This window comes from Abrus precatorius, unplaced genomic scaffold, assembly GCF_003935025.1.
Source record: "Abrus precatorius isolate BTA unplaced genomic scaffold, Abrus_2018 Scaffold7, whole genome shotgun sequence".
Lineage (NCBI taxonomy): Eukaryota > Viridiplantae > Streptophyta > Magnoliopsida > Fabales > Fabaceae > Abrus > Abrus precatorius.
In genome coordinates, this window is record NW_020874417.1 from 2,143,255 (window position 1) to 2,285,643 (window position 142,389).

The 142,389-nt window shown below is 32.7% G+C and overlaps 14 protein-coding genes and 1 pseudogene across 22 annotated transcripts in view; 9 read left to right on the forward strand and 6 right to left on the reverse strand.

Moving 5' to 3' along the window:
* The window catches only part of LOC113872152, a 7,099-nt gene extending 871 nt beyond the window's left edge, over positions 1 to 6,228 (reverse strand). The window contains exons 1-14 of one of the 2 annotated variants that reach the window (XM_027509467.1): positions 6,056 to 6,228; positions 5,889 to 5,966; positions 5,684 to 5,767; positions 5,433 to 5,597; positions 5,106 to 5,174; positions 4,862 to 4,988; positions 4,441 to 4,513; positions 4,080 to 4,196; positions 3,204 to 3,323; positions 3,055 to 3,073; positions 2,401 to 2,476; positions 1,960 to 2,276; positions 1,263 to 1,378; positions 1,074 to 1,167 (exon numbers count right to left, since the gene is read on the reverse strand). In XM_027509467.1, coding sequence (XP_027365268.1) covers positions 1,074 to 1,167; positions 1,263 to 1,378; positions 1,960 to 2,276; positions 2,401 to 2,476; positions 3,055 to 3,073; positions 3,204 to 3,323; positions 4,080 to 4,196; positions 4,441 to 4,513; positions 4,862 to 4,988; positions 5,106 to 5,174; positions 5,433 to 5,597; positions 5,684 to 5,767; positions 5,889 to 5,966; positions 6,056 to 6,148 — 1,548 coding nt within the window. In that variant the 5' untranslated portion in view covers positions 6,149 to 6,228. The remainder of the gene's footprint in view (positions 1 to 1,073; positions 1,168 to 1,262; positions 1,379 to 1,959; positions 2,277 to 2,400; positions 2,477 to 3,054; positions 3,074 to 3,203; positions 3,324 to 4,079; positions 4,197 to 4,440; positions 4,514 to 4,861; positions 4,989 to 5,105; positions 5,175 to 5,432; positions 5,598 to 5,683; positions 5,768 to 5,888; positions 5,967 to 6,055) is intronic. The other variant, XM_027509468.1, reaches the window with a different exon arrangement.
* A 17,762-nt stretch (positions 6,229 to 23,990) lies between these two features.
* On the forward strand, positions 23,991 to 42,137 carry LOC113873649 (protein SPIRRIG). 2 transcript variants are annotated; one of them, XM_027511864.1, is made up of 20 exons: positions 23,991 to 24,585; positions 25,667 to 25,736; positions 25,843 to 25,928; positions 26,596 to 26,731; positions 26,814 to 26,870; positions 27,116 to 27,292; positions 27,657 to 27,848; positions 27,986 to 28,051; positions 29,260 to 29,374; positions 29,571 to 30,739; positions 30,952 to 31,651; positions 31,722 to 31,824; positions 31,917 to 32,592; positions 32,740 to 33,028; positions 33,126 to 34,776; positions 34,909 to 37,956; positions 38,314 to 38,622; positions 39,027 to 39,333; positions 39,435 to 39,581; positions 40,184 to 42,137. In XM_027511864.1, the coding sequence occupies exons 1-20, from the start codon at positions 24,401 to 24,403 to the stop codon at positions 41,360 to 41,362; spliced, it is 10,662 nt and encodes a 3,553-aa protein (XP_027367665.1). In that variant the 5' UTR covers positions 23,991 to 24,400; the 3' UTR covers positions 41,363 to 42,137. The 2 variants fall into 2 exon arrangements, with proteins under 2 accessions (XP_027367665.1, XP_027367664.1); XM_027511863.1 differs by having other exon boundaries at positions 31,917 to 33,028.
* A 1,633-nt stretch (positions 42,138 to 43,770) lies between these two features.
* LOC113873881 lies at positions 43,771 to 47,569 on the forward strand. Its single transcript, XM_027512240.1, has 2 exons — positions 43,771 to 46,815; positions 46,914 to 47,569. Exon 1 carries the CDS (start codon positions 43,771 to 43,773, stop codon positions 46,429 to 46,431), a length of 2,661 nt encoding a protein of 886 aa, XP_027368041.1. The 3' UTR covers positions 46,432 to 46,815; positions 46,914 to 47,569.
* A 613-nt stretch (positions 47,570 to 48,182) lies between these two features.
* LOC113873412 lies at positions 48,183 to 52,780 on the forward strand. 2 transcript variants are annotated; one of them, XM_027511518.1, is made up of 7 exons: positions 48,183 to 48,804; positions 48,897 to 49,018; positions 49,303 to 49,438; positions 49,525 to 49,580; positions 49,665 to 49,860; positions 50,431 to 50,539; positions 50,736 to 52,775. In XM_027511518.1, exons 1-6 carry the CDS (start codon positions 48,744 to 48,746, stop codon positions 50,529 to 50,531), a joined length of 672 nt encoding a protein of 223 aa, XP_027367319.1. In that variant the 5' UTR covers positions 48,183 to 48,743; the 3' UTR covers positions 50,532 to 50,539; positions 50,736 to 52,775. The 2 variants fall into 2 exon arrangements, with proteins under 2 accessions (XP_027367319.1, XP_027367320.1); XM_027511519.1 differs by having other exon boundaries at positions 48,432 to 48,804; positions 50,823 to 52,780.
* Positions 52,781 to 53,482: 702 nt separating this feature from the next.
* On the forward strand, positions 53,483 to 56,822 carry LOC113873523 (pentatricopeptide repeat-containing protein At3g63370, chloroplastic). The gene has a single exon (XM_027511678.1). It carries the CDS (start codon positions 53,627 to 53,629, stop codon positions 56,474 to 56,476), a length of 2,850 nt encoding a protein of 949 aa, XP_027367479.1. The 5' UTR covers positions 53,483 to 53,626; the 3' UTR covers positions 56,477 to 56,822.
* Positions 56,823 to 73,116: 16,294 nt separating this feature from the next.
* On the reverse strand, positions 73,117 to 74,113 carry LOC113872002 (calmodulin-alpha-like). The gene is made up of 4 exons (XM_027509147.1): positions 74,038 to 74,113; positions 73,733 to 73,890; positions 73,569 to 73,646; positions 73,117 to 73,251 (listed from the first exon to the last, which is right to left on the reverse strand). Exons 1-4 carry the CDS (start codon positions 74,111 to 74,113, stop codon positions 73,117 to 73,119), a joined length of 447 nt encoding a protein of 148 aa, XP_027364948.1.
* A 1,570-nt stretch (positions 74,114 to 75,683) lies between these two features.
* Positions 75,684 to 78,830, reverse strand: LOC113873781 (2-methyl-6-phytyl-1,4-hydroquinone methyltransferase, chloroplastic). 4 transcript variants are annotated; one of them, XM_027512094.1, is made up of 4 exons: positions 78,059 to 78,800; positions 77,584 to 77,890; positions 76,665 to 76,796; positions 75,684 to 76,161 (listed from the first exon to the last, which is right to left on the reverse strand). In XM_027512094.1, exons 1-3 carry the CDS (start codon positions 78,631 to 78,633, stop codon positions 76,713 to 76,715), a joined length of 966 nt encoding a protein of 321 aa, XP_027367895.1. In that variant the 5' UTR covers positions 78,634 to 78,800; the 3' UTR covers positions 75,684 to 76,161; positions 76,665 to 76,712. The 4 variants fall into 4 exon arrangements, with proteins under 4 accessions (XP_027367895.1, XP_027367894.1, XP_027367893.1 ...); XM_027512093.1 differs by lacking the exon at positions 76,665 to 76,796 and adding an exon at positions 78,809 to 78,830 and having other exon boundaries at positions 75,695 to 76,161; positions 78,059 to 78,642; XM_027512092.1 differs by lacking the exon at positions 76,665 to 76,796 and having other exon boundaries at positions 75,695 to 76,161; positions 78,059 to 78,642; positions 78,793 to 78,810.
* A 2,074-nt stretch (positions 78,831 to 80,904) lies between these two features.
* LOC113873884 (ammonium transporter 3 member 1-like) lies at positions 80,905 to 82,808 on the forward strand. Its single transcript, XM_027512242.1, has 3 exons — positions 80,905 to 81,498; positions 81,848 to 82,133; positions 82,240 to 82,808. The coding sequence occupies exons 1-3, from the start codon at positions 80,905 to 80,907 to the stop codon at positions 82,806 to 82,808; spliced, it is 1,449 nt and encodes a 482-aa protein (XP_027368043.1).
* Positions 82,809 to 84,308: 1,500 nt separating this feature from the next.
* On the forward strand, positions 84,309 to 88,199 carry LOC113872919 (guanine nucleotide-binding protein subunit gamma 2-like). Of its 2 annotated transcripts, none has more exons than XM_027510807.1 (4): positions 84,309 to 84,807; positions 87,094 to 87,146; positions 87,449 to 87,498; positions 87,585 to 88,199. In XM_027510807.1, the coding sequence occupies exons 1-4, from the start codon at positions 84,661 to 84,663 to the stop codon at positions 87,599 to 87,601; spliced, it is 267 nt and encodes an 88-aa protein (XP_027366608.1). In that variant the 5' UTR covers positions 84,309 to 84,660; the 3' UTR covers positions 87,602 to 88,199. The 2 variants fall into 2 exon arrangements, with proteins under 2 accessions (XP_027366608.1, XP_027366607.1); XM_027510806.1 differs by having other exon boundaries at positions 87,454 to 87,498.
* A 9,870-nt stretch (positions 88,200 to 98,069) lies between these two features.
* Positions 98,070 to 101,248, forward strand: LOC113872367 (protein LONGIFOLIA 1). Its single transcript, XM_027509872.1, has 4 exons — positions 98,070 to 98,347; positions 98,419 to 99,609; positions 99,739 to 99,931; positions 100,448 to 101,248. The coding sequence occupies exons 1-4, from the start codon at positions 98,198 to 98,200 to the stop codon at positions 101,029 to 101,031; spliced, it is 2,118 nt and encodes a 705-aa protein (XP_027365673.1). The 5' UTR covers positions 98,070 to 98,197; the 3' UTR covers positions 101,032 to 101,248.
* A 5,330-nt stretch (positions 101,249 to 106,578) lies between these two features.
* LOC113873652 (beta-carotene isomerase D27, chloroplastic-like) lies at positions 106,579 to 113,133 on the reverse strand. The gene is made up of 8 exons (XM_027511868.1): positions 112,929 to 113,133; positions 112,713 to 112,852; positions 112,200 to 112,295; positions 110,468 to 110,529; positions 109,431 to 109,537; positions 107,740 to 107,832; positions 107,239 to 107,298; positions 106,579 to 106,615 (listed from the first exon to the last, which is right to left on the reverse strand). The coding sequence occupies exons 1-7, from the start codon at positions 113,131 to 113,133 to the stop codon at positions 107,258 to 107,260; spliced, it is 744 nt and encodes a 247-aa protein (XP_027367669.1). The 3' UTR covers positions 106,579 to 106,615; positions 107,239 to 107,257.
* A 1,101-nt stretch (positions 113,134 to 114,234) lies between these two features.
* LOC113873501 lies at positions 114,235 to 115,770 on the reverse strand (annotated as a pseudogene).
* A 3,214-nt stretch (positions 115,771 to 118,984) lies between these two features.
* On the reverse strand, positions 118,985 to 119,986 carry LOC113872372 (histone H2A variant 1-like). Its single transcript, XM_027509880.1, has 2 exons — positions 119,872 to 119,986; positions 118,985 to 119,297 (listed from the first exon to the last, which is right to left on the reverse strand). Exons 1-2 carry the CDS (start codon positions 119,983 to 119,985, stop codon positions 119,001 to 119,003), a joined length of 411 nt encoding a protein of 136 aa, XP_027365681.1. The 5' UTR covers position 119,986; the 3' UTR covers positions 118,985 to 119,000.
* Positions 119,987 to 130,378: 10,392 nt separating this feature from the next.
* Positions 130,379 to 132,491, forward strand: LOC113872366. 2 transcript variants are annotated; one of them, XM_027509870.1, is made up of 3 exons: positions 130,379 to 131,415; positions 131,508 to 131,700; positions 131,827 to 132,491. In XM_027509870.1, exons 1-3 carry the CDS (start codon positions 130,996 to 130,998, stop codon positions 132,318 to 132,320), a joined length of 1,107 nt encoding a protein of 368 aa, XP_027365671.1. In that variant the 5' UTR covers positions 130,379 to 130,995; the 3' UTR covers positions 132,321 to 132,491. The 2 variants fall into 2 exon arrangements, with proteins under 2 accessions (XP_027365671.1, XP_027365672.1); XM_027509871.1 differs by having other exon boundaries at positions 130,395 to 131,397.
* Positions 132,492 to 138,828: 6,337 nt separating this feature from the next.
* The window catches only part of LOC113872626 (guanylate-binding protein 4-like), an 8,267-nt gene continuing 4,706 nt past the window's right edge, over positions 138,829 to 142,389 (forward strand). Inside the window, exons 1-9 of the mRNA XM_027510324.1 lie at positions 138,829 to 139,059; positions 139,433 to 139,535; positions 140,154 to 140,223; positions 140,337 to 140,375; positions 140,479 to 140,596; positions 140,677 to 140,734; positions 141,672 to 141,736; positions 141,917 to 141,923; positions 142,049 to 142,109. Coding sequence (XP_027366125.1) covers positions 138,974 to 139,059; positions 139,433 to 139,535; positions 140,154 to 140,223; positions 140,337 to 140,375; positions 140,479 to 140,596; positions 140,677 to 140,734; positions 141,672 to 141,736; positions 141,917 to 141,923; positions 142,049 to 142,109 — 607 coding nt within the window. The 5' untranslated portion in view covers positions 138,829 to 138,973. The remainder of the gene's footprint in view (positions 139,060 to 139,432; positions 139,536 to 140,153; positions 140,224 to 140,336; positions 140,376 to 140,478; positions 140,597 to 140,676; positions 140,735 to 141,671; positions 141,737 to 141,916; positions 141,924 to 142,048; positions 142,110 to 142,389) is intronic.

Sequence of the window (142,389 nt, forward strand, 5' to 3'; positions counted from 1 at the left end):
AGAGACTATTGAAAAGAGAAAAGATGCCATCGTCAAAGTATATTTAGGAAATCTGTCACTCTCGGGGAAAAAAAAAAACAGAACAAGACAGTCAAAATTGTCAAAATCACTCGATACCAAGAAATGAATAACATTTTCTTTGGTCAGCAAAAAATGAATTTGAATCCGAATTGAAAATGACCCATACACAATACAAAGAATATGTTATGAATGTTAAGCCAAAGCATATAAAAATATTAATGAATATGATAAATCACTGAATGCTAGAAACAAAGTTAGAATAGCAGAAATAGGACAAGAAATGCATACTGAGGTTCGAATAATGCAATCATTGCCAAATTGTTACATCAAAAAAGACAGGCATGACTGCAACCTCTTTGTCATGCCCATTTATTTTCATGATTAGATAGGCAGCAGCTGTAACTGGAACGAAAATAGCCTCCCAAGTTTTCCTAGCACTAGTTCATCCAAGATAAGTCATGAATCGAGCCCCAGATTCCAACAATCAAATAGGTTTGTTACAACATTAAATATAATGCTCGTACAGAAGAATTTATCTGATCTACATTATCAAGAGGACATCACAAATGAAAGGATATGGTCAAACATTCTAAGGCATGTGAAAAAATTGATCCTAACTCATATTTTGGCGTTGCTAGGCATCTAAAGCAGTAGCAATGAAAACAAAAAGGAGAGACATTTAACCAAGTGGAAAAAGATGAATGGGTAATCAACAACTGCTGTTCACTTTCTTTCACCCAAGTGAACTAACTAGTATTACATGAACCACATGGACAAAAGAAACAGAGGTAATTCCTTAGTAAGCTTTTAAAGTTGGCTTGAGTTAGATGGTTCATGGTTTAAAAAGAGTACGGAAATACAGATGTTTGGTTTCCTTACTAGCCAAAGTCCTAACGAGCAAAAACATTTCTCATAAATGTTGAAGCTCACAAGCAATAATAAGTATCCAACTAAATATATAAGTAAATTTTGCAAAAAAAAAAAATGCTACAAGGATAAATTCAGAACATTAAATTCCACAAGATAAAGCTAAAGCACAGGTCAGCAATTACCAGTTGAGTGAATAATTCCTTCCCTTTTAGAATTGAGTTCATTGCTGCAGATTGGTCATCAAATGCACTATAGAAAACCTCATAGAATTTATTCCTATAATTACAGAGGCGGCCAAAAAAACTGGACGTTATCTTCTTGACAAGAAATTACATGAAACATTTATGGAGATATTACATATAAGTACACACCTATCTTCCTCAAGTGTATGATGATCCATCTCATCAAATTTCCGAGTAAGGACTTCAGTCCCAACTGGTGAAAGTACATGCAATACAAGCGCCTCTAAAGTTCTTGGGAAGTTGTGCTGAAAATAGTTTTAGGTAAATAACTTAATTAAGCGCTTATTCAATAAATTCTTATTACAAGTGAGCTTATGCCATAAATAGTCCAACATGCTTAAAATAATACACACACACACAACATAAAAACAAATAGCAACAACATATGGATAAAAAATGAGGAGATTTAGGTATAATCAAGTCGCAAAAGTAGCAGTCAGCCCCATATCATTGATAGATTAAAAAAGTACACAAAGCAGAATATATAAAATTAAAAGAAAAATATGTATCTCATCCAACCCAAGCATCAGTTGTACAGAATACAGGAGAGATGAAGGAAAATCAGCTCCCTTTCAAATAGGAAAAATATTCTCTTGGGAAGAGAGAATTGCCTGAAAACATTCCACAGAGAATGAGAAACATAAACAAAACGTATCTGTCAGGAAGGATTCCACTGATATGATCAAATAATAATGCCTTATGTCTAGCATAACTTGTTTTAACCACAATCAAAACACTCAAGCCACAGTTCCAAGTACCAAGAAGTGCATAAAGAAAACCAAACTTCTTTGACATGTGCAAGCTATTAAAGTAAACACAAACTCACTGCCATAGCAAGAAAGACGTATTGGAGAGTTTGTGGTTCAACATCCCAGAGAATTTTTGCAACTGGATCGTCTTTCAAGTCATCAGTAACTATTTTCTCACATTTACTTTCCCCTTCAAGCTTATAATCATTTATAGAAGTTGATGGTGATTCCTGATCCTGGTTGGCACTAACACTGATGTGAACCAAAGACATAAGTTCATGAAGCACCTGGACAGCACCAGATTCTAATTCTAACAATGTGTTCCCCTCTTCAAGTCTTTTATCTTTTAAATCCATCCCTTTCAACTTCTGACTATAATTCCCATTAACATGATCTGACAATTAGATTATTAAGGCCAGTTAGACAGCCAATGGCAAAAAAATAAGCTGGAAATTTATTTTTTGCATGAGACAATCATTGAAATGAACTACATCAAATCCACCTCATAATTCACTTACCTGCTCGCCCCTTATTAGGCAGCTTGCACTCACTCGTCCTAGTTTTCCCTATCCCCAACTTAAGCAGTAGTTGGTCCTGTCCTATATTGAAAAAATATGTCACAAGTCCAATAAAAACTTCAAAATTTATGAAGAGAAAGGAGAACAGTACTAGCAATCACATGATTTAACTTTATAATCAATTTTGTAGGTTAGAAAAGGACAGATAGCAAACCCACCACCCTTCTCACAACTCTTTAAGGTCGACAGACAGATGCTTGTAAGATTTATGCTTAAAACTTCAACAACTATTACTCCTCAACCTTAGCCACAAAAAATTTTACAGAGTTTGTAATTCAACAACAAATGACTATCAAGCCTTGGATCAATTTGAAAACTGTATGCCATTAAGTGATACTCAGTACAGAAAAAAGGAAGGAAAATAATAGAATCTAAAGAAGCAACACATCTGAAGAATTTTGAAAAAGGGGAATAATTTAATGTATGCATATGCAGATGTGTTCAAAAGTAAGTTATTAAAAAAGGTAAAACTAAAATATCAATTGTCAGCTTCATACACTCTTCAATCCTAATCATGCAACAAATGAAAACAAAAGGTAGGCTTCAGTAGTATTTTCTGCAGTGAATAACTGTACAATTTAAGTATGCACATACCATTTCTTTGTCAATCAATCTTCATATGTATCCATTTGATCAACAGAAAAATGATATTTGACAAGAAAAAAACATTCAAAAGTCAGTTTACCACATAAGCATGTGTTTGGTGACAAATTTTGAACAAAGAACTAAAACATCACCAATACCTTCTCAATATTCTGCGCAAATAATAAGCATCCATGTGTTCCAACATGCAAGACATGATGTTGGATCTCCACCAAAAGTTAATTGCAATGGTCAAATCATCACTATCTACCTGGTGGAACCTACCGCAAAGAAAAATTAATGAAAATAATGACATGTAAAGAACAATACAGATGATTAAGAAGTTTATAGATAGAGTATAAGAAACATAGATTGTCTAAGGACAAGCCAACTAAGAAGAAAAATATGTTAATAACATTTTAAACACCAAACATAAAGACATTACAGAAAATATGGAGGTGACACTTAAAGTGACAAATGAAGCATAATGCACTAAACATGAATGTTTAAGTAACATAAATTATGAAAAACAATCAAGTGATCAACAAACAAAATTATTTTTTCACTGTTTTTAGGATATGTTTGAAATTTCCATCCTTCAGGAATGATTTACACTATCATGGTACAATTACCTTTAGCTAGCTAGGCATTCTATCCCAAAATGATTTACACTCAAAACACAAAAGCTACGATTTATCACTTTAGCTCAAACATGAATTTAAAAGCAAAATCAATTTGGTCAAGAGAAATCAAACATCAAAATTTTCTATAAAATCACATTACAATGAAATAAATGTGATTATGTGGGATTTCATTGTGAATCCAAACATGCACACAAACAATGAAAGTTCCAGGCATCTTACATCTACCACAAAATGCCTAGAAAAAAAAATTGACAAGTTCAACTATTGCCATGCAACACCCTAGTTTCCCTGACCAACCAGCCTGACTGATTTTCCCTGATTCAGCAGAGGATCAATCTACCAAAAAACCAAGAAAAGTTTATCATAAAGACATTGTTGAATTTTAGATCTTACCAGCCCTCTGGAATGAAAAGTGCATCACCTGCCTCAAGAACAACCCTTTGGGCAAACTCCATAGAGCATTCTGCCCTTGGATAAGTTGAGTAATCAGGGTTTTCTAAAGCAACAGAACTGCCATACAAATTTTATTGGGGAAAAAAGACAAAAGAAAAAACTGTTAGAATATAATAATTTGTTAATGAGTATGTGTTATTCAGCAGTCTTGTAAGAACTGTATGATTCTCACACCAGTAATACACCCTTTTTAACCCATAAACATACATATAGGGAGCCTAACAATCATTTAGTGCACCCCCAACATACAGAAACTCTATCTATCCTCTCTTTTCTCTCAATATTTGTTTTTCAAGCAAACCTGTGATTGGAAGCCTCCCCGTATATAGGCATTGGGTAGAGTGAGGAACTAGCAGAAGGAGGCCACAAAACAACTGCAAAGAATTTGGTTCTGTTAGATGTCATAAAGGAGATTGATATGTGGGGAAGCAAAAGAAGGAACACGAGGACTACTTAATATAAGTAATTGAAAAACCCAGAAAGGATTTTTGCCAAAAACATAAAAGACTATCAACAGGGTGAAGCAAATAGAGTTCCAAAACTCCACGAGGAGTTATACATTGTCATGTTTCATTAGACATTAAATAGGTTAAAAAATCAGTAACCCATAACAAAGTACTGAAACTGATACCATACCCAGCACCTACATTATTACAAAGGAAAAAAATATTCACTCTAGGAGGTGATATGATATCAAGAAAAGGAAGAGACATATACCTTACCTTGTTTGCGGCCAGAGACTATGCACAGAAGATTCTGGTGTGGATCATAGTGTGTACTTGATCTAGCTTGGGCATTGTTCATCCACAAATTTATAGAAGATAGTTCTTTTGCCCCCAAAATTGGAGGCTACAGAAAATAACAAGCTTAAATCAGAATTTTATGAATCAAAGTTCCTAGCACAGAACAACTCACTATGCAGAACTATAGACTACAAAACAAAATAACAGATATAAATGCACTAACCATCTGAATGTCTTCCCTTAGAGTTTCCAAATGAACCCTCTCCTGCCTATCACTGTTCATAATTGGCACCTGAAGACATGCACGTAACCAAAATTCATTCTAAAACTACGGCACAAAGTACAATCATACTATCAAATAAGCAAAAAGTAAAAGAAAAGGAAAATGTACCGGCAGAACCAACCCAGAGATGACCTTAATAATAATAATAATAATAATAATAATAAAGCCTAATATTTTTTGCCAAGACAAGAACAACAACAAAAAAGTCATTTCATGAACCAATTGGCAAAGGTATCTATTATCTCTCATGTGCGTTGGATTTTAAACCTGTGCTAAATAAATTTGTTCGGGAACATCTTCCAAGGCCGAACAGCTATGTTCTGTGTCATGAGTTTGTGTGTCAAGGCAATAATCAAGTTCTTGTTGGTTCTCACTTTGCATCTGCATCCGCTTCTTACAGAATGCAAGGAAGGTAGAAAATGGAAGAGGAACCTACACAGAAAGGAAAACAAAAATTTATTTCATATCATCTCTTTCACAGAGAATTGAAAAAATAATAAACATAAAAATGAAAATACCCTATGATGGCTTCCAAGATCACCATAAAAAACGGGCGCAGATGGAGAAACCATAGCCTCCACCACACAAGAGCCTACCCGAGCCTATGTTTCAAACACACAGCACCAAATGAAAATGTTGAACAGAATTCAAGCAATGACACAAGACACAACAAAATGAACGATGCAGAAAAGAGTACAGAACGTGAATTAAGTTAAGAGAAACCTGCAAGTAGTCGAGTCCACCGTTGCATGGATTCCAGTGGGAGAAGGCTCTCCAACCCTTCGTGCATCCACGAAAAACCTTTTCCGGTTCCAAAATTCGCCAATTAATCAGTTAACTAATTTTAAATTAATAAATGGACGCAACAAAGAGAAGAGAAAATTGCTTACAGCGGGAACGTTTGTAGGTTCTATCAGAGAGTCGAAGTCTTTAGCCGTTGGAAGCTCTTCGTAACTTCGGATTCCAATGGACAACTCCTCCATTCGTCCTTCAACTTCGAAGTTTGAAGTAGCTACAAGGATTGAATGCTCCACTTTCGATTTCGGAACTTGCTAGTGGCCAATTCAGAATTGCGACTTTGCCTGGTTGGAGCTACTGCGAGTAGAGTCCACGTTCGCAACTGTGATTTCAGGGCCCGCGGGCTCCTCAGCTCCAGCTTCGAAGGGCCACGTTCTCCAATGGGCTCACTCGATGCAAAGCCCATTAATGAAGCCCAAATGGGGTGCATAAACCCCCTTCATTTCTTTTAGACCAAAAACAAAACGACCTTAATTTTACACAGTTAGATCCTTAATGGGCTGGCACTACATTTAGCCAAACTTATAGATAGTTAGAGTTACATTTTTTTTTTTTTTGTTTTCTGTTAAATATCATCATTTGAACAACTTCAGGACTAAAATAACAGTAAGGATTAATTTGATTTTAGATTTTATTTTTAAATTTTGTTTCTTATTTAGTATTAATTACAAAAATATTTTGTTATTTTACCTTGTTTTTCATTTTTAAAGATTTATATAAAACCAGTGGAAAATAATTTAGTATATCAAATTTTAAAATTAATAAATAAAAAATTATTATTATTTAGAAAAAACACAAACATAAAATATTTTCTCAAACTAAACAACCTCTAAATTATGGTTTGGAAATTTCCAAATACAAAGGCAAACACACATACATTGTGGTAACTGATGGAAAAAGTAATAAATAGTGTTAGAACACACATGCCACATTAACATTTGATATACTAATACTATAGATTAACAATACATAACATTTATACGAATAATCTAACTTTCGATAGATAAAAATTATATTAAAAGATATTAATCTACCAAGCCGTTAATAAACGATTTTTTTTTAGCTTACGTTTGTGATACATCTCAAGTCTCAACCAAGTTTCTTTTGTTCCAACTTTTTCTGCAAAAAATCAAACAACTTTTTAAGTTGTTTGACTGATCCAACTTGTCGGTTTGAAAATTATATTTAATCTGTGTTCTTCACATGTCCATTTCCAGACTTACGAAGCTTACAATGTTCACATCTTGATGTATTCTTATTGACAAGTTGATTCAAAGTGCTTTATTAAACCATTGATCCACCAATTAGTATAGTTTAAGCCTTTAATGTCAACCAAAAAACTTTATGACTGAGTCCTCTAATCACCAAACTATCTAAAAGCAACCAAGATATTTTTTTAAGGTTTTTATTAAGTGAAAGTGGCCCCTAGTTATTTATTTTGCTGAACTTCAACCCTTCATCTAATCATCTCCAATTTGAGCCCAGCTTACTAAAAATATTATTAGTAACACCCTTTTTAATACAGTTTTTTAATATTAACTATAATTTATTAAAAAATATAAAATTACATGATTTTTTTTCACCCTTAACTTAATAATTTTTTTTATAATTTATAGTTTTTAATAAATTTTATCTAATAATTAAGAATGCATTAAATTAGTCTGACCCAAAATTAAAACATTGAACAACTCGTTAGAATGCTTCAAATTTGTGAGATTATACACGTAACTTAGCCTTACTGCATGCATGACCAAGTCGAAACCATGATGGAGGCTCGAAAATAAAATAATAGAGCAAACAAAAGAACACTTGAAACTTCAACATTGAACTTAATTTCGTGTTTGTTTTGGACGTTTACGAAGTCTTGCGCAGTTTTTCTCAGACTGTTTGCAATGCCAATCTTCTCACAGTTTTGAAGTTGCAACCTATTTGCTAGTTAGAATCATAATTAAACTTGAGTAGTTCAAGAACATTTCAAATGTTCTATCTTGAAACAAATTAACATTGTATATAAAACTTCAAGTTTCGTTTAACAGCTTCATAATACAGGTATTTTTTTCCTTCCCCTCTTAAACAAGTGGATGATAGTAATTAAATTGAAGTCATCTTTTTATCAATAGGAGAATACAAGATGATCAATTTTAAAATCAAAACCTGAACAGTTCAATTTTTGTAGCAACCAAAGAAGGTTATACAAACGTGAAACATTGATGAATCAACGTCAAGAATAGTTGTAAATATTAAGTGAATTTTTATGGAAGTGAAACAAGACCTGTCATGAGAAATTTTATTTGATTTTTAAAGCCAAAGTATATGTTATGTTTTAGTTTAACTTATTGTTAAACACATTGTCAGATGGCATGTGATTATATTCTATATCATTTTTAAAGTTGATGGTCAATTAATTTTATTCCACACATTAAAACTTGAGTATTCTCTTCTCACCTTAATTATTTTTGCCATTAAAACAGAATTACTCGTTAATTAAGGTTTTGTTATAATTAATTTCACACATGTACTTGTTGACTTTAGTCAATATGCATCAAGTTCTTCATTTGAAAAGATAATGATATCTTTGTAGGATACTCCAATTAATCACTACCAAAAGTTGCATTTATTTTCGTTAATGATTTATATTCATCTAATGAAATTAAATAATTAATATAAATATTGCAATTTTATAAAAATAATAATATATAACATTAACATATATACATACAGCAGATTATTAATATAATACAAGTTTAAATAAAGGTTTTATCTTCAAAAATTTGTGATTTTATGTTTGATGATAATTCTTTTTATTTTAATTTAATTCTCCATAACATTTTTATTTAATCTCTATTAGTACGTTATTAAATTATTTTATTATTTACTTGCGTAACATCTTAATTAATTCGTAATTGAATCAACAAATAACACAAATAAAATGCCTTATTAATAACATATTTTTGGACAAAATTTTAGGTTAAAAAGTTATTTTTTTAAATTTAAATTTTAAAATATGTTAAAAATAAGATATTGATGTGACGTTATTATCCACTTTAATTAAGTGTCATGATATATAAATCAAGTTGAATGTTGTATAAATAAATAAAAATAATGTGAAAAAACTAACATATATTTTAAATAAAAATAAGAGACTAAGTACAAATATCATAAATTTTTAAAGACTACAAATTTTATATAAACTTATGATATATTATAGTATGAATTTAACTAGAATGTATTGATAGAATAAACATTTAAGAATTATAATTTTATATTATTATTCGATCGTAGTTTGTGATGTTATTAATAATTTTATATAATATTTATTTAAATGTTATATTTATCTATAATTTAATTACTTGATAATATATAAAATATATATTAACATTAAACTTTTACATTATTGGTGCGGATTTTTATTTATATTAATGATAATATATTATTTCTTAAATAAGTGTTGTTTAAAAAACTTTACTATTCAAACGAATTCTTATGCTTTGTGATGCTTTAAAAGCTTTTGCGTTCAATTATTTTATCACCGTGTCACATTTAAACATTGTTATGAGTAGTCTTCATGAGACATGTGATATATTTCAAATCATAGAATAATAAGATAATTTTTTATTTCTTATTTTTGATATCAGCAACTTGTAATTAATATTCGTTGTTAAAATATATTAAAAAATTCTGTAATGACTCGATTTATTTCCATTTTTTTATTTACGATTTATTTCCAACTCCAACTGACAATGACTTTGTTAGTTTTAAGGAATTGTAAATAATTTCAATTTATTCCTAAATCCAAATGGATGTTTACAAATTATTTAATAAAGATTAAAACAACTATCTGACGAGACTTTCTAAGAGGCAAACAAACAGAAGATATACAAACATGGAATAGGAAAAATAGTTTTTTTTAAAACGCTGTCTGTATTTAAGTTTTATCCATATTATTAACACAGGATGTTCATTAAAACGTGTAAGATTGAGTTTATTTTAACTTTTATTAAATTCAAATTTTGATAAGGTTATTTATTTATTTTCATTCGAACTTGATCTAATTAAAACACGATAATATACCAGATTATACTAAAAAATTATAATATACCGGATTATATTAGGTTCACCCAAATTACAAAAATGATATATTCATTTTAATGTATATAAAAAAATCATAAAATAAAAAAATATTTTTTTATGAATACTTAAAGGCATTAGTTTGACATGTGATATTTTGATATCTGATATTTAGTGTAAGTCTTAAAAAACACAGCTACGTTAAATATTAAAAAGAATATGTTATTATCTATAATAGTTACATTCAAGTTAAATTATTTTCTTATAAAAGATATTTATGATTAAAAAAATCCCAATATTTCAAATTAAATTTGTCATGCCTTTTGGCGATTGAGTCAACAGTAATTGTTAGGGTCTATTCATAACTTTTTTTTTATTTAAATTGAGTTTTAACATGCTATTTTTAATAAATGGGTTGGATATATCAATTCGTTTAATCTTGAAAAATTTGAAGATTAACTACGAGTTTAAAAAATATTTTAAGATTAAAATGTTTATGTAATATATTTTATCAAAAATTAAAAGTCTTTATAAACATATATATTGGTTATAAAAAAATTTATAGATTTTTAAAACTCTCTCTTTCTAAGATAGGTTCTTGCATTGAATAGAGAGACTTTTTTTTTTCTTTTTTCTCTGCTACGGTTTCTCCACCCTAGGATTTCCTTCTAAGCGCTTGCACCACTGTGCTCCTGGTGGCCCAATTCGAGTAGGCTTTTGAGTGGCATCATAGTGGGATTTCGTTGTGACAATATATTGGAGGCAGAGAGTATGGAGCCTTCAGAAGATGAGGCCCAGTCGAAAGAAGACCTGAATCTAATGGCTAGAAGTACGTAGAAAATCAAGACGATCTCAGATAGCGTCATTGACGTGGTGAACTTGTTAGCTCAAAGAAAGGATAGCGAGGAGGGTTTCGCAAACCAGGTGCTTTCTTTTCCTGAATCTCCTCTTTATATGTCTTACAAGGATAAAGTTGCAGCTGGTAATCACATGGATCTGACTTTTAATAATAACAAAATTATAAAATCAGTCTTAGAAGAGCTAAATATCCCTCAAGAATTAGATGACTCTACCACAGAGGGAAACCAGAATCTTTGCCCTGAAATAAAAATTCAACTAGAGGACTATGAACTCTAGTGCAATCCATGGAAGTTCACCCTGATTGTGAAAGCTTTTAAGTAAAAACATTTCTTTTAATTTTTTTAATCAGAAACTTCATAATATTTGGTGTAGGAATGGTCCTCTTAAAATTATGGACCTTAATAATGAATTTTATTTTTGGTAAAATTTGAAAATATTGAAGATTATAAATATACTCTCTTTGAGGGTTCCTGGTTAATATTAGATCATTACTTCTTGGTTCAGAGGTGAAGGCCCTTATTTAGGCTACAAGATTGATGCCTTCGAAAAATTGTTGTATGGGTGCGTGTTCTTGATCTGCCTTTAGAAATATATAATAAAAAATCTATCTAGCAAGTTGGTGCTTGCTTAGGGACTATGTTAAAGATAGATCCTCACACTTCTTTAGTAACTAGGAGAAAATTTGTTGCTAGACTTTGTATTGAGCTTGACCTTAATAGGAAATTAATTCCCTCCTTTGTGGTTATAGGTCAAGAGTTTAGGGTAGAGTATGAAGGTTTACACTTAATTTGTTTTCAATGTAGAAAATATGGACATAGGGTAGACTTCTATCAAGAAAAGGTTAATATTAATCAAGAGAATACAACGTAAGATTCTTTATCTACTAGCTCGAGCTTAGAGAGAGGCAATAGTCCTAGTAATCCAAAAACCCAATTTAGAGATAGTTCTCAAGATATTACTAAAGATTATAATAATATATTTGGATCGTGGATGTTGGCAAAAAAACCTATTCGGAGAAAAGTTGGACAGACTAAGAATAATAGCAATCCAACCAGTTTTGGTAAAGGTAAGGAGTCTCCCAAAGGATCTAGGTTTGACATCTTAGATAACTCCTAGGAGAATAAGGACAAGGAACCATGTGTTCATAGTCAAAATTTGGAATCCTCTAGCGTTAGGCTAGGTCTTGAGAAGAAGAGTGAGAGTTTTTCTATTAAACCTAAGCAGTATAGCAAAAGTTCTTTAAGTTATAATCCTCAACTCAATTACAAAAAGCCACCCAAGACAAAAATGAAAAGCAAAGTAGAGAATGGTGGGGGTGATTTTATTGCTAACTAAAAATGGGAATCAAGAATTATCTAATCCTTCATCTAATAATTTTCATAAGGATAATTAAGAAAACATTTTATAGTTAATGAGATCATGCAAAGAGAGTTGGAGAATAGTATCTCTGGATGTAGGTTTAGTGGGAGTGCACATCAATAAGGATTAGGTTCCCTAACTTGAATAACTCCCTAATAATTCTTCTGATATGAATGCTAGCCTAAAAACCAGATTAGATAGTGGGATTCAGAACAATCCTATTAGCCCCTACCTTTGGATTACAGTCCTCTGAAGGACCATCATCGTAGAGACGCAATTTAATTTGTTTTTTCTATTCTTATGAACTTTTTTTTTTAATTGTAGAGGTGCTGGTAATAAATCTTTTGCTAGGTTAATTAATGACCTAGTTAAAATTTATAATATTGATTTTATTACTTTATTTGAACTTAGAGTTAGTTTATATCGGGCTGACAAGATTATTAAAAAAATTAATCTGAGTGGTTTAGTTAAAGTTGATGCAATAGGTTTTTCTAGAGGTATTTGATGTTGCTGGAACACCAAGATGGTTACAACCTCTGTGATATCTAAAATTATATTTGTAGTGAATCTTAAAATTAGCAGCAGTGGTAAGCTTGACTGGATCTTATCTTCTATATATGTTAGTCCTCATTCTAAAGCCAGATCTGATTGTTGAAAAAAGCTAATAGACTTTAGTAAATATGTCCAAAGCCTTTGGTGTTTAGCTAAGGACTTTAACTTAGTCCTTTATGGGTGGAAAAAATGTGGTGGTAGCTTTGTCAATTTTCAACAAAGGAATAGTTTTGCTAACTGCCTAAATAATTGTGATCTTTATGACTTAGGGTACAAAGGTAACCATTTTACTTGATATAGAGATAATCTAAAAGGTAGCCTAGATAGGGTTGTGACTAATGATGATTGGAAATTTTATTTTCTTAATAGTTCAGTTACCCATATCCCTATTCCTAAATCTGATCATGTTAGGCTCTAGCTCAAAGTAAGATCTAATTATAAATCAACTAATTCTAAGAAGACCTTTAAGTTTCTTGCTTCTGGCTATCCCATCCAGATTTTACCAGTTAGGTTAAAAATTCATGGGTCCCTTCTAGTCCCTGGACAAAAAATATACAAAGGTTTAGGGTCAATATTTCTGATTGGAATAATCACACTTTCGGTAATATTTTTCACAGGAAAAAACGTCTTCTAAGTATAATAAATACAATTTTTTTGTAATAACCCCTTTTTATGTGACTTTATGAAATTCCTTTGGGCTGAATATCAACATATTATTGATCTTGAAGAAACATTTTAGTTTCATCATTATAGGTCTACTTGGATTAATTTAGGTGATAGAAACACAAAATTTTTCCATAAAGCAATTGTTTTTAGAAAGAATAAAAATACTATTGAATCATTAATAAATGATTTTGGTAGCTGGGAGCATACTCCCTTAAAACTGAAATCCATAGTGTTTAATTATTTTAAAAATATTTACTATGATCCCTCTGCTCCTTATTGTTCCCTTTTCACTGTTAGTTTTTTCCCTCCTTTAAAAGAGTGTGATAGAAATAGCTTGTTTTCCCCCATCTTCTTGGATGAAGTTAAGACATCTCTTTTCTCGATAGGTAATTTTAAATCTCCTAGGCTTGATGGGTTTCATGCTCTTTTCTATAAAAATTAGTGGGAGTTTCTTGCTCCTTTTATTTTTAAACTTGTGTTGGCCATTTTTCAAAATCCTTCCAGAATTGCTAAAATTAATAAAACCACTATTACCCTTATTCTTAAGCTGGATAACCCTAAATACATCAATAACTTTAGGCTCATCTCTTTATGTAATGTTAGTTATAAAATTATAACCAAATTTGTTGCTAATAGGTTAAGAAATGCTCTTTCTCATATTATTTCTGCAAACCAAATTAGTTTTATTCTAGGTAGGCAGGGCATTGACAGTACCCTCGTCTTACAAGAAGAAATTCATTTATTCTCTATCCTTAAACATAGAAACAGTTACGTGATTATTAAACTGGATCTTAAGAAACCTTATAATAAACTTCGTTGGAGCTTTATTACCCAAGTTTTACAAGAAATTAACTTGCCCCTTGATCTAATCAATCTAATTCAATATTGCATCTCTTCCCTTAGAATTGCTATTAATTGGAATAATGATTTAACTGAGGTTTTTTCTCCTGTCAAGGAAATCCGCCAAGGAGACCCCCTTTCCCCTTATCTTTTTATTCTTTGTATGGAAAAACTTGCTCATTTTATTAATGATAAGGTCTTGGATAAAAACTAGCTCCCTTTTTCGTTTAATAATCAAGGTCCGAAGATTTCTCACATTTTCTTTGCAGATGACATCATTCTAGTCTCCAAAGCTTATTTAAATCAAGCTATCCTCATTAAGAAAGTTTTATCTGCCTTTTGGGATGCCTTTGGTTTGAGGGTTAACAGTAATAAATCTTCAATCTTCTTCTCTAATAATATTGATCTTTCCATAAGAAATTCTATATCTAACTGCTTAGGTTTTAAGTTCAGTACCCAGATAGGCAAATACCTTGGAATACTTATTATATCTAAGAAACTCATTAGGAACCACTTCTCATTTCTGATTGATAGGGTTAAGAAAAAACTATCTTTATGAAAAGTGAATTCTTTATCTTTCATTGGGTGGGTGACTCTTGCTCAATCTTGTTTATTGAGCATTCATTCCTATGTTATGCAGTCTCTTAGCATCCCTAAGTCTGTTTGCAATGAAATTAATAATATATGTAAGAAGTTTATTTGAGACTCTTTAAATGGTAGAAAATGTTATCTTTTAAGGTAAAATAAAATTTGCTCTCCTAAGAATGTTGGAGGGCTGGGTTTTAATGATCTGAATACCTTTAATAAAGCCTTTATGATGAAATTGTGTTGGAGACTGGTTAATTTCCCCTCAGATCTCTAGGCCCAAGTGCTCACTAAAAAATATAGGTTTAACTTGAGAAATGAGTGTCATCTTAGGAATAACTCTAGAGTTTCTCACCTATGGAAGGGTATGATGTCTGCCTAGCCTCATTTTTCCAAAGGACTGGGCTAGACTATCAGGGATGGTATGTCAAGAAAATTCTGGACTTATAATTGGGTCTCTAACTTTAATAATCTCTCTAATTTTGTCAATTCTCCAATCCTTGTATCTAAGTTGGACCTCCCTATAGCCTTGTTTACTATTAATGGTGAGTGAAATTTGAATAAATTATCTTCTTTTCTCCTAGACTAGATCTGCCATTCTATTGATCAACTCAGGCCTCCTATTGGAACTAATAGTCAGGATTCTGTGTATTGGGCCTTAACTAATAATGCGACTTTTTCTATAAAGATCGCTTATTTATTGTTGAGCTATGATAGGCTTAATGATTGTTCTAATCAACCCATGTTTCAGACTGTGTGAAAGTGGGCAGACCCTCTAATTTTTTTTTTCTTTAGAAAATTGCTCATGGAAAGCTATTAACAAATGAGGAAAGATTTGAAAGAAAGATTACTGATTCTCCCTTATGTCATAGGTGTGGTTTTGATCAGGAAACTGTAATACATGTGTTGAGAGATTGTCCTTTTGCTAAAACTGTTTGAAGTCATTTTATTTTTGCTAACCATTGGGTAAAGTTTTTTAGTGTTTTTTATAGGAAAATCTCTTATTCTTTACATGGAATGGTTAGATGGATTCCCTCTCCTACTGATCACTTCAAGTTGAATGTTGATGGGGCCGTTTCCAATGCTGGGGAAGTTGCGGCTTGTGGTGGTTTGATTATAAATGCTAAGGCAAGTGCATAGCTAGTTTTTACAAGAAAATTGAGCTCTGTTCTCCTATAGCTGCAGAACTTTGGAGTTTACTCTTTAGTATTCAATTGGTGATTAAACTAAATTTGTCGTTTATTTGGATTGAATCTTATTCAAAAGAAGTTATCTCTCTTATTTTAAAGCTTTAGCCTACCTCACATCTTTTATTTTATATTATTTGTAAAATAAGGGAGGCTTTGAAATTGATCAGATTTGTGAAAATGAATTATGTTTGTAAAGAAGCTAATTATTGTGTTGATTTACTTGTCAAAATAAACTTTTATCTTATTTCTTTCATGTACTAGTTTATGATTCCCTTTTCTCTCTTCTTCCTTTTTTGAGCTTTAATTCTTGTAGCTTTGGTGATCCTAAACTTGTTGTATAGTTTTTTTTGTTGAGCTTTTAGCCCTTTGATTAGCAAATAAATAAATAAATAAATTATTTTTTTATAAATTCAAAAGTTTAATTTTAATATATTTTTAGTATAAAAATATTTACAATATTAAGTAATTAGAAACTAAATTCAAATACAACTTTTGGTAGTAATTACAATGAAAAATAATTAATTTATGCGATAATTTACAATTAAATTACAGTATGAATATATTCTAATCAAATTCTTAAGTAAAAGTAACATTTTCTAAGAAATTGATTTACGAAAGTGTTTTTTATTGACATTTAGACAAATAAACCCTTAATGTAGTTTCTAATTTAAATATTTACTAACTGATTTTCATAAATTTACGTTGACATATTTAACGTTATTACAAACACGTTATCACAAAATTTTAAAAAGAGAATAAAAGAAAAAAAGTTATACTCTCCGTCAATTATTTAAAAGAAAAAAGAAAAAACGAAAAAGCAAACAATAAAAAAGCTACATCGCACTCCGGAAGTCGCGCGGTTTCTCCCTTAATTTGAATGATCCATGGGGGCCACGTTCACGCGCTTTGTCACGTTATGTGGAGCCCACAAAACCTTTATATATTTTGAAATCGGTCTTTTTTCACTTAATTTTTTCCCACTCGCTCTCTCATACACACTTTAGAGTTCAGACTCTGTCACTCTCATGCATTTTTATTCTCCCACGCGCCTCCCCCATGCAGTTTAGATTTTAGAATGAAAATAAAAAATACATACGATTTTTTAACATCTATCTAACTATACAAAATAAAATTTTATACAGTATATTCTTTGAAAAACATAAAAATTTTAAGTTTTTAATAATTTTTTATTTTTAAATTGTATTAATTTAAATTATTCTAACAAAGTAACTCTAATAATCACTGGAAAAGTCAACTTAGCAACTAAGGAATTGGATAGAGCCATAAAGGGACTAATTGGGTCAGGTCCTTTATAAGTGAAAAAAGCCTTTGTTGTCGATAGCTTCCTTAACCTTTCAAGTTTGTGACATGTTGCTTTCAGTTTTCATCTTTCGAATTTGAATACATTGATTAAGAATTTAAATAAAAAATTTCTTAAAATTATATATATAGCATAGTTTTTTTTAATAAAGTTTTTTTAATTTGTGATTTTAATATATTCAGCAGCAACGTCTATAATTTATTATTCTTTTCAATCTTATTTATGCATATTACTTGTAGCGGGTTTTAACCCGTAAACAGGCGAATAATCTTACTATTTTTATTCTTTACTTATTTAAACATTATATACTATTTTAAAAAATTGAAAAAAATGATTATATATATATATATATATAAACTTTTATGATGTGAAAATTTTAATTTTATATTTTAAATATTAAAAACAAACCATAGCCCCTCCACCCACTTCCTTGGTCGCTCGGAGGAAATTTTATATTTTTATTTTTTGTTTCTACATTGATATGAAATAATTCATTTAGATCTAGTATCTTTGGACTGCTTGTAGTCTCCCTTTTCTATTAAGCCTAATTCTTGCATTGGATCTCAATAAACACTTATGCATGCAGAATAACATTTTATACATGTTTACTGCATGGGATCACATCACGATAACACCTCTAATTATAAAAGGCATAAAAAATGAGGAGAAAAAAAAGGAGATATTTGACAGAATCATTGAGAAATTTTTTTTAAAAAAATAATATTTTGTCTGATTAACAAAAGAAATGGAGGAGAGGATAGAAAATAACATAATTTTATTATTATATATTTTAAATAGCTACATGCACATAATACATTTGAAAAATTATTGAATTAAGTTTAAAAAACTTTAACCCTTCAAATTCCTTACTTTTGAAAGAAACTTAAAGTTTGAGTGAACAAATATTTTGTCCCATTACCCTCCTTCTCTTAATTTTTAAAAAACTAAATTAAAAATAAAAGTATTACTCCCTCTATTTTTTTTTCTTATAAGAAACAAAAGACTAAATTACTAAGATTAAGAAAAGTAATTAATTTTGTTATATTTTTTATAAATATAATTTTTATTTTAAAAATATCTATGATATTAAATGGTGTTGTTAGTAATTTGTATATTTAATGATATTAAAAAAAGAAAAATATAAAAAAAAATTAGTAATTAATGCATGTTGAATCTATTATTTGTTTCTTATAATAAGGACTAAAAAAATGTCTCATTTTATTTCTTTTAAAAAAACTAAAGGAAATATAAAATTTTATTTTCTGGCACATCTTTTCTTTCCTTCTTTCAAATCAAATAGATTTTTGAAACTTCAGTTGTTTGAGAAAGTGAAATAAAAGAAAAAATAAATTACAATTTTTTTTAAAAATTTGTTTTGTTTAATTTGGGACAAACAAATTTTTTTTTGAGAGGCACAAAAAAGAGACTTTAAATTGAAAAAGGTACGAAGGAGGGAGAACATGAGAGGCAGATCAGATGGATTTGTAGGCATTTTTTATCATCAATCAAATTGTTAAATAATGATTTTTATTTTATTTTTATCTTTTTTTCTTAGTTGTTTAAACAAGTAAAATATCATTTGTTTTATTTCTCACGTTCATAATTATTTTCCTCTATTTTTTCTTATTTTACCCTTCATACAAACATTTCCTACCAGATGAAAAACAAAATAACTAGGTGTTCATGATTTCCATGTGCAGCAAGTAAACTGTTGTGACTCGTTCTTACCTAACTTATAATTTTCACAGTAACTTTAATTCAAAGAAAAATCAAAACAGGTTGTTGAAATTGACAAAACCTATTAATTACAAATTTCTATAATAAACGTGCAAGCACTGATACGGTCATGTATCTTAAGACCAAGCGATGCCTTATTTTCCGTAGTTGCCTTGCATTAGGTTTCAGGTCACCCTCTAACCAATGGATTCATTTCATGTTGTTTATTCTTTTTTAGTTTGTATTATTTCATAAAGCAGTGTTCTCAAATTTGAGTAAAAAATGGAAAGAGTTCCAAATCATAACTAAGATCACACAAATAGTTTAAATAGCACAGTGTTTTATTTTTTAAGAGTGATACTTTTGTCTGTGATTTTTATTTATTTTTTCCTTTCTCAGACAGTCTCTTTCCTAACCCTTTGTTTATTTTGTTCATTAAATAACATTTCTACTCATTTATTTAATTTTCTCTAAATATTAAGAGATTTTAATATGATAGATATCTTAAAAAATTATGTTTTAAATTATATACACACATATGTAATGTTATTCAATTTTATTTCATCCCTTTTCTGAAGAAACGTGTAATTATTTAATGGACAAACCGACACAAGACTATAGGAATATATTATATCTCTTTTTAGGGTGAGAGAAGAGAATTAAATTTTCAATACTTTAAAAATACAAATATATTAAAATTTTCCAATAGATTAAGTTCACGGTTAAACTGTCTAAGAATCAAACAATGTAATGATCAACCATTAAATAAAAAAAAAAGAAGCAATTTGGCTAATTGTCGTCATCTTTTTGGGTGTGAATTTTAAGTATTTATTTGTTTCAATATTTTAATGAAATATCACATTTACTTTAAAAATTAACTTCTAATATATTTAGTGTGTTTTTTTTAAACTCTTAACAAAATTAAATACAAATTTTAATTATTTTTAAAAGATCATACTTTAAGTAACTTCTAAAATAATGCTACAGTCATGACTAATTTTTAACTCAAAAAATAACAATTGTCAATATAAAACAACAAGAATAGTTTATGTTTTACACACAATGCCAAAACAAAGTGTATTTTTTAAAACTACCTATTTAGAAAGCTTAAATAAAAAAAACACAGTAAAACTCAAAATAGTGTGCACAAACATATATGTGGCCTGCGATTTTATTAGGAACAAATTGTGTGCATTGATACAAATTTAGTTTAAGTTAAATTAAAACATTTTTTAAATTATATTAAAATTTTAATTTCATCCAATAAAATTAATTTTAAATAATTTAAATTTGAATAAAAAAAATTTAAATCTTCTAGAATTTAACTTATATCAGCCTATTTTTATCCTTGATTAGTAAAATTATAATACACAGAAAATAAAGTTAAAAGAGGATAAGAAATGTCTTAAATTTTGTAAATAGGGTAAATCTATTTTTTATTTCTGATCTCATAAATTGTGTATTTTTAAATTAATTTTTATTATTACTTGACGATAATATGACGTGTATTTAAATATATTGAGTCCTTTATAATATTAAAATAATTGTTGATATGATATGATTTGATACATATTATGTTGGCACAATACGGTGTATTCTTCTTAAAATTTATGGTTAAGTTAGATATTTATTTATTTAAAACATTACACGTACAATATTTGAAAAATTAGAAAATAGTTAATACGGTGTTTTGTCTTTTTTTAAGTGAAATGTTGGCAAAATTTTTATTAAAATTTATTAAAATTATAACAATTAGATTAGTTTTGTTCTTTTTATTACAAAATTAATATTTTATAATTTTAAGAAAATTTAAATAATAATTAAAAAATGTGTCATAAAAATAATGGTATGAGTATTTTTTTATTATTATATTTACATTCTTCTTCGTTGGAATAAATCTTCTTTCTTAGAAAGGATGCATGAACATTCAACAATTTAGCCTCGGTGAAACAGGACACTACGGCAGATCAAAACAAATAAGTAAAAATTTTATCATAAAATTAATGTCGGTACCAATAGTGGTTAGGTATTAGAAGTTATTTATACCTGCTTTTGGCATAGCCGTTGTTGGTATTTAATTGAATAATTCTAAATTTTTATCACTTTTTATTTTCTACAAATTATTTTAATTATGATGTAAAATAATTATTAAATACTTTTTAAAAAGATATATGTATATATATATATTATTTAATATTTACTTTTAAAATAATAAAAAATATAACAAAGTTCTATTTTATTTTTAAAGTATCCTTTCTCCTTTTTCTATAATGTTAACGACTGGATGGGATTTGTACTTGGTTTTACTACATTTTCTGTTTTTCTTAACTCTTTGGTTAGTTAGTTTTTCTTTTTTTCGTTTGTCTAAAACATGTCAATAATGCACACTGGTAATGATAATGGAAAATACGTGTAATATTGGTGGAAAAGTGTTAATATATTTGAATATTTTATTTTATATAAATAAAAAAAAGTGGAATTCAGTACAAACTTTTCAAGATTTTGTGTAAAAAAAAGGGGTCAATTTTTTCTTATATTTTATTAAAAATACATAATTGAGAATAATGTTTTATTAAAATAATTATTTATTGCCATCATAAAATTTTTATTATATAATTTTTTATCCGTCCAAACAAGTAATCTTTTAAAATTTTAAATTTTTATCTATTTAAACATCACAAATTATTTCATTTCATTTTTTATATATTTTCTCTTTTATTATAATTTTCTATTCATTTTATTACATCCAAATAACATAACGATGAGGTTTGGGCGAACGTAATAAATTTGAAAAATTAAATTAAACTAACTAATGAAATTGATTTGGTTTCTGTACTCGGGTCTTTAATTTAACCATCGACTCCATAATTTAAAGTTCGATAACCCATTATTAATCAATCAACCAAAAACCTCACGTGCACAATACAGCGTCATTTCAATTAAAATGAAAGATACTTTAAATCAAATAAATAAATAAAAAACTAATTGCAAAATTTAATTTAATAAAGTTGTATTTAATTTAAGACATAATTAATTAATTTTAAAATTTGTATATATAATTTATGTGATTAAAATTTTTAATTTTAATGATTGAATTCATGATTAAATTACTTAATTTAAGGTTATCAAAATAAGTGTAATTTGATCCCTCCAATATATATATATATATATATATATATTTGTTTAAATCATTAAACAAGTAATTAATAAAAATATTATTTTCAAAATATTTGATATCAAAGTGAAAATATATTTTTATAATAGTAGCAAATAGTATATAAATGTACCTTCAAATATTAAAATTCCGTAAAAAATTACCTTAATAAATAACTTAACTAATAATATTAACCAATTGACAATTTTCGTTGGGAACCTGTGTGACAGACTCCCTCTCAAATATAGATCGCGTAGTTATGTTATAAATTTCAAATAACAATATAAGACTACTTCATAATAACAAATTTCTAGTGTGTTGAAATTATTAAAAATGTATATAGAAATAATTAAATGGTAATTTAATAGTTTTTGGTATCAAAATGTTATCAATTTGATCGTAAATTTTATTTTAATGAACTGAAAATTTTATTACAGTAACTTGTACTAAAAAATTTATTAAAATATATTAAAAATAATAGTTATAAGTTTTCATAAACTATTAATATTATTTTTAAAATGTCGCCTTCTAAGATCATAACTTATAGTTACGATGAGTTGGAATATGCAATTTATTTAATTTTTTTAGATAATAGTTTATGTAATAAATTTAATAATAAAAATGATTAAAATACAACAAAATCAATTTATTTGAATATTATATAAAAATGAATAACAATAAATTTAAAAAATGATTTACAAAATCTTTCAAAGAGACTTTTAATTATTTTCGAACTCTATTAATGTGAATAACGGATTTACAGAGATGATGCTATCACTGCATGGTATCTTGCCCATTCATTTTATATATATGTTCTATCTGATTGATACTATATATATATATTTTATTTAAAAATATGATTTAGAACGATAAAGGTGAGATTTCGTCACCGCAGCATCTCCATTTTTTTTCAACAGAGAGAATCTGCTCCCATTAATATCCGATTGAAGATAACCCCATTTTGAAGAATAGAAAAAGAAAACAGAACAAACATTCTCATTATTTGGCTGGTTTGCAACTAAAGGAAAAATAAAAAAAATGTAATTGGGCAACAACTCCTTCATTGTATATTGGCATTTCCCCAACGCTAAGGAAGCTAGCTATGTGACATATATATGGCTTTGTTATTAAGGAATGTAATATATCTCAACATGAAATAGCTCTCGAATAAACAGAAAATCCAGTTTATAATATATGATGCGGGAAGAAGCAAATGAACCAAAAATGAATAATGAATTAACAACAGGTCACATGTCGCAACTCGCAACTAAATGTCAAAAGAAGAATATAGGAAATGGTGTGTCTGATCCAATTCAATTCAACCCCCTTTCGCAGACCAAACCGCATGAAGAAGAGGGTGGAAAGAGCGAGGGTTTCACGTATTGTCCTTCAATCACGGCATTACACGTGGAGGGTTCTCATTCGTGGACCCCACGCTGACGTGGCCGAGGTGTGTGCGCGAAAACTGAAACTCAGAGATTAGACTATATATTACCAACCCAAAGAGCTAGATAGAGAGAGAAAGACTTGATCGAAGAACAAGGAGCGAGTGGCCGTCCGAAACAAACACACACACACACATAGAGAGAGAGAAAACGCGATTTCCTTTTTTTTTTTTTTCCCCTTCATTTTCATATATATATTTTTTAATTTTTTTTCCCACTTTGCAATCTAAGCTGGCATTATTTTTTCCTCTCTAAAACAACACTCACCGTTTTGTGTTCTTGTTTCGTTAGCTCCCCACGCTTTCTAGGGCTGCGAACAACCGAAACATTTTCCGAAAAATTAGAGAAAATTAGATTGATCGAGCAAAGTTAAAAAAAAAAAAAAAAAAAAAAAAGTAAAACGAGAGACGTAGCAGGAAAACGAAACACGGGGGAAGAAGTGAATTGAGAAATCTAAAACCTACGAATCGCAATCTGGTAGATCTTGGTGTTTTGGACCTTCCCGGCATTTTTGATCGGCACGGTGGAACGCATTTGCAGCTGAAATTGGAGATTGTAATAATTTGTTTTGTGAGGTGGTTGGTTTGAATGGTTTTTGTGGATTGTTTCCCTTTTCGGAGGGAAATTGGTAGGTGAGTGGTGGATCTGGCGAATGGTCATCGGATGAGAGAGCTGTTCATATGTTTCAAGGATCGAAAGGGAGAACGATGAAATGGGTTACATTGCTTAAGGACTTCAAAGAGAAGGTTGGCCTCACTCAATCGCCACCCTCTGCTGCTCCTTCTGCCTCTCCTCCTTCGTCTTCTTCCCGCGATAACAATGCCTTTGCTTCAGCTTTCCAATCCCTTGCCTCATCTCCTACCAGGTCCCATACATTTCTCTTTTTTTTTTAATTTTTTTATTGGAACCTTGTTTTTTCCTTTCCTTTCTTGGGTTTATACAACATTCAGTTCTGTGGTTTAGGTTTGATCAGTGAAATTTGTATTTGATTTGAGTGTTGCATTCACTTTGATTTGCTTGTAAACAGAAAAAAAATAAGATAGGATAGGTGGTTTTAGTTATTGTCTTTTGACTGTGGAAGGGTGAAATAGGTTTTGATTAACGCATACGTAGACTTACTTGCATGGAGTTGCAAGATCCTTTATTAGTTTCTGTTTGCTGCTAATTGTGAGGAACTAAGAATTGTTCGAAGCTCAGTTTTTAGTTTATGAAGGGGATGACGCTAGGCAGAAAAAACTTGGTTCTTAAAGTGCGGTGCTCAATCTCTGTGTGTTTGGGTTTCTAATCTTATCATGTAGAATTTCTGGTGGATTTGCTTGGGATAGTAGTATTTTAGTTGCACATGAGATTGCCAATCTTTTTTTTTTTACTCAATAAGTTTCGTTACTTAATTTATTATCTTGGGTAGGATTGTGCAACTAACTTCATTTACTAATACTATACCAGTAACGTGCCAGTTCTGTAATGGTGCATCTGGCAGTTGTTGAAGCTTAACTGCATGAGAGGTCATCTCTGCATTATGCATAGCTCAATTACAGAATCGGGGTTAAATTTTGGGCATGTTGGAATTTTTTCTTATTTGGTTACAGCTGCCAGATGGTCATATTTATTGATTGGAAGATTTAAATTGACACATTGTTTAAACTGATGAAAACACACCAGTTCTTAATTTCAAACATCCATTCATTGGTGAATGTGCTGATGTATATGATCTTGTTGCCACGCGGAAGTATTGGCAGATTTCAGAACATTCCTTGCCTTGGCTTATTGTTTGGACTAATATTAATTATTCTGTATATTAAAATCCTTTTATTTAATGTGTTCAATTTCGAGTTCTTCTGTGTTTCATAATTAGTGAAAACTGATTTTCATGGATTGTTTTCTACCATGACATGCTTTGGCTATGATGTTAGATGCGATTATGACCTTTTTTAACTTTAAATCAGGGACAAACATGAACTGGAATTGGACTTCAAGAGATTCTGGGAAGAGTTTCGGTCATCCAGCTCTGAGAAGGTTCCTGTCATTGCTTAGTTACTTTGATGGTCTCATGGAGATTTGAATTGCTATCGTTGATTATGGTAAATCAGGAGTTGCTAATGCTTTCTCTTTTTCCTTGCAGGAAAAAGAAGCGGCCTTGAATATGAGTATAGATGCCTTTTGTAGATTAGTGAAGCAGCATGCTAATGTAGCTCAATTAGTTACCATGTAAAGAAACACTTTCTCCTTAGCTTCATTGCATTGCTACCCATGCCTTAATTTATATCAACATCATTGTTGTGATTGGATGGTAGGAGTAAATGTTTTGTCCCCTAGTAATAGAATTATTGGTTTTGTAGAATGATAACCCCAACATACATTAACCTTTCAGTTGGAAGGTGCAACATGCTTTTGCATGTATTTGCTTTTGCTGTACTTGTGTATGGTGCAGTAATGCTACTTATGTGCTTAACTGTTCTGCTTTATTTCTTCGTTATAAATAAGCATTGATGAAAGTGAAAATGGTGATATGTAAAATTGTTGTAACTTAAAGGCTGATATGGAAAACTGTGGACTTGAAATGGAAATACTCTTGGTCATCAAGTAAACTTTGAATTTGATGCCCTTTGTCATCCAAAATACTAAAAGCATTTTATAAAAATATGGTTGGAAGTGTAAATTTGTTTCATTCTGCTGTGAATACTATCTTAAAATAAACTTGGGAGCTGGTTCATGTCATCCCATTTTCTTTCTGAAGGTTTTGAAAAATATAGACTGCATCTTTATTGCTTAGACTTATAATTGTATATGCTATTATTAAATATGTTAAAATATGTTATTTATCTCTGTGATTGGAGTTGATTAGCTAACTTTTGATAATATTTATGGGGAACAGGTTAGTTGAAACCCATATATTCTCTTTTGTTGTGGGAAGAGCATTTGTAACAGATATAGAGAAGTTAAAAATCAGCAGCAAAACAAGATCTTTGGATGTTGCTCAAGTTTTAAAGTTTTTCTCTGAAGTCACAAAGGTTTGTCTTAGCCATTTCTTGATGACTTTTTGTTTTGCTTATCTATTTATTTTAATATTCACACAGATACCCTTCTATGCAGGATGGAATCAGTCCAGGAGCAAATTTATTAACCTCAGTGGAAATACTTGTCTCTGGGGTATGCTTCTATGAAAGTGTTTCCATCTGACAGCTGTGTTTTTGTGGAAATAGTAGTCTAATTGATATTGGTGTCTTAGTGTGTCATACATTTTGTCCTTGGGGTTTAAGTGGGTTAGGTTTGATGTTTAGTATGATAAACAGCTTGCGGTTGCTTTGAAACCCACTGTATTTGCGTAGTTGAATATCGCTTAAAATTTGTCACAAGCATTAAGCAGTAGTTTTTATGTGTATATTTTTTTGCAGCCTATTGACAAGCAATCTCTACTTGACTCTGGGATATTTTGCTGTCTCATTCAAGTTCTCAATGCCCTTCTCGATCCTGACGTAACCATTCAGAGGCCAAATAGTGCTCTTGATCAACAGCTGATATTACAAAAAGATTATTATAATGGTGATGTTGGGAAAGACCGCCGGCTTGAGGTTCCATACTCTGCTTGATATATGTACCTTGAATTTTTTTTTTTTTTTTATGTGTTTAACACTTGGAGGACAAACAATTTTGTTTTACACTGTTTCTTTCCCTTGTTTATGGCAACCTAAAGCTGGAAGACAGATTTTAGATAAATTGAAAACATTAGCATTTAATTGCAGATTTTAATTCTACTTATTATTTCTATAACCTCTGTATTTCCTTAGTGCAAACCCTTTTTTATAGAGAATAGAGAATGAGTTGGTTATGAGTAAATAATTGGGATAATACAAGATCATATTTGTGCACTTTGTTTTTTGAAAACATGTTTGTGCACTTTGTTAATTTGCATTTTAAACTATTTTGCTGGTGCAGGTAGAGGGAAGTGTTGTGCATATCATGAAAGCCCTAGCAAGCCATCCATCAGCAGCACAGAGTTTGATAGAGGATGATTCACTTCAGTTGCTTTTTCAAATGGTTGCCAAGGGTTCTCTGATTGTTTTTTCTCGTTATAAGGAAGGACTTGTTCCATTGCACAGCATACAACTTCATAGACATGCTATGCAGGTAAAGTGAGGTGTATTCATCTGCAGTCAAAATATCAAATGAAAATGATATAAATATTGCTTATGATAAGTAGTTTGAGCTGATTTTTTTCTTCTGATGGTTGACTATTTGTATTGATGCTGCTTATATAATTCTAGATTCTTGGTCTTCTTTTGGTAAATGACACTGGAAGCACAGCCAAGTACATTCGCAAGCATCATTTGGTATGTCATTAACTTTCAAATCTAAATACTCTTTGCACGGCAAAGAACTCATGTTACAATACTGTTCTTGTACTTATATAATATTATCATGCAGTTTGTGTTCATCCTTACCACTTTGATAGCATATGTCAATGTTTAGCAGCAGTGGGCTAATTTATAATGATATATTATTATGTTATGTCTCCTAGAATAGATTATACTACTACTATTATTATTTTTATTATTTTGCTTTTAGGCTTTGGCTCAATAGGTGGGTAGATGTAGTTTTAGGATTTGAATATTGTGTCAAAAGGAACTCTTTTGGTCTCTTCTCCTTACAATCCGATGCAAAATGAAGAGAAAACTGTTTTACTTTGTTATTAGATATTGTACTCTTAACAAGAAATTATATAACATCATCCTTTGTACCTTGCAATTACATTACATATATGTAAAATATGTCGTGGGTTCCATAAAAAAAATGTGTTCTGTAATAGTTATCTGTTATTCAGTGGAAAATATCCATATGGTTCTTAGGGTCGTCCTTGCAAAGCTTTAGGAAAGTGTAAGGGGAAAAGCATATAAACATTAGGCAAGGGTACCATTTAGCTTGAGGGAGAAACTATAAACAAATATAAAGTAGCTGGAGTAAAAAATTATTGGAACATTTTATATTCCATAATGTTCTTGAATGGTTGATTTTGTTTTCTTAATCAGTTTGAATATTCATGACAAAAGACGATTGGCCTGTTTACTTTGAATTAGTTCTGAATTAAGTGTGAAATATATTGAACTAACTACTTTTGATCTTGTAGAAACATGTCTTCATCAACCAACTGTCCAACACTGTACATTCCAACATAAAGCTAGTAACCATAACATAATCATCAAGTCATAAAACATCAGTACTGAAATATTCTTTTGCTTAAGAAAAGACACTTCTTAAAAGTTTTTGTTTAGTTCATGAAATTGTTATAAACAAACCTTTAACTGGTATGCTCTGGTCACATCTTAATAAAATAGATTTATTGAAAAGATCGTGTCTTCTTTTTTGAAACTTAGTGTTCACTGACCGTATTGGATGATGCTGGAGGTCCTTGATCAATTATGAAACTAGAATGCTAGCTTTTAAGTACTATCATTGTTGTAGAATATTGCAGTAATGATTATCCACATTGTTCATTTCATATATTTGAAATTAATCTGGTGATGTATTTTCCTCCATGCAGATAAAAGTTCTTTTATTAGCCGTGAAAGATTTTGATCCTGATTGTGGGGATTCTGCCTATACAGTAGGCATTGTTGACTTGTTACTCAAGTGTGTAGAATTGTCATATAGAGCTGGTAATTTTCTAATGTTTTATTAGAAGAGGAATGGATGGGGTTCTTGTAAATGTAACACTATCATTGTCTAAAATCTGGTTCAATATATTTCTTTTTGCCATGGGTACCACTTGTTAACTTTTAAATTAAAGGCTTTCTATTCCCCTCACGCTCTGCTGAGGTTGGTTAGTTCTGATTTCTTTTGTTGATTCTGCAGAGGCTGTTACTGTCAGACTGCGAGAGGACATACATAATGCCCATGGATATCAATTCCTTGTTCAGTTTGCTCTAACTCTGTCCAGCATGACTAAAAGTCAGGGCTTTCAATCTACTCCTTCTGATATATTTGATGACCAAGATATTGCTTCAGATGGGTCTCAAATTAGCGGAGGACAAAATTTCAATGAACAAGAACAGTCCTCCATTCAGTATCTTTCACCCACATTATCTAGGTTGCTAGATGTCCTTGTTAGTCTAGCTCAATCTGGGCCAAATGAGTCTCCACGTACTTATGGAGGTAAGGGTTCTAAATCTTCTCAGAACAAGGGTGGTGGTCATAGCAAAAGTCGTACATTATCTTCTGAGTGGCTTGGTGATGAAATATGGGATAAGGAAAATGATAAAATTAAAGACCTTGAAGCAGTCCAGATGTTACAAGATATTCTCCTCAAAGCTAACAACAGAGAGTTGCAGGCCGAAGTGTTAAACAGACTGTTCAAAATTTTTTCAGGTCACATAGAGAACTACAAGTTATGTCAGCAATTACGAACTGTTCCACTTTTAATCCTAAATATGGCTGGTTTTCCTCCTCATTTGCAAGAAATAATCTTGAAAATTCTTGAGTATGCTGTGACAGTTGTAAATTGTGTTCCTGAGCAAGAGTTACTTTCACTTTGCTGTTTATTGCAGCAACCAATAACATCAGCATTGAAACAGACAATACTTTCTTTCTTTGTAAAACTGTTGTCCTTTGACCAACAATACAAGAAAGTTCTACGAGAAGTTGGAGTTTTGGAAGTTATGTTAGATGATTTGAAGCAACACAGGATTTTGGGTCCAGAACAACAGAATAGTAACTCTGACCAACTGGAGAGGAAAAGTAGCTCAAGTAGTTTCAAGAAACATCTGGACAATAAGGATTCTATTATTACTTCACCTAAGCTTATGGAATCTGCTTCTGGAAAGTTCCCTATTTTTGAAGTTGAAGCTACAATTGCTGTTGCCTGGGACTGCATGGTGTCTTTATTGAAGAAAGCCGAGGGTAATCAAGCTTCATTCCGCTCAGCTAGTGGTGTGAGTGCAATATTGCCTCTTTTGGTGTCTGATGTACACCGTCCAGGGGTCCTCAGGATATTGTCATGTCTTATAATTGAAGATACATCACAGGTTTGTTGACATTGTAAAAAATTCTGAATTTTAAATTATGGCTGGGTTTGTGCATTTATTGACTTTAGTAAGTGTGTTTATTAATAAGAAAAGGATAATTCTTGAATTCCTTAAATGTCTTGGGATGTGTACTGCCTGCAAGATTACTTATGCTGTTGTTTATTACTTATTTGAAATCATGATGATGATTATCTGATTATAACTTTTACCAGGCTCATCCTGAAGAATTAGGTGTGTTGGTTGAAATTTTGAAAAGTGGAATGGTTACAAGTTCTTCAGGATCCCAATACCAGCTTTCCCTTGATGCAAAGTGCGACACTATGGGAGCACTTTGGCGTATCTTGGGAGTTAATAATTCTGCTCAGAAGGTTTTTGGTGAAGCCACTGGTTTCTCTCTTTTGCTTACTACACTCCATGGGTTCCAAAGTGATGGTGGGGACTTTGACCAGTCTTTATTGCATGTTTACATTAAGGTGTTTACGTATCTGTTGCGTGTTGTAATTGCTGGAGTATCTGATAATGCTGTTAATAGAATGAAGTTGCATGCAATTATATCATCACAAACTTTCTTTGATCTTCTAAGCGAGTCCGGCTTACTTTGTGTGGAGCATGAAAAACAAGTTATCCAGTTGATGTTGGAACTTGCCCTTGAAATAGTGATTCCACCTTTCTTAGCATCAGAGGGTTTGACAAAATCAAATGCAATTGAGAATGAGTCATCTCATAATCTTTTATTGACTCCATCAGGGCCAATTAAACCTGATAAAGAGCGAGTTTACAATGCTGCTGCTGTTAGAGTTCTGATTCGTTCATTGTTGCTGTTTACTCCAATGTTGCAGCTAAAACTTTTAGACTTGATTGAAAAGTTGGCTCGTGCTGGTCCCTTTAATCAGGAAAGCCTCACGTCTGTAGGTATGTATGACATTGTTTGCTCATATTATCTATTCTTTAATGCTCACTTTATTTTTTCTGGTGTTAATAGGTTGTGTGGAACTTTTGCTGGAAACGATCCATCCTTTTCTTCTGGGTTCATCTTCTTTACTTTCCTATGCATTAAAAATTGTTGAAGTCCTTGGTTCTTACAGGTAGAATGCTAATTCTTATTGCCGTTGTGTAAAAGTTACTGCATTTTAATCTGCTCCTCAATTTATAATCGCAATATGTTTCTGTTGATTAGGCTATCTGCATCTGAACTTCGTATGCTCATAAGATATGTTCTGCAAATGAGGATGAAAAATTCAGGTCATATAATTGTTGAAATGATGGAAAATCTAATTCTGATGGGAGATATGGCCTCAGAAAATATGTCTCTAGCACCATTTGTGGAGATGGACATGAGCAAGGTTGGGCATGCTGCCATTCAGGTTTCCTTGGGTGAAAGATCATGGCCACCAGCTGCTGGTTATTCATTTGTTTGTTGGTTTCAGTTTCGTAATTTTTTAAAATCACAATCAAAAGACAATGACAATTCAAAATTGGGCACTTCCAAGAAGCGCTCTGGTTCAAATGGATTGAATGAGCGACATATCTTAAGGATTTTTTCTGTTGGTGCTACTAACAATGATAATGCAACCTATGCTGAACTTTATCTCCAGGAGGATGGTGTTCTAACTCTTGCAACCAGCAACACTTCCTACTTATCATTTTCTGGTTTAGAACTTGAAGAAGGAAGGTGGCATCACCTTGCAGTCATTCACAGCAAACCAAATGCTCTTGCTGGGCTGTTTCAAGCTAGTTTTGCATATGTTTATCTAAATGGAAAACTAAAACACACTGGGAAATTAGGATATTCACCATCCCCACCTGGTAAACCATTACAGGTCACTATTGGGTCATCAGTTGGAAATGCTAGAGTTAGTGACTTGACGTGGAAACTACGCTCTTGCTATCTTTTTGAGGAAGTGCTTACCCCTGGCTGTATTTGTTTTATGTACATACTTGGTAGAGGATATCGAGGGCTCTTCCAAGACACAGATCTTCTCCAATTTGTACCTAACCAGGCCTGTGGCGGTGGTAGTATGGCAATTTTAGATTCTTTAGAAGCTGATTTGACTTTGGCTGCGAATGGACAGAGACTGGATGGTACCAGCAAGCAGGGAGATCTAAAAGCAGATGGGAGTGGAATTGTCTGGGATTTGGACAGACTTGGAAACCTTTCTTTACAGCTTTCAGGAAAGAAACTTATTTTTGCATTTGATGGAACTTCTACTGAATTTGTTCGATCATCTGGTAGCTTTTCAATGCTTAATCTGGTTGATCCTATGTCAGCTGCTGCTTCTCCTATTGGAGGTGTGTAATTAAATTTAGAAAGTTACATCTTTTGTTCCTATCTCCTATTGTAGTTGTTTCTTCAATCTCAGGTTTTTTGTCAATTTGGGGGTTACAGGTATTCCACGCTTTGGACGTCTCTGTGGAGATATTTATATATGCAAGCAAGGTGTGATTGGAGAGACTATCCGCCCTATTGGTGGGATGGAACTTGTCCTGGCTCTTGTTGAAGCAGCAGAAACTAGAGATATGCTGCACATGGCCCTTGCTCTACTTGCCTGTGCACTTCATCAAAATCCTCAGAATCTTAAAGACATGCAAACATATAGGGGCTACCATCTACTTGCTCTTTTTCTGCGTCGTAGAATGTCATTATTTGACATGCAATCTCTTGAGATCTTCTTTCAAATTGCTGCTTGTGAAGCTTCTTTTTCTGAACCAAAGAAATTGGAGACTACTCAGACTACTTTGTCTCCTGTTTCATCTCTGCAGGAAACCAGTCTTGAGGATAATTTTTTGTCAAAGTTTCATGATGACAATTCTTCAGTTGGATCTCATGGAGACATGGATGATTTTTCTGTGCATAAAGATTCATTTAGTCACATTTCAGAGCTGGAAAATACTGACGTTAGTGCTGAAACTTCAAATTGCATTGTCTTGTCAAATGCAGACATGGTTGAACATGTTTTATTGGATTGGACATTATGGGTAACTGCCCAAGTTTCAATCCAGATAGCTTTACTTGGATTTCTTGAAAATTTAGTGTCCATGCATTGGTACAGAAACCATAATCTTACTGTTTTGCGGCGAATTAACCTTGTTCAACATTTATTAGTGACATTGCAAAGGGGTGATGTTGAGGTTCCTGTCCTAGAAAAATTGGTTGTACTGCTTGGGGTTATTTTGGAAGATGGGTTTCTATCTTCTGAGCTTGAAAATGTGGTGAGATTTGTGATTATGACATTTGATCCACCAGGGTTGGCTCCACAGCGTCCAATTATGAGAGAATCAATGGGGAAACATGTAATTGTCAGAAATATGTTACTAGAGATGTTTATTGATCTACAAGTCACTATTAAATCAGAAGAGTTACTTGAGCAGTGGCATAAAGTTGTTTCCTCTAAGTTGATTACATATTTTCTTGATGAAGCAGTTCATCCAAGTAGTATGAGATGGGTCATGACTCTACTTGGTGTGTGTCTCACTTCCTCTCCTACTTTTGCACTTAAATTTCGTACAGGTGGAGGCTATCAAGGTTTAGTTCGGGTGCTCCCCAGTTTCTATGATTCCCCAGATATCTATTATATTTTATTTTGTTTGATATTTGGCAAGCCCGTTTACCCTAGGCTACCAGAGGTCCGCATGTTAGACTTTCATGCCCTAATGCCAAGTGATGGAAGTTACACAGAACTAAAGTTTGTAGAATTATTGGATGCTGTGATTGCCATGGGAAAGACTACTTTTGATAGAGTAAGCATGCAGTCAATGCTTGCCTACCAAACTGGTAATCTTTCCCAGGTTGGTGCAAGCCTTGTGGCTGAGCTTGTAGAGGGAAATTCAGACATGGCTGGTGAGCTTCAGGGGGAAGCTCTGATGCACAAAACATATGCTGCTCGCCTTATGGGTGGAGAGGCATCAGCCCCTGCTGCTGCAACTTCAGTTCTAAGATTTATGGTTGATCTGGCCAAGATGTGCCCCCCTTTTACTTCTGTTTGTAGACGTGCAGAATTTCTTGAAAGCTGTATTGACCTATATTTTTCTTGTGTGAGGTTTGTTTTGAGATGGTCTCTCTGTATCTTTTATTCTTTGTACAATTTTTTTAATCATAGGTTGATTACTTACCTGACTCAGTTCAACTAGAATGGGTCCTTTTTGTTGACCTAAACCTTTTGTGGTTGCAGGGCTGCACATGCCGTTAAAATGGCTAAAGAACTCTCTGCAGTGGCAGAAGAGAAAACCTTGAACGATTGTGATGATACATGCAGTTCCCAAAATACATTTTCTAGCTTGCCTCTGGACCAGGATCAGTCTGTCAAAACCTCCATAAGTGTTGGAAGCTTTCCTCAAGGGCAGGTAAGTACAAGTTCTGATGATACAGCTGTGCCAGCAAACTCTATGGCTGGTGAGAGATCGCAGAATAATCTTACTGTATCTGAGCTGGAGTCTAAGAAACCTGTCTGTGAAGCTGTACAAACTTTTCAAAACTTGGATGGTGATCAAATCTCTGTTGCTTCCAGTGCACACGAGTTCAGCTTTCACAGTATCAAAGGCAATTTGGACATTCCACAACCAACAGATTCCCAGAGCTCAGCATCTATTGCCGCGCTGGATTCTCCCATTTTGTCAGAAAAGTCCAGTTCTAAAATTCCCCTCACTCCTTCTTCATCACCAGTTGTTGCATTGACGTCTTGGCTGGGAAGTGCAAACCATAATGAAGCAAAATCTCCCTTAACTGCCACTCCTTCTTTTGATTCTTCCATGTCTGCTGGCGAGTTTGATCCATCTTCAAATCAAAAGTCTAGTTCTCAAGGGCCATTTGCTGCGAATGCTTACTTTGCTGTAACCTCAAAGCTGCTTTTGGACATAGATGATTCTGGATATGGTGGTGGTCCATGTTCTGCTGGAGCTACTGCCGTGTTAGATTTCATTGCAGAAGTGCTTTCTGATTTTGTGACTGAACAGATTAAAGCATCGCTGCTCATAGAGAACATCTTGGAAAGTGTTCCTCAATATGTTGATGGTGAGTCTGTGTTAGTTTTTCAAGGCCTATGCCTCAGTAGATTTATAAACTTTCTTGAAAGGAGACTGTTACGTGATGATGAAGAAGATGAGAAAAAATTGGATAAGATTCGCTGGTCCTCAAATTTGGATGCTTTGTGCTGGATGATTGTGGATCGTGTATACATGGGTGCTTTTCCTCAGCCTTCAGGGGTACTGAAAACTCTTGAGTTCTTGTTATCAATGTTGCAATTGGCAAATAAAGATGGTAGAATTGAAGAAGCTGCTCCTGGTGGAAAGAGGCTCTTATCAATTTCAAGAGGAAGTAAGCAACTAGAGGCTTATATCCATTCAATTCTTAAAAACACTAATCGAATGGTATTATATTGCTTCCTCCCATCATTTTTAGCCAGTATAGGGGAAGATGATCTTCTTTTGCGGTTGGGTTTGCTCACTGACCCTAAAAAGAGGCTGGTCTCATCTTCCTCTCAAGATGATTCAGGGATTGACATATGCACTGTCTTGCAATTATTGGTTGCTCATAGAAGAATTATATTCTGTCCCAGCAACATTGATACAGATCTTAATTGCTGTCTATGCGTGAATCTGATATCTCTTCTTTGTGATAAAAGACAGAATGTGCAAAATATTACCATTGATGTGCTCAAGTATCTTCTGGTACATAGGAGAGCCGCACTGGAAGACTTACTTGTTTCTAGACCTAATCAAGGGCAGCAAATTGATGTGCTCCATGGTGGTTTTGATAAATTATTGACTAGAAGTTTATCTGAGTTTTTGGATTGGTATCAAAGTGCAGAACAGATTGTGAATAAGGTATTGGAGCAGTGTGCAGGCATTATGTGGGTGCAGTATATTGCAGGATCAGCAAAGTTTCCTGGAGTAAGAATCAAGGGTATGGAAGGTCGTCGTAAGAAAGAAATGGGAAGGAAATCTCGAGAAGCTGCAAAGTTGGATTTAAGACACTGGGAGCAGGTAAATGAGCGAAGATATGCACTGGATTTAGTTCGTGATGCAATGTCCACTGAGTTGAGAGTTGTTCGGCAGGATAAGTATGGGTGGATTCTACATGCTGAGAGTGGCTGGCAATGCCATTTACAGCAACTAGTTCATGAACGAGGGATATTCCCACTAAGTAAATCCTCTTTGACTGAAGAGCCAGAATGGCAGCTTTGTCCCATTGAAGGTCCGTATCGAATGCGGAAAAAACTTGAATGCTGCAAACTTAAAATTGATACCATACAAAATATACTTGATGGACACTTTGAATTAGAGAAACCAGAGTTGTCTAAAGGGAAAATCGAAAATGGTCCTGATGCATCAGATTCAAAACCTTATTTTCAATTTTTGACAGGTGGTGACAAACAAAATGGTTCTGATGTTGAGCCGTTTGATGAACCTTTCTTTGATAAGTTGGATAGTGTCAAAGATGCTGTTTCTTATAAGAATGAGTGGAATGATGACAGGGCTAGTAGCATAAATGAAGCAAGCCTTCATTCTGCTCTTGAGCTTGGTGCCAAGTCTAGTGTAATATCTGTCCCAATAGAAGAAAGCACACTAGGAAGATCTGAAATGGGGTCTCCAAGGCAATCTTCTTCTACAAAAATTGACGATGTTAAGATTGCTGATGATAAATCTGATAAAGAACTGCATGATAATGGTGAATACTTAATCAGACCTTTTCTGGAACCCTTTGAGAAAATACGATTTAAATATAACTGTGAACGGGTTATAGGTCTTGACAAACATGATGGCATATTCCTGATAGGTGAATTCTGTTTGTATGTGATTGAAAACTTCTATATTGATGATTCGGGTTGCTTTTGTGAGAAGGAATGTGAGGATGAACTTTCAGTTATTGATCAGGCTTTGGGTGTCAAGAAAGATGTTACTGGCAGTGTGGATTTTCAATCCAAATCAACTTTATCATGGAGCACAACAGCTAAATCATTGGTTGGGGGAAGGGCATGGGCGTATAGTGGTGGTGCATGGGGCAAGGAAAAAGTACACAACAGTGGAAACTTACCTCATCCTTGGCGCATGTGGAAGCTTGATAGTGTGCATGAGATTTTGAAGCGTGATTACCAGTTACGTCCTGTTGCTATTGAGATATTTAGCATGGATGGATGTAATGATCTCTTGGTTTTTCACAAAAAAGAGAGAGAAGAAGTTTTTAAAAATCTAGTTGCTATAAATCTTCCTCGGAACAGCATGTAAGAATTATTTCTGTTGGCTTTAATAATTTTTTGGTGCTGCATTTTTTTGTCGCTTTTCTGTGTTTTTCATATTTTTAATGCATCTGGCAATTGTGAGTAGCATATCTTTTGATGTTATTCCTAGTTTGACATTAGCATTTATGTGGCAACTATGATGACGAGTTGCAGCATAAAAAAACTGAGGACTTGATGTACCATCATGCAAGAGCTGTTGTTCTTTAGATTGTTCTGTGTTGTGCCATACATTTGAGCTTTGCTTTGTGTTTTCTAATTTGGTTCTCATACCATTTTCTCTTGTGCGTGTCTTCCCCCTTTCCATTTGTTTCTGAACATAATATGTCTGCATTGCGTCAGGTTGGACACAACTATTTCAGGATCATCAAAACAAGAGAGTAATGAGGGTAGTCGTCTTTTCAAGATAATGGCAAAATCCTTTTCAAAAAGGTGGCAAAATGGAGAAATAAGCAATTTCCAGTACCTCATGCATCTTAACACCTTGGCAGGACGTGGATATAGTGATCTTACCCAATATCCTGTATTTCCGTGGGTTCTTGCGGATTATGAGAGTGAAAATCTTGATTTGTCTGACCCAAAAACATTTCGCAGGCTTGATAAACCTATGGGATGCCAGACACCTGAAGGTGAAGATGAATTCAGAAAAAGGTTGGTCTCTTTTAAATGCTGTCTTGATTTTGTATGCTCTCAGTTTTTCTTTGGTTATATATGATATGTTTTTTTGCAAAAATTCAATACCTGGGGATTATTTGCTGAAATGTTTTGCTGAGTTAAAGAAGCATGCAGACAAATATATATCCATTCAATCAGAACTAAAAATATGAGATTTATACTATAATTATAATATCCAGGAAGAAGACATAAGAACAATCTTTGCATTTCCTAGAATATTATTTTTAGTTTTATATATATATATATATATATATATATTCCTGAATTCAGATATTATAATAATTATATCATAGATAAACAAAGAATTGTATCTGTGGCACTTGATCTCAAGATAATTTCTCCTTCTGATGCATTGCATTAACTTTTTCATTCTTTATTAGATATGAGAGCTGGGATGATCCAGAGGTCCCAAAGTTTCACTATGGGTCTCATTATTCTAGTGCTGGAATTGTCCTATTCTATCTTCTCCGCCTACCCCCATTTAGTACAGAGAATCAAAAACTTCAGGGTGGCCAGTTTGATCATGCTGATCGCCTTTTCAATAGTGTAAGGGATACTTGGCTTAGTGCAGCTGGGAAGGGAAACACATCTGATGTGAAGGAATTAATTCCAGAATTTTTCTATATGCCCGAGTTCTTGGAGAATCGATTCAATCTTGACTTGGGAGAGAAACAATCTGGCGAGAAGGTTATGTTATTGCCAATATATACTTGCTATTTTCAATTCTCTAAGAACCAAAATGCAGGTGAAGTGACTAGTAAATCTAATTATTATGGTGCTTCTTTCAGGTTGGGGATGTTGTCCTACCTCCATGGGCAAAAGGTAGTGTCCGAGAGTTCATCAGTAAGCATAGGGAAGCTCTTGAATCTGAGTATGTCTCAGAAAATTTGCATAACTGGATAGACCTCATTTTTGGATATAAGCAAAGAGGGAAGGTGGGTGTCTTGTTTTGCATTTTAGATACTTGTCCCTCCATCTTGTTTGGTTGTTATTTTAATTTTTGGATCTTATTGTTACATTGTTAATTTTTTGTGTCATTTATTTTTGAAGGTTTTGCTCTACAATATAACGTCACTTTCTTTAGTTGTTTACATAATTACCTGCATTTTTTTTGTGGAAGGCTCTGTTCTGGTTTGTCATGGGACATGACTATTATGGACTCCGATTATGAAAGATGTCTTCTATGTTTTATTTTATTTCTAGCAGTTGACACAACCATCTGTATAATTCTAAGTCTTATTTGCATCCATTCTGTTGATTGTCTTAATGTGCCATATTATAATTGTGAGTTGAGTCTATTTCTGGCATTTAAAATTGTGCAGTCCTATGCATTGACATTTGATTTGGTTTTGTAGTGATTGTGGAAATTTCATTGTGTGCTTTTTGACATAGATTGCAACAGTTGAACTGTGACATATCTTGATGATTATGTTACTAAATATGTCTTCAACAAATGTGCTAAATTCACCTCTGTTTTCTATTTGGGAATATTTATTCTCTTTTGTTCCTAATATCATTTTTTCCTGTACATGGACAGGCTGCTGAGGAATCAGTTAATGTGTTCTATCATTATACATATGAAGGGAGTGTAGACATAGACTCAGTTACAGATCCTGCAATGAAAGCATCAATTTTAGCACAAATTAATCATTTTGGGCAGACACCTAAGCAACTGTTCCTCAAGCCCCATGTGAAAAGGCGAACTGACAGAAAACTTCCTCCGCATCCCCTTAAACATTCCACTCATCTTGTTCCACATGAGATTCGCAGAAGTTCTGCACCTGTGACTCAAATTGTTACTCTCAATGACAAAATTCTCATAGCGGGAACTAACAATTTGCTTAAACCAAGAACATATACCAAATATGTAGCTTGGGGTTTTCCTGATCGTAGCTTGAGATTTATGAGCTATGAACATGATAGACTTCTTTCAACACATGAAAATTTACATGGAGGTAATCAAATTCAGTGTGCTAGTGTGAGCCATGATGGTCAGATTCTGGTTACTGGGGCTGATGATGGACTAGTTAATGTATGGAGAGTCAGTGAGTTTGGGCCCCGTGCTTTACGGCGCTTGAAGTTGGAGAAGCCACTTTGTGCTCATACAGCCAGAATTACATGCCTTCAAGTTAGCCAGCCTTACATGCTTATTGTGAGTGGATCAGAAGATCGCACTGTTGTTATATGGGATCTCAGCTCCATGGGTTTTGTTCGGCAGCTCCCAGAATTTCCAGCACCAGTTTCAGCAATTTTTGTTAATGACTTGACCGGAGAGATTGTTACGGCAGCTGGTATTCTTCTGGCTGTTTGGAGTATAAATGGAGATTGCCTGGCAATGATCAACACATCACAACTGCCATCTGACTCTATTCTCTCAGTGACAAGCAGTACTTTTTCTGATTGGTTGGACACAAAATGGTATGCAACAGGTCATCAGAGTGGAGCTGTCAAGGTGTGGCAGATGATTCACTGCTCCAACCCGGATAGCTCCCTTAGCAAATCGGGTTCTGGGGGCTTGGGAGGGTTAAATCTTGGGGCAAAAGAACCAGAATACAGGTTGATCCTACGCAAAGTACTGAAGTTCCACAAGCATCCAGTTACTGCCCTTCACCTCACAACTGATCTAAAACAGTTATTGAGTGGGGATTCAGGCGGGCACTTGCTTTCCTGGACACTACCTGATGAGAGTCTGCGAGGTTCATTAAATCAGGGGTGAAACTCATATATGATGGTTCATCGTGCTGACTTCAGCTTTTGGCCTGCCTTTAATTGTTGAATCTTAACATTGGGTTCTGAGTGGATACCAAATGTTAAAAGAAGGATTCATGTTCATAATTCATGATAATTGTGAAAGAATGCTGGCCAGATTGAGACAGGGGAAACAAGGTTGTGAAAGATAAGACGAAACCACACAGTCACAGCATGGCTGAGAAACTACTCGCATGTAAGAGTACCATCTATTCACATGGTGGGTGAAGCTTCGGTGAAGAAGGATGAGGTGTAGGTGGAAAAATAGAAAGCAAATGTTGCCCGCTGGCTTTGTATTTTCGGTGACTGGCGGAGAATACTTTGATTTTGCTAGAGAAGTCTCCTGTTTTTTCTTTGATGTAAATATTCGATTGTAGTGTGTAATTAATTAAGTTGTATAGTAAAAGGCTAGTCGTGGAATGGATTGTGATTGGAATGATAGGCCCAATGTGAGGTATGGTCGTTGGACTGCTGGGGGGATCAGTATAATCCTTGCTGGGAAATTCTTTTTCCATGGTGACATTGGGGCATTTATTTTATTGAGCCCCTGAAAGAAAACAAGAAAACTAAGGTACCTGTGATTTGTACATTTTGTCTGAATATTCCTCCCATTTAGTTATTTGTTTGTTGGCTTGCCTCACACATTTGCAGCACGAATTCTCTGTATAGTTTGTTTAGGATCAACATGTTTGTAAGGTGTAATTGTCTTTCATGTGTTGCATACTTGCTCAGTTGCTGCTCTGATCTATTGTCCTCTTTTTCTGCATTTATGATACCAATACACGGACACGATACCATAGGTAGTATAAAATTAACTTAAACATAAAAATGTAAAAATTAAATTAAAATAATATCATTAGTATTTCATTAGTCAATATTATTCCTTTGAACAATAATGTCATCATTTGATTTGTTTTGAGTATAGTAAATTAACCTATAGAATTTGTTACTTGTTATTATAATTAATATTTTTACTTTTCTTTATTCTCAATTGGGCAAGAAAATAGTAAATCGTAAATTTTTATTAAAAGTTGTAATATTTAATGTTATCAACTAATTAAATTCAATGATATTATATGATTTACAAAATAACTTTTTTATTTTTTAATTAACAAAAAATGTACAAATTTGTACATAATAAATAAATTGTTATTTTAATAAAAAATAAAATATTACAATTAATTGTTAAATTAAATGATATTATTTTGATATATACATGTGAAATTTTTAAAAAAAATACTCGTATTTTAAATAATGTTATATGTTTATTATAAAATTTGTTAAGATAATATTTGCTTATAATAACATTTTAATTGTTATATATTTTAAAAAATATACTAACAGTTAATATATTAGCATTGTATATTATTGGTTTTATTTACCATCATCATAATGTTTATAATCATAATTTTATTTATATTAGAGAAAATGTATACTAACATGACTAATCTAACAATGAATTATTAGTAAATAATTTATTTTATCTAATAGTTAAAATAAATATTGTGGTAAAGTATTAATTTTTAATTATATAAAATTTTTAAAATTTTAATGTATGTTGTGAATAATTTTAATGCAAAAATTAGGATAACAAAATTTATCGTAGGTAAAAAAATAAATTACTTTTACTTTATTGTACTGAATAACTTAGAAGGAAGTACATCAAATATATATTAATTTTTAAATAAAAGTTAAATTACAACGTAAAATAAACTTATTGTCACTTTTTATATAAATACTTTTATTAATTAATTAAATTAATACTTTTTAAAAAATTTAATTAACACGTCGAAATGACAACAATAACCCTATTCTTCCATCAGGATACCCCCTAGGGCTTCGCAATATAAGATAGGACGGTGATCTCTTCTTCGAGTCTGGTTTTCTTTTCTCTCGAGTCAGGTTGTGCCCTTGTTGCTTCAAGCTTACTTGAGCAGTTTCCTTCCTCTAGCCTCCTTGCCAGGCCGGTTTACCTACGGAGACTCAAAGTAGGTCAGGGAAGGACAGTTCTTTTCTCTGAAGAATGTGATATAGAATCAGGGCTACTTTCCCTCGAAGCTTGAAAACGGCTTTGAGGAGGGCTTGCTTCATTTGATCTTTCCCATCCCAAGAGAGATGGTGTAGTGGGCTTCTTTCACGAATCATAAGTTAAGGTGGATTGAGGAGTCAGACTGTGATGATCTACCAAAAGGAAAGGGATGTGTATTAATTTGTTAGTGCTACCTTTTGCTTTTCTCTATTGCTGGGAAGTGGAAACTGAAAAATAGCATTGAATTGAAGTAACCCCAAACATGAATTGACAACTGAGGTTGATTACACCACACCCTTCTTGATCCCAACTTCTCCGTTAACGCCCCTTCTTGATCTGCAATTGCAATGGAATTCTCAGAAGAATGGAAATCCTTCTTCCCAATAGGAATAGGAGCATCCACTGTATCCCCTCTTCTTCAGTCCCAATCTCTCCCAGTGGGTCCTCTTCTCTTCACCCCAAACCCTCACTCTCTCACCCCTCTCTTCTCTTCTCCCTCTCTCTTCCCCTCTCTCCCTCTCCATCTCCCTCCTCACCTCTTACCCTCTCGCTTCGTTCTCTCTTCCCACCCTTCCTCCATACTTCCCTCCACCGCTTCCTCTGTTGCTTCTCATTCCCACCACGACCCTGCCACCCACTTCCTCCGCAACCGTCTCCACCTCCTCCATTACCCACATTGCCCAAAAGTAGTCGTTCTCTTTCCAACTGGTCCCAACGATGACAAAATCGGTTTTTTTATGCTGGGCGTCAAGGATTCCCGCTTTCACATTCAGCTTGACACCAAAGGTGACGTTTTTATGGCTTCTACTGGCTCTGTACACCGCATCTTGAGGATTTCTGTGAACCCAGTTGCTGATTTTGGTCTCGGATTGACCTCTGATCCTTGTCCTCTTATTGGGTATTTGTTGGCTTCTACTCTCTATTCTGTTCATTGGTTTGCCGTGAAGCACAATTCCGTTTTGGAGAGGCCCAGTGTGTTTTATTTGGGTGGTAAAGCGTTTAAGACTTGCCCCGTTGTGCATACTTCTTGGAGTCCTCATATATTGGAAGAGAGCCTCGTTCTGCTGGAGAATGGTGACTTGTTCTTGTTTGATTTGGAGTCTCAGGGTTTCAAAGGGACTAGGTTGAGGGTACCCTGGAATGATTCAGAAAACAAGGTGTGGTTGAGTTGTGAGTTTAGTTGGCACCCGAGGATTTTGATTGTTGCACGTTCTGAAGCCGTTTTTCTGGTTGATTTGAGGTTAAGAGAATGTAGTGTGAGTTGCTTTATGAAGATTGAGACTCTGCGAATGTATGTTCCAGGTGAAAATGAGGAGTTTCTTGCTTTGTCAAGGGCTGGTCCTGACAATTTCTACTTCACTGTGGCTTCTACCAGTCTTTTACTTCTCTGTGATGTGAGGAAGCCTTTGGTGCCAGTGTTACAGTGGATGCATGGTATTGAAGGACCGTGCTATATGACTGTATTAAGCTTGTCTATGTTGAGGTCCCACTCGAAGGAAGATACTTTTAAGTTGGCTTCTGAATCTGGATTTTGCATTATATTAGGATCATTTTGGAATTGTGAGTTCAATATCTTCTGCTATGGATCTGTATTGCCATTTCGAAAAGCATCCCTTGCTTCAAAGCTGTCGAAGATTAGCACAGGTATCTGTGCTTGGGAACTTCCCTTTGAGATTAATTTAACTGGTCACGAGTGTCGTTGTGGAAGTTGTCTCTTGAGGGAAGAGTTCTCGAAGGATGCTCTTCCTGAGTGGATTGATTGGCAGCTGAAGAAAGAGATAGTTTTGGGATTTGGAATTCTAAGCAATGACCTTGCTGCCTCACTATGTGAACCAGATGAAAATGGTGGTTTTACACTGATAAGGCTGATGTCATCAGGAAAGTTTGAATTGCAGAGATATTGTGCCTCTTGGGCTCTGGCTAGAAACTTAGAAGATTGCCATGAACAAGAGTTATGTCTGGACAGACAGTTACTGTATCCCATGAGTGATGAGAAATACAGATTTCCAAAATTTTTTCACTACTTAAGATTGGATTACCTTCATGCATATGCAAGTGGTAATCTCACTCTCTTCCTAGTTAGAAAACTTAAAAAGACCCATATAGATGCTCAGGACAAGGAACTTTTTTGTGCAGAAGTGCATGAGTTACTGTGTGAGAAGTTAAATGCTTGTGGGTTTGGCCAATCAAGATCATGTCCTGCAGTTACTTCTGTTTTTAAAGATGTCAAGCTACCGGCAAGCTTACATGAGGTTGCTTTGAGAAGGTTGTGGGCTGACTTGCCTTTGGAGTTATTACAGTTGGCATTTATGAGTTCTTCTGAATTTGGTGAAGTTGTTGGAGACCGGGGCCGAAATAGGGTAGCTTTGGAATTTTTAGCTGTTCCAGACCTTCCTCAATTGCCTCCATTCTTTTTAAGGAATACTTCACAGCACGGCAATGATGACATTGTGGGTCCAGTTATACCTTTTCCTGTTCTACTTGTGCTTAATGGATTCCGCAATGGGTACTCAGATTTGGAAGGTGAATTTTCAATAGAAGCAGAGCTTGACCTCAAATACAAAGAAGTTATGCGGGTGGCTGATGAGATTGCTGTTCCAGCTTATGGCCCTACACACCTTCATGATCATGCAGTCTCCCTTGCTGATGATGGAGACGAAACCTGGGCTGATTCTTCAAAACCAAAATCTTTTTTGTTATATCGTCCAGTTGCATTCAACTGCTCTGCTACAGACCTTGTACAGGGAAACTCTGTTTATAGTGATACAATTTTTGATTCATTTATTGTTCGAGTTCCAGAGAAGAAGTCAAATGAGCAGACTGAATCTGTCGGACAAGAGATATTTGATGATCTTTCCCCTGTTCAGTTGAGGTTTGATGTTCCCGTGAAGAAACTTGAACCTCAGGGTTTAAAAGCATACAATCTATTGAAGAGACAGATGTCTAAATGGCAAGAAAATTTTGATTCATATAAGGAATTTTGTATTCAATCTAGATTTGAAAAGTAGGTAACAGGTGATCCCTCCCTAGGCTACCAGAGGTCTGCATGTTAGACTTTCATGCCCTAATGCCAAGTGATGGAAGTTACACAGAACTGAAGTTTGTAGAATTATTGGATGCTGTGATTGCCATGGGAAAGACTACTTTTGATAGAGTAAGCATGCAGTCAATGCTTGCCTACCAAACTGGTAATCTTTCCCAGGTTGGTGCAAGCCTTGTGGTTGAGCTTGTAGAGGGAAATTCAGACATGGCTGGTGAGCTTCAGGGGGAAGCTCTGATGCACAAAACATATGCTGCTCGCCTTATGGGTGGAGAGGCATCAGCCCCTGCTGCTGCAACTTCAGTTCTAAGATTTATGGTTGATCTGGCCAAGATGTGCCCCACTATCGGAGGTGTGTAATTAATTTTAGAAAGTTACATCTTTTGTTCCTATCTCTTATTGTAGTAGTTTCTTCAATCCTAGTTATTTTTGTCATTTTGGGGGTTGCAGGTATTCCATGCTTTGGACGTCTCTGTGGAGATATTTATATATGCAAGCAAGGTGTGATTGGAGAGACTATCCGCCCTATTGGTGGGGTGGAACTTGTCCTTGCTCTTGTTGAAGCAGCAGAAACTAGAGATATGCTGCACATGGCCCTTGCTCTACTTGCCTGTGCACTTCATCAAAATCCTCAGAATCTTAAGGACATGCAAACATATAGGGGCTACCATCTACTTGCCCTTTTTCTGCGTCGTAGAATGTCATTATTTGACATGCAATCTCTTGAGATCTTCTTTCAAATTGCTGCTTGTGAAGCTTCTTTTTCTGAACCAAAGAAATTGGAGACTACTCGGACTACTTTGTCTCCTGTTTCATCTCTGCAGGAAACAAGTCTTGAGGATAATTTTTTCTTGAAGTTTCATGATGACAAATCTTCAGTTGGATCTCGTGGAGACATGGATGATTTTTCTGTGCAAAATGTTTATTTAGTCGCATTTCAGAGCTGGAAAATACTGACATTTCTGCTGAAACTTCAAATTGCATTGTCTTGTCAAATGCAGACATGGTTGAACATGTTCTATTGGATTGGATATTATGGGTAACTGCCCGAGTTTTAATCCAGATAGCTTTTCTCGGATTTCTTGAAAATTTATTGGACATGTTTTTGAGATTAACAAAATATGTAAAAAATTTTGGCTCAAAATATGTAAAATATTAACAAAATAATGCTTTTAAATTTTTTGGTAACAGTCATTATCATAGAAAAATATAAAACTTCGTATACTTGTTAGATAAAGTGAATATAATACAATGTAATATTGTTTTATTTTTTAAAGATAACAAGTACTGCATTAATATTTTAAAAGTATTTATTAGCTGTCAATGTAAAAACACTTATATTATTAATATATTTTTACTTATAAGTTATTTGAAATTTAATTTTTAAAACATGAAGTTAAATTTACAATACAAAAATACATTATAGATAAATTTTATATATTAAATTAAAATATTATTTTATCTTATATGGTTATTATATAATATTATATTAAAACTTATATATATATATGTGATAATTAAATAATATATATAATAATTGAAAAAAATAAAAAATGGATAAAATAATAGTTAAAATTAATTTTTAATATAGAATTTAATTTTATAGTTTATATATATATATATATTCTTTTTTTTTCTTTATTAATTATAAGCACATGTTAGAACCAAATCGAAAGAGGAATGACAAGAAATGGTGTTGAGAAACAGGCTTCACTTCCTATTCCACGGTCTCACAGATGAGACCTTCTCTGTACACGACGAGCAGGGATTGAAAGCAAAGAAACTCTTCTTCATCGCGAGTAGCTTCACCATTGCAAAAAGAAGAAGTTTGGCTTCTGACAATGCTGTTGTTAGAGGGTGTCTTTATTTATGTAATTTCCGTCTAATACCCAACTCCTGATACAAGCTCAGTCCCAAAACCTTCTTTTTTATAATTTTAAAAATTATAAAAAATTAAAAAAAATACTTACTTTCTCTCTCTCTCTCTCCCCCGCTCTCTCGCCCTGCTCTCAATCTGCATCCAGCTCCCTCCCCCTCCTCATATCGCCGCCGCCCCAGATCTCCGAGGCCCCCCCCCCTTCCTCAGCTCCTCAGCTCACCCCCCCCCCCCCCCAGCCAGTCTCCCTCCTCCATTCTTCTCTCAGGTGTGCACAAATTGTGGAGTTCGCTCAAGAATTTGGCTTACTTGATCTCATTCGGAGATGATCCGATCCCTACTTCTCTAACTATGCTGCCTTCTGACTCCTCCTGCAGAGGTCTCTCACAACAAGACACTGAGCAATGCTGGGATTTTCATATGGAGAAATATTTCTTTTGCTTGGAGCCACTGCTGCTCTGATTGGTTCATTCATACTACTCTTCTGTTTATCACATGGAAAATTTATTAATAGTTTGAATATAATTTTTTTAATTTGGCAAATGGATATGTAATAGGTCCAAAGGATTTACCAATCATATCCAGAACAGCAGGAAGGCTAGCTGGTCGAGCTATTGGATACGTACAATTGGCTCGTGGCCAGTTTGTTACCGTTATGCAGCAATCTCAAGCTCGCCAGGTATTCCTCTTTTTCCAATCAGAGTTATAGCTCACAGGGATTAGTTTCATTAGGTGTTTATAGACTGTCTTAATATTGATTGCAAATATGTTATGTTTAATCTGAAAAATATGACAATCTGGCATTCTAGAATCTTATATATGTACAATCCACTTTGAATTTAGACAATAATATCAATGAACATAAAAGTTAGGAACATATTTATACTCACATAAAGGAATGCTCTTTCATACTTGGGCTTGGCAATGACATTTCATCATCAAAAACCACATTTTGTCTTTTAGGTTCATAAGGAACTCCAAGACACAATGGCTCAGTTAGATGCTATTCGTCATGAAATTCGAAGTATATCAATCATAAATTCTGCTCCTTTGACACGAAGGCTTGTAGATAATACTGACCAGACATCTATCTCAAATGGTATCATTTAACGATTTTCTAATTTTTATTGATACAGTTTCTTAGGTTTTGTTTAATTGTGTTATCTTCTGTTGTTGATAATATAGACAATAGAAAACCAGAAGATTCTGAAGAGAAAAACTCAATACCCACTGCTATCAAGGTTTACTGGCCCAACCCACAACTTTAGATAATTATATGTTGCTTGAGGAACTGAGTGTGCTTACATGTCTATAAATGTTTCCAGGATTCAACTCCATTATCATCCAATTCATACAATTTGCAAAGTCAAGCAACTATGTATGCCAGATTGACAGAGTCCCCTGCCATAAAGAATGATTTATCGGCAAGTAGTGCTGAAGTTGAGAAGATTAAAGATGAAGTACAGCTCACTGTCTTACCAATTTCTGCTGAAAATGCTGGACTATTACCAAAATGTGGGGGTAATGACAATTTATGTTGTTTTGTTGGCTTTCCTTATCATGATTGTCTAATACCTGTGTAAGAGGATAATTAGAGCATTTTACTTATTATTATTATTTTTTTTCATATTTACATTTTGTGCACTATGTATTGTGGTCATGTCATGTTTATGGCTTCCTATATATGTATGCCACATACGTGCATATTTAATGGCACTAAATTATGTAGCTTTTTGTTAATTAATTACATTCACATACATGTTTTCAGATGTGATTTGGTTAATCTGTTTACTTATTCATTCGAGCTATATTTGGGTAGCCAGAAAGCCCTGAAGTAAAGATTGTTGCCTGAGTTTTGTTCATTATTTAATTGTGGCGCATTTGGTATGCCATAGGATGTTATAGCTATTGCTATATATTTCATAGCGAAACGCGTAAATTCCTTTTCTTTTTCTTGATGAGTACATGGTGGCTTTTAGTGTTGTCTGTCTATGATTGAGTGACTAGTCATAATGCAAATCGATATTTGACAGGCTTCTGTTTGTTTTACAATGATATCTAATATGAAACAAGTTTTGGTTGTATTAACAGCTGATGTGAAAGGATCTAACATAGTTCTAGAAGCAATTTTGGAGGCAGAGGTATCTCATACTGCAAAGGAATTCTTTTCGCAGCCCCAAAATAAAAAATGACTGATATGGTAATCCTACATAGTACTTAATATTCTGGATGTTAAACGTACTTAGTTTGTAGTATTTGTAAATACAAAAATAATATGTTTTAGAATAGATTTTATTCTATTAATCTACAAGTCACTATTAAATCAGAAGAGTTACTTGAGCAGTGGCATAAAGTTGTTTCCTCTAAGTTGATTACATGTTTTCTTGATGAAGCAGTTCATCCAAGTAGTATGAGATGGGTCATGACTCTACATGGTGTGTGTCTTACTTCCTCTCCTACTTTTGCACTTAAATTTCGTACAGGTGGAGGCTATCAAGGTTTAGTTCAGGTGCTCCCCAGTTTCTACGATTCCCCAGACATCTATTATATTTTATTTTGTTTGATATTTGGCAAGCCAGTTTACCCTAGGCTACCAGAGGTCTGCATGTTAGACTTTCATGCCCTAATGCCAAGTGATGGAAGTTACACAGAACTGAAGTTTGTAGAATTATTGGATGCTGTGATTGCCATGGGAAAGGCTACTTTTGATAGAGTAAGCATGCAGTTAATGCTTGACTACTTTTGATAGAAAACCTTGAACGATTGTGATGATACATGCAGTTCCCAAAATACATTTTCTAGCTTGCCTCTGGACCAGGATCAGTCTGTCAAAACCTCCATTAGTGTTGGAAGCTTTCCTCAAGGGCAGGTAAGTACAAGTTCTGATGATATGGCTGTGCCAGCAAACTCTATGGCTGGTGAGAGATCGCAGAATAATCTTACTGTATCTGAGCTGGAATCAAAGAAACCTGTGAAGCTGTACAAACTTTTCAGAACTTGGATGGTGATCAAATCTCTGTTGCTTCCAGTGCACGAGTTCAGCTTTCACAATATCAAAGGTGATTTCACATTCCACAACCAACAGATTCCCAGAGCTCAGCATCTTTTGCTGCACTGGATTCTCCCATTTTGTCAGAAAAGTCCAGTTCTAAATTCCCCTTACTCCTTCTTCATCACCAGTTGTTGCATTGACATCTTGGCTGGGAAGTGCAAACCATAATGAAACAAAATCTCCCTTAACTGCCACTCCTCCTTTTGATTCTTCCATGTCTGCTGGCGAGTTTGATCCATCTTCAAATCAAAAGTCTAGTTCTCAAGGGCCATTTGCTGCTAATGCTTGCTTTGCTGTAACCTCAAAGCTGCTTTTGGACATAGATGATTCTGGATATGTTGGTGGTCCATGTTCTGCTGGAGCTACTGCCTTGTTAGATTTCATCGCAGAGGTCCTTTCTGATTTTGTGACTGAACAGATTAAAGCATCGCTGCTCATAGAGAACATCTTATGTTGATGGTGAGTCTGTGTTAGTTTTCCAAGGCCTATGTCTCAGTAGATTTATAAACTTTCTGGAAAGGAGACTGCTACCTGATGATGAAGAAGAAGAGAAAAAATTGGATAAGATTCGCTGGTCCTCAAATTTGGATGCTTTGTGCTGGATGATTGTGGATCGTGTATACATGGGTGCTTTTCCTCAGCCTTCAGGGGTAATGAAAACTCTAGAGTTCTTGTTATCAATGTTGCAATTGGCAAACAAAGATGGTAGAATTGAAGCTGCTGCTCCTGGTGGAAAGAGGCTCTTATCAATTTCAAGAGGAAATAAGCAACTAGAGGCTTATATCCATTCAATTCTTAAAAACACTAATCGAATGGTATTATATTGCTTCCTCCCGTCAGTTTTAGCCACTATAGGGGAAGATGATCTTCAAAACTTGCGGAAATTTCATCGTGTGCTTTTTGACATAGATTGACAACAGTTGAACTGTGACATATGTTAATAAACATGTCCTCAACAAATGTGCTAAATTCACGTTTGTTTTCTATTTGGGAATATTTATTCTCTTTTGTTCGTAATATCAATTTTTCCTGTACATGGACAGGCTGTTGGGGAATCAGTTAATATGTTCTATCATTATACATATGAAGGGAGTGTAGACATGGACTCAGTTACAGATCCTGCAACGAAAGCATCGATTTTAGCACAAATTAATCATTTTGGGCGGACACCTAAGCAACTGTTCCTCAAGCCCCATGTGAAAAGGCGACAGAAAACTTCATTCGCATCCCCTTAAACATTCCACTCATCCCCTTATTTGTTTGTTGGCTCGCCTCACATATTTGCAGCACGAATTCTCTGTATAGTTTGTTTAGGATCAATATGCTATGTAAGCTGTAATCGTATTTTCAAGTGCTGCATTAATGCATACTTGCTCAATTGCTGCTCTGATCTATTCTCGTTTTACCTTTAGAGGCATTTATGATACCAATACACGGACACGATACAATTATAGGTACTATAAATTTAACACATAAAAATATAAAAATTAAATTAAAACAATATCATTAGTACTTTGTTAGTCAATATTATTCATTTGAAAGATTATGACATTGTTTGATTTGTTTAGATTATAGTGAAATTAACCAATAGAATTCGTTACTTGTTATTATAATTATTATTTTTACTTTTCTTTATTCTCAATTGGGCAAGTACATAAAAGTTAATTCTTATTTATTTATTTATTTATGATAACGTGTTTAAGATTATATATGATAAAAAAAATTAGTAAACCGTAAATTGTTGTTAAAAGTTGTAATATTTAATTTATCAACTAATTAAATTTAATGAAATTATATGATTTACAATATAAAATTTTTATTGTGTGCGTTTGAGCATACATATCAGAAGAATCAATTTATTAATATGTAAGTAACATTCTTTCTAATATATTTTTTATTATTGTATAAAATTTATTAAAATTCTAAAAATTGTGTAAATTTTACTTTTAATTTAGTATTTATTATTCTTAATTTTGTGTTTCTTTTTCATATTTTTATATTTTTAAAATAAATTTTAATAAATAACTAAAAAATATATTAAAGAGTGTGTTCTTAATAAACAAAAATATTACATTTTATCATTCTGAATTCTATTATCCGAACATAGCCTTTGAGATTTACCATGATTCTTATACTTGTTTGCATAGCAGGCAAGACAGACGAAATCTATTTTTTTTTATCATTCTAATTTGGTGTTGGGTCCCTGTCGTTGTTGGATCCATTGCATTGCATTGCATGAGATCTTCGTTTAGGTGTGGCAAGTTGCAACATCGCTCACGCATGCACACTTCAATCCCACACACCCTTCTTGATACCAACTTCTCCGTCAACGCTCCTTCTCTCACACTCCCCGACACCTTCAACCAAGGGAGCCTCAAACACGCTTTTCAATCCTTAACCCACTTTTTCACTTTTCCATTCTTAACTCACTCCCATCTCCGACATGCTTATTCACTCGTTCTGGACCTCTGTGCCACGCAGAAAGCTCTATCACAAGGGCAACAGTTGCATGCCCGTTTGATAAAAACTCACGATTTGTGTTGTTCGGTGTTTCTGTGCACCAAGCTCGTGCATATGTACGGAAAGTGTGGCGCTTTCCTTGACGCAGTGGAAGTGTTTGATAAAATGAATGAAAGAACTATTTTTACCTGGAATTCTATGATGAGTGCGTTTGTGTCTAGTGGTAAATACTTTGAAGCGCTTCAGTTGTATAAAGAAATGAGAGTTCTTGGAGTGCAGCTAGATGCTTGTACTTTTCTTTCTGTGCTTAAAGCATGTGGTGCTCTTGGTGAAAGCCACATGGGGGCTGAAATCCATGGTGTTGCTATTAAGTGGGGATATGGAGCATTTGTGTTTGTGTGTAATGCACTTATTGCTATGTATGCTAAATTTGGTGATCTTGATGGGGCTAGGGTGTTGTTTGATGGTATTAAATTGGAGAAAGAGGACACTGTGTCGTGGAATTCTATTATTTCGGCACATGTAGCAGAAGGACAGTGCTTGGAGGCATTGTCACTCTTTAGAACAATGCAGGAGGTTGGTGTTGCCAGTGATTCGTATGCTTTTGTTGCAGCTCTTCAAGCTTGTGAAGATCCCACCTTTGTTAAACTGGGAAGGGAGATACATTCTGTCATCTTGAAATCTAACCATTTTGCTGATGTCTATGTTGCCAATGTCTTGATTGCTATGTATTCAAAATGTTGTCGAATGGAGGAAGCTGAAAGAGCTTTTGCGAGTATGCTTTGCAAGGATAATGTTTCGTGGAATACATTGCTTTCTGGTCTAGTCCAAAATGAGCTGTACATTGATGCTCTAAATTACTTCCGGGATATGCAGAATTCTGGCCAAAAGCCTGACCAGGTGTCAGTGTTAAACATGATTGCAACATCTGGCCGATTAGGAAATTTATTGAATGGGATGGAAGTTCATGCCTATGCAATAAGAAATGGAATGGATTCTAATATGCATATCAGGAACACCCTGATAGATATGTATGCCAAGTGTTTCTGTGTTAAATATATGGATCATGTTTTTGAATATGCGCCTAAAAAGGACCTGATTTCTTGGACAACAATTATTGCTGGTTATGCACAGAATGAATGGCATCTGGAAGCTATTAATTTGTTCCGGAAGGTTCAGCTAGAAGCGATGAATGTTGATCCCATGATGATTGGAAGCATTTTGCTGGCTTGCAGTGGGTTGAAAACTAAAAACTTCATCAAAGAAATTCATGGTTATGTTTTGAAAAGAGGTTTAGCTGATATACTGGTACAAAATGCCATTGTCAATGTATATGGAGAGGTTGGGCACCTAGGTTATGCAAGACGTGTATTTGAATCAATGAAATCCAAAGATATTGTGTCTTGGACAAGCATGATTAGTTCTTATGTTCATAATGGACTTGCAATCGAGGCTCTTGAACTTTTCTATTCTCTAAAAAAAACTAATATTCGACCTGATTCTATAACTTTCATCAGTATACTCTCTGCTGCTGCTAGTTTATCTTCATTGAAGAAAGGGAAGGAGATTCATGGATTTCTGATCAGGAAGGGTTTCTTCCTGGAGGGACCAATTGCTTGCTCCCTGGTGGACATGTATGCTCGCTGTGGAACTGTGGAGAACTCAAGGAAGATATTTAATTCTGTAAATCTGAGAGATCTAATTTTATGGACTTCTATGATTAATGCCAATGGAATGCACGGATGGGGAAATGAGGCCATTGCTTTATTCAAGAAAATGACTGATGGAAATATTATTCCTGATCATATAACCTTTTTGGCTTTATTATATGCATGCAGTCATTCAGGGTTGATAGTTGAAGGTAAGAGGTATTTTGAAATTATGAAAAATGAATATCAGTTGGAACCCTGGCCAGAGCATTATGCCTGTCTGGTTGATCTCCTTGGCCGTTCCAATTCCTTGGAAGAGGCTTACTATTTTGTGAGAAACATGCCAATAGAACCTTCTCCTGAAATCTGGTGTGCCCTTCTTGGGGCTTGCCGCATTCATTGTAACAAAGAATTAGGAGAGCTTGCTGCAAAGAAACTCTTACAATTAGATACAGAGAATTCAGGAAATTATGTACTAATAGCAAACATCTTTGCAGCAGATGGAAGATGGAATGATGTTGAAGAAGTGAGGTTGAGAATGAAGGGAAATGGGTTGAAGAAGAAACCAGGATGCAGTTGGATTGAAGTTGAGAATAAGATTCACACCTTCATAGCAAGGGATAAGTCTCATCCACAGTCTGATGACATTTATTTAAAATTAGGTCAGTTTACAAAACTTTTGGAGAAAAAAGGAGGCTATAGAGTTCAAACTAGGTTTGTATTCCACAATGTTAATGAAGAAGAGAAAATGCAGATGCTACATGGACATAGTGAAAGGTTAGCACTTGGGTATGGTTTGCTTGTTACCCCAAAGGGTACTTCTATTCGGATTACAAAGAACCTTCGAATTTGTGATGATTGTCATACATTCTTTAAGATTGCATCAGAAGTCTCTCAACGAAATCTTGTTGTAAGGGATGCCAGCAGGTTCCATCATTTTGAAAGAGGACTCTGTTCATGTAGAGATTTCTGGTGAATACTTTGATTTTTATGTGAAAATAGCATTTTGAAAGAGTAGGTTATAGCACACTCCTGTGGTTCCTCTCCCTGTTGCTGATGGTCACTAAAATTGGTCCTTCAAAGTTTTACTGTCTCTTCATGACATCTCAGTCACCAGAGTATGGGAACCAGTATAGAATAGGATAATGGAGCCTGAGATTATCCGGTTGATAGAATTGACTTAGTTAAAAACAGTTCCTTAAGTGCTGTTTACCATCACAATTATAGTTGTATCTTAGCAATAATATTTAAATGCAAGATGGGTCAATCTTCTGCCTGTTTACTGGCTAGTCAACAAGAACTGAGATGTTCAATAAGAACTTTATTTCCAAGAAATTGGCTGTTCATGCTTAGCATAGAAAAATATCCATACATGGAAATTCATTTTGAGGATAGCAAATAACATACTTTCTAATATATTATTTATTATTGATTAAAATTTATTTAAAATAATAAAATTATGTTTCTTATTCTTAAATTAATATTTCTTTATTATAGGAGGAAGTTGTTATCCTTCCTTATCTATCTTTATGTTAAATTACATTTCCTTGTGTCCATTATTATTATTGTTTGAAATATTTCATGAATCTCTAATTGTAAGTCTTGGCACGAAATTACTTCTTTCATAATTTTGTTAAATAATATATATTATATTAATGTATACATGTGAATGTGTGCACACATGTAATGATATTTTTTTATTAATTAATGCAACATGACTAGCACTAAGTATGTAAGGCAGCCTTTGGTAAGCATGTTCCTGTCCTTGGGTCAAGGACACGGACTCCCATGGGTAGCGTTTGGAGGTAGAAGGACATGGATAGGGAAGTAGGCAGAGGGACATGAATTACACAAATTTCGTGTCCTTCCAAAGATGAGGTACACGAGCGAGATGGACATGGATACAGTGACAAATTGATTAAAATGCCTTGAGTTATTTTTGAAAATGATACCCACTTGCCCTTGTACCCTAAACCTAACTTTGGGGCTGCAGTGTGTGCATTGGTCTTCTCTTCGGCTATAATTGCGTTTGGTTTCTTCCTCTTGAAGCTGCGCTGCCACTGTTGTGAAGTTGTGCTGCCACCATTATGAAGTTGCGCTGCCACTTTCTTCGAGAAATTGTCCTGGACCTACTCTGCTATGTAACCAGGTAACGATCTAAGGTAGGTGCTTTCATATTTTTCTGATTTGATCTATTCTATCCCTTGTATTTGGAGATGTTATAAAGATTAAAACCCAACGGAGAGAAAAAACATAAAAAATAGTTGTAACACAGGAAGTCTTCTACTCTTGTTCCTTTTACATGGATTATGTGTAATGTTCATATAAAATAAACCTTATCATCTATAATTAATTGCAAATGTGTGTGATACAATTTTAAAAAACAAAAATTGAGTCATACAAAAATTAAAGCCAGTTCACCATATGCTTGTGAGCTTCCGTTTAAGATTAATTTAACTGGTCATGAGTGTCATTGTGGAAGTTGTCTCTTGAGGGAAGAGTTCTCAAAGGATGCTCTTCCTGAGTGGATTGATTGGCAGCTGAAGAAGGAGATAGTTTTGGGGTTTGGAATTCTAAGCAATGACCTTGCTGCCTTACTATGTGAACCACATGAAAATGGTGGTTTTACATGGATAAGGCTGATGTCATCAGGAAAGTTTGAATTGCAGCGATATTGTGCCTCTTGGTGTATTGCAAATTTTCATCTCGTTATATATGGTGTGTTGTTTGCAATCATTCATTACCTAGGGATTATTTGCTGAGTTAAGAAGCATATAGACAAATATATATCCATTCAAAAAGAACTAAAAATGGGGTTTATACTAGAATTATAATATCCAGGAAGAAAACATAAAAAGTCTTCACATATGTAAAATCTTATTTATAGTTTTTACATCTATCCCTAAATTAAGATATTGTAATAATTATATTATAGGAAAACACAGAATTGTAAACCATGCCACCTGCTCTTAGAAGATAGTTTCTCCTTGTGATGTATCACAGATCTTTTGTCTTTATTAGATGCAAGAGCTGGGATGATCCGGTGTCCTATTTTATCTTCTCCATGTGTCCCCATTCAGTACAAAGAATAAAAAGCTTCAGGGTGGCCACTTCTACAATGCTGATTCCCTATTCAATAGTGCAAGGGATACTTGATTAAGTGCTGCTGGGAGGGAAACCCATCTGTGAAGGAATAATTTTTTCTACATACTTGAGTTCTTGGAGAATCGACTCAATTTTGACTTGGGAGAGAAGCAGTCTGGGCAGAAGGTTATCCTATTGCCAATATATACTTGCTATTTTCAATTTTCCAAGAACTGAAATGCTGGTGAAGTGCCTAGTAAATTTAAGTGTGGGGAAGTTCTTGAATCTGATTATGTCCCAGAAAAAATTTGCATCACTGAATAGACCTCATTTTTGGATATAACAAAGAGGGAAGGTGGGTGTGTTGTTTTTCTGAATAGATACTTGTCTTGTCCCTCCATCTTGTTTGGCTGTTCTAGAAAATTTTTAATCTTATTATTATGTTGTTAAAATTTTCTTTATTATTTTATTTTTGAATGCTTAGCTCTACAATCTAATGTACCTTTTTTGAATTGTTTACATGCATTTATTTACATTGGCTAATCATGCGACATGGCCATTATGAACTTAATTTTGATCACCAGGGTTTTGTAGTGATCACTAATCTTTTATTACTATGATAAATCTTTAGCCAAAACTTGTGGAAATTTCATCATTTGCATTTTGACATAGGTTGACAAGAGTTAATCTGTGACATCTCTTGATGATTAGTTAATTAGGTCAATACATTTGTTTTCAAGTAATGTGCTAAATTCACCTTCATTTTGTATTTAGGAATATTTATTCTCTTGTTCCTAATATCATTTTTTTTTCCTGCACAGTGTGCTGCTGAGGAATCAGTTCTTGTGTTCTATCATTATACGTATGAAGGGAATGTAGAATGTAGACATGGACTCGGTTACAAATCCTACAATGAAAGCATCTATTTGAACACAAATAATGATTTGGGCAGACACTTGGCAATTGTGCCTCAAGCCCCACGTGAAAAGGCATGCTGACAAAAATCTTCCTCCCCGTCCCCTTAAGCATTCCACTCATCTTTCTCCACAAAATTTGCAAAAGTTCTTCAATCACCCAAGTTGTTACTCTAAATGACAAAATTCTCAGTGGGAAATATGAATTTGTTTAAACCAAGAACATATACCAAATTTGTTGCTTGTGGTTTCCCTGAAATGTAGCTTGGGATTTATGAGCTATGGACAATATAGACATGTTTCAACTCATGAAAATCTAAATGAGGTAATCAAATTCCATGTGCTGGTGTTATAGCCACGATGGTCAGCGTATGTTTACCGGTGCTGATGATTGGATGACAACAATTTTGTTTTGAAGAATAATTTTTTTCCATGTTTATGCGATTTTAAACCTGACAGAGTCTTTGATAAATAGAATATATTAGCATCTAAAATTGTTATTGTCAGATAATTGCATCACAAATTTTATTATACTGCGTCTTTGTTCTCACCTAAAATTTCATAATTTCAAATCAATAGTCGATGATTGTTTTTCCACATGTCAACATGGTGACATTTTATGGATTTAAAGAATGTTTATTTTATGGATCTCCATTACTCTCTCTCTCTCTCTCTCGACTTGGCTGATTACTCATTCAGTAAGGTACATCAAGATACCGTCACCACTTGAAGTACAACAAATGGAGAAAGGTCTCATGACTATTTAACTCTGCGTACTTCATTAAATTATTCAAATATGAAATATGCAAATCAATGAATCTGAAAAATGATAGGCAAAAAAATCGTTAAATATTCCATTTAACAATCAAATGTTTATGCTTAAAATGTAAATAAGAGTGGAATGAATGTATTTTTCTGTTTTTTCTTACACAGTTAATTCTCTGTCTCTCTTTACCACCGTTGCCTTATTTGCTATTTTTCGGGACCACCTAGTCCTGCATGATCCTCAACTGCAATGACCAGACATGTATGTATTCAACGTTTCTGAGGAACAAGAAATGAGTATGTATTTGTTGACACTGACATGCTTAAGAATGTGTTCCAATTTGTGAGGTATCACCAATGAAACAGTCGAGCTCACAACAATTAAATGAAGCACGAGGTCCTGTATCGTATTATGTATTAAGTATGAGTTTTCTTACAATGAAGAAGGCTAACACCAAAGCAGTGTTAGGGATACAAAATTACTAGGAATAACAGAACATTGAATAAAAGAAATCCCAGAGAGGGCCAGAGGAAGGGGAGAACAGATCATAAATCCCACACACCCCCCATTTCCTATTTTTCTCCTTTTATATTTACTTTAACCCCCAAACATAATCCTTGAGCGCAGAGTTAGTTACTCTTTTCCTCTCACTTTTGCGGTTCACCATGATTTCATCATTAGCATCCACGTGTCCCACCCTTGTAACGGTATTCCCATGCACTTCCTTTGCCAGTATTTCTTCTGCACTCGTGACATTTCCTCCCCCATAAAAATCAACCTTGTCCCCAAGGTTGAAGTTAGGATAAACACCCTGGAATAAGGATAGATCTTCCCAAGTAGCTTTAGTCATATCCAATCCTTCCCATTGGACCAAAACCTGAGGAATCTGATCGGGCCCACGTAAAATAATTCTGGACTGCAATATCTTAGATGGTTGGACAATAGGACCAAATTCATCAGTCAACAGTGGGAGAGGAACATACGGTTGCTGATGTTCACCTTTGCATGGCTTCAACAAAGAAACATGAAACACGGGGTGAATCTTGGCAGAAGCTGGAAGTAGGAGTTTGTAAGCCACAAAACCAATTTTCTGCAAAACTGGAAAAGGACCAAAGTATCGAAGTCCCAATTTCTGATTTTTGCGCAAAGCAACTGAGTGTTGCCTGTAAGGTTGAAGCTTAACTAGAACAAGATCACCCACGTTAAACTCCAACTGTGATCGTTTCCTATCTGCATATTTCTTCATATAGTGCTGAGCCTTTAGCAAATTATTCTTCAACTGGCGAAGAATTAAGTCACGTTGCAGCAATAAATCCTGCAGATAGGGAGGGTCTTGATGGTCTAAAGTATACTTGGTGATTGTGGGAGGATCTCGACCATAAACTGCTTTGAAAGGAGTCATACCAATGCTGGACTGAAATGAGGTATTGTACCAAAACTCAGCCCATGAGAGTAACTTACTCCAGCTCTTGGGATTGTCAACTGTGAAACATCGTAAGTACATCTCCAAACATCTATTAAGTGCCTCGGATTGACCATCAGATTGCGGGTGATATGCGGTGCTCATAGCCAAAGTTGTCCCACTCAACTTAAACAGTTGCTGCCAAAATTTGCTAGTGAACACTTTATCACGATCCGAAACAATCGACTTTGGCATACCATGTAATCTAACAATGGAATGCATGAAGATGTCTGCTACCGTCGTGCTCGAATAATCGGCTTTGAGTGGAGCAAAATGACCATATTTAGATAAACGGTCTACGACCACCAGAATCACAGTAAAACCGTGGGAAGGAGGTAAACCAACAATAAAATCCATAGCTAAATCTTCCCAAATCTGTACTGGAATTGGCAAGGGTTGGAGCAGTCCAGTAGGTAAAGAAGTAACGGTCTTGGCTTGTTGACAGAGCAAACAATTTTGGACAAAAATTTTAATATCGTTTTGCATACCATGCCAATAAAACTGAGAAGCAACTCTAGCCAGTGTCCTTGCTCTCCCCGCGTGTCCTCCAATAGGGGAATTATGAAATTCATTCATAACTTGCTGTATAAGAGGATGGTTGGAAGGAAGAACCAACCTATTCTTCCAAAATAGTAGCTGGTCTTGAGCAGAATAATTCGGGTGAGGAGGGGTGCCTTGAATACATAAGTGAAGTATTTTAGACAATTTGAGATCTGCAGCAATAGCAGCACGCACCTTAGGAATGATATCCCGCTGAGGTTGAGAATGAGCCATAAAGAAAGACCGAGATAAGGCATCCGCAGCCAGATTGTCACAACCAGGCTTGTACTCTATGGTGAAATCATATCCTAGGAATTTAGGAAGTCATGCCTGTTGCTCCGGGGTCTATGATGGTTTGATCAGTGAGGCTGCGCAAACTCTTCTGATCGGTGCGGATAATAAATTTATGTCCCAACAAGTAATGACGAAATTTAGCTATAGCTTCTGTAATGGCGTAAAACTCCCGCACATAGGCTGATTGTTTCTGCATTCGTGGAGATAATTTTTTTGAAAAAAATGCAATGGGGTGATGGGCTTGACTCAGAACAGCACCAATACCTGTACCAGAGGCGTCAGTTTCCAGTATAAAAGGCTTAGTAAAATCTGGAAGGGCTAAGACGGGAGCCTCAGTAATGGCTCGCTTGAGGTTGTGAAAAGCGTCAGTAGCAGCAGAGTCCCAATGGAATTTGTCTTTCTTTAAGAGATTAGTTAATGGGGCAGCTATAACTGCATACCTTTTAATAAATCGCCGATAATACCCCTGAGTCCAAGGAAGCCTCGCAGTTTTTTAAGGGACTGTGGAAGTTGCCAATCCAAAACAGCTTGGATTTTATTCTGATCCATGGTAACGCCCTTGCCTGATATCGTATGACCCAGATAATCAACCTCCTCCAAGCCAAAATGGCATTTAGACAACTTGGCAAAAAGGTGGTGATGCTGAAGTATTTTTAGGACAGCTTCTAAGTGTTGCAAATGTGAGGACCAAGATGGGCTGTAAACCAGGATGTCGTCAAAGAACACTAATACCGATTTTCGAAGCAGCCCTTAGAACACTGAATTCATTAAACTTTGAAAGGTGGCTGGTGCATTGGTGAGGCCAAATGGCAGACAAGCCATTCATAGTGGCCTTGGTGTGTCCGAAAAGCTGTTTTAAATCTGTCCTGTGGAGATACAAGTATTTGATGGTATCCCGAACGAAGATCTAACTTAGAAAAGTATTTAGCTCCAAAGAGTTCATCAAGCAACTCATCAACAGTAGGAATAGGGAAAGAATCCTTGACTGTTATGACATTTAATGCTCTATAATCAGTGCAAAAACGCCATGTCCCATCCTTTTTTTTAACCAAGAGAATCGGTGAAGAAAAAGGACTAGTGCTAGGGGCTATGATTCCCTCATGTATCATCTCCTCAACCATTTTCTCGATTTGTTCTTTCTGGCTGTGAGGGTATCGATAGGGACGGACCTTAACAGGCTTGCTATCTGGAATTAAGGGAATAGCATGGTTGTGGGACCGGTCTGGGGGTAACCCAATGGGTTTGTCAAACACCCTTTTGTAGGTGTGTAGCAACAGAGCCAAATCCGGATGAATGTCATGAGGTAAGTCAAGCCACTGATCTGAAGGAACCTCCTGGGACTGAAAGTGCAGTGTATAAAATTCTGCAATGGCATGAGTGTTGCACATTCGTCTGATATGGTGAAACTGAGCTGGAATTAGTACGTTAGACTGATCACCTTGTAGTGTAACAAATTCATCCTCCAAATAGAATTTCAAGGTCAAAGCACTATAATCTGAGACATGGGGTCCCAATGTAGCAAGCCAAGCAGCACCTAAAACAACATCTGCACCAGATACAGGAAGCAAATAAACTGGCAACTTGATAGTATGCCCCTGAATAGTGACCTTCAGATCTTTGACCAATCCTTCCACTGTGAGAGAATTTCCATTACCAACCAGGACTTGAAAATTGGGAATGAGCTCGATAGGTAACTTCAAATAATGAGCCAAGCGAGGTTGTAAGAAATTGTCGGAACTCCCACTATCAAGCAAAATTTGGACAGTGACACCGTTTATCGATCCATGAAATCGCATAGTGCCCAAACTGGAGGAGCCATTCAAGGCATTAAAAGAAACATGATGCTCAGGGGTAACATCAGGACAGGGAACAGATACGGAGTCTGGCGGTTCTAATTCCGGAGGTGGATCATCAACTTCCTCTATATGAAGTAATAGGTATTGTTTGTTAGGGCAACGATGTGTAGGGGAAAATTTATCGTCACATGTATAACAAAGGCCCTTCTCACGTCTGATCTGCATTTCTGTTGGAGATATCTTTTTGATATTAGATGATTTAGGGGGTTGGTTAAAAGGTTTTTGGGAAGGGTTAGGCAGAATCGCAGGTAGGGATGTGGTTTGCTGGTTGGTGTTTAGGTATGGGGATGGTTTTGTGTTAAAGTTTCTGGAATAAGTGGTGGTATAAGATGGTTTGGTGGAGGTGTTATATTTGTCCTCGTATAGCTTAGCAAGGGATACGGCTTTAAGGAGGGAATGAGGACTCTGGGCAATTACATCACAGCGGATATCGGTTTTCAATCCACTGATGAAGCAATCTAATAGTGCATCCACAGTAATCCCCGTAACTCTGTTAGCCAAAGCAGTAAATTCGATATAATAATCATTAACCGAACCTAATTGCGAGAGCTTAAACAAAGTAGAGCGGGGACATTCAAATGGGGAGGGACCAAATTCCAACTCTAATGCACGAGTAAAAGCAGCCCAGGATTGGAACGGATTATTCTTACTCATCATCTGAAACCAAGGAACCACGTCCTTGTCCATATGCACAGCTGCAATCGTCAAACGGTGTAAATCTGGAGTAGAATAATACTCAAAAAATTGTTCTGCCTTGAAAATCCATTGCAACACATTTGATCCATCAAAGCGTGGGAAATCCAGCTTGATGTTGCGCACCTGAAAGGGTTGTGGGTTTGCATGCGTCGCATTTGAGTTCGAGCCACTGATGGATTGCTTACTGGTCACGTGCTCGAGAGCTAATTCAAGCTTCGTAAACCTGGCAGAATAATCTTGATCCCGTTTTTCCATGAGCTCCAAAATCTTCTTGACATTAGCATCCAGCTCCTTCAAGCGAGTATTCTCAGCCATGGTGGCAATGAAAGCACCAAATGTGAGGTATCACCAATGAAACAGTCGAGCTCACAACAATTAAATGAAGCACGAGGTCCTATATCGTATTATGTATTAAGTATGAGTTTTCTTACAATGAAGAAGGCTAACACCAAAGCAGTGTTAGAGATACAAAATTACTAGGAATAACAGAACATTGAATAAAAGAAATCCCAGAGAGGGCCAGAGGAAAGGGAGAACAGATCATAAATCCCACACACCCCCCATTTCCTATTTTTCTCCTTTTATATTTACTTTAACCCCCAAACATAATCCTTGAGCGCAGAGTTAGTTACTCTTTTCCTCTCACTTTTGCGGTTCACCATGATTTCATCATTAGCATCCACGTGTCCCACCCTTGTAACGGTATTCCCATGCACTTCCTTTGCCAGTATTTCTTCTGCACTCATGACACAATTCTTTGTTGCACCTTGTGATACTGTCTTAATTTATGTCACATAAATAAAGGTAAAATAGGCTCTTGTTAGATGAGAGAAGATATCCCTGAATCTGAATAGGTTATATGAGTACTAGTGAAGGATACTTAACCTTTACTTCAGTATTTGTAACGATTAATATCAGCTCAAGATGTATCCCTAGGATTCTTACTATATTAAGCATATAATTAACATACTTAAGCCTAATATTTGTAACTGGGCATACAATACACATTTATTTAAACCAAATAAACCAATTATAGTGTCAATCATTTGTATTTATTCCCTTAAGTTTTGGCATGTGTGTGGGCCAAGGCCCATAGCAAAAAACCTTCGAGGGTAATCCTGTGACAGAGGTCCATTACTATCATGGATCAGAAGAAGTACGATCAGTAAGGAGGGTGAACGCGGATTGTGATCCTTCTGTCACGAGAAAGGTTTAACGTTGCTAGGCAGTGTGCACAGTTGCTGGGGTCTTGCTATTGCATTAATACATTTTGTACAGTCATTTTTAATGTGCTTAAAATATATATTATAATTTCCTCTAATTGGGTTATTTTGTTATTAGTGGTGTGCAATACTGAAAAGTTTTTGTACCTTTCCTAGTTGTGTAAACATCTCAATAGAAGCTGGTGTGTAATACTAATAGGAGAACAAATGAATGTGAATATATAATGTAGATATAAATTCGGATCTCCAAAGCAGCCAACTGGATAATTAATTAGATTGTCCATATCTCCCAGGTCTATGAACCTATACCCAGAGCTTGAATCAGAGCTCACAGAACTTAGCTGTCACAAAATCACGTACCTTTATAACGCATGCAATGGCTCAGTTGAAATCGCCAGAAGAAATAGACCCTCACCAATTAGCCGTAAGGATTCATTCATCATATCTTAATTCTTATTATACCCTCTTTAGTAGAAAAATCTTCAAATAAATAGAATATTTGTTATTTTCAACGTCTAATGTATTACAAAATGATAAAATATTATACTGAAACTTTCGATGTAAAAAAAAAAAAGATTTTATATTCTCATTGAAAATAAGAAAAACCTTAACTATACTTATAGATTACTTAACAAAAAAAATTATTTTAATTTAACTTATAATTTTAAATTTAAATCTCAGTAAATATAACTATAAAATATTCGAAAGAATTTTTTTTTTCAACCTACATAATTTAATCAGAATGGTCACCCTAAACTTAAAAAAAGAAAAACGTTGAAAATGAAGATCGTCAGATTTTCCATTTATCTATATTTTAAAATGACTATATATATTAATTTTTAAATAAAAGTTAAGTTACAACGTAAAATAAATTTATTGTCACTTTTTATATAAATACTTTTATTAACTAATTAAATTAATAATAATATTTTTAAAAAAATTCAATAAACACGTCGAAATGACAACAATGGATGCACCTTAGAACGAAATCAAAATAATCAAAACGAACAAGACATGTGTGTGGTTAACAGCGTCGTTGACCATTAGCAATGGGTTCAAAATCAAACGGTGGATTGAGGAGTCGAGACTGTGATGATCGTACCAAAAGGAAAGGGATGTGTATTAATTTGTTAGTGCTACGTTTTGCTTTTCTCGATCGCTGGGAAGTGGAAACTGAAAAATAGCATTGAATTGAAGTAACCCCAAACATGAATTGACAACTGAGGTTGATCACACCACACTTGTTCAATAAACAGAGGGAAAGAGAGAGAGAGAGAAAGAAAGAAACAAGGAAGGAGGACACAGGTATTATTAGGCATACATCCAAAGCGAGCCAAATTTTGCATAGAAATTCTAAACCAGCCTCTTCTTTTGTTCCGGAACCCAATAATTGTAGGGGCTGTGCCTTTTTGTCCCTTGCCAGAACCACCAACAGTGTATTTATATTGTTTGAGTGCGACCCTATTTATATGTTCTTATATCCATGCCTAATTGGCCATGCCATGCATACCTCTCCCTCATAAGCTACTTATTACATAATGCATATTATATGATATGATGCCATTTATATAGTGGAGTGGAGTGAAATGAAAATGAACAATCCCATTTTTATTTTATACAAAAAATATAAACTTTTAAATTCTTTAATCATTATATATTTTTATAATATTGTTGGTGGCACAGGAAGAAAAGGCTGAGAGAGAGTCAGGATCCCTCTACTGCCATGCCGCCCTATTAGCTAAGTAGCCATGGCTCTATCATTTTTCTGACCCCAGTAGCTAACCAAGACAACTCATCATGCGTGTTCCCTTTCAAAACTTTCTTAGCTGTGTTCTTGAATTTTTCCTTCTTCATTTTACTGTGCATGTATGATACTTTCTTTAATTCACTGTTACACAAGGTGGGTTGTCTCTATTGAACTAGGATCACCTTTATTTCCCTCTCTTCCCATTTTCCGATTCTTCTATATATATTTTACGATACCATCAAGATTATTTTGATTGTTGTAGTACTAAGTAGAGTTTCCGTTATACTTTCTGCCCTCTCTCCTATTCATTTCGTTATTTTCTGGCTTACAAGTTTGGAAGGAAGCCAATCTTTAACTGGAATCTGAATCCCCTTAGTCCCTTCAACTTCTAAGTTTTTCATCTTACTCCTCTTCTTAAAGTTCCTTCATACACTTCATAGCTTTTTTAATTAAGGCACTTAATTGCATCAGTTTTCTATCATGTTTCGTAAATTCATTTCTTATTTGTGTGCACTCCAACAAGCTTTTATAGTATTATTACAGTGCATTTTTTTCTTTTCACCTTGAGTAAGTTCTGTGTTTGAACTACATTCCTCAGTTTGTCTGTTGTGGTTCCAAATGTTTGTTACCATGTTTTTTTTTTCTGTACAATGACCAAACATATATAAGTGCTGAGCTCGGAGATTAAGGCATGTAGCATAGCCATGTTATGGGGAAAAAGATCACAAGGGAAAAAGTGAAGCTGCCAGCATGATCTAGCTTTGGTTAGTGGGAGCCAGAGAGTGCTAACCCTGACTAGGTCATGCTGTGCTAGCCTCACTCCTTCCTATTTGGAGACCAATAGACTCTTACCAATCTTCTACCACTAACCTTAGCTAAAAGCAAAAGGTGAGTATAACTGTTCAAGACTTGTATTACTGTGTTAGCATAGTATATTCTTTCTGCACTTATATTATGGCAGGCACGCAACATACCTTTTCCCTTTTACTTTCATCTGCCTTTTAAATATTCCCCCTTGATGAGCAGGTTTACAACGCCTCCTTGGTTTTTTATTCCTTAACTTGCTTAGGGTTCCAACAAAACCTGAAAGGTGTGCATTGTTTATACTATTGGTTTTTGGCAATTAACACTAACTGTTATTAAAGTTTAAATTGTCATGAATGAAAGTGATCTGTCATGCTCCAAGGCTGTCGCTAGGGAACATGTAATAATCTGTATTTGCATACATGTTTCAAAATGCCAGTGAACGTTGCAATAGATGTTGCTACATCATCATTAAATAGTGGCATGAAACGTACAATTTTCCGATGCATGTTTGATCTGGAGTTTTAAATGAATTTACGACTATTTAAATTATAATTATTTTTAATTTATGAATGTTATGCTGTTGATGCTCTTCCGAAATGGCATGTTTATGTCAGCTTCACTTATAGTGCATTGTGTCGTGTATAAGTTGGTGAAGAGTGACCTTTTATCTATATCACACGTTAAGTAATGGATTATGTATTTTGTAATGTAAATTTACATTCAGCGTCTTGTATGCATCACGTAATAATAGCTTAATGAGATGTTACTATTTCCGATCCACAAACTCTAATAACACGTGTTGTTCAGTCAATATATAAAGCTTGCCTAGAGAAAAGGAAAAAAATATATATAAAGACAGGAAATAATGAAAAAAATGGAAGGAAAAATGCGATGGGAAATAAGATGCGAAATTTGAAAGGAATAGTGGGAATTAAAAATAAGGCGTAATAGATAAAAAAAGGCCAATACAGGACTTGATAGGAAAAAATATATTAGAACGTTATTATTATATCACTTCGTACATAACTGTTCCATCTTGTTGCTGTTACTATGTGATGTGATTACAATTTGCCAGATTTTCTGGATATGCATGACACGATAACTTTTGGTTCTTTCTGTGTGATGGGTACTGTGGAGACTGCTAGCGCACTATGAGTATATAGATTTCTTCGCTTGAGAGAATAGAAGATAATTTTTCTGAGAGAATCTACGAGTGGAAAAGCAGGGAAGCAAATCTTATAATTGAATATTTGTTTATTGTATTGTGTTTATAAATTAGACACAGTTTATCTCTATTAGCTTGGGGTATATACCTCTACATAGAATAAGATATGTGGTGTCTTTCCGTGCAAATGAATTAGCACAAATTTATGTTAATTGTCGCTTCACATAATGTTATATAACTCTACTTTGTTACTTTACATATAAATTAATATTTTTTTTTGGGTCACAAATGACTGTTAATGTAGTTTTTCTTATGCAATGGAGTACAGTTTTTTGGCTCAGTAGTTTATATATTAATTGTTCATAAATGATTTACGTTAAATCTAAATTGATGTACCTAAAAGATATAGGAAAAGACATAACAATCGTTATTCATAAATCTGAGGTCCAATGCCTTTTTTAATAATGGGAGATATGACTTGGAGATTAAGAATAGGTTCTCTAATGAGTTGTTTAGAACACTGAAGCCGTTTAAAGTACCCTAACGAACTTGAGTTGATGTTAATCTCGGTACATTGTCTGATTAATTTAACTTTTTGACATAGTTGTAATTCTTTTAAAACAATTGATCAATTTAAAAAGAATTGTTATTTTTTATACCTGTGTTTTATATTACGTTCATTTTTTTAAAAAAATTGTCTGTTTTCTTGTGTTTTTTCTATCGCAATTTTTACTTTATTATTTTTCTTCACCTAATTTATGCGAAGTGTGAAAATAATCAATTTCCTTTCAAGAAACACTGATACAACGTAAAAGCCCGTGAAACGTTAACGTAATGAATCGCTATGTTTAGCTTAATTGAATATGCCAAAAAAGAAATGCGAAAGATAATATATAATTATTCGATGGTTATATTAGTTAATATTATAATTTTAAAAAGTATTAAACGAGAACAAGTGTCAAAGTGATACTTCATCAGATAATGTTTTTTAAACCTGATTTTTTGTTTTTTTGGCAAAGATCAAAAAAAATTATAAAACTAAAATGAATTTTAATAATCTTAAATAAATTTGAAATATATTATTCTTGCTGAAACCAAAACTGTAAATTGTGAATGGTAGGGAAGCCCTGAGACGTGAGCAATGACGACAAGTTTCAACTTTCAACTCCACAAGTAAGTCGTGACAACTGAATGTTGAATCCGTAACAGATATTGACCCAAAATTAATTAGTCTAAATGTGTATTTACTAATTCCTGCCTGATCAAATGACTAGTGTTCGCATTCTTGGTCATATCATTAAAGAACTGGTAGAATCAAACTCAATTTCATATCTCATTTAAGTGATCACAAAGTCGATAAAAGAGGATTGAGTCAATTGAGTTGAGCAAATTATAAGGCTGAGTTTTAAGTATTACATCTGAATTTACTTTGAGTTCTTTTCATTTAGCTTTTTATTTTAGAACTGAATTTCAAACTTCTTGGCAGGTTCAATGGCTTAAGGCAAATACGACACAGTAAAAGTGCATTTTCATAATAGTTTGCCAGTGCCAGGAATGTGAAGAAGTTTTTTTCATAAGTTTTGGTTAATTTGGTATATCAGCACAAGACACAACACCAGACTGTCATGGTGTATTAGTCGGCTCCACATTATCCATGCAGCTCGGTTTCTGTAGTTTTGTGGCTGTACTACATGCTTTCATGCATAAGTTCATGCTATAAAGTTATTTATAATGTTCTAAAGATTGCATGGTACAAAAGCTTCCAATTTTTAATATGTGAATTTGACTTCCAAATTGTTTTACACTTGATTCAGTGTAACGATAACGCCTTAATTAGAAAGATTCAAGAATTTAAAGATAAGCCTTGGTACATAGCTTTAGTGGGCTAATTATCTATGAAAGAGTGTTGCAATATTTGAAGAGGTTAAGGATTTGATCTTTGTATCCTTCTTTCCTCAATTAGTTTTATTCACAGGATGTGATGGTCCTGCAACCCTTTACCCTTGGTTGTTGTTTTCCTGTTCCCATGTATCAAAAAATTAACTCTATTTAATTGCAAGATGCGAGATTTGGTATCTATTTTAAAACCTAGACAAGAAATAGGCTTTTCTAATTTTTATTGACAAAGTTCAAAGCTTAAACAATGCTAGTTCAATGCAAGTGTAATAGATTGTTTAGACATTTTTTAAAATGTACAAAATTATATATGATAAGAAGTTAAGTCTAGTATTTTTTTAATAAAAAATTGCATTATTTAATAGTATCAATGCATTAAATTTTATAATTTATAATAAAAAATTATCATACATAACTTCATATCATGTATAATTTTATACATAATAAAAAATTGATATATTTAAATTAAGAGTTAGTTTACTATTCCTTCTAAAATTGTGTGAAATGCTTGGAAAAAAAGTTTTATTAAAAAGTTTGTACAATGTGTATGGATTATGTAAGGACTCATATTTCAACAACTAATATTTTAAATTGTGAACATCAAAATATTTCTTTAAGCGATGTTTAATTGAAGAAGAAACAAGTCACATACGATTTTAAACTTCGACAATGCAATTTTTGAGAGCATCTCATAGTTGAAACAGCCCTACGAATAAGCTCAATAAGATATCCTATGAAGATAGAGTCTATGAAAGAAAAGAAAGTACCATAGTACATTTTTTTATTCCATTAATTTTTGGTGAAAATGACAAACACATTGGAAAATTGAACATTTTGATTTAAGAAATGACTCACTTTACCAACTCCCTAATTCACAGTCAAAGTTATTGTATTTTCCCTATAAAGTTACATTAATTAATTATATCTGAATTATGTATACATAGAAAATTACACGTGCATCACATTTTAAGTTAACCTTTGATACACAAAATACAAAAGGCACGTGCGTAATTAGACCATGAAGTCAAGGATGAAACATAGGGAATCAACAATTCAACATTATTATGTGATAATAATACAAAGGAAAAGAATAGTTTGAAGAAAATGTCAATGGTTCCACCAACAAGTAACTGTGTCCTCAGACTTGCAAATTCAAATGAAATCTATCAATTTAGTGTCATCAACTTTTCAAATTCTTCATAGCTAACTCGACCATCTCCATCCAAATCTGCTTCTCTAATCATTTGTTCAACTTCTTCATCTGTCAGCCTCTCTCCCAGTTTCATCATCACGTGTCTCAGCTATAAAACATCAAAATTGTCTCTTTCTAGTCACGATGTTTCGCAAGAATTAGTAAAGAAAAATTCTCTTTGTTTATAAATGCTACATGATTATGGAATTATTTATTTTATAATTAAATAATCAATTATATCACTAAAAAAATACATGTTAATAAAATTATATTATCCAAATTAATTTATATAACAGTCTAAAATCAATTTTACGTAACTTTAAACTGAACAGATACTATATAAAATATATGGAATTGAGAGTTATTTAGAGGATGCATGAAAGGTGCTGAAATGCAGATAGAGTTGCATGGCATGTTGTAGGTTACCTCATTGGCTGATATATATCCATCATTATTCCTATCAAATACTTTGAATGCGTCTTTTAGCTCCTCAGTCAGGTTTTCCTAACAAAATTGACAATTAACATTATAGCCTTACTTAAGAGTTAACCTTTTATCCCCCCATTTCCCTTTTTCTTTCTATTTCTTACCTTCATTTTTGCTCCCATAATGTTGAAGAACTCTTCAAAATCTACCCACCCATTTCCATCAATATCGACTTCACTAATCATATTTTGAATTTCTTGTTTTGTTGGATTCCCATCTAATGAATGGAAAATGGTTATCAATTCGTCCACAGTAATGAATCCTAGGAATCACAAACATTTTCATGAATCGAAGTCAACTAAAAATGGCCTTTATAAAACCACCAAAATGAGCCAATGGTGGATATTAATTGAAAAATCAACATTTATTTAGAACTCAACATGGATTAATTAGGTGCAAAAGACCACACCGTCTGAGTCCTTGTCAATGACGTGAAAGGCTTCACGGAATATAGCTATTTGATCTTCTGTCCATGCATCTGCCATTATTTGCTGCAGCAGGCTCAATTGAAGTGGAAATCAGGAAATACTAGTAGTGTAAATTGCTTATTGCCAATGGAGGATTGTGGGAGAGCAATTTTTGTGTTATAATACTGTGTTCCTGCTTCATTTTACTTTTATAGATGTGTATGGGGAATTTTTTATTTAAATTGAAATAGTCAAAGCACGTTTGATGGAGAATTTCTAATTCAAAATCATAGAATTTTTCCAGAAGGGTGTTAGGAATCGACTATTGAATGTACGAATTTTTCAACGAGGCTTCTTTCTTGTCGCACCTCCAAACTACAATTTAACACTCACCACCAAGGAATCGCGTATTTGCAACCCCTATGCAAGTAAGGAAGGGAATTGGACATGCATTTAATGAGTATTCACTAAAATTATCTACATCAAATAAATTTATTGGGTCTACACACGAGCGCAGTCGCATGTATATAATAAATAATTATATAATTGCATGTTTATTATATTGGTTTGTCTTAGTTTTGGTATTATAATGACATTATCGTTTAACTATATATACTAAAAGCTAAGCATGTTCTACTTAATTAATCAGGATACATTGCAACCGTGCAAATATGTCTTTTTCTTAAACGCATGTATGAACAGATACCCCAATATCTTATTTAAACTCAACTTTTACGCACAAAAAATAAAAATAAAAAACCTTAACTCACTACGATCATCCTCACATGCTAGCTTTACAATGAATTGGTTTCCACTAGTACGTACATAATTGCTAGCTTTTTCTCCACATTTGGTTGGTAATTCTATTTGTGGGTATGGAGGTACCTAAGCCCCTACATATTCTTATTGTTAAATAATTAATAAAGGATAAATTTAAAATCAAATTTCTTGCACCTTTATCATAAAAGTTCTTTAAATAAATCAGTGACGTGAATATTTTTTTTTAACATAAAATAATCTCTCCTATGTATATTGCCATTTTTGAAGTGTCAATGTAACGTTATTTAAGCTGAGAATTTGATGACAAGTATGTTAAAAAATTGACTTAAGTTCTTTTTTATATATATAAATAAAGAATGTTGTTAACCTGTCTATAAATAAAAAAAAATTATAAAAAAATATGCAGTTATTATATTAAAATTATAAAAATATAATAACTGTGTATTTTTTTTATAAAATTTTTTTATTTATAAATGCTTAGAGCTGAGGTTAAAATCCATAAATAAAATACTCGAGTAGGCTAGGCCCATACTTGAGCTTTTGACTTGGCCCAAATTTGGTTTACACGAAGCTCTTCCTTGCTTCCTTCTCACACCACAAGTATAAGGTTTGGGTAGACCAAAGGTTTGTTGAAAGGCAGAGTCATAGCCTCCACTCATGGTGAGTTTCCATGCTCTATTTCTTGTCTGTTTTATCTCACTCATAGCTGTAGAAGCAGAAGTAATGTCAAACAATCAGCTCATAGATTTTGTTATAGTGCATATCTTCCTTAATAGCTTCTCCTTCAACAGCTGATATGAACTATATAGTGGCATCTTGGATTCATATCAGTCGGAGAAAAGAAAGAGGGAAGCCATCCTCTGAACAACCATCGCAGTTTAACGATGTCCTTATATGATCATTACATACAGTAATGTTGGAATAGTTGACCTCTTATAACTGACGAATGCTGATGGACACAGAACGAAATAACATGTAGACGTGTAAAATGGTTACATTGCATTAGGCCCTCCCACTCAAAATTATCATAGCAAAAATCCACAGAAAAACTGAGCTCAATTTGGCAGCAAACTAACTGAGGTTTGATATTAAAAGATATTTCTCAATTGCGTGCATAATAATAGTACATTTTATGAAATTTTGAACAAGAAACTGATAGTATCAGAAGGTTTACTAACAACAAATATCTCTCAGATTGGCTGACCTTTGGGAACAATTTGATCTTTGAGCCACATGTAAATAGGAACCAATACAAACCATGTAGCTGCCAAGGCACCCAAAACGAAGCGCAGTAAGAAGACAAAAGGATTCACAGGCTTTTGAACATCTTCTTCCTTTGGACCGAGCTGCAGTAAATAGTATAAACCAAAGTCAATCAGCACACTTTATTTGTTGCTCCCTCTTGTGAAGCTATGAAAAGGAAATACACCAATGCTTGCCATTTTGCAATTTCAAGGGAATAATAATGTGAGTTCTTTGCAAACAATTAACATATTCAATAAAACGTCACATTATTAAGCTGAATAGTCATTCTGCAGTGAAGCAAGAATCCAATGTTTGGCAGAGGCAAACACAGGTAAAACGTTAGTTCTTTATTGGTAATTCAGATTCTAAGCCAAAGTGATATATCATTCAAACAAACAACTTAAAGATAACATTCAATTGAAAAAACCCAGCACATTTGCCATCCTATGTACAATAATTTTGTAATCAAAATCTGTATTGTTCTATTTAACTTCAATTTATTAAAAGAATGAGAACCTTTGAGAGTTGAAAAGAAAATGTGAAACCTGACCTAACTGAAAGTAACCAGTAAAATCAGACACATCAGTTAGTTAATCATACTTACTGTGTAGTTATTTTCTTTTCACCTTTCATTTCGGTTCATTGACACTTCTCAACAGTCAACTGTTTCCATGTTATATATTATTTCCATATCAGGATATGACCAGTCGTCTTTTAAGCACAAGTGCACAACAGCCTGATCAAATATCAAATATGTACATATTCATGGTACAAAGCAACAGAAATTTAATTAAAAATCTCATTAGTACATATGCACTAATATTATAGTGTTTGAAATGGTTTTTCATATTCAATGGCCAAGATATAGTATTCTTGGGTAGGAGCTTTATAAATTCTAGTTCTAGCTACAAACAGTAGTGCTTTGTTCACAAGTCCATGTTGCTGCTTACATTTTCAAGATCATCACCACAGAGTCAACTGACTTTGTAAGCTTAGCCTACACCTAATCGGATTTGGATCCTCTATTTTCTTTTTGAGATATGAAAGAATCATTTTCAAAGGAAAGACAAACAATTCTGGGCCAGTGTTCACAAATAAACTTTTAAGTATGAACAGAACAAAAAAGGGATCTAAATCATAAAATAGAGGATATATTCTCGAAGGTGCTCAAGTAATCAGGAAAAGAAGGGGTAACCAATATTTCAAGTTCCTAAAACATCAATACGAGCCACATCTTGCAAGAGGCAAATTCTAGTGTTATATATGTAAAAACCGCCAGTGTGAGGGTGTCCACTCTGCTGTTCATTGTCCAAGTTAAGTGTCTACTTTGTTTATGTTCAGTAAATAATAAAATGGTATGATGTATCATAGCACAAAACAAACACACGCCATCAAGGAGAGAGATAAGGCCACATACATCCTGCCAATGATTTGAATTAAAATAAAGCAACAACAAATCCCACGAAGAAAACAAGGGCAAACATACAACAAAATTTAGATTGGGAAGCTAAGACAACAGATACCTGCAAAGGAGAATCTCCAGAAGCAGGCTTAACACCAGTCACTGAACAACCCATAATCAAGCCATGACGGCGAACCCCACGATACCATTTTGGTCCAATCCTTTTTAGTTGGACATCCTTAAATCCTGCCTTTTCAAACCACTCAATATACTCTTCCTCCTTGGGGAAAAGCATCCAAACATCTGCAAAGAAACGTGACAACCAAAATGTTGGGTAAACCGGGCCAATCAAACACGCTTTGCCTCCAAGTTTCAAGACCCTGTACGCTTCCTTGATGCCACGCTGCGGATCCGGCCAGTATTCAATACTGAGAAATGAAACACACCATCATCATCCATCACCTCTTTTATATTATATCAAAACAGCACATATACATTAACAGCCATACTGTAAAGCAACTTTAAGTGTATGTCACTGAATAAATTGAAATGCAAGGCAACTAGAGCACGGTAATGCAAACTTGACAGAGCAGTACCTTCCAGCGGAAACATATCTATCGGCATAATCAGTTCGAAAGGGAAGATCTTCGGCATCCCCTTCAATTATCTTGCATTCTTTCAACGGTTCCTTCTGCTTGGCCTTAGCAAGCTGATGAGGAGACTGATCAAGAATGGTGACATTCTTTGCATCCACATGTTTAACAATACCCAATGTGGTGAAACCCGTGCCACCACCAACATCCACAACAATCATGTTCCGATCACTGAGATCAGCAGGTTCAAGAGCTTCATCCCTCATATCCTCAGTCCAATGGCCAGGGTTTATGACATGGTCATACACAATTGAGAGGAACCTGTAGAACCAAAACGCCTCTTTCTTGTGCTGTATGAACCTTGGCTGCGAGGTTGGCCTCGAAGCAGAGACACTACAAGTGGGTCCCACTGTGTTCCTAGAATTGGGAAACCTATTTCTCGTATTACCCACTAAACTCATTTTGGGAAAGCCCTTACCGTGCAAGTCGGAACCGGTGAAACCCAACGCGTTTCCGTTTAGGGTTCTGAAATTGAAGAGAGTAAGCTTTTCAGTTCCACTGAGCATTACTGAAGCCATTGAATCAATCTACAAAAAACACAAAGGAGTTCAATTCAAGACTCAAAGTGTGAAGTTTACCTCACAACGAGTTAAAGGGAGAGTTATTATCTTAAAAAAAAGAATGGAAAATATTAGCAGAAAAATGAAGCTTATGTGAGATAGAGGAAGAAAGAGGACCACATCCACACACAACCTTGTATTGAATGTAATTGGGGTTTTGCAGTTGAATTTGGTGTCGCTCTCACAAAATACTAATTGCAATTCATTTCTCACCACTCGCTGAACCCGTGCCACCTACGTCTTTTACTGTTATTTCTATTACTGTAACGTGTCTCGCACAAACTTATCAGTTAGTATTTTGATATTGTTTATGTAAAAACTTAGTAATTTGATTTGTTAGAACTTCAATTTTTGTTTGTCTAATTTGAGTCAACTAAGTGGTGATATCTGTATTGAAAGCATACACACCTACTCATGAACCCGCCATGTCTGAATCACCCCAAGGTCTGTCAGTAGATTTGTGTGTCAACTCAGAATCAAAATATCTAACCCAACTCACCTGTGCATGTAAATTGAATGTAATAATCAGAATAATTTTAGAGTGTTTTTAAATATAAATATTTTTAGAATAATTTTTCATATAAAAGTATTTTTAAAACTTACTTCTTTTTGTCATGTCAAGCTATTTTTATATTATATATTTCATTTTTAATACAGTATTAGTTATGTATTTATTTAAATTTTAAAATTTTTATATAATTATATTTTTAATTATTTATTTTAAATTTTAATTTAATGCTACTCAGGTAGTGTATGACAAAATTTAATTAAAACCTATATATTTAAACTTTTAAATGACAATTTAAATCCGGGTAACTGGTGTAATTTATAATAAAAATATACTGATGATAAAATAATAATTTAAATAAAAATATTACAAAAAATTAAATTTTAAGTAAGAAAGATGAACTAATAATAATAAATTTATAATGCCCAGTTAGTTTTTTAAAAATAAATTTTATTTAAACTTTAAATTTAATAGTCAAAATCTTAAATTTTATGGATATATTTAGGCCATTGGTGGCTGGCTCTGTCAATGATCGCCTTGAATAAATGTAGAAAAATATTTTTATTATGGGTGTTTACAGTTTAATCTAATTTAATTTAATATTTATTCAAAATTTATCAGATAAAATAATATATGATTTAGTTTTATTTATTTTAAAAAATATATTTATTTTTATATGATTTTAAATTTGATTTTTATCTAACTTAAAAATTAAATGAATTTATTTTTAAAAAAATTAAAAATAGATAGAAAAACATTTACTAAAAAAACAAAATCATGAAAGGACGATAGATTTTTCGATAAAAAAGAAAAAAATTCAATTGGCAAAAAATAAAATTTTTAATGAAATAGATGTAATGTATTATATAATTATGTATCATTATAATAAAATTGAGAAAAAATATATCAAATAACAATAAAAAATAAAAACATTTATTATAATTTGATTTTATTTAATTTTAGTAATAAAAACTGTAATATGCAATGCCATTTTTCGTTTTACAGTTTACTTTAAACATTTTTTGCTCTTTATTTATTTGAATTAAAATGTAAATAATAAATACTTTATTTTGAAAAAATGAAGAATGGGTTTTGTAAAGAGGAGGTTAGGTTTGAATATTTTATCACCGCTCCTCTTAACCCGTCTGGTCTTTGACGAGGACGATAATGGAGGGAGCCTCTAACCCGCCCCATTGCCTAATATCTGAAAAGACGATACTTTTTCCCTTTTGCATGTATTGTTAGGAGTGTCACTCTCTTGCTGCTTAGTTAAGCATTTAAAAAATATATGACGGGTTTTAATTAGATACGCCTCAGAATCGCCTATTGGATACAAACTCCCAACTCATGTGATGATCAGAGCATAACAGTTTAAATTATTATAATCGTTTCATATAATGATAAACTTTTTGTATAGTTTAAATGAAATATTATACAACGTTTGCGAAAGGACAAAGCAAAGGGTTGGGCAGGATTCAAAGCATAGGAAACGACGGGCATTCCATTGCTTTGACAAGTGTGGCGTTGGATTCTCCGAACCCAATATGAACAAACGTAGACGCTTTACGCCAAAATGAACAAGCTTTGTTGTGAAATCCACAACACAAAACGATGACGTTAACACAGGAAAACGACAAATAGTCCATGCATTTCACTAAAAGTATTCACAGGCCATGATTCAGTTGTATCTTCTTCTCCATCATTGGACGCGTGATTCCTGAATGAATCGGCTACTACCATCAAGCCTAGTGCCAGATGAAACAAGCCCCGAATGGATGAACAAGGGGGATAACACGTGGCAGCTAACGGCAGCTACTCTTGTTGGGCTCCAAAGTGTTCCGGGTCTTGTTATACTCTACGGTAGCATAGTTAAAAAGAAATGGGCCTTGAACTCGGCATTCATGGCACTGTACGCATTTGCTGCGGTTTTGGTTTGTTGGGTGGGGTGGTGCTACCAAATGTCGTTCGGTGAGAGGATTTTTCCGTTTCTGGGTCGTCCAAACGTGGCCTTGGATCAGAAATTCCTTCTGCGCCAAGCTTTTTCAGGGAACTTTCCCAATGCCACCATGGTTTACTTTCAGTTGGTTTTCGCGGCTATCACGTTGATTCTCATAGCAGGAGCGTTGCTTGGGAGAATGAACCTTCATGCGTGGATGTTGTTTGTTCCTCTCTGGCTCACCTTCTCTTACACCGTTTGTGCCTTCAGTATATGGAGCACTGATGGATGGTTATTCAAGATGGGTCTCATTGATTATTCTGGTGGCTTTGTTGTTCACCTTTCTTCTGGGGTAGCCGGTTTCACCGCAGCATCCTGGGTATTATATATTATATCACTTTTTCATTCATTTGCATCATGTTTTCTTACATAATAAAGTCTTATACGTTAGTATTTTAACCACATACATATATAATAAATAAGAGAATGAATTTAATTTGTTAAAAATTTTAGATAAACGTATTGATCAAGTTTAAGTTTACCTATATATATATATATATATATATATATATATATATATATATATATAAACGAATAGCATGTTTTGTTAAATTAGTTTTACATTAAAATACATATAATTTTATATTTATAACTTCTGTATTAAATTTATGCTTTTAATATGATTCATACATAATATCGCTGTAATATACTTCAGGGTTTGTTTGCAGGTTGGACCAAGGGCAATGAAGGATAGAGAGAGGTTTCCTCCAAACAACATACTTCTAATGCTGGCTGGGGCTGGCTTACTATGGATGGGATGGACTGGATTCAACGGTGGAGATCCTTACACAGTGAGCATAGATGCATCTCTTGCCGTCCTTAACACCCACGTGTGCACGGCCATGAGCTTGTTGACTTGGCTTCTCCTTGACATCCTCTTCTTTGGAAAGCCTTCTGTGATTGGAGCCACTCAAGGCATGATCACTGGCTTGGTTTGCATCACACCAGCAGCTGGTAATTTAACATAATCATAATAATAAAATTTAAGAAACATTATGACAAGTTATTTTGTTAGGTAATTTGAAATTACGAAATATTGCTACTAAAATTATTTTGTTAGGTGTGGTGCAAGGTTGGGCAGCAATGATAATGGGAATGATGTCTGGAAGCATCCCATGGTACACAATGATGGTCCTCCACAAAGAAATTAAGCTCCTAAAACAGGTGGATGATACTATGGCAATATTCCACACCCATGCTGTGGCTGGTTGCTTAGGTGGCATTCTAGCTGGCTTCTTTGCTGACCCTAAGCTTTGCCGTCTCTTCTATCAGGTACAAGATTGGCAACACTATACTGGCCTTGCTTATGGCATATTGACAGGGAGGGCCAAGGCAGGGTTCAAGCAAATGGGGGTTCAGTTCCTTGGCATTGTTTTTGTGATACTTCTCAATGTCACCACTACTACCATTGTGTGTCTCTTGGTTAGGACCATAGTTCCATTGAGGTTATCCGAAGATGACTTGCATGTTGGGGATGATGCTGTGCATGGTGAGGTTGCCTATGCATTGTGGGGCGATGGAGAGAGACTTGAGACTACCAATGTTGACACTACGAATTTTGATGAAAGGAATAATCGTCAATGGCCAACTTTGGAGCTAAAAAATTCGAATGATGTTCAATTGAAATGAAGGATCAGACTCGGGAGATTCTAGCTGTTTTGTTGGTTTTGTAATTGTCTAAGAGGAAAGTAATAAAATAAGGAGTGAAGAGAATTTGGTTCCTCTTTGATTATTTTTGCAAAGCCAGGGTGTACATTGCATGATGACCCCGTTGTAATATATGCGTTTGATGAAATAATAGTGTTTATTTAAGCACATCTCGTTAGTTTATATGCTTCAAAATTGACAAGAAAGATGTCTTAGGCGAGCCAGTCTAACTGCATTATATTTTATTCCTCCGGGTTATTCCTTTTTTTTTTCAATTGTATTAAAGACATTTTATCGTATTGTTCGTAGCTGTTGCCTGTTTGTTCTAATTGACACAGTTTTGTTCAGGTGAAAGTTCTTAACTTTAAGAAATATTACCTTTAAAAGTGTTATATTCATTTGAAAAATGTGATTGTCATTGTCGGAGAACCAAAACGGGAAAAAAAAAATTGAGAATGACAAAAGCTTTTGTTCAATTTATTTGGCCTACACAAAGTAGGTGTGATGCTGAGTTTTCCCTTCAATGAAGATGAGAGAAAAAGAGGGACGCTGAACGACATGTTCCATGCAATTAGCACTTTAGCAGTGGAAGAAGAGTATTGAGGTTCCCTCGGTATTGAAAAATGTATTGAAGAACAAGTTTCGATCATAATAATATATTAAAGTTAATAAAAGAATACATAAGTATCAAAGTTAAAAAGTGTTAAGTTGTTTTTAAATAAATAAAATACTTAAGCTAAAATCTCTGTCCCACATTATTAGATAAGGTTCAACGTACAAATTTTAATATAATATTATCTTATAAGAGAGAAAAAAGGATAAATGAAAAAAAATGTTAATCTCAATTCTAAAAGATGAGTTTAAATATTTAAAATTTAATATTTTTATTAAAAATAAGTTACTAAAATATTAAAAAAATTTAGAAAAAAACGAATTTAATCTTAACTGTTAAATTAAAATGCCTTATTAAGTAAATTAAGTTTAAAAAATTAATTGTCACTCTTTTAAATAATTTTATTTTAATAGATGATATTATATTTTTCAAAATAATTATAAATATTAAATTTGATTAATTTCCATCCTCTTTATTATATGAAAGCATAACTCATAGTTTTTTAAGTTCAAACTCAAACACAAAGTGCAAATTAAATGTTAAAGATAAGTCACAATTAGACCGAGTCACTCAAGACCAAGTTGAAAAAACAAGTCTTACACAAGCATGTTAAAAAAATATAAATTATATAAATAAAATAATAATAAATCTAAAATCCTGACATAATATTAAATAAGTAAGTTACTCGAACTGGCACACAAATTCTAAAAAAAGGAACTACTGTAACAATTTGACAATCTCAGTCTCAGCACAAGTTTAATAAGAAGAAGAATAAAACTACTAAAAAAAATTAATATGTAATCCTTGAATTAATTAGTAGTTAACCAGTGGTGTGGTATCGTTTCATTATCCAAGTTGTTGGCATACTCTTGTGAAATGGGGTGACCGAGAGTCATATGAATTGGGAAGAAAACAAAAGAAAAATAAGGGAAGAGAAGAGGAACAACTTCGCAGCAGTGTCTTCTTAATGGTTAGTACTGAGAAGAGTTTAAAGGCATGAAAAAGACAGCAAGAGAGAAAAAAGGCTCGCTTTTTCATGCTTATACTTCCATGAGTCCGCACACAAAGAAATAACGCTTTTTTCATTTATAGTATAAACAAAGCACTCTCAGAGTCTGTGATGGCTATTTTTGTTGCATAGTGTTTCAGATCTGTGTCGTATAAAGCAGAAGTGAGGTGGGTGAGGGTAGTATTTTGCTGGATGAGTGCTAGTTAATCCTTATGGCGTCTGAAACGGCGTCGTCTGCGGATGAAGAAACCGTTGTTGTTTCAGTTGCAGTTGCAGGAACAGGAGCCACTGATAAAAGGGGCAAGCACCGGATTCTAGCCGAATTGAAGCGTCTTGACCAAGACTCCAAGTTTCTTCAGGTTAGTTAAAAGTTTCTTTTTTCAAAAAGAATTCCATTTTAAAAATGTTGCTTGCTTTGCTACGATTTCCATTTGCTCGCTTGTTTAATGGAACTGAGATAAGACTTCTACTTGAAATAGTGGAACTGATTAGTGCAAAAAAATGTTGTAGAATTTGTGTAGAGTTTGATTTATAGCAATTTCTGACAGTGGTTTTCTATGGTGCGCATGCGGATGTTGAATTTTGATCAACATAGACTATTAAACGATATTTATGTGTACGTGTAAATATGGAAAGTTTGGATTTTGGTTGGCATAGGAACCCCATTTTGATTTGGTTTCTGGGTTATGATCTTACCATCATTTGTCGAGCTGGTACGATTAAATATTCTGAAACATAGGGTGAGTTTTAAAGGTTATGCCTGAATAAATTTTGAGTTTAAATGTAAAATGTAATTGGGATTGGATTGAATTTCTATTTTACGGCCTGGATAAGAAGGGGGCTTTTTTTGGCTCAGCATAATCTAGCACGAAGTCAAAACCTGTTAGAGCTTAAAGGGGGCTTACAATATCAGAGAAATCTTCATCAATAAACTACAAACAAACCATAAAAGTAAACTTGGATACCGAATCTAACCCAAAACTTTAAGGCTTTTAGATTGTGAGTCCTTATGCCTTATATGTTGCCTCAACTTCTTCATTCTTCCACAACGAATAGCTTCTTCACTCACATTTGCTACCTCAACAAAACCAGGCTGACTAATTGGGCTCAAGTATCTTGTTTTGCTTCCTCTAGTCACTGGCCTTAGTTTTAGCAATGCGTGCCATTTACAATTTCCCCTTCCTTTCCTTCAGAACTATAGTTTGTTCTCAAAAAATTCTCTTGTCCTGAACATTGTTTATGTTGATAACACGGGTTCATTGATAGAAAGTTGAAAGTAACAGCCAACTAACATCTATTTTGAAAGTGAAGTGATTAAGTTCATGATCATACTGTATCCTCTGAATCTTTCTCTATAGGGATTTAGATAGGCATCTGGTGAGTTGCAAATCCCTCCCTTGTTTGTTAATTTTGGAATTCCAAGTCACTGCTGCTGTCTATAGCAGCAGTTCTTTAGGAATTTCCTTGTTTAGATATTTTTAAACACATATAAGGAATTCTCCTGTTGGTTGTTCCATGATGGATAAATTATTGCAAAATATCCTCAATAATTAACGCTCTTTCCCTGGTGATTCTAGTGTGTAATAGCCATTCTCACTCTCTTTAAAAAATATAGAGAGAGATTTGGGTCTCCTGTGATGGCAGCAATTCATTTCCTTATTAAACTGCTCATAAATATCAATACATACAGTTACTTACATGGGATGGGAAAGATGGGTAAAGTCCTTTAGACCTTATCAAATTAGTTTCACAAGTTAATCAATTTCAGAGCTTTCATATAATGTTCCACATTCTTTCTCAGTATGTGTGCTACTAGTTGCATTGCAAATTGAAGAAAAAGCATGACCCTCTAAGTCAAGAAGAGCTTGGATGCATAATGCATGATTGCATGTGTCTTCCAGTGGATATGGACAGTTCATTCCAAAAATTTTCTTCAAAGTTCAAACATATTTAGAACCAATGAATTGTTTTCTTTCTGACAAGTCTGAGCCAGTACTTGAAATTTTGGCTGCCTTTTTCCTGTTCCTTTAAAGTTATAATAAGATGGGAAAATTAAAGTAGAATAACTTGTAGTGAAGGAAAAATTATCTGTCAAATGCCTATTTTATGACTTCCTAGCAGAAGTACATTTGGACATGGTTCAGTTATGTAATACATGTTTGGTTTGAGAAAATTCACTTTTCATTTCTTAATTTTACAAATAATTTAGGAAATACTACTCTATTTTTACTTTGTTTATTTTCCTTTCAAAGACTTGTAAAGGAAACAGTGAAAAACAACAAAAATCTCGTTTCCACTGTTTTCTATACAAATTTTTAAGAACAAAACAAAGTGAAAACATGGTAGCTTTTTTCTACTTATTTGTGAAAACAAAATGAGAACAGAAAACGGTTTTTTTTAACCTGCCATTTTGACTTAAGGCTCACGCTTTTCTGTCTTGTGTCATAGATGTAAATATCTAATAAAGGGATATATTGCTTCGCTTTTCTAGTTGCTCAAATCAATGTTAAGCCCTTTTGCAAAGTTGAGTGCTTTCTTTTAGTGTATGTCAATAGTTAACTTCTGTGAAAAGCAAATTATCTCTCTTACCGTATTTCATGCATTTGTCATTTGTTTTTCATTCTCTTTTCTTAAATTGAATGCAGGAAGAATTGGAGGAGCTTGAGAAAGCAGAAAATGTGTCAACCATATGCATGGAGTAAGTCCTGACTGAACAATTGTTTTTCTTCTCTGTTAAAGAATAAAGTAGAAAATCCTGATATATTGCTTATGGGAGAATTGCATATTGATTCGAACATCTGAAATAGATAAATTCTAGTTGGATTTTCCCATTCAGTGAGCAAGGTGTAGGTTGTTGTTTCTCTGTTGATGGACCCTTTTGTCAACTGGGAAGCTAAAAAGCACCCAGCACGATTTTTTCATTAGCCTTGCCTAAAAGTTTATCTTGTTAGTCTTGTGCTACAATATGCTATGAGGCTTAAACAATTTCATTTCACATAGTGCAGCTTGCTACAAAACATGGAAAGTAAGCCTGATCCACTGCTCCCAGAGTAATTTCTATTACCTATATATTTACTTTGTATTCATTATTGCTTGTAGGTGTAGTCCAATACTCATTAATTCTCTCTAATAACAGAGTACATGGACCTGTAAATGTCTTATGGGATAGATGGTTTGAAGGGCCTCAGGATCCGCAAGCATGTAGATGTTGGATACTTTGATTTGAAGCCGTGTGTTAATTGCCTTGCGTGGCAAATAGGATGCACATGTTACTGCATAAAAGTGACTCCGGAGCTGAAGAATATGTTTCATGACATTTTACACCCCGCTCACTAATTCTTTGATGGATCCTTGCTTTTATTACATTAGATTCTGATCTGACTACTGTTTGTGTAATCACATTCATTTACTGCATTCAATTGGAAAGTATCATTGTTTGTGCTTATACCAGTGTGCATGTAATGCAAAGCATACCTGAAGGATTATAAAGATTTTCTGGCAGGCCTCGTAGCGGTTGGGAAAGCAAAGAACGCTCATAACTCCTCATTTCACAATTAAATTTGCTACTATATATTTGTAATCATGTTGCTTCTAAGTCTTCTTAAGTTCTAGTGTTCTATGTTGGGCCCAAAAAAAATCAATGGGCCTACTACTTAGCAGCCTTTTAACCAAAAAGTGAGGACTGAGGACGTTCAACAGAAATTGTCTGTTTGGACCCAAAAAAGGAAACAAAAGTTGTCTGTTATGGTGCCAATGTTGATGTTGCAGCAGCAAGAAGTTGAGGTATGGTGGCATCATGTGATGGAGATGGGGTTTAAGGCAAATAGTAGCGACTGAATTGGAGATTGTCAATGATAGAGGGAGTAACGGTGGACAGATACTATTGTTAGATAGAGAAAAGACCTTCTGTTTACATGAATGACACTGTTTAATCGCTGCATACTTGTGTTGTCTAAATCCAGCAATCGGAATTTGGTCTACAGAAATTTCACTTTATTGTTTGCTGCTGAAGTCTACATTTTTGGTAAGGCTTGTGCCTGTTTTGGTCTCAAAATTTTTCATCCCTATTTCATATAAATTATTTGTTTCAACACTCTTAAATGCAAATTTTATTATTTGAAAAAATAACTATTGACTAATCAATTAAAATAATTTATGTTATCACCAAATGCATAGATCAGTTAACTTAATTAGACATGCATAATGTAATATGCAGATGTTGATGATCTTAGATAAGAAATAAGTTTAAATGTTTTTAATTCTGATATTTTAAGTGGATTTTTTATTTTAATTCTTATAAATGAATTTTTTTTCTTATATTTTAGCAAATTATTATTTCTAGTCTCTTTAATTGGATTAGTCTAATTAAAAATTAACATTTAACATTTTGGTGAACAAAATTTGTAATAGAGATTAAAAATAAAAATTTGTGAAAAGGAAGAACCAAAATTTAAAAAAAAAATCATTTAAAAGAATTTAAAAATTTTGATAAAATATGAAATTAAAAAAAGTATTTGAGTAAGTTCGATTTTCTTCAAATGGTTAGAATATATTTAATTCTTGGTATAATGTATATGGATTCATGTTTACTTAATTGTTGTAACTTTAAAGTTAAATTCGTATTATGAATTTCTTAATGTGTTTTTAAACTTACTTATATGAGTGAAAAATTAATAAATAAATATATTTTTTCACAACTTAGAATCAACTAATGTTTTTCTACTTTTTAAAAAGCTTTCATATTTAATTTTTTTAAAATTTTAAAAAATAAGTTATTATTAACTTATATAAAGAATTATTATTTTTTCTACTTTTCTTTTTCTTTTTCTCATTAGAACTTCCCTGAAAAATTACTCAAAGTGTGCTTAATATGTTGCATTGAATAAAATATTGAGATTCAGCATTTAGGGTCTATCTGGAAGTAGATCAAGATTTGATATTTGTGAACAAAAGATGAACCTAACCCAGCAATAATACTCTGCAACGAGAAAGAACAGGAGTCAATGTTTTCTGGCGGCATGATCACCCCTTTGTCCTTTAAGCTATCCCCTGCATGCATTACTATCAGACAAACATATAAAGTTGTAGTGGCCGGCAAGCCCGCCACCTATATAGCATCACATATCCCATGTAAATCCAAACCTTTTTACTACATTTTCTACAACCATAGTATGTTGTTTTATAATATACTATTTAACTCTCAAGGCCCTACCAACTAGTTATTTGTATCCTAGTTGATGAAACTAAAATAAATATGAATTATAGTCGTCATGATTTATTAAGATATCACTGCTAAGAAACAAATCCTCATGCCACTAGCAAATGTTTTCAACATTGAACCTCGGCCCCAATGGTATGCAATTGGCACTTGCTGGTGTGATCAGTGCCATTTGTTGTTACATAATGGTTTGTTTGCATTGCGTTGTATTATTTTCAATTGTACAACAAGAGAGAGAGATGAAAATTAAAGTCCCATTTGGGATAAGAAACATGGAAGATAAAAAAAAAAAAGGAAAGAAACATTGCATCATCATCGTCAGCATGTATGTTGAAAATAAAACAGTTAGCAATCTGAATTCACAATTTATAATAAACTTTATGGAAAGCTTCAAACGATGATTATAGTAAGAGGGGAATATGGACTGTGGAGTGTACATGAAGCCATGTTTTGAATCCTCCAATTAAGTGCCCCAAGGAGGGAGTGGGGGGGAGCATGTGAGAATGGGTAATATCGATGAGGAAGGGCACTGCATATGGCAAATGGGTACGCGTCCCAAGCAAATTAAAATGGAGACATACCCTCTCCGAGTAACCCTTTTGTGAACATATCTCATCTTGTACTCACAAAAAGGACCGTTATACATCATTTTCTTTTCCTTTCCCCAATCGCTTTCACCTTAAATTAATCCATCTTCAGAGTGTTTCTATATATGCATATTTTTAATCCACCAACTACTTGGAAGAACGAGCCAAGCAAATATAACAACCCTCCCCTAGTATTCAATAACGTTCATGTTATTGGCTAGTTGCCTTTCGTTCAAGGAAAACTATAATAAACACATGCCGAGGTGTCTTTGGACTATAGACTTGTTATATATTATTATTATATCATATAATAAACTAAATTCTATTCCATTTCTATCTGTGCTATACCTAAACCCTATAAAATGTGACCTCATTCGCAGCAGAGGACTGTCCTCTGCTCTGCTATTGAATGAATCAGTACTCTAGCCAACTAGACTAATCATAATAACATTCGTTTATGGCTATTTTATTAATACTGATTGATTAAAATTAAATTACATGGTTTTTATAGATATCTTTTTCCTTTAGTGCACGAAAACTTGTAACTTAGTAAAGTGTAATATTATGGTAACACTGTCGTAAAGATTATATATGAGAACATGATCTAGTACAAGACACTAATTGTTCCCCCGCATATCATGTGCATAGATCCATCTTTTCTTCTTTTCGTCACTTATCATCTTTTTTTGGACTTCGGACCTTTAATTTCCCGTTTTTAGGTAAGAAATAAACACAAAGGCAAAGGCATGTGAATGTTAGGAGACTGCTATCTTTTTGGGATATAAAAAATTTGACTCTTGTTTTAGATTAGGTCGTGCTTGCTTATATTCAGAGTACCAGTGTGGTAATTATAGAATCTGAATCAAATTCCACAGGGAAAAAATAATTAACCTTCCCCGCTAGATGACAAAGATGCCATGTACTGCTGCACATGAAGAACAACTTCAACCACTTTATTTCCCTCTTTTACATTATCAACAAGAACATGGTTAGATACATAATCTTTCACCTTAATTATTACACACAATAATTCTCGTCATGTTGCAGATTCGCTGCTCTGACTTTATACTTACATATAAGTCAGTTGAACATGAATATGAAAGGACTCATCAAAACTAAATTATTTTTAAAGTGAGTAAAGTAAAACTATATTTAAATAAAAAAAAATTTGAAGGCTGAACACGTCTTAGTTAATTCACTTTAAAACTAGTTCTTTTCAAAATAGTCTTTTCCGATTGGATAATAATAATAATGCATATTTATATATATGAAATTAATATTGCTTTAAATTCTCGCATAATAATATAAAATTAATAAACTATATCTCATTATGAAATTAATCTATTAGCATAGATTAAGTTTCCACATGACACCTCATATATCATATTTGGATGGGGTTGAAATATTATTTTCGAAAGTTTACATAAAATTTTCTCCTATGATACCCCTCACAGTCAAAGGCAGAGTTTTAGGTTTGATTGCAAATGAGGTGAGAAAGTGGTTGTGCCTTGATAAAGTAACATGGCTAATGAATTGGGTAGGAAAAGGCAAAAACAAATGGTGCAGTGTCTGGCATACCCAAATATAAATGAATACAAGGAACAAATTTGGCTAAGCATATATACATACATAAAAGAAACAGAAAATCCATGTGAGTGGGGAGGAGAGGGATAGCAGTCTTCGAAGTGGTCCAAGTACTGAGCCCAAGATAGAGGAATCAGAATCCTATCTCCCCTTCATCATTGATTCGCCATTCCTATATGTGTTTCTGCCAATCACCTTTTTTCTACAATAATATATCAATAGGAGAGAAAACTTGTCTACTCCATATAAAGTCTCATCACCAACTGTGACTCAAGCACATATCCCTCAAATATCATATTAATATAATCTACACACACTCCCTCTTATATACATACATTTTCCTTTTGATATATAAAAAAAAAAGAGAAGGCTCACTAATGTCTTTATCCGTTGGTACAATCGAAGGTAAAAAGTCTTATAAAAAGTGTTATCAGAACATCTTATCACGATTTTTAATATAATTTTTCGGAATTTTTAACAAGATTTTTATTTAGTTATTATTCTTAGGGTCCTTACAAAATAATATGAAATGCTAGTTATTTGGACACCTGCTAACATTTTAGCGCATTTTTCGAGTATCCTTGGCGGATCAGAGTTCACGCCCCCACAAAGTATAGTTTACAAGGTTTAAACCAAGTTTCATGAAAAATAAACTATTTCACAAAATCATGGTTGAACTGTGTTTGTACATCATTTTGGATTTGAAACAGTAATTTGAATATATATATATATATATATATATATATATATATATATATATATATATATAGAAGTGAAAAGTTACTTTTTTATTAGGTCAAACCAAAACTCAAACACAGCCTTTGAAGTCATTGTTGGTGCTCAGGTTAAATTTAACAAAAGAAGTTGCATGGGATGAAGTGGAATGTGAAATGCGGGGTAAGCAATGTTAGGATATCAAAAAATGTGTACAGTGGAATAGGGTCGGTGATATAGAACATGGGGGGTTTCAGGATTGGGAACTGAGCTCTCTTACCAGTTACCATATTCATATAACCACGGCATGGGAAATTGAAGAAGATGGGGACCCTCATTTTTCTCTCTTTCACTCAAAACTGTTCCTCTTTTTAATTTTTCTCTTTTTTAATCTTTTTGCCCTTTTTGTGTTAAGTAATGTAATACTCCCAGTTGCAGGTATTTTTAACTAGCACGCGAGTGTACAAGTTTAGGTATATATAACAAAATTATGTGTGTATCATATGCCGTGTAACTGTGTCTCTGTGACTCCAATTTTGTATATGCTTATTTAAAGCCAGGTTTCTGCATGTTTTAAAAATGAATATGGCTTTTAAAAAGTGAGAAAAGTGAAGGAAAAGGGATTGCTGCCCTTTAATTCACAACATTCTACAAAAATTTGAAACATGACAAGTTTTTAATTAGATACATTATCATCAGAGATCAAAGTGGTAAACTTTTAAAAAAATGAAGAAGGCTAAAATAAAATATTTATAAAAACATAAAGACTAAGACTGTATAGAAAACATTATTATTATTAACTAGAAATATAACGAATAAGGTGAAGGTGTGAAAGATAGGTGGAGGTTATATAGAGTCACATGGATGAATCAGAAAAGGGTGAATAGGACAAACCACATGGGATGGCAGCTTGACCGCATTTGTGATGATAACTGAGTACGTATAATATACAGCAGTTTCAGTTATCTTTATGAATATTTTAGGAGGATGTGAAACTGAAGAAGACAGTTTTGGCTAAAAAGGAAAAGGATCTTGCTCTTCCTTTCAGGGAATTAATATCTGTGAGCACAATGGTTGCTTCCACTAACTGCGTGTACGGGTTTGGTCGAAAGACCCTCTAAGAACACCTTTTAAAGACATCAACACTCACCTATGCTCATAACATTTTAATTCTTCACACCAAAAAATAAAATCATGTTTATCATCCACTCCTCATTATTATTAGCTTACGTCCACATTTTTAATACATTCCCTTTTATTCCATCAACTCCCAACATATGTAAATTTTAACTGTTAAAATATGCATATAAAAACTGGAGTGAGTATGTGCTTATGAATATCCCTCCTAGTAATTTTCGACACCAAGCACAATCCCAGGTGCTCAAATTGAGGATTAAGTATCTCGTGCTTAGTTAGGTTTGCCAAACATTGAAGTGCGGGTCTTCCCTTTCCCAAACAAGAATCCAATTGCCATAACAATTAGCCACTTAATGATACTGAATTCTTTTGGATTAATCTAAATTACGATTGATACATTCATGGATTGCATGCATGCGATCTAAATAATCTTATTGATTGAAGAAGTGAGCATCTATATATATATATATATATATATATATATATATATATATATATATATCATGCATGTATCTCGCATGGGCATAGTGTAAATTATACCGAGTGAAATCCCCACAACAAGATATTAATTAAGGAAAAGGTGAAACACCCCAAAATGGGTACTAGTTAGATGTGAATTTAAATCCTTGTCTAAAATCATAACAAACAAATTTAAAACTCATTACTTGCACTATTACGTGGAATTTTAGCTGGCGGTGTAGTAATTAATGTAAGTTAGGCCATCAAATTGATTCAACTTCATGCCCAACCCCTACAAGGTAAATTAATACACATACGGCGTTATAGTTTTACTGAATTTCAATCTTCAAAAATAAGGACTGTGGAACAAAACTACTCGATTGAGTCAATAACATTTTGGTTTTTCAGAAATAAAATTGGATTTGAGCAGCAGCATGCATAAGGACTTGAACTATCACTTTCTAGTTGTAGCGTGATCAATTGTTATGAATAGGGCACAGGTCATAATTATGACGAGGACAGAAGTGAAATAACTCATCCGACTCGACTTGTTTTTAATTGGATCCCTCTCCCGTTTCCTAACTTCATTCAATGGCGTGTCCCTGCTGACCAATCCATCAATTATTCCTTGTTTTTTTTTCCATACATCTGTAAGTTTTCAAAATATTATCAAAATTCCCAGGTTTCCATACGTATGAGATTTTTGTTATTTATGATTAAGTGTGTAGTAATTTGAATATATATGAATTGTTGCTACTAATTTTCATTTTAATTAGATTATAACGTCACAATCAAGATTATAATGATATATACATTTGATATATATACAGGAAGAGGAATAAAAGCTACAGATACCAGTTAACAGCATTATTCTTTGTGTGCAACTAGGCATCTTCATCCCATCACAGTCGACTTCTGTAAAAGCCACGTTTAATTCAATTCGTCTTTTGTTTTTCTTTCGAATTTTTTGCCTTGGGAGCGGGGAGCACTCTCTCTATTGTGCAAAGTGGGGCTGTTTGATTTTTTAAATATTTTTTATTTTTATTTTTAAAGATTTGTATAAAAATAATAATGCATATATTTTTAAAAATAAGATAATTTTTTTATGAGTAAAAATATTTATAAAAAACAGTGGTCTAAATGCCTAGTTTTGATATTATTGCAATCGTGTTATAGAAGAGGTTAAAGTTGTTGTCTCTTTCATCCTATGCTTTGGATGAAAGAGTTGGGAGCCCTGTAATTAAATTCGGTGCAATTATTGACCAGCTATATTTATAACCATCAAAGGGATCAGTTGTAAGGGAATTATTTTAATTTAATCGGTAGTTTTAAGATTGATTTTTAAGAATATAAATGTATTAAATTTTGATTGCAAAATGCCACTTTTAATGGTCTTTTCAAACAGATAGGCCTAAAGTTAAAACAAAAGAAAACGTCCTTTTTATTTTTTTAACTTAGAAGCACTTATCCAACTTTGTTACATTTTATTCATTTATTTCAATATTTTATAATTTTTCAAATTAATAATATATTGCACTTTTTATATTTATGTTAATTATTGAGGGGAATTTGAAGGAGAGAAATAGGACCGAAATTATATATAAATTAAAATATACAGACCTAAAATACAATTAAACTTACAAACTAATAAAAAATTTGAATTAATAAATTAATACATGTTGCAATAATTTGAATCAATCAAATGAAATTTGTAGAATATTTGACTTTAGAGTAGTGAACTTTTATGCAGGTAAAATAATGTAATAAATCTATTTAGCCTTGTTATGTTAGTTAAAAGAAATATTTTAATCAATCAAGTAATATCTGTAACAATAATTTAAACTAGTCAAATATTATATTAACTATATATATGTATGTTCATCAAAAATTTTAGCACGTGCATATGCGAGTAATAAAAATTTGCTACAATGTATAATATTTGATAACATTAATATATTAAATTTTATAATTTTTAATAAAAAATAATATTTAAATTCTTATTATATGTAGAAATTAAACACACACATGTATAAAGCAAATTAAGTTTATAACTAAATTTTATTCTTGTTTTCCCCTAATATAATAAAAAATAACATTGATAAGCGCATACATTTTTTTTATATAGTAGTATCTTTATTATTTGATTTATCGTCTTTTCAAACAATAATATTTTTTGTTAAAATTTCATATCATATGCCATTATTCTAACAACAATAATAATAACCACTATAATGATGATGTTTAAGAAGATATACACTTAATAAGGCAGTTTAAGTGAAATTTGCTATATTTTTAGTACTTGTTGCATACGTGCAGCGAGCAGCTATCACTGCTCAAAGAAAAAGGCTCAACCATGGGCGTGGCTCTTCTGCAGTTTTCCAAGTATGCGTTAATTGGTATAGTGTTCGTGAAGCAATGACCGCTTCACCGCTTTTCTTTCTTGAAATTTGTAAAAGAGGCTCATGTCAAGTATCAAAGCAAAAAGAAAGAAAGTAAAGAAAGAAGAAGCGGTGGGATGAGAATATGTCACTGTACACAACTATTACCTTAACATTATGTTTGGTTCAAAACACACACTAGAGTGTGCATTTTATGGCCTAGAAACACTTCTCTGAGGGAACCCTTGGCTTATTATCCATATGTTCTCAATCAAGCTCTCACCTCAACGTGCACTTACACCGTGTATTTTCCACTCCATTTTCCTGTTATCATACCCGTTCTACAAAATTAGTTTCATTAAAAACCCTGTGTCAATCCAATTCATATTAAGGTTTGAATTAAAATATAGCATGTAGGGAAAGAAAACAAAAAGTATATCGAAGTATTGGGCATAATAAATGGGTGGTATATGTAGAGGTATTATTAGATGAAAAGTAGTATTTATTTTCCCTGGAGAAGCAGAAGAAGAAGGCCCTGGCGGACAGTATTTGTGGTTGATAGGGCAAAAAGATAAGAGGGCGCAGTAACAAGTCATTATCGTCTGTGGCAATGAGTGTATCTAGGGAGGGTTTGGCATTATGGTACTTTAGATGGGTTTGGGACCTCTTGGATGGGTGGAATTGAATTAATGGTGTGTATGATGGAATGACTATGTACAGGTGCAGAAGCAAGAGTACGTGCGTCCAAGTTTAGTTTCATGATTTGGGTGGACAAAACATTTCTAGCTTTTACTACTTAAATTACGGTTTGGAATTTTGGAATGAAAAACCTAGCTAAACAATGCTGTGCATGGATTAGAGTTTTCCTTGGATGAATCCAACGGCTGATAAGAGATTGGGGGACATGGGGAATAGTGATATGAGATGCCTTCCAATTGAATTACAGTCTTCGTTCAAAGGCGCAAAAAACAAGGCACTTTGTATCTGACACGGAGGCAGAGAGCATTGCCCACGGTGGCTATGCTGCACCTCCTTACAGTAAAAGGCCTCGACTACCTATGTGTAAAGTGGGCGCGCGGTTTTCTGTGCTAACCTCATACCCTTTAATCCTAATTATGTATTGTTATTATTATAATGCTTCAAATTAGTGATTCACAATTTGTTTGAATTCTGAGCATCCACAAACAAACATCTTTTATGCCACCGACTTTCATTAATCACCAGTTGAACTAAAATTTATATCTTTCAAAATTTAATTAGTGCTTCGTTAATTAGCATTAGATATGGTAATTAAATTAAAATATTTTTAATATCAACATGTAATACAAGTTAAGATTTAGTTTAAGATAATTTGTAAATTATATTTAAAAATAGAGTTGATTAATAGTTTAGTTTGAATGGGGCGGAGGGGATATGGGTGTGAGGAGGACAGATTAGGCATTTTGAAAAAGGGAAAGGACAAAAAGGACATTAGGGGGGGTGTCTTGGTTGGCGTTTAATTGTGGGCAACCCGTTTTATAGACCAGAAAAGCGGGAGTGAGATAAAGGCATCCTTTGATGAGATGAGTTATAGCGAATAACTGACTATGGAGAAGGAGAACCCTTCACAAACCATACAAACCACAAACACAGACAGAGTCTACTGACACTAACACACCCAACCCAATACAAAATGACGACGGGAATCGTACGCGACCAGAATCTCAACCTGGAGAAACACATTCACAAGCAAATGGGCTGCATGGCTGGCTTCCTTCAAATCTTCGATCGCCACCAAATACTCACCGGAAAACGCATCTACTCCGCCAAACGACTCCCTCCGGTAATGCCTTCACCTTCTCTCATTTTCCTTTTCTCTTTTATTGTTATAACTAACCTCCTCCTCTCTTGAAGGCATCCAATCCATCGCCGGAACCCGACAAACCCGTCTCCTCTCCGGCGCGTTCGACTTCTTCTCCGGCGCGAGAGCCGCACTCTGATGCCAAGGTGGCTCTCCCCGTTCTGGAATTCAAGGAGGGAACAAGGTCTCCCTGGAAGTTCTCCAGAGAATCTCCCAGACTCTCTCTCGACAGCAGAGCCATCGTCGACGCCAAAGGAAGCATTCACCCCAGAGACACCCCAACCAACAACCTCCAAAACGACGCTGACAGACAGCGTCGTTCCACCAGCGTCATCGCTAAGCTCATGGGCCTCGAGCCCTTACCAGATTCCGATCCCCAACCCATCATCAAGCTCCGAAGATCCGCATCCGAGTCCAGAGTCTCCCGAGATCTGCCACTCCCACTGCCGCAGTGTCGTTTCTTCGACTCCAACACTTTTCAGTTGAACCCAAACACTCAACCTACCAATGTGGTCCACGAGAATTACAATGCTGCCATCGATAACTCGTTATCCAATCGCAGAACCGCAGATCCATCGGAACCACCCAGAACTCCTCTTCATCCTAGGCAAAGGGGAACTGTAGCGCTCAAGAAGAGTTTCTATGACACTGCCGATTTCTTCCCCGAGCCAAAACACACCGTTTCAATCTACGGAGAGATCGAGAGGAGGTTGAGGATGCGAGGGATTAACGAGCCTTCTAAGGATCTCCATACTCTCAAACACATCTTAGAGGCCTTGCAGCTTAAGGGGCTTTTACATTCCAACAAACCCGACCAATCTCCCATCGTCGTTATGAAACCTCTCCGATCTTCAAGTCCGGTGAACCGAGCCGGAAACGATTCTCCTCCTCCACTCCGGTCTAGCCCTCGCGCTCGCCGGACCCCAAGTCCAGTGAACGATGCCCGCAGGAATGACCGGGCGGGAACCGTAAGAACTGAAGCTCGGAGCCCGAATCGGAGGAAGGTGTCTAACGCGGAACCGCAGAGGAGGAGAGTGAGTAACGAGGGTGGTGTTGATTCGAAAAGGGTGTCTCCGGTTCATTCGCCGAAGGTCAATGCGAGAAGGAATGGAACGGGTCAGCACGTGACAAGTGGATCGCCCAGGATGAGAAAAGTGAAGGAGAAGGTTTTGGGTGGGGCAGAGGATGAATCGTCCACGGTTTCAGACAACAGCTTCAGCACCTCCTCACATCCCGATGCAGAGGTAGTGTGTGTAGTAGCAGCAACTAGTAACTGTTACTGCTCATCATTTATTTTGTGCAATAAATAAATATGTATTATTTAATTAATTAATTGGTTCTAATTATTAATGGGAATAGTGCGTGTGGTGCAGAGGTACAAGTTGGAAGAGTACAGGGAAGGGAGGGATCTGCTGGATAGGTGCGATAAACTGCTTAACAGCATAGCAGAGATAACTGCAGCGAACGAGTTGCAACCGAGTCCAGTATCGGTTCTTGACTCGTCGTTTTACAAGGACGAGTGGTGTTCACCTTCCCCAATAACCAAACGCTGCATTGATTACAAAGGTGAGTGAATTAATGAAAGCGAGACTTTTTTTCATTTTTTTTTCAAACTTATCTGTACTTTGCCTGCGTTTTAATTGGTTAGAAATGGAGCTGGCTTTTCTGGTGACGACTTGCTTGTGCATAGCCAAAGTTGTTACGTATTAATGTTCAATGGGAATTGTCAATAGGAATAATATTATATAGGCCTTTTTTATTTTGGTTTCCGAAGACAAGCACGAATACAGTGAATAGTTTGTCCTCTTCTTCGAAAATCCCAACTAACGTGGACCAATCATTTGATACGAAGGATGTTGACATGGCATAACTCAGTTGGGTTCTCAAAACTGCGGTGCGGTGCGGTGTGGTGCCTGCTTTTACCCGTACAATCACGTGGGACTGAGCTCGCCTCCTGAGCACTCACCGTCACACACAAAGAATCTGTCAATTTTTAATTTGTTTATTCCGTTCTCGTATACATGAATGTCTTTTGATTATTTAGAAATAAATTAATCGAATGTTGGCGAAATTGCATTACAGATCAAGCGGCGGAGTCAGAAGATGATGTGTGGAGTGCGGCTTTGTGCAGCAGCAGCGAAGGGAAATCGGAGGAGGCAGGATCGGAGGACTGTGATTTCGTTTACGTGTCGGAGATCCTTCGTGCGTGTAGTTACTTGCCAGAAGAGAGCGACATTTTCTTGTTACTGGAGAAGCAGCAGTGTCTGAAGGGAAAGGACACATCAGAGGCTTCCACGCTGCGGAGGCGAGTGATTTTCGACACGCTTCAGGAAATCCTGAACCGGAACCAACAGTTGCCGCCGTGGAAGGCGGTGTTGTGCGGCGAACAGAGGCAGCAGATCTGGTCGGAGTTTCGGAGGATCCGAGAGAGGGAGGAATCGGAGTCGGAGGACTTATTTAAGGTGATATGTGGCGTTTTGAAGAAGGACATGGCGGAGGAGATGAGTGGATGGGGGGAATGGGCGGTGGAGATGGGAGATGTGGTGTTGGACCTTGAACGTCACGTGTTTAAAGATCTCATTGGCGAAACTATTCGAGAACTCGCTTCCTTTTCCCCGCAATGTAGTAACAAGCTATCCGCGCTTCGTAGGAAGCTCGTCTTTTGAATTCCATTCACAAATCTCTAAGAAAATTCAAAAAAGCAGAGAAAGAGTCGCACGCTTTGTTTAAATTTTCGCGCGCTTTCCCTTTTTCTTTTGGCTTGCTTTCTGTCAATGACGAAATCAGGAATTTGAAACCTGAAATATAGGGCAAATCTGACCTTGGCTTTCTGTTAATTTATGTGGTGGGGGTGATCAGATATTATAGAACTCTATGCGTAGGATGAGGATCCCATACATAATGAACCACGAGAGAAACACAAACGCCAATCGCAAACTACCACGGACCCTAAACATCAATTTGTCAGCAAATGCTTGAATTTCATACCAAAATAAAACGTGTGGATATGGCTTGCTACTTGAGAGGTCGTGTTACTATGACTCGCTAATGATTTAGATTACAGGTTTTTCCCCCTCAATTCGGGTAAGCAAGAGGTCCTTAGACAACTACTGAACCTTTTTAAGTTTCCACGCTTTGATAATGAAGTGTTGATGTATAAGGAGACGTGTTAATATTTTAGAACAATTTGTAAACTTCCATTTAATAGCTTTTGTTATTTGCAAGTATTATGTAGTTACTACAATTTAGGTACTAGGATTATTTCAACTATATAGATTTTAGAAAAAGAAAAATGAAAGCATAATGGAGACGTAGAAATGTCATGTCACATTGTATGAAATTCATGCACCGTATTTCATTCTCTTGTTAAACAGAAGTAGCTCGCCCCATCCATTAAACTGCAGGATAAGCAGCGTAGTTCGACAGTGATTAATTTTTACCAACAGTTGCAAATACATAATTTGAAAAAACGAAGGGTGAGATTAAGAACTGCACAGGGCTGTGCAGATAACGCCAAACTCTATGATCTTGATTCAAATCTCAGCATATCCTGCTGTTTGATATCTGAAAATTAAGAAATCTAAATTACAATAAAAATAATTCATGGGCAGTAAAAGAGAGAAATGACGGAGTAACGGAAGGTGGCAATAATCCAATAATGACTTAGGGGGTCAGTTTTGAAGGTTGTATGAGAGTAGCTCTCTTTACTTTTGTCTGACAAGCGATTACGATAATTGAAAAATATGTTGTTACCCTGATGGACATGACGCTATTAAGTTGGTTTTGTCCAGTTTCGGGATTGCCATGAAAATGGTTTCATGCCTATATTTCGGATTGGGAAATGCCATGACAAACCTGGCTAAGGAGGTATCAAAGCCTCTGGGTCCTCTCTGTCTCTTTTCTCAACACTCCTTGTCCTCGTTAACTAAATCTGCCACGTGTCTAAATACCCTTCTATCTCCCATAAATGCCCACCACCAGCAGCTTTTCAAATCACATGAACTTCTTTTTTCTTGTTTTTTCTAGTTTTTCAAATTTCAAATCAATTAAGTTACATATCATTTATTTTTTAATTTCGAGTTATTAAACATAGTTAAAGTAGAGGACCCCTTCATTGCGATCGCGCATGGTTAGATATTTATATCACTTTGTCGTCATCCATAAAAATGTGTCATACAAAACTGAGTAATGCATGTTTATTTGATGCATATTTATATCATCCTTTGTGGTGCTTTCTCCATAGTTGTATTTTTAATTCCGTTTTCATTGATAATTAATCCTAATTAATGTATCATCCATTTAAGAAAACGTGACGAAGAAACAGTTGAATGGAGGAGTAGCAACTGGGCCATAGTTGCTTAATTAGTTAAAGGATAGTTACATTAACTACTTGATAGCAACGCTTTACCCAACCACACTCGTTGGTTCTCAAATGTAGCATGACAACAAGGACGTGATGCAGATCCAATAATTCACGCTTGATACTGCTATGCTATGATCCCCTTCAAACCTTTTCTTTTTTCTTCCCTCAATTATAGGGCAATAGGTGGTACAACTTTGAACGTATGCGTTTCTGCATTCTGTCATGTGCATTGCAAGCCCTTGACCATGAAATGTGCATATTATTATTATTATTATGATGCAGCAATGGTTCAGTCTTGGTGGGGCTGTGACAAGTAGGGAGCTACCAAAGCAGCATCTAGTACCAAAGCAACACCCTTTTTATTGTTTTCCCTAAGTGGGTCTCTACGTTTTACTCTTTTCTTTATTATTTTTTCTTTAACAAGCCTCTTGGCCCATATCTTCTTCACAAGTCTTCACGTTGGTTTTTATTAAAATTTGGATGTGGGTCCGATTTAAAATCCAAAGAAAGTGAGATTTGAGTTTAGAACAGGTCCTTAAACTCATGATTCTCGTGTTTAAACATCTTAATTTTAATTTGTTAATAATCCACAAATATGAGACTCTTAATGTCTAACGGTCTTAATTTGCCAACCCACAACCAAATCCAAGGATTAAGGTTGTGTGTCTCATGTCTTGACTTTGATTTCTGAATTTCATATTTAGCACTGAAAGAAACTAAACACTTGAACAAGGGGAAGATGGTGGTTCGTTTGTTATCCAGAAGGGGCACAAACATAACCATGCTTGTATTGTATATGAAAGGGAAGTGGATGAACGTGAACTGGCAGTAGCAGAGGCACATGCCCCTGCTCAAGAACTCATTAAAACTGTCCATTCCTTGTCTTCGTTGGTTGTCATGGCTACTGGTTACTGTTGTTTCTTCAGGCCTTGTCTCCTTCTTTGGGGGTCCTGTCCCCATATCATCCCCACTGAACTAGCCAATTGTGAAATCGTTATTAATAGCCAGCACTTGCGGGCTTTGCTTTGTTATTTCTAGTTTGTACACGTCCATGGTTAAGCTCATGTTTGATCAATTCATAAGTGCAAATGGAAAGTTTTTGGTAGGGATGGCAGAATGGCCATGACGTGAAGGAAAAATTTGAAACAATAATTTAAGAAATAAGAGCTAGCTAGGCATTTGTTTACTTAGCAATATATGTATAATGTTTTTTTTTAAAAAAATTGTAACATTTAATAGTATCAATGCATTTAGTTATACTAAATTTTGTATATTTTATTAAAAATTTACTATTTATGACTTCTTATCGTGAGTAATACTATATTAATTAGAAAATTGATTTTTTTAAATGGTTGTTGAGAGAAACCATCTAGACGAGCTTGTGAACCTAGCAAGTGTGAATAAGTGACTAAAACATAGAAGTTAAATTAGGAATAAGTATAAAGATGTAAAACCTAATAATTTTTTTCCATCAGAAATCATAATAATTTGAAGATTTTGGATTCAACATCGTGTTTGGTGCTTCTTAATAATAATAACAAAATAAATGTTTAAGCCTATGCTCCGAAAGCCTTTTCATGTAGAAATTATAGATTTATCAAGTCTTTTTTCTCCCTTTCTTTTTCAAGATTTGAGTGTAACAATGATACATATAGATCATCTTATTTTGAACCTTATATAATTTATGATGATTTTCAATCACAACTATTTAGTAAGAAAAAATTATAAGAAATCTCATGAAATTGTCATTTGATCAATCAGGTTGCTCGTAAACTATACATGAGCGGAGTGAGAATGAAATGTGGGTAATGATCAATAAAATTTTGCTGTAAATTCGCGAAGAATCCATTTAAATATTTATTTTCATTAAAATGTTAATGAAAAAAATTGAAAATCAAACACCCAACGCAATTAGATTCGCTATGAAGTGAGGTGCATAGAAATTAAGGTTTATAAGATTTGAGTGAAATTATGACTCAACTTACATTCTTCGAGTAACCTATTCCTACCATTATCAATGAGATACAATACTTGGCATCTTTAAAATTTTCTCTGGGGGGAGGATGGAGAAATGGAAAGGTACATTAAACGGAAAATAGGAAGTTACATGTAATAAATAAATAAATAAATAAATATATATATATATATATATATATATATATATTGGGTCAGAGAAGTAATAAAATTCTTATTTTTTTGTCAACAATAATAAAACACTGTAGAAAGCTATTAAAGATAATATTGGGCCGAACAGCTCACCAAAAAGGCTTGCATGTAAACTGAGTCAATTTGGGTCAATTGAAGCTGCATCGGCCCATTTTCAGTTCTTGCTCCTTCGGCTTATGAGAACACTGAGGCTTAGTGGGCTCCAAGGTTTTCCACCTTTTCTTATTAAAAAAAATGAGTTTTTTATGTAAAATAAAAACTTATTACTTAGTGTTCCTTAAGATATTGGTTTAATTAGTAAATATAATTATTTATTAAAAATTACATTAGAAATATTGGTGAGGATGCTTTTTTTTTTGGTCATTTTTTATTGCTTAATTAGAGTTGTAGTTAATATTGTCTGAAAAAAAACTAGTTCTTTTTTTTTTAACGTCATTGACTCTCTCTTGCTTGCAAGTTGCAACTTTCCGTTTTTTGGGGTATCTTTTAGGTGCATTTCTTTGAGACTTGACAATTTGAGGGGACAGGAACTAGGAAGTAGGAAGGAATGCAAAATGGAAAAGTAATAGTTTGGTCTTTCTTCTTATCCTTAGCAAATCAACAATGGAAAGTATAGGAGACAACTTCATTACTTCGTACACTATGGAGCGTTGGTTGAACTGGTTTGGTAATTTATGAAATCATTAGAGGGTCTTGTCTTGTGCCTTGCGATGTCAGTGGGTTAAGGACTACCACTTTGCATATGGGAATCATATTAGAGATGCCAATCCCATCACTCTGATTCAAGACACTTGTTAGACACAACATTAGTATTCGAGGTGCACTTCACCTAAGTGTATCTGGTACATTGTATTTTCCAGGAATGTGCCCACTACCAGCATTGTAATCATTGTCACTTTCGTATGTTTTGCATGTTGTTTTAGTTGGAGAAAATGAGAAGGAAGAATACATAGGTTTTGATATAATTCTCACGTTCGGTTTAAAACAAAGGAAATATAATGAGACAAAAATCTTTTTCATTGAGAAAAAATGGTTTTTTCTCCCATCATTTTAATTCATTTCCTTAAACTTAACAAGGCATTGGGGTTAGAGAGGGCAACGATGAGGTTTCTCAAGCTAAAGTTAGTATCAAATTTACAACATTTTACGCCAAGGATTACAATAAATAACACTTACTAATTTTAAGAATTATATATATTAATAATTTTTAAGAACTAAAATAATTAGTGATTATAGTTTTAAAAATTGATTTAATAGTTTACTCAATTCATCGTTTCATACAATAGTTAATTTTGTATTTGAATACTCAAAAAATTATTAAAATGATATCAAATATTCTTATTTTTAACTTTTTATTACATATACATATCAAAAGTACACTCCAAATGTAAAAAATTACCTAAAAATGTCACATCTAATAGTTAAAAAACATTTTTCATACGATAATATATGATGGAGGGAGAGGGGGTGGCATTAAAACACTACCATATAAATATTCCTTTGTCCACTTACTCTGCTTCTACATACTTGAGCGCCTTAATAACTTTCAAACTACTGAAATGATGGAAATCTACTTTCAGATGATATCTTATTGGTTTGAAGTGCATTGGACCACTTAGCTGTTTTCCTAATGAGATAAAAACGAAGGATGATGAGTCTCAGCTTTGTCAGCACACGAGATAGGTGGGGTTCTCTTGTTTCTTCCTTGCTGACCTGAAAGCCTACAAGAAATCTTCAGTCAAAACACTTCTCACCCAAAAATGAAAACTACTTTGGTTTTGCATGAAACAAAGGTCACTTATGATGTCATTTCGCAATTCAGTCCTCATAATATATAACCATGAATTTTTCAAGACTCCAGTTTGAAAAAAAGAATCACTTAATCCCGTTATGAAATAGAAATGAAAATTAGGAGTTCTTTAGAGAATATTTTGTTTAAAATTTATTGTTTGCTTTTATATCTTATTTGTACTTTTAATTACTAAGTTGTCATATTATTTTTATCTATTTTTTTTATTTTTAAGGATTTATAAAAAATAGTAAAAGCAGAAAAAATCATTTTTAATTTTTTATACAAATATTTAAAAATAAAATACAGAATAAAAGTAAGATGACAGTTTTGTAATTAAAGATAAAAAAAAATCAAATCAAACTCTTGGGCGATTTTTCTGATATTTTCTGGCCCAAATAGATGCTTCTTTTTCATTCATAGGGCAGTTGTCCTTACTAATTCGTATCGGATTTTAGCAAATGAATACCCTTTATCTCCCTTTTCAGCAGAAACAAAGTAAATTCATTTAACTACTACAATGTTTAGTATAGAATGGATGTTTTCTGGAATTACTCTTTGCACAGCTGCAGCATTAACTGAGGCAATTCGTTCCATGGCTTTTTTTGGCCTTGCCTGCATGGTACATGAATAGACAATTTAGTTAATTACACTGTATTCTATGGAATAAGTTATTACCTTTTACATTATTTTTGAAGATTCTTAAATAACTGCGTAACTTTGTACAGTGCAATCAAATCCAGTAGTGTTTGTCTTCCAATAACTTGTCCTATAAGCATGTGCAATAATGTGTAGGCATTTTCTCTTCATTTTTCAGTGTTTGCTAGCTTTTGAAGTCTAGGAGTTGGCGTCTAAAATAATGTAAGGTTTGCTTGCTTTTAAATTAAAAAATCAATTCCCATATATATTTTTTAATGAAGCATACACATTTTAATAGATATACGTGGTTTAAATTAATTCATTCATGTATTTCTAATTATATTTACTCAAGTTTAATTTTATTTGATTTAAATTAGACGGACATGTAATAACAATCTGATAATAAAAATATATTACATAGTTTATAGCATGGTTGCTTGAGAGCTGGATCATCACTTGATTCCGGGGGATCTTGGCCAAATATCATCTCACAACTCATGTCATCAAAATCTGCAAATCAAAAGATAAAAGTGACAGTAAAAATTCTATATCCATTTAACTTTTTAGGTTGATTAACGAGCTTTAGTCAATCTTTAATTGTAGGGAATTTCGCTTATTTACTGTTGATGATGCTGATTCTGTCCTCATGATGAAATATTTCAATGCCTTTGGTGAACTGAAACTCATTTTTGTGGTGTGAAATATGATGTCGTGTCAGGAAAACTAAATTATGAAGTATAAAAGTAGGGCTACATTCTTGGAGCTAGGTATCAATTACTTTATGAAAAACATGCAAATGTGTATCAAATATTTTTTTTAAGATTTGTCTTTTCCTCCTTATTCTAATTAGAACTTTTAGAATTGTTATTTCTTAAACAAATTTAAGCATACGTATTCATTTTTCTTTATTTGTGTATTGTGTATTATTGTAATACTTAATTTTATAATTCTTTTAATTTGTAAGTGCTATTTGATAGTTTATATAAAAATCATTCGATAATATATATACTATGAGGCCGGAGCATCGACCTTTTCCCATTTAGTTTTCGAAAAAAAATATACAATATATTTGTGTAAAAATTTATATAATCATGAAAGAGATTAAAAATAGAGAAAATATAGAATAAGATAATAAAAAAAGGTAATGTTGTAAAATATATATTAAGAATAATGGAGCTTTTATTTATGTGTCACGAAGTCACAATTTTACCAACTTCAGAAAGTTCTTTTAATTTTTTTATTTTTTTCCGCCCTCCTTTTTTATTATAGATCCTGTTAATGAGTATATTCGAAATATTAGTTAAATAATTAATTAATAAAAAATACAGTAAAAATTGTGATTAAAGTGCTTAAGTATTACTTTTAATAAAAAAAAATTAATTTTCAGTTTTTTAACTAATATCTTAAAGGTATTTAGCATTCTATTATATTAAGTCTTTCGAAGTAGGTCATACTAATATCAAAAAGAAGTTTGTGCTTTAGAAAAGGCCATCTAATTTAATTAAAGATTAAATGTTCAAATGTTCACAGAAGATACATGACATGTTAAGTAATTTCTTTAAGAATTTTTATTATTTAGTCATTAATAGGGTAAAACAATCTTCAATTTGACTGTTAAACTTATATTTAATTTAAATATTATGACTTTGCTTCAATTGTTGAAAAAGATGAAATTGAATAAAAATAAAAATATAATAATAGTTTTACTATTTAAATTGTTTAAAATAGGTCTAGACCAAAAGAAATTGTTTAAAATAAGATGAAATAAAACTTAAAGAAATGCATTTTATTCCATTTTACCTAATACTCCTTTTTCTTTTCTCCAATTTAAAGTATAAAATGAAAATGGTCTCTTTTTTTTTTAATTCTATCATAAAAATGTTCAAACAGTATATTACTTTTCATCGCATTCTATTTTATTATGCATCAAAGAGACCAAGTTGATGTTCAAAATATTTATAAGACCAATTTGATATTCAGTGGATCTTTCAGCGACTAATTTGAAGATTTATTCTTCAAAATCAAAAGTAAACAAAATTGGTATGAGTAAAAGTAGTACTGTGCCTGATAGATACGTGCTCATGAAAATTGCTACTGAGGATACTTACTCGGGACCATGTTCACTGGCATACCCAGGGAATCCTTTATATAACACTGAGATGGGATTTTGCAAAGATTGATACACATTCCTACACAGTTTGTCTCTTCTAAGAACCTGCATATAAATTATATTTATATTATAAATTTGAATTATTTTTTTTAAGGAATTATACGTTTTTTCATATTAAGTCGTTGCTTTTCTTTTATTAAATATCTCATTTTTTTTATTTTTATTCCACTCAAATATTATTATTTATAAATTTAGTTAGCTCTACTTAAATTTTAAAGCTTCATGTACCATATGATATTAAAAAAATCTAAACTTTAAAATTTAAACAAACGATTAATCAATTCTAAATTGAATTTTGATTGAGTTTAAAAGTTGAACATATCATATCTTGTGTTTTAATTGTTTAATATTTTTACTCCTTTCAAATACAACTGTTTTAATTTAGTTTATCTTACTTTGATTTTAAGTTTTAAAATTTGACACATGATATATCAAATTAAAAAAATACAAAGATAATGCATGTGTCTTAATTGAAATACTTTATTTTTACAATTTCTTAGTTAATTTCAAAAGTATTATTTTTTTAATTTATTTTCGTAAAATAAAAAAATATATGTATTATTAACAATGAAGACAGTTTTTTATCATAGCTTAAGTTTATTTAAGACATATATGATTTCAGCACTATTTAATAGTAAAGGTGGTTTTTATATATTTTTCATCTTTTAATTTGACATAAATGAAAACAAAGTAAAAAAGAAAGACTTGTTAACTATTGTTTAAAATATTCAAAGTGGGGGAGTGGAAGATTGTTTGGGTGACATCATTAGAATGATGGATATGATTGGCATGATTTTGGTGTTGGCAATGACTTGGATGGAGATCATGTTTGTCATAATGTCAATAGAGAATGGGATGTGAGCATAATTGGAGCAAATTGTTCAGTATGTCTTTAGGTTGATGAATTGAGGACAAATCTCTGTTCAAAGATAAAATGTTCAAATTAAATAGAAATGAAAGCTATAAACTAATTACCTGCATTTTTTTATGTGGACTACATTTTTTTCTCTTCTCCCGTTGACCTCCGATTCTCTGACCTTTACATGGTGAAACCAATGAGGTTAATCCTTTTAGATTAATGAACAAATACTGAAATAGACAGTTGTTGAAGTATCATTTTGTCACTTTTCAAATATATTTTGGAGTTGCATTTCTTATTCAGATGTTCCATAAACTTTGCTAAGTAATTATATTTTGTGAGTACCCAAATCCAATTACAACAGCCATTTCAAGTATTGTATTCCTTTTCAATGTAATTCTTTGTTTGAGTCAACATAAATGGAGACTAAGTAGACTAATCACCACCAACACCAACACGTGGATCCCTTAAATTTCAATCTTATTGCTAGTGGAAGGCAGGGTCAACTGGTTTTACTATAAAAATGCTATTTTTTTTATTAGTTTATAGCGGAACATGACATCCAAGTAATTTTTATAAAAGTTATAAGTTATTTTTATAAATTATCTAAAAACTCTTTTAAATATACTTTTATACTAAAGTTTACAATACAAGTTTAACTTATTGGATTGACTTCCTTAACTAATGAAATTTGTTAAAATAAGTTGAGGATTTTAAACTTATCAATCTGTTTAACTCATATTTTAAAATGGTTTTGGTGAAAGTAACTCGTGAAGTTAAATATTTTAAAATAATAATTATATATAATTTTAAAAAATTAATTTTTTATTTTAAAAATTTTACATATATAAATTTGACAAATATTAAAAGTTAATATTAAAAAAATTATTTATTATTTAAGTTAAAATGTAATTATATATTAAATTTTTAAAAAAAATTAAGTGGGTCAACTCACTTTAAAAATAGAATGTTGACCATCCCTGTCTTTTATTATAAATTTGACCATAACATTTTTTGACATAAGTTGAAATGGTATTGTTTTGATGAGTGTTTTGAAAAAACTTATTCAAACAAACGAAAAATAGCTTATGAGAATTAAGTTCTTTGTAGCTTTTGATATCTTCTGCAGTAAATGATTTAATATAAAATATAATTTTTTCAAGTAAATCATAAATTTATCCTAATAATTATATATTAAAATTTTAGACAAATCAAATATTTATAAATGCAGTTAACAAAATGGGTTAAAATGACTGAGTCAATTCAAATGGATCTATAATATTGGGCTTTAATTTTAAATTGTAGGCTTGAGTTAGTTTAGAGTTTTTTTAATTTGATTCACATAGATTTTTTCTTGATCTGATTTAGGTTAGCTCAATTTATTTAAGTGCAAATATGAATTTAGGCTGCATATTTTAAGGTTCAAATAAGAGGTAAATTTGTTTTACTTGACCTACTAAAACATGAAGCTTAAATCCAGCTGGCCCAATTTAGTTTAGGTAACACATTTTGCCATCTTTAGTTAATTTTATTGAAAATTATGAATTTTTAACACAAAACTTAATTATTGAAAATTTATAATTCAGCGATTAAATATTAAAAAAATCAATCTCATGAAAGTTAAATAAAATAAATTTTGTCAAAATTTTTCTTGAAATAAGTAAATTCTCAACCTTTTATGCATTAAGTTTTTTATTATTGACTGAAAATTGTTAAAATCCACATAAGTAATATGAACGTCCCTCTCTATCAATATTGAAGAAGATTTATTCTAATCTATAATTATCAATGAACTTCTATGAATAACTAAGAGATTACTTGTCATGAAACATAGTCTCGATTGTTTACCTCTAAGGGCCCGACTAACCAGACGAAGAGCAAAGTTGTGAAGATGGCATACCATTTCCTTGCGAATCTAGATGATGGTGGTAGCAGTGTCCTTATCTGTCGTTGGTCATGCATAACAACATAGTCATAGATAACAATTATTAGGCTCAAGCTTTGAAAATAAGAATAAAGCTTAAAAAAAGAGGATTAAAACGTTTTGGCTAGAAACAACTTTATTTCATAAACTAATAAAATAAATATATGCAAAGAAGACAGTAAATATGAATTAAGCAATTAAGCAAGAACTGGGTAAATTGCTAATAACTAAGTTTAAATTCCCAGAGATTGGAAATAGGTAGCACAAAACTAGCAATATTCTTAAATTGGAAGAATTATGCTACGTTTGATTTTTCTGTACTTGTATAATGCCAATTACAAATGCAAGTGGGAGGTAGTCAATGACAAATTAAGACACCATGAGAGAAATTAAGAAAGGAATAGAAGAACATCAAATCAAAGCACAAAAGAACTCACCAACAAAAGCATTGGCTTTGGGAAGGCTCTATCAAGTGCTTCAATGGCAAGTTGATGTTGTTGAATGGGACTAAACTTTTGTGAAGCCACGGTAGTTGCTTCTACCAGACTCTCATACCCACTTCTACTATTTCTGAAACCTGATTCAAATTTTTTTATAAAAAAAAGTACAAATCTCATTGAGATGAATCATGTTAAGGGATACAAGGAAGGAACCTGTTGCCGCTTGAAAAGATTTTGATAAACGGTTTATAGCTATGTGATCAAACAAGTTATCTTCGTACGCATTACTTTTTCCTGTTCCTCTTGCATTGTCGTCCAGAGGCCTTGCTAGCATTCCAACCACAGAAGGGTGTTTTGGTTTCCAACGAGCTAAACTTAGTGTTGAACTTTTGCACTGTGCAACCATTTTTGCATCCATTTGTGAGTATTAAGAGTTTGGTGTGAGGGAAATAAGCACGGAATGGAGGGATGAGAGGAGCTTATTATATAACAACAAAGCATGTAAAGCATCTTCTCACTAAAATAATTCTCATTCATAAAAAATGTCGATCATTACAAATATTTTTATTAGTTTATCCTTTTCTCAATGAAAATTAAATTATTAATATAAATTTCAACATTTTTCATAAGATATATTATACTAATATTTAATAATATATTAATATTTTAGTTTGATAAAATTATTGATTAATATAATATAATTTATTTAATATGGACCTAAAGACATGTGTTAAAAAATTAAGAAATGGTAATTTTATTATTGATAATTGTAACATCTAAACTTGTTAATACATTGAACAGTGTGATATTTTATTTCTTTGAATAAAATTTATTTGTGTATTCTTGTACTCACGTGAAAAATTAGAATATAATATATTATATAATTGTTAATATAAATTGATAATATTTATATTAATATTTTAATTTTTATTAAAAATAACTATACTAATAAAGATTAATTTAATACAAAATTTTTAATAAATGAAAATTGGTTGATGATTAAATATTATATCATAGATTTAAGTTCATTACTTAAGATGTGTTGGATTAGAGTATCGATAGGTATATTTAGATTTATCGAGTGAGCATCTACAAATCACAATAATGTTAGGTAACTATATTTATGTAAAACTTTAAAACAATATCACTTATATACTATTCATCTTCTTTAATATTAGATAATATTAGAACTCTTTTTTTTTTTTACTTAACTCTAAAAATAGATAATAATTTTAATATTGTTTATTTCTATATATTACTTAAGTTGTGTTTAATTTTAGGTGAAACAAGTATACAGTAGAAACTCTTTAAATTAATACTCGATAAATTAATAAACTCTCTAAAATAATAAATTTATCCGGTCCCGACTTGGGCCAATATAAAAAATTGAAAAACTCGATAAAATAATAAGATAATAATTTTTCGGGAGATCCCTTTATAATTTTCGGTCCCAAGAAAATCATAAATTAATAATTCATAGAAACTGAAAAAAATATATTACACTCTATTGAAATATGATTCAATAGTTGTCTGTAAAGTTCAAGTCTATTTGGAACTCATCTCTAACTTTTCTTATTGCATCCAATAGCTCAGGTGTTGTATTTTTGTATTGTATCATAAAGTTGTGAAAAGTGTTCGACGCCATAAGTGCTTCCTTTCGCGTAACAGGCTCCAAAGACACTGTATCATCTTCGTCGTCATCCTCTGCATTGTTCTCAATGATAGTACCCACAATATCTTCTAAACTCTGAACCTCCGAACATGCTTCATTTTCACCTAGGTAGTACATTAGATTGTCGATATCCATCTTATTACGATAGCCATATTGATTGATCATAGTCTCGAGGTCTTGAGTTTCTTCATCAAAAGTGGATTCATCCAAATTTCTTGCAACGTCACTATCTGAACGAATTTTACAATGTCGAAAGCAATTCGCTATTGTTTCTTTTCGAACATCTATCGTCCAAGCTGGGATTGCCAAATTGATAGCATCAAGGACATTTATCTTCCCTGGATCAGATTGTCCCACCTCATACCCTTCCAATATTTTGCGGTAAAATCTTCTACGGTAATGCATCTTGAAAGCTCTTATTATCCCAACATCACAAGGTTGAATCTTTGATGTCATGTTGGGTGGCAAGAAGAACAACTCAACGTTTCTTAACCCTTCAATATTTCTTGGATGTGCTGGACAATTATCCACCACAAGTAGAACTCTTCTACCATGCATCATTTGGTCAAATGAACGAACATATTCATCAAAAAGCACATTAGTCATCCATGCTTTTTTGTTAGCTCGATACTGACAATTCAAGCTATTCATATTGACATTCTTGAAGTAACGAGGCTTTGCATATTTCCCAATAATCCATAGAGGGATTTTTTCAGAGCCATCTTCATTGCAACAAATAACTACCGTCAGCCTTTCTTTATCTTGTTTTCTTCCTTCAAGTTGTTTTGTTGCCAGTGAATAATCAGCTTGTAGCCTATAAAACAACTCAGTTTCATCCATATTGAAAACATCTTTCATAGGGAACTGATCAATTTTCTCCCGAATCGATACCAATTTCTGCTCCATGTCTTGTATATCAACAGACCCACTCTCGCCAAAACGATGAAATGACTTTATGCCATGTCAGTGCTTGAATTTCCCAAGCCATCCTATAGAGAAGTTAAAATCTGAATCATCATGAGGGTACACGAGTTTCATTGTATTTCTTGCCTTCTGCAAAATTAATTCTCCTGTGATATTCACACGTTCTTGATGCTGGAGAAACCACTCATAAACAACCTTCTCCATGTCAGAATATTTTGCTGGTTTGTGTCTTTTGATTTCTGCTCTTCCCTTTTTTATTTTAGCAAAGAGATAGTCATCTGACCGCTTAAGTGTGTTTGATATTCTTCCTTGACTAACTTTCAACTGAAATTTTCCCTCAAGCCATCTCTGCAAGTCTTTTTGTTTGCTTGCAGGATTATCTCTCTTATACTCACACAACTCCTTACGTATTTGATCTGACATAGTTGATTTTGCAACACCTTTTAGATGAGAAGCCATCTTGTGAGATATGGTTTGAATACTCTAACACATTCATGTAATTTATATATGTCAAACTTGCTTAAAAATACATTAAACACATTTGTTCCTCTTGTTTACATTTACTGTACTTCAAAAGTCATTATTGATTTCCAATGCATATGTAGTGTAGTTACTAATTTACTGTACGTTGAGTCTCAAGGTTCGCTGCAACGTAATTCTAAGAGACATAGATTAATTTTCCTTTTTGTTTGGTATGTACAGTATAATTACTTAAAAACTCTTTAAATTAATAATTATTAATTTATCGATAAATTAATAACTCTTTAAATTAATAATGTTACATTATTAATTTAGAGAGTTTCTACTGTATAAGTTATTCTAAGAGTAAACTTTTAATTTAATTCCCAAAATATGCAGTACTGTTTATATTAATTTTTTAAATTTTCAATGAATTTTTAGTCCCTAGAATTAGCAATCGCTACTTACTTAACAGAATGATGACATGTTACATTAAGTGACACGTGACAATTCATTTTTGGTACAAAATGACTTTATTTTATAATATGTCAAAAATAGTTTATTTTTTCACTAATTTTAATATTTTTGAACAACAAAGTCCCTCTTCATCTTTTGCTCTGTCTTATTCTATGATGTTTTCTTTTTTCTTATAAGAATGATGTAATGATATTTACACTATAAAAGTCTTTTATCTTGAGTTTTCTCAATTGAACCACCAAATTCAAGTTTAAAATTTATAAATGTAGAACCAATTGTAATCAATTCAATGAAGGGATCTTAAATATGTCACTTTAGTATTTTTTGATTCTCCTAATATTCCAAAAGTTATTACTTGTGAAACTTTTATATTCTCTTACAATGATTCTTTTACAATCTAGAACTTTTTTAGGATAATAAGTGAGAAATTGTTATAATTTTTCTCAAATTTATTAGAAAGGTTAGTTTCATCATTACTACATTTGACGGTCTATTACATTACTAACTAAAGAAACGAAGAAGACAGAAAAATAGAAGATAATAAAAAACTTTATTGCTTGAAAATATTAAAAGTTATAAATGAAAATGAACTATTTTTTATAAATTTTAAAACGACATTGTTTTATGTCAATGATAAATTATTACGAGTACTAATTTTAGAACTAAAGTTTTAAGTTTTAAATTTCAAATTTTAAAAATTAAATTTAGCTAAATTACATATTTCAAAAATTAACGTGAGAGTTTAGCTGTTTGTAACATGATCTTAAGTCGTAGTTAAAACTCATGTGTTTCTCTAACCTTGGAATAGGATAATTTTTCCTTCACTTAAACTTTGGAACATACTATCACAAAAACAATTGTACATCCCCTTTGCCAATACGTAATGCTTAGTTACCTAAATTAGATGCTGTGCTGTAGAAAATACGCTAGGATAAATTTGTACTTGCAAATAAATTACAGAATTAAAACACCCCTTTCAAAGCTTCGAAACAAATTACATAACTAATATTTATTTTTTTACGAAAGATCTCTTCTAGCTTACTGTTGAATGTTAATTCTTTTTAAAATATACAGATCACCGAAATAAAAATTTATCTCTCTTAATAAAATATTATTCATATGCAGTTAAAAATTTAACTCCATTTTTATTCTCACCGTGTAAGATATATTATTGTTGACTTAATAGCCACTCTGTTTTGTAAGTCAAAATCCACTTTATGATTTTGGTGATTTTGGTGGAAAGATCTCTTAGATTAGAGTGACCCCTACATCCTAATAGAGTTGGAAAAATGAGTGAGAACTAAGAAAAGGGAAGTGGAAATTAAGTATTAGAAAGTACTGAAATTAAACCCTCTTATTCAATGTCTCTTTATTTTCACAAATTGAGCTAATAACAAAGGATAAATAATTACTCTAATCTTCAAATTATTTTTCACTAATTTACGATTAGTTCCTGCACTTAAATAGATCACATTATTCCTACACCCGAAATCGACCATCTCTTGCCGAATCTTCAGCAAAACTTCGGCTATTACTAGGGTTGTTTTTCACCTCATAGGCCCCGCAACAAATCTGGTTCGAAGGTAAGTGTTGCTTTGCATAATTCAGAGAACAGAGATCACTGTTAATTATCTGTCTTTCATGTCCCACCAAAAAATGTCTCTGTTGTAGGTCTTTTTGGATCATATTTAGCCATTCCGAATAAAATCTCTTGAAGAATGAAGAGATAGAAGCACGACGCTTTTCCATGTTGGCAAAACATCAGTTTTTGAATAACAAGAGAATCTTTACCATATATTTGTACCTATTGCTGCATCCATATATTTCTTATCATTCCTTTTAAGTGATTTTATTTAAAATATTCTTTTCATATAACTATATCAATATAAAAATATTTCGTATTTAATTTTTCAAAAAATTTAAAGTAATAATAGATATATAAGTATTGCAATAAATATTTTCTATAAAATTTGTATTATAGTATAAAATACCAATAAATGTTATCGTTAATATTCAAAAGCAAAATTAACAAGCACACCTTCAATTCTAAGACCTCAGACTCAGTCAAATAGAATAAAGTAGCCTCAAATTAGACTAAGATAAATTTAAGTTTTTCTAAGTGCTCTCTGACTTGAAATTGATCGCCATCTCCTCCCTCAAAAATTTTTACTCCCAAAAAATGACACCCTTCTGCTTTTTAACAACAAAATATCTGGATCTAGTATGAACAATAGTCAGATAATTAGTGGGAACTATCTTGTTCACTAATAAAACACCTCAGTATGAACAATATTTTTTATAGTTAGCATCTTTATTAAGGCACTGTAAAATTACCTGAATTTCAAGGACAAATCCATCATATGCTAAAGTATATATTAGTTCTTAAACTTTTTACATTACAAAGACATCAGTCGGCAATCTATCATTTATTTCCTTTATTTTTCATCTTCGTGTCCAAGTCTATATACCCTAATCAGCCAGTAACCAAGCAATTGCAAATATTAAATGAAAACATCGAGATAAATCACAGATCACGGGTTGTATCTAAAAGAAAGCATTGTCTAGAAATCGAACAGCGTTGACAGACCAATTAAAACAGCTAAAAGAAAGCATTGTCTAGCAACCCCATTTACACACTAACATCTCAGTTGTAAATAAACTGTCTAAGAAATCATACTAGCCTACTGTGATGAATTAACAATAAACACAACTCAGTTTGAGTAAACAGCAAAATGAAATGATGATGGTTAAGCTTATTCCTTGGAGGTTTTGTTGATCAAAGACTTGTGAATATGAGGGATGACACCACCACCAGCAATAGTCCCTTTAATAAGGGTGTCAAGCTCCTCATCTCCGCGGATAGCCAGCTGCAAATGCCTTGGTGTTATCCTCTTCACCTTCAGATCCTTGCTTGCATTCCCAGCCAATTCAAGAACTTCTGCTGTCAGGTACTCATGAATGGAAGCCAAGTACACAGCAGCAGTGGCTCCAACACGTCCATTCGCCTGAACCCTTTGTTTAAGCTGCCTATGGATACGGCCCACAGGAAACTATATACCACAAAAAACAAAAAAAATAAAAATAAAAATTAGCAAACCTTATAATAATAAAACTTTGTTTTAAAATATGTTTATTGCAGGTACATATATCAGGTATAATTAATATATTTTGCTTTTATAAAATTTATTATATATAAATGCCTAAATTGATATTGTTAGATATAAAATTAATAAAACAGTTTTTTTATAAAGAGAGAGATAGAGAAAATGGCTCATTCGAATTGCAAATCTAATTGCAAAGTACTGAAAATATATAATTGTTTTTCATATACAAGCGCACACAAAATAAAATAAAAAAAGTATATTTCAGAATTATTTATAAAAAAAACTCTAGTAGTAAACCTTGAATGTGGAGAAAACATTTGTATACCAATTCCAAATCATACAAAAAGAACTGCCTAAAAAGTACAACAAATCAATAATTCAGTTAAAAAATATGTTAAACAGAAAACAAGTAACTCATGGAAAAAATCTTCGCTACCCAAACAAGAAAACATTTTTACTTTCTAGTTAAATTGTGTTTGGGACAACATGAGATAGCATTTGTTTTCAAGAAAAACAATACCTGGATTCCAGCACGGGAAGAACGAGAAATAGGTCTTTTCTTGTCCTTCTCTTTGTCCTTGTTAGCTGCGGTGGTTTTTGCTGCAAGAAGCCCCTTACCTCCTTTCCCCGCCATTGCTTACCTACAAATTCCAACCAATTGTTTTTAGAGAAATAGAAGAAACGGGGAAAAAAATATTATTAAAACATTTTACTGAAATATATGAAACAATAAGCAGAAGTATGTCAAATATATATATTTGGAACAATCTGCCCAGTGACAAAATAATAGAATTTTTGTTCCAAACTGTGAAAAAAAAAAAAACTGGCGACATGTTTGTTGTTTGCAAAGAAGAGACTCCATCGACAGAATCATCTATAACAGAGAGGTACCTGTGAGTGATAGAGAGTTGTTGAAAACTTGAAGGCGGAGAAAGAAAGGTTAGGTTAATATGGATGTTGAGGTGTGAGGATTAGATCAAGAAGAATAGAATACTTGTAGAATGCGATGCGTATTCATATGATGTCATTAAATGTGGTATGCGTTTTGTTTGAACTTTGAATTCTCAATTCCCAAAGAAAGAGGCGCGCAATGTTGCGTGGGAAAATACATTTCAATGCCAATTTCAAAATATTTCGCCCTTTTCACCTTTTTTATTTCGGTCCACACCGGCCCATCTTTCCTTTTCAGTTAACTGGCCCATCAGCTTATATGGCCCAAACTTTGAATAAAGTTTTATTGCCTGTCAATTATAAATATCAACCACAAAATATAACATTATATAAGATAAAAGTAATATATATTTTTATTAAAAATATAATATTTAATAATTTTAATGTATTTAATTATATTAAAAATAAATTTTTTAATAAAATTTTATTTTTAAATTATGTACAATATTGTACATATTAAACAAATCATTTTTTAGCATGTAGAATATTATACAAAATTAAAAATTATATATAATAAATTTTTATTAAAAGTTATAATATTTAATGTAATTTAGTGTATTAAAATTACTAAATATATAACTTTTTAGTTTATATAATCTTGCAAAGTTACAAAAAATAATTAATTAATTAATCTAAAGCCTGTTCATTTATTGTTGTCATATTAAGAATAAACTCTCAATTAAGTATGATTAATTTTTAATCCAATAGACCTGATAATTTTGAGTCTGGATTTCTAGTGTGTCTTTTCACAATTTGATGTAAATAATTATGTATATAATTTTTATAAATACTTTATTAATATAATATAAATTAAAAAATATTTAATTTTTTATTTAATAATTATTAAGTTTTATAAAAAAGATTTAGACATTGATAATAATTTTTCATCTTCGTGTGCAAGTCTCTGTACCCCTCACCACTGTCAACGTCACATACCAACTCAGTAATGATCACTGTTTGAATTTTATTAAGTTATCCTCTTTAACCTCATTGAAAAATTATAGGCTCAATAACTTATAATTAAATTTTATTATATTATTTTGTATTTTATTATTTTATCTTTACCTAATGATTGTTTGAAATAAAAAATCAATTAACATAATTTTTTAATAATTAGATAATAAATAATTATTTTTACATACAATTCAAATAAAATATTTTATCTTATATTTTTTTTATCTAGTACTTCTAAACATAAACTTTGTATAGTTATATAACTGATTTTAAAAAAATTAAATTATATATATAATTAATTATTAAAAAACCTTTTTACAAATAATTCAAATACGCCCATTTAAAAAGGAAAAACTTTTTTAAGACTATAAATTCTTTTGTCAAGCCTATTAATGTTTTAACAAAATAGTTAAAGTAATAAAAAATATCTTGTATAAGTTAAAAAAAATACTTTTATAGATAAATTTTGAAATTTTTAATATATTTTTCCTGTCTTATTTTATCTCTATTATTTAATTATTATCAATCATAAAACTAATCGTCACAAATAATTTTGTGCCTTTTATATCATTTTAATATGAAATTTTTTAAAAATTAATTCAAACAAAATAAGTATGTGGAAATTCTTTCCTCTGTTACATACAAATGATTATGGTACCATTTTAAAAAATAAGCACATTAATAGCTATCAATTTATTTAAAAATTAACAATTAAAATTATAACCAACTTCAAATTTTGATATATAAATATTTAAATTTTAGTATAATCTCAACCGTTAATTTTTTAATTTTAATAAAATGAAATATAATTATTGTTTAATCAACAAACCGAGTCTGATTGTGAAACTACTAGAATTGTTGGAATTAATAATTTTTGCTACCATTGAAAGCGAAATAAAATCACAACCATTCATTACCGAGGACAAAATCAATTGTAGGCATCAAAACACCAATTAAAAGAGACTTTGTATCTATTATTATTGAAATAATTTTATATTATTAATTTAAACAACAACTTATTTCCTTTCTCATATTTGATTAGTGTTAGATTCCTAACATGTGTTGAGAGTAACCTCTCAAACAAGAAAACAGAGGAGAAAGTCAAAATAGAGATAAAGCAAACATAAGCATAGGTTCCTCCCTAAGTCTTGCTTTTTGTTGCCATCGTTGTGTCACAAACGCATTTATTAACATTCCTGTGCCTAGAAAATTACTCCAAAAGTGATGTCAATTCAACGAATTCGTCATCCATCGATGGCTATTTGCTTGGTTCAGAACACACTGGAAAATACAGATAAAGAAATATTTTATTTCAATATTAAATATGTTCTTTATAAAATTATTATATTTTAATTTAATCTTTAATAAACTATATTTTATTTCTTAAAAAATATAAAAAATTTATATATTTTTAGTCCATGATAAATTATAAACACACTATTTTTATTAATCAGGATTTAATATAAAAATTTAAAAGTTTCATTGAAATTAAAAATACATTTAATTTTTTAATTTAAATTAAAGATATATATACTTTTATTTCCTATTTTATGTAATTTTTTGTTTTAAAAAATAAAAATAAAAACAATGACTCTTCAGCAAAGATATATTAGTTTGATTTCAATATATTTTTTATTTTTTATTTTAAACATTCTAAATAAATATTTTTTCTTACATTTTTGCATAAACTTTTTTATAATTTTTATTATTAATGTGATATACTAATAACTAAATATAAATTTTATTAAAATGTCAAAAACTAACAATATATTTAAGCCTAAACAGTTCTTGTTGAGATAAGCAACAATGATTTATTGATGTTATTCAATCCGTGTGGGCACATTGCTGAGCTTTGCCATGTCTTTGCTTTAAAAAGTATTTTTTTATTTATAAATTAAATTTATATTTTGAAAATAATAAACATATTTTAGATGTTTACTTTATAAAATAATATAAAATATAACAAACTCTTAATTAAAACTATAAAGCAACTTATGGTCATCAACAATAAATTATTTAAAGTAAACTTTCATATAATCTTTGAGATCAAGAGTGTTCAGTAAATTAGTTTTAAAAAATTTAAAAGAACCTACTAATTCTCGATTTCATGTGATATTAGATATTCTATTATAATTATTATAACAACGAGTCAGGATAATATTATTTTATATAATTTTAGAAATTAATTTAACTGTCACTGCCGATATTATTATATTTAACAATTTCTTCCTTTCTTACTCACAATATTTTTAGTCACTTCAGCTGTACTTCTTTGCTCTGTTCATTCACCAAATTCACATCCTATACATTTTTATCTACATTCAAATTCCTCTCCTTCTTTTTTTTCTTTTTCTCTTTTCAAGGTGATGTAACCAATCCTCTCAAATGGTTCATGCTTCCCATTCCAATTGTAGAGAAAGTTTTTTTCATTGCAATTAAACATGTATGAAAAAAAACTATAAATTGACGTGTTCTATATAAAATAAAGATTACTTGAATATTTGTTTAGTTTACAAAATTCAGGATGAAACTAAATATTGAAATTATAATTATATTTTAAAATTTTAATTATAATTATTATTATAATTTTATGGATTAATTCTATAAAATTTTTATTTTTACTTTTTTATTCTAACTCTTCTTTTGTTATCTTTTTTCTTTATGCATCTTTCTTTCTTTTTTTAATTTTATTTCTGTATTTTTATATTTTCTTAATTTCATCTTTGAATTGATTATTAATTCTATTTTTTTATTATTTTCTTCTCTGTTTTATGTTAATTTTTATTAATAAAAGTAGTTATTATCTATTTCTCTTATTTTTCTTATTATTCTTTAACATTTTTTTTATATTTATTACATATTTAATATATTATATTATTACTTTTTACTTTCTACTCTTGCCATGAACTATATTATATTATTTTTCTGCATCACTTGACACAAATTATATTGTATATATTAATTATATAATAAATTGTTTGATATTTTTTTTAGATTATTAAATGTTGGAAGAAATATTAGAAATTAGTTTAAGAACGGTTGAAGGTACAAGAAGGAAAAAAAAAACTAATGCTAGATACAACAGTTGTTACTATGATCACAATAGCTTTGTGATATAAACAAAAAGATATACTTAAAGAGCCAATAAAAGAGAGTGATAAAAACAAATAAAAATGTATACTCTTAAGACAATTATATTATGGGACTAATGAAAATTGTTATAATCAATTGTGTTGTACTGAACAATTTTTTTTTACTTTGTAATATTTTACGTGAAAAAAATTATATTATATTTATTTCTTATCATATAAGCGTAAAAGAATATGTTGCAATATTTTTACTTATGTTAGCTCACAGCTTTAAAATGAGAATTTTTGAACACATTTATATTTGTTCCATAAAAACTACTAGAAGACGTTTTGGTGAAGTTCTAGTAGTAATTATTGGCCTAACTAAAGAATACATCAAATACTCACCCCTTATAAATGAAGCTATAGAAAATGACAAGTAAAAGTGATTTTTGATAAGATTTATGCTAATTAGATTAAATAGTTTAAGAACAATATTGTATACTAAATTAGTTCTTACGTCCATATTATAAAATTTGATTTTAACTTAAAATTATAATTTTATATTTTAATTATTTGAGTACGTCAGATGTAGAAGTATAATTAAGAACTAATTATAATTTCATGTCTAAATGAACCCTTATTTTTATTTGCACTTTTTTTATACTGCTACACAAAATTGGTCATGATTGTTAAATACTTGTGAGAACAGTTAAAATAAAATCTTCTTGTTTGGGAGAAGGGAAAAAAATTCAATTTCAACTTTCAAGTAATTAAATTTAATTTCTTTTACCTTCCTTACTTTATAATGATTATAAAGAATTTGTACTGAATAATTTGTTGAATGGTTGGTACATAATTCAGTTTTTAAGTATAAAAATTCTATATACGATAAAAGTTAATATGATTATGACAAAAGTTACTTGAACATTTATAAAGTTAAAAATTAATAATTTAGCTATATTTTTCTTACTTTAAAAATCTTAAAGGAAAGATGATAAAAAAAGGAAAACCCCTCCCTCGAGTAGTTGGCTCTCTTTTTCATTTTTCTTGTTTTTTTTTTTTACTCTCTATTTCAATCAAACAAATAGTTTAGCTAAAATTTATAAACAATCCTTATTTTATCACACTGACTTTAGAATAATTTATTAAAAATAATTAGATCTCTTGCATTTGAGGATTATATAAGATTTTAGAAAAGAAAATACAATGAAATGTCTGTATGATCAAATATTTAAAGATAAATATTAACTAGTGTTTACATTGATTAGGAAATTTAAAATAAAATATATATTTATTAATATATTGTTTTCCATAATTTTTAATCAGTATTTTAAAAACCAAATAGGAGTCTAGCTTTGACAAGTCTGTAGTGAGTAAAGGTTAATCTACATTTTCTGCACCAGTCTTAATCAACCCGAGTAGTGGTGCATATGAGTACTGTAACTTTGATAGTAAAAAAATAAAAAAGAAAGAAAAAATAGAGAAGAAAGAATCAAGTGTCCTTTCTTTATCGACCATTATCAAAACTTTATTTACCTTTTATCATTTTTGTTGAAAATAGGTAGACAGGTTAAAGAAGCAGTGCATATTCCCCGCTAGGAAATGTCTATTCTCAAAGCAATGTTCGTATTTGATTATTTATTTTTTTATTTTGGTATACAATGTCGATCCAATGCAATGCACTACTCTTCCAACGCTAAAGCAACCAATACACCACTTTCCATCGCCACTTATCATCAAAGTTCTTTATAGCCAATAGAATTTTGAAAACCTGGGCCTGTTTGAATTGAAATCCACTCAAAGAAAAATAAAATAGTGTGGACTGAATAAAATTTTATAGTATGTAAAATTACTAATAAATTACATTTTATTTTTTAACAAAACTATGTAAAAATGTTTACTATACGTTAGAAATTTTTTTAAAAGGTCATACATAAGCAGACAAGAAAGGATAGTTAATTTAAATTCAAAAATGAAAATTTAAATGAAATAACATGTATATTTTTTATTATTAATCACAAATAAATTTTACATTTAATAAGATATTTAAAAAACGATGCTTTCAAATTTGATGAAAAAAAATTATTAAATTCAAACTACAACATCATCAAAGTTAGATTATATATATCTTCTATTTGATAAAGTGCATTATCAAGTAGAGATTTTCATGCACTTTATGAACGTGTTCAAGTTTGAATGAGATTCTTGAATAAAAAATAAACAAAATAATACATGTTTTCTTATTAATAAGTTAAAAAAATAAATTATTTGAATTATGACATGTCACATTGAACATTAAAAAAAAAAGTTCAAAAATTCCATCATGTTTCCATTTGGGTACAAGGGTAAGTTGTTAATAATCTTGGGAAATTGCCTGTTTCTCATATGAACAATAAGCCATTCTTGTTTTGACTAAAGTAGGTGGTTCTTGAGGTTTAATTGTGTGTCTAACTTAGCCAGCATCATGCATCTACTATATATATATATATTTAATTTAGGCCTTCCACGTAGCAAACTCTAGCTTTAGATTGAATCATTTTATTGTGATCAGTTAAATGTTCTTCCTTGAAAACTTTACCATAGTATTCCACAATGGGAATGCTCGTTAGCAATGACAAGCTTCTTTTTCTATATACTTTTGTATTCGTCTTTAGGCTTTGCACGTATTACCTATGCTTTCACTCTCTTGTTAATTTTCCTAAAGTATCTTCGAGTTGTGTACACTTTCATTTGTGTAATGTTTATGGTCACGAAAGAAATCGCAAAGCTTGAACCTGTCTTTCTGGGATTTCTTCCTCAATGATTGAGGTCTCTCCCGCAACTCGATATTCACCGTTTCTTAAATATTTTGTTTGTTGAAGGTTTTGATTCTATATCATCGTCCCCTGTTGTTTTTGTGCTAAGACTTGTTTCCTCGATATGCAACATTGCATTCATTTTCTCAAAATATTCAAGGTAGTTTCACTTCTTAAAGTGCTTCCATAACTCTCTTATTATTTTTAGGCTCATCTTGACTAAAAGAAGGAGATTCTGTCTAGTTTAAATCCTCCAATTATCTCATGAAGAGGACCACTTTTGGGTCAAAATCCTTGTGTGAACTGAGTGATAAAACTTAAGAAGGATTCTTGTGGTCTTGATAATTCTACACAAGGTAATGGCATAACTTCAGTCACTCCTAGTAGTTAAGTGTAGCTGAAATTGTTGTGCCAATTTGTCCGTAAAATCAATTATAACAAAACATAGTTATTTTAAAATTATTAAGTATGATTAAAACACGTACCTAAATAAACTTTAACAACAAAATCTACTTATATTCATGAAATTGATTTGCATAATGATAAATATATATTAGTGTCTTACTAAAAAATAAATGTTATTAAAAAATTATTTTTAATATATTTAGAGTTTTTTAATAAATACCCTATATATCTTAATGTAGTATTTAATATTTTTAATTTATTAAATTTTAATGAATATCTTCAAAATACACTTATATAATTAGAGGGAGGAGATGCTATGGATGGGGCATGTGATGATGTCCCATGAAGCATAAGGAAAAGCATATTGATGGGGCTGACATACTATGTTAGCACTTAGCAGGTAGCAGCTGGGTTCCTTCCAGTTCCGACAGTGTGAGGTCCACGGCACAAACATTAACGTTAGCGTGGACCATCATCTGGACCCCACCTTCAATTTCTTCATTTCGGGCCACCATTTATTACCTCCTACTACACCTACAAGTGTCCTCCTCTACTAGATAAGGTTATAATAAAACCTATTTATTAAAAAATGAATGAAAACAATATTGATAAAAATTTGTTTTACCCAGTTGGTTTAACAAAATATAATTATCAATATTTTTTATGATACAAAATAAAAATAATTTTCGACACATTGATTGTTAAATTTTTTATTTTTAAATAAAAACAAAGAACTATTTTTATACATTAATTGTTAAATTTTTTATACAATTTATTATAAAATTCATAGACATCTATCTATGATTCATATAAATATATATATAGTATATAATTATTAATTTAGTCATTTAATATTAAAATACAACTTAAATTTATGATATATAATTATTTTCTATTAATGTTGATAAATTATTTATTTTTATAAAAGAAAAAAATAATAAATAATAAATTTTGTTTGAAGCTGTAACATTTAATGTTATTAGTGTATTAAATTTTTTACTAAAATCTTACTATATATAAAATATTAAAAATCATCGCATTCTCTTGCTTATTTTTAATTTTTAATTTTATAATGTAAATATTAAATAAAAAATTGTGCATTGAACTGTTATAGTGTTTAATTTTTTATTTAATAATTAAAAATGCATACAAATAAAAAAATTAGAACGATTAAAATATTCAAATTGTGGCATCAAATACACACTAAAAAATTAAGTAAAATAATTTATATCATTTGTATTAGGAGAAAATTTCTTTCACTAATAATCTTTAAAAATTATTGCATTAATAAAAAGAACAATTATAATTTTTTATATTTAAAAATATTTTTTAGATTTATAAATATAAAATTTGTATACGAAATAAAATAAAAATGATTCTCAGGATATATATTCGGGAATTAAAATACCAAAAAATCATTAAAAAAAAGAGATGTGAGTGTTAACCTGATGAGCTGAAGGCATGGCCCATCGTTTGCCTCATCCGTCAAACAATAATAATTAATAGAAAATACTCGATTTTGTAATATTATTATTAGGGGTATTCTGAGTCGTTATCAATCGTTTTGTTTTTATATGAAAACAATTTATCTCCATTTTCTATTTTATAATATTCACTGTCTAGAAATTTCCTCTCATTCATTTATGGAAAAGGACACTGATCTTTGTTTCACCAAAAAGGAGGAACACAGATTTTAAATATTTAATATTTTTTAATTTTGCATTATTATTAACACAATGAGTTGTGAATTTCATTTCGCAACAAACAATCTAACGGCTTAGAAGCACAATGTTACACGCGGCGTCATTTAAAAAGACATGTCAACGTCCAACTCAAAGAAGCGCCACATTCCCTGCCAAGTGCTAGGTGCTAAACTGCACTGTTATTATTAGCTCTAACCTTTTTTTCCTTAATAAAATGAATTCGACTGTGTTTTTCCCAAAATAGCCCGCCCCTCTTTCAATTCCTTGTTAGTTCTGCGGCACAGACACCGCTCATTCTGCAAACTGCAAAGCCACTACTCCAACACCAACGGGGGCTGTCTCATTCCATTCCTTTGTCCGCACCTTTATTTTAAAATCACATACTTCTCTCTCTCTCTCTCTCTCTTCCAGTGCCCCTACTTTCATAATTTTTAATTTCCATAAAAATATTTTTTAGTGTCTGTGAATAATGCTTTCAAATTTTTATATTTTAATATCCGTTTTTGCTAAAATATTGTAAAATTGATGATTGAAATTTTTTTTTGTCCTTCAGTTATACTCCACATATATATGCCAACAAGCTTCATAAACACGATATTGACATCGAACCAACTCCGAACCAAAAATGAGTTCATCCAGGGGCAGTTTGGTCAGAACAGACCCATTTGTCACAGGTTAAACACAGTCGAATGACGCAGATTGCCTGGGACGAGGGGCGTTATTATGACTAAATTACCCCTGAACTTATTTTGCTCCTGGACTGTCACTTGGGTGGAGTGAAAGATTCGCATTGCACAAAAAAAGGGGTGTTCTCGTCAAGGAAAAAGTCACGCTCTACATCCTCACCCAACGGAAAATGGTTTTGGATTTTCCCTATGGCCCATGCCCACCATCGTGAGCCTCCGAAAGGGTCCGCATCACGAGGCTTTCGCAAAAGGACGATGACATTTTCGGTAATTTTCCATTAGCTTAACGTGGCTTCGTGAGCCGAGATCAGGAGCAAAACCCGGTTCAAACCTGGACACGTTACAAACTCCGCCACGGCAGTTCTCGCAATCCGCCACGTAGGATTTACACGTGGCAGTTTCGTCCCATGTCATCGCGTCGTTGTTGCCATTATATAGTCCACGCTCTCTCATCTGCTCCTTATCCTCTCCTCTCGCCTTCTGCTGCACGAAAACCATAACCTCACGCAACCAAACACGCACCTCGATTTAAACTTCCACCGTCACCGGCGATAGACCCGTCTAAAATTCAATTGACTTGCCGGAAAATGGAGGTTCCGGCGATCGCTGGTGACATTGGGATCCAATTGACGTTTTATTTCGCTGCTTGTTTGGGAACTCTAACCGTATCTGGTGGTACAAACCCTAAGCAAAAGCAACTTTACTTGGCATAGTTTTCAAGTTATTCCATGCTTCATCTCGCAAACCCGAGGCAGATTATGACTATATAATAATAGGAAAAAAAGGAAAATCGAAGAGACTTGCTCTGGTTTCAGCGTCTTCAGTTTTGGCAGATCATTATTTTTTTTTCTTTTTAGGCTTTTGCCTTTTTGTGGAGTTTTCTGACTTTTCTTCGTCCTCAAATTTTGAAAACGAAGGCGGAGAATCGAGAAAAGGTGATTGTGCAGAACTTCAGAGGCAATTACTTTTACACAGTTCTGTCTTCTTTCTGACTTCGATTAAAAATTAAGCTCGAGATTCGGTAATGGAAAAGAACTGAAGAGTGTGAGATTCCGTCCTGAGCCATCGTCATCACCGTGATGCCTTTTCCGATGAAAATTCAACCAATCGATTCTCAGATACCTTCGGACGGGACTCGGCTTGAGCTGGTCAAGCCGGTTGTCAAGTCGCGATTGAAGCGGCTACTGGAGCGCCAGTTCTCCGGCGTTCTGAAAAATTCAGCGGTGGAAAAGATAACCGGTGGCGAGGATCCGCATTTAGGCAAGGATGTCGTCAACGACTCTGGTGACTTCGAGCCGAGCTCGGCGTGTTTGGCAAAAATGGTGCAGAATTTCATCGAGGAGAATCACGAGAAACACTCCGCTTCCGTTCGGTGTGGACGCAACCGCTATAACTGCTTCAATAGAAACTGCGACGATAGCTCCGACGAGGAGTCAGACGCACTTGGAGGTTTCAATGACTCCAACCATTCTTCCGGCGAGGTGTCTGAAATCCTCAAGGTAAACGTTGATTCGAGAATTCGTCTGCCAAAGCATTCCAAAATAACCAAAGAGAGAATGATTCTGAAACGCGTTTTTCTTTTTCCCCACAGGGTCTGGTAACTTGTTCGAGCATTTGTGAGAAGAATTTGCTAGCGGACACTACGAAGATCATTGAGAAGAATAAGATCTGCAAGCGCAAAGACAATTTCTGCCGAAAGATTGTCACGGACGAGTTGTTAGCGCTGGGATACGATGCTTCCGTTTGCAAATCTCGCTGGGAAAAATCGCCCTCTTATCCTGCCGGTACTTTCTCTCGCTAATTCTCTTACTTATCGGAGAAATTAATTTCGATTAGAAGTTAATCGCGTGAAATCAACATAACATTTTCTTACTTTAGGGATTTTGATGTATTGACATGATTTGGCGCAGGGGAATACGAATACATAGATGTTATGATGGGGAAAGAGCGAGTGCTAATTGACATTGACTTCAGGTCAGAATTCGAGATTGCTAGATCCACCAAGACGTATATTACGATTCTCCAGAACCTTCCCTACATATTCGTTGGAAAGTGTGATCGGTTGCAGAGTATCGTGGCCATCGTTTCGGAGGCAGCGAAGCAGAGTCTGAAGAAGAAGGGTATGCACGTTCCGCCATGGAGGAGAGTCGAATATGTGAAAGCAAAATGGCTCTCCCCTTACACGCGAACTTCTACTACACCCTGCTCACGTGAGATCGATGAGAAGAGCGAAGAGCAACAGCTTTTGGTGGAAAACTCTATCACTGCCGAGTCGGAGAGTTCCGGCGAAGACAACAAGGCGGTGATCGAGTGGAAGCCGCCGGAGCTGAAACCCAAGGGTCCTTTGAATGGGGTTAAGGTCGTGACCGGTTTGGCAGTGGTTTTTGACGATGATAACCCATAAAATTTTGACTTTTTTTTTCGGCTTTTTTTTTTCCTCTGTATTTTGCTAAAGTGAGGATTAAAAATCTTATATAACTGTAACAGTTCTATCCCCCTCTGTTTTTTCTTAACATACGGGATAGATTTTACTAATATCAATAAAATAAGTTGAAATATAGTAGTGATATGAATTGTTCATCAGATTGGTTTTTGAGTTCTTTTCTTTGTTTTAATTATATATCTGTGTTAGTTCTTAGTCTGGAGACAATCCTTTGATTCCGTTTGGGTTATATGCTTGAATCCTGGTTCGTCTCTTTTCTTCAGGAAGAAAAGATGTGAGGTGATGAAGAAATCTGCTGGGGTAGTGAGATGGTATTTCTCCAAATTCCTGTTTTTACGAAGTGCAAGTTGAATCATTGATCTATCTTGTGCTGCCGTACGGTTTTAAAAGAGAAAACTATATATAGCCGCGAAAAACATGACATGAAGTAATGCTTATAATCGTCCGTTGCCATGTTTGTTGCATACAATCACATTTACATATTGCAGCATCTCACGGTTGCCATGCTCTTAGACTTGTTGAAATTCAATTTAACAAGAAAGTGGAAATTTTTATTAAAATTTGCTGAAATTTTTTTTAAATTGTGTACTGTTATGTATTAACATTCGCTTGGAAAGAAGTATGGATAGAAAACAGTAATATTCAGAACTCCATTCCTTCTTTTGCTGGGAATTTGTAATCATACTATTGCTTGTTTGTTGCCTTGTTGCATAGTGAATGATGTTGGCCTCTGGAAACTACTGTTCCCACCGTTTACCACACCTTCTTTTGATCTTTTCCCTGTTCTTTTCTCATCAGTTCTATTTTAAACACTGTTTTCAAACGGAAACAGGCTCTTTGCGAACCTGCGGGATTAAACTGGTTTTGTCGTTTCCTCCCCTCGTACCAAATCTAGTGGATCCACGTAGTATCTCCAGAAGAATCGAATCGCACTCAACTTTTCATTTATTTAATAATTATGTTTTTTTACTCTATACCTGCCTGACTATAATTCTTATAATTGCAGGTAATCCTGTGCCTGTGTAATTTAGTCGCGTAATAATCAACCTACTTATTAATTAATTTCAGATGTAGCAGATAAACATACATCTTTGTCATAAAAAGAATAAAAAGCTTTTTTTTTTCAAAATAAAAGATAGGTGTACTAACTCTTTGACACGCGATAGTTTTCACAATTCGTACTATCCATTTCTCTCTCTCTCTCTCTCATTATTATTATATCAAAATCACCTAAAGAAGTTTTAAAAGTGAAGCATTTAGATAAATTTCTATATGGGTCATAAGTACAATTATAGAGTCTGTTGGAGGTGACTGCCCCTCTATTATTTTAAGAATCATTAATTGCTTTCGGAAAGTAACGTCTCAACGACTCTCTTCAACCCATTTTTTCTCTAATTTTTTCATGTGGCTTCCCACTATTAGAGAATATAAGTACATTTTGCTAATATGTATTTAAGTTCGTATTGTATTATCTCATTTATATTTAGACATAATTTATGACGTCATCTTAATTTCATTAACTATTCTCTGATAATTGTCTTAGAAAATCTTGCCGTACCTGTCAGTCCTTTTTCATGGTAAATATTTTTTTTTACATAATATAAACGAAATTAGGGATACTTTGATAAATGTTAGTAATGCTGTTTACTAAGTTTTATTTTAATATAAAAATATATCTGATATTATTGCATATTATTAAGTAAAATTATGACTATAATTAATAAATAACACTTAAAAATCGTAGTTAAATTTTATCCATAGAATAATCTTGTGTAAAATAAATAAAAGATTATATTTTAAAATATAATAAAATGATGAAATTAAAAATTTATCTCAACAATCCTTTTACATACATAAATCTAATAATTAAATCTAACACTTAACACTACATTATCATTACAAGGTTTGATGTTTTTCATCAACCTTTTTTATTTAAACTAATCGATCTGTAGGCATAAATATCTCAAGTTCAGTTAATCATGATTAAGTAAAATAAATCCTCGTTGAATTAGGTAGCTTACAAATGTGACTGTCTTGATGCAATTGGAATTGACTACCTTTTGCACCAAACAGAAAAGATAAATTGGCTTTTATTTTTGTTCAGTTTTTACAAAATAAAATAATATTCTTTAACATCCGTCCACTCTTATCAGATTGCTAAGGCATTTATCACTTGGGAAACAAATCATCCCAACCCAACAAATTTCTGTGAAAACTCAAAAAAAAAATTGATTAACTCATAAGAAAACTCCTTTGAAAAGATAATATATGTAATGAACAAAAAAACAGTTGCAATGAATGCAAGTCATTCGAGACGGTTAATTAACTATGAAAAAACAAGTTTCATAAAAATCTATTATTTAAATAATAAATTCTTAATATGAAAATCTTTGGACATTAGGTTGATGAATTTAATCACTCAGAGATCGTTCTCTTATCATTAATTTATCAACAACCACTTAAAATTTCCAACTCCTCAAACCATAATATTTGTCTTAGTACTAAAATTTTGGATGTGATAATTATTTGTTGGTGCTATTGTTGGAAGTAGTCAAGTGTTTTTAGAAATTTCTTTTATCCTAGCTAAAAAAAATGAAAGATAATATTTAGTTCAATTTTTTTATTTACTGAAAAATAGCCATATATTGTTTCAAATGGATAATTTTGCAATTGTAAGCATGAGCATTGAATTCATAGCAACTTTTGCTATTGCAATGCTGAAGGCATGAAACAGTGCTTTTCTATATTTTCTTAATGACTGTTACATTGAGATTTGCGAAGCCGGAGGCAGTAAGATAGAAAGACGAGCCAAAAGAATAATGTGCCACTTAATCAATTGACACCTTTTAGTTTTATAAAATATTTTCTTAATGATTTATTTATTCTATGTAAATGGCACAAATTAAGCTTTATTAATAACGTACTTTTAATTTGAGGTTAAAAGAAAAAAATACGCATTTTTTATTTATTTTATAATTTTTTAATTGACCAAAAATGTGTAAATTTGTACAAAATAAATAAATCATTATTTTAATAAAAATTAAAATATCAGAGTTAATTATTAAATTACATGATATCATCTAGGTATATACCCGTGTGAAATTTAAACAAAAAAAAAACTCTTATTCTAAATTATGTTATATGTCTATTAAAAAAAATTCACTATAACAAACAAAATTGGTTAAAATAATATTTATTAGTATAATATTTGTTATAAAAATATTTTAATTGTTACGTATTTTTAAAATTTATATTAACATTTAATATTTTAGCATTATATATTATTAGTTTTATTTTAATATAATCATAGTTTAATTTGTATTAGAAAATATATACTAACAATGACTAATCTAACAATAAAATATTAGTAAATAATTTATTTTATCTAATAGTTAAAATAAACATTGCGGTAAAGTGTTAATTATATAAAAAATTTAAAATTTAATGTATGTTGTGAATAATCTTAATGCAATAATTAGGAAAACAAAATTTATCACAGGTAAAAAAAAATACTTTTACTTTATTCTACCGAATAACTTAGAAGGACCGAAGGAAGTATATCAAATATACTCTAATTAATAATTTATTATGAATATTAAACTTCATTAATCTATTCATTGCATTATTAAAAGTTTACATTGAATAGATTAAGCAAAATAAAATTTTATATAATTTTTAAATTAACATCTGTCAGGATATTTTAAACATAATATATATATATATATTAAAAATATAATTAAGTATTAATTATAGTATTTAATTTATGCATAAGTTAATGCATAAGACTGTTGATATAATATATTATGATTTAACAGTTATATGTATTATTATTATTTAAACAAATTGATTATAAAAGTTAATTTAAAAAGTAAGTACATTTCTTATTATCCGAGAGAAAACCATTTTTTGTGTGTGAATAAAAAATACATATGAATTATTAAATTTTCCTCAAAATCATAGAAAATTGTATAATTTTCCAGCTCTTATATAATAAATAGTCTGTTCATTATATAAATTCTCTTTAAAATGAAGGTCGATTTGGTTTGGGCTCAAAGCTATGTATAAAAATGAAGGTCACTGAAAATATTTAATATATTTGAATAACATCACATGTTTCATGAACTAAAGAAAAGTATAAAATAGAGCATAGAAACGTGATTTGCATAAACAAAGCTGAATGGGGTACGCATGAATTTTGTTAAGAATGTGGGTTTCCTTAAAGCTTGTCAGGTATTTTTTTCTGCCATCTAAAAGAGATCTCATTTGAACAATTGAACTTGCCGCGCCTAATGGCTATGGCCTTGGAATTTGTTCACCTTTTCTGAAGGCCAAACTAGCATGGTGCCACTGCTTGCACCACAAATCAATCATTTTTTTCAAACTCTTCACTTTAATTCGATTCTCTTTCTCCCTTTGGCAATTTCTGTTCTGATTTATGCTTTGCTTTTTGGTGTTATGGCTTTGTCCCCACTCCACAAAAGACTATAAAAGTACATCATGTCTAGAACTCATATTCCTTAATTTCACCAGGGAGAAACGTTTTTACCATGTCTCCACCTTTTTAACTTGTTTATGTTATTTATATGTGAACCCGTGCATGCACTCATTATACCGGTTGAAATGGGGACCATAATAGGCAAGCAGAGACCTAACCTAATCTAGAGCAGGGTGGGTGAGACTGCTACTTACTGTTTCAATTTGAAGTTCATTTTAGAAGAAAGAAAAAAGAAAAAAGAAGCATAAAGATAAACATATAAAATGGAGGGGAAGGGTTGGTTCCCGTGAATTGAAATATTATAAGTTTGTGTCGGTGCAAAAGACACACGAGAGTAGCGTTTCGTGCTCTTTGCTTGATGATGATTGATCAACACTTACACACCACACACCATGTTGTTTGTTTTCTGCTTCCTCTGCTTCTGTACTTCTGTTCAAATATATTTTCATTGAATGTCTAAATATTTTACATAAAGTTTACAAAGAAAAATAAAAATGTCTAATATATTATAGACAATATTATCTTAACTAGATAAAAATTATTTTATTGTAAATTTATATCAATTTCTGATGACTTTCAAACATAAATTATTATAGACAATATTTTAAAAATATTATTTCTTATCTTTAATGAAATTCAAAATCAATTAATATATTAATATTTTAAAAATATTATTAAACTAAAAATAATTATTACAAGTATATAAATTGACAACATATTAATATATCACCTTTCATATATAATAAAAAAATATGTATAATCACATAATTTGTTCTTAACTGTCTAAACTATAAAATTAAAAAATTTTAGCGTCAATTATATTAATTTGGTATTATAAAAAAATAAATAATGACTTTTTACACAAGTGATATAATTTATAATGATATTTACTGATTTAGTGTAAATTTAATATAAGTCATAGTTCGAGTATAATATATACGTTTCAGCTTTAACTTTTGTCCAAATTGTATTTTTATTAACGACTTTATAATAATAATAATAATAGAAGCTTTGTATACGACTTTCGTTATAATTAATCTTTTTATTTGTTAAATGCAAACAATAATAATAGTATAGTTGATGTTAATAATGATAAAATATATTGCTTTTCTTATTAAAATAATAGTAAGTGTTATTGCAACATTTATTATATATTACCTTAATTATTAATTTTTTAAGAAAACTATCAAATTAGTTTATTAAAAATATAATAAATTATTATGATAATTAATTTACCAGTAAATTAAATAAAAAATTAATTATAATAGATATTATATATCATATATATATAGCAAAAGTCGTTAATTAAAAGTACCACTAGCAAAAAGTTAAAGCTAAGTACACTAATTTTCTAAAAAGGAATAAAATAAAACATAGATTAAATCCGTAAATATCATTACAATTTATATAATTTATATAAAAAAGTCCAAATAAATTAATAAATAATTATTAAAGAATATATAAATAATTGGTTATCTATTAATATCATTGCATATGTGAATTATTTATGAATAGGCATATTATAATAACAAAGAAGATAATTATTTTAATCTTGCCAATGAAATTAAATTGTTATTTTTAAAACTTTAATAAATAATTGCCAAATACTCCTTATATTGGGCCTTGTATGGACCAGATTCTTAGATTAATTTTTGTTCTAAGATTAATGGGCAGGATTTAATAGTCTAGCCCAAGATTTTATTGATTCATCGAGGCCTATCCCATACTGGGCCGGAAGAGTTTTTTAAAGATTTTTGGGATTAAATTTACCTTACCAGATTTATCCTCAGATTATAAAATAAACAAATAATGGTCAAACACATTTGAGATGATTTTTATCAAATAAAAAATAATAATTTATTAAGTTAATAAACAATATGCTAAAATATAATAAAAAAAAAATAAATTTATATATTTATTGTTTATATTTTTAAAATAAGGACGGGTCTTGCTGGATACACAACGACGAGACCCGAGTTTTGTGAGTTTGCTTCCATTTTCATGATTCTTAACGTACCCCCATCTGGAGGATTTCCCTCAGATCCCAACTCTGTGACATTCACTATGAACAACACCATTGCCATTCCCATTCCCATTTCTTCAACCCTCCAAATGCATTATGGAGACTCAGCTTATGCTTCTTCTTCTACTCTTTCTCTGCATCTCTCCGACTCCTTCCTTCTCCATCCACAATTTCCATCAAGCGTTAGTAACTTTTATTATTTGTTCAACACGCCTTCGACTTCATTCTCCTAATTCCACTATCTCGTTGCAATACGTTCACTGTTTTCCTCACTCACTCATTCGTTATGTGTATAACTAGTGTAACATTGTACTGTGTATATATTTCTATTTATTTGAACGTCGTGCACAATATTTTGAGATCGAGACATATTTATTGAGTTGTGGGAATTGTGATCATTTTTTGTTGTTGTTGTTGCTGCTTCTATTATACTTATTATTCTATTCTTACGCACGGTTTTAGTGACCTGGCTCTGAACTCTGAAGTGTATTTTACTTGTTGGTTTCAAGTTGGTGTAAGTTTCCCTTATTAATAGTCCAATTTCTGTGTGTGCAGCTTTCCCATTGTAGAGCCTGATCCTGGTCATACAAAACTTCGTCTTTCAAGAGAAGGTTTGGAGGCTATTGAGAGGATAACGAACCCCATTGCATCAGTGGCAGTATGTTTGACTGCAAATTAATGTTGTGTTATTTGTAATTTTGGATTTTACCTGATGTTTTCAGTATGAATTTTCATGAAGTCATGAACTATGGGATGGTCTGATTCGTGATGGAGGGATTAGCTGATATTTTGTTGATTAACGTTATCCATGTTGACAATTTGTTTTGTGTGTTTTTTGTTGAATGCTGATTGCTGTATGAGCACTTGCTCTTATTTGTTTGTTCTAACACTTTATAGGCAGCTGCATGCCAGCGGTTGATTCAAATTGTAACATGAATGTAAAGTTAAAAGGCGTTTAAAATCTTGCATGTGATACACAGCGTGACAATATAAACATATTTGAATGGATTGGTCTTTTATGAAACGTTACTCTTCTTTTCTTTCAGTTTTTCCTCTTCTTATTGTATCTTTTTGTCCTTTCTTGAATTGTTTCTATGTATTGTGGTTTTACTATAACAACCTATATTATTGGTAACCCTTTTTGAATATTACTTTGATTACTTTGATTAGTGTTTCATAAGGAAGTAAAATTGGGCAGTATTGAAGAAATGTTGTTAGTTTATTGTTTACCCGTCATAGGCTTGGCTTTTGTCATTTATGGTTGTTTTTTTGTCAGGTGATTGGGCCGTATCGTTCTGGAAAATCTTTTTTGCTTAATCAACTCCTCTCTCTTTCTTGTGATGAAGGTGTATATTTTATAGCTACTAGAGTTTACCCTTATTATCCACATTTTAAGATTTATTTTGGGCGTACTTGTTTGAAAGGCTCACTGTGAAATGTATTTTTTTTTTTTTTTAAGGGTTTGGTGTTGGGCACATGCGTGACACCAAAACAAAAGGTACATGGGGATTGACATTATTCTTATGGATATGCTCAATTGGTTTTAGCTATAATATTTTACTATCTATTTTTCTTTTTAATCTTTTGGTTCACATCTTCAGGAATATGGGTATGGGGAACACCTATAGAGTTGGATATTGATGGAGTAAGAACATCTGTCTTTTACCTAGATACAGAAGGATTTGAAAGTGTTGGGAAGTCCAGTGTATATGACGATCGGTAATTGCTTTCTGATCATGCATTGTGTGTTCTGGGTTGAATGCTTGAATTGTATATAATTTTTGTGTTTGCTTCTGCAGGATATTTGCTCTGGCAACTGTCTTGAGTTCTGTTCTCATATATAATTTGCCTGAGACGGTTAGTTATTGTATTTGTCCTCTCTCTCAATTTCTTGTTCATTGCTGTTGTTTATCTTGTTGTCATGTTAAATGGGCAAAAGAACAAATTCCTTCATTTGGAGTTTGACAAGTGTTGACTGCTGAGTATAATGTTGGTGGTAATTTATTAGAATTGATGGGGATTTAGTTCACTTTAGAAGAAAAAGCAAGGAGTTTATTTGTTTATAAGAAAATTAAGGGAATAAATTTACATAACTTCATAATTTGTATTGAATTTAGAAGGGGAGATTTAAGATAGAGTTACTAATTGGAGAAGAGAATATTTTAGAGAGCTATAATGAACAAAGAGCTATTGAGGACTATGTTTTAGATATGATGAAAGTTTTTGCACGATCATGTGGGTAAGAACAAGCAACTTCAAGTCACGCCAATGGAGGAATGTTCAGAGGAAAGTGGGTGCTGGGTTGCTGTAGGGTTTTTCTTTTCTTGAAATTTATCTGGAGGACTAGTTGACACTTCATTCTTTTTTGGGTGTGTGTGTGTGTGGGGGGGGGGACACTTGGACCAAAATATCAATAGTTGGTTAGTCAGAATGGACTCTGTAAGTTGACAACTGTATCAACATCTGGTTAATTAGTTAGAACAGTGGACACTATATAAAGAATAGGAGGGAAATAAAAGAGGGTTTAGACTTGGAATAGAAATTTGGGGAGATAGAGAGCCAGGTCTCTCCAATACCGGAAACAGAAGGAGGAAGGGCTGATTCTGCAATAAATTCTATCTGGTCACCCTACAGTAAACAAATGTTGGATTACCTCTTGGCTTTGGTCCAATATGCACAGATCAATTTTCTTTAATCAATTTCAATTTACTTGGTAGAGACTGAATAATCTTGAAGTTCTCAACCAGCATATCTCATTATAATTATTTTCTTGGCCAAATTTTTGTGTATTCAGATACGTGAAGCTGATATCTCCCGACTCTCTTTTGCGGTTGAACTTGCTGAAGAATTTTATGGAAGGTTTGGATCTTTATGAACTTTTTTATCAATACTGGTTTGAATTATCGATATTGCTCATCCTGTCCTTTTAACATGCCTTTAAAATCCTCTCTTTTTGGGGATAAACTATGGTTACTAACTTGTTTGTTTAATTTGCAAATTATGCACATCCTAAATTTGCGACTGCGGTATGTTGAGCAGAGTGAAGGTAAGCTGGTGGCCTTAATAGTGCCACCATTGATCTAATCTTTCTTTCTATTATTTATAAACATTTTCTTATGTAAAATTTGTCATTGATAATTGATTTTTGTTTGAATTTCAAATATTTTATAGGGTCAAGATGTTGCATTTGAACCTGCTAAGCTTTTATGGCTCATCCAACGTGATTTTCTGCGTATGTTAGTAAATATTTTCCTTGCTTGTCATCCATTTTCCCTGCCTCCCGCCTACCATCCCATTAAATGTTTTGGTCACTGATGAATTCTAGGCTTTGCATCTCTTACTGCTGCACTTGCCCATTATTATAGATATAATAAAATCATTCACAAGTTCTCACCTAATGAATTAAGCTTTAGGATGTTTGGTTCTTGATGTGATATTAGGTCCTCTAAAATTAAGTGATAAAAAAATTGATCCTTGCAGTCCATTCTTCTAAGTTGAATTTCAACATATGG

Excerpts from the sequence above, each read along its gene's own strand:
- LOC113873649 (XM_027511863.1), top strand. The coding sequence starts at position 24,401 with ATGTTTCAAGGATCGAAAGGGAGAACGATGAAATGGGTTACATTGCTT. Across the intron at positions 25,737-25,842 it reads GGTCATCCAGCTCTGAGAAG|GAAAAAGAAGCGGCCTTGAA; the intron begins GTTCCTGTCATT and ends TTTTCCTTGCAG. Across the intron at positions 26,871-27,115 it reads TGGAAATACTTGTCTCTGGG|CCTATTGACAAGCAATCTCT; the intron begins GTATGCTTCTAT and ends ATTTTTTTGCAG.
- LOC113873881 (XM_027512240.1), top strand. The coding sequence starts at position 43,771 with ATGGAATTCTCAGAAGAATGGAAATCCTTCTTCCCAATAGGAATAGGA.
- LOC113873412 (XM_027511518.1), top strand. The coding sequence starts at position 48,744 with ATGCTGGGATTTTCATATGGAGAAATATTTCTTTTGCTTGGAGCCACT. Across the intron at positions 49,439-49,524 it reads CCAGACATCTATCTCAAATG|ACAATAGAAAACCAGAAGAT; the intron begins GTATCATTTAAC and ends TTGATAATATAG. Across the intron at positions 49,581-49,664 it reads CAATACCCACTGCTATCAAG|GATTCAACTCCATTATCATC; the intron begins GTTTACTGGCCC and ends AAATGTTTCCAG.
- LOC113873523 (XM_027511678.1), top strand. The coding sequence starts at position 53,627 with ATGAGATCTTCGTTTAGGTGTGGCAAGTTGCAACATCGCTCACGCATG.
- LOC113872002 (XM_027509147.1), bottom strand. The coding sequence starts at position 74,113 with ATGGCAGATGCATGGACAGAAGATCAAATAGCTATATTCCGTGAAGCC. Across the intron at positions 73,647-73,732 it reads TTATGGGAGCAAAAATGAAG|GAAAACCTGACTGAGGAGCT; the intron begins GTAAGAAATAGA and ends CAATTTTGTTAG. Across the intron at positions 73,252-73,568 it reads GATATATATCAGCCAATGAG|CTGAGACACGTGATGATGAA; the intron begins GTAACCTACAAC and ends GATGTTTTATAG.
- LOC113873781 (XM_027512093.1), bottom strand. The coding sequence starts at position 78,633 with ATGGCTTCAGTAATGCTCAGTGGAACTGAAAAGCTTACTCTCTTCAAT. Across the intron at positions 77,891-78,058 it reads AGATATGTTTCCGCTGGAAG|TATTGAATACTGGCCGGATC; the intron begins GTACTGCTCTGT and ends TTCATTTCTCAG. Across the intron at positions 76,162-77,583 it reads CTGGAGATTCTCCTTTGCAG|CTCGGTCCAAAGGAAGAAGA; the intron begins GTATCTGTTGTC and ends TATTTACTGCAG.
- LOC113873884 (XM_027512242.1), top strand. The coding sequence starts at position 80,905 with ATGAATCGGCTACTACCATCAAGCCTAGTGCCAGATGAAACAAGCCCC. Across the intron at positions 81,499-81,847 it reads GTTTCACCGCAGCATCCTGG|GTTGGACCAAGGGCAATGAA; the intron begins GTATTATATATT and ends GTTTGTTTGCAG. Across the intron at positions 82,134-82,239 it reads TTGCATCACACCAGCAGCTG|GTGTGGTGCAAGGTTGGGCA; the intron begins GTAATTTAACAT and ends TTATTTTGTTAG.
- LOC113872919 (XM_027510806.1), top strand. The coding sequence starts at position 84,661 with ATGGCGTCTGAAACGGCGTCGTCTGCGGATGAAGAAACCGTTGTTGTT. Across the intron at positions 84,808-87,093 it reads AAGACTCCAAGTTTCTTCAG|GAAGAATTGGAGGAGCTTGA; the intron begins GTTAGTTAAAAG and ends AATTGAATGCAG. Across the intron at positions 87,499-87,584 it reads CCTGATCCACTGCTCCCAGA|AGTACATGGACCTGTAAATG; the intron begins GTAATTTCTATT and ends CTCTAATAACAG.
- LOC113872367 (XM_027509872.1), top strand. The coding sequence starts at position 98,198 with ATGACGACGGGAATCGTACGCGACCAGAATCTCAACCTGGAGAAACAC. Across the intron at positions 99,610-99,738 it reads CCTCACATCCCGATGCAGAG|AGGTACAAGTTGGAAGAGTA; the intron begins GTAGTGTGTGTA and ends CGTGTGGTGCAG. Across the intron at positions 99,932-100,447 it reads ACGCTGCATTGATTACAAAG|ATCAAGCGGCGGAGTCAGAA; the intron begins GTGAGTGAATTA and ends ATTGCATTACAG.
- LOC113873652 (XM_027511868.1), bottom strand. The coding sequence starts at position 113,133 with ATGGATGCAAAAATGGTTGCACAGTGCAAAAGTTCAACACTAAGTTTA. Across the intron at positions 112,296-112,712 it reads CAAAGCCAATGCTTTTGTTG|ATAAGGACACTGCTACCACC; the intron begins GTGAGTTCTTTT and ends GACCAACGACAG. Across the intron at positions 110,530-112,199 it reads GGTTAGTCGGGCCCTTAGAG|GTCAGAGAATCGGAGGTCAA; the intron begins GTAAACAATCGA and ends CACCATGTAAAG.
- LOC113872372 (XM_027509880.1), bottom strand. The coding sequence starts at position 119,985 with ATGGCGGGGAAAGGAGGTAAGGGGCTTCTTGCAGCAAAAACCACCGCA. Across the intron at positions 119,298-119,871 it reads CTTCCCGTGCTGGAATCCAG|TTTCCTGTGGGCCGTATCCA; the intron begins GTATTGTTTTTC and ends TGTGGTATATAG.
- LOC113872366 (XM_027509870.1), top strand. The coding sequence starts at position 130,996 with ATGCCTTTTCCGATGAAAATTCAACCAATCGATTCTCAGATACCTTCG. Across the intron at positions 131,416-131,507 it reads AGGTGTCTGAAATCCTCAAG|GGTCTGGTAACTTGTTCGAG; the intron begins GTAAACGTTGAT and ends TTTTCCCCACAG. Across the intron at positions 131,701-131,826 it reads ATCGCCCTCTTATCCTGCCG|GGGAATACGAATACATAGAT; the intron begins GTACTTTCTCTC and ends GATTTGGCGCAG.